General features: G+C 41.4%; 16 protein-coding genes, 1 long non-coding RNA gene and 1 other non-coding gene across 24 annotated transcripts; 7 read left to right on the top strand and 11 right to left on the bottom strand.

Moving 5' to 3' along the window:
• Nucleotides 1-37: 37 nt before the first annotated feature.
• LOC137888579 (histone H2B-like) lies at nt 38-2116 on the bottom strand. The gene is made up of 2 exons (XM_068731992.1): nt 1651-2116; nt 38-1248 (listed from the first exon to the last, which is right to left on the bottom strand). Exon 1 carries the CDS (start codon nt 2104-2106, stop codon nt 1732-1734), a length of 375 nt encoding a protein of 124 aa, XP_068588093.1. The 5' UTR covers nt 2107-2116; the 3' UTR covers nt 38-1248; nt 1651-1731.
• A 2704-nt stretch (nt 2117-4820) lies between these two features.
• Nucleotides 4821-5218, bottom strand: LOC137888557 (histone H4). The gene has a single exon (XM_068731965.1). The coding sequence runs from the start codon at nt 5203-5205 to the stop codon at nt 4894-4896; it is 312 nt and encodes a 103-aa protein (XP_068588066.1). The 5' UTR covers nt 5206-5218; the 3' UTR covers nt 4821-4893.
• Nucleotides 5219-6965: 1747 nt separating this feature from the next.
• Nucleotides 6966-7444, bottom strand: LOC137888546 (histone H2B-like). Its single transcript, XM_068731952.1, has one exon. It carries the CDS (start codon nt 7405-7407, stop codon nt 7033-7035), a length of 375 nt encoding a protein of 124 aa, XP_068588053.1. The 5' UTR covers nt 7408-7444; the 3' UTR covers nt 6966-7032.
• Nucleotides 7445-9925: 2481 nt separating this feature from the next.
• On the top strand, nt 9926-10336 carry LOC137888554 (histone H3). Its single transcript, XM_068731962.1, has one exon. It carries the CDS (start codon nt 9926-9928, stop codon nt 10334-10336), a length of 411 nt encoding a protein of 136 aa, XP_068588063.1.
• A 6102-nt stretch (nt 10337-16438) lies between these two features.
• On the top strand, nt 16439-26051 carry LOC137888550 (probable polypeptide N-acetylgalactosaminyltransferase 8). Its single transcript, XM_068731958.1, has 11 exons — nt 16439-16607; nt 17374-17698; nt 17890-18056; nt 18987-19173; nt 21064-21261; nt 23300-23414; nt 24671-24856; nt 25009-25146; nt 25319-25411; nt 25534-25704; nt 25932-26051. Exons 1-11 carry the CDS (start codon nt 16439-16441, stop codon nt 26049-26051), a joined length of 1869 nt encoding a protein of 622 aa, XP_068588059.1.
• A 9132-nt stretch (nt 26052-35183) lies between these two features.
• On the bottom strand, nt 35184-36839 carry LOC137888563 (uncharacterized). Of its 2 annotated transcripts, none has more exons than XR_011105149.1 (4): nt 36567-36839; nt 36006-36042; nt 35452-35545; nt 35184-35322 (listed from the first exon to the last, which is right to left on the bottom strand). It is a non-coding gene; the product is annotated as an uncharacterized lncRNA (long non-coding RNA). The 2 variants fall into 2 exon arrangements; XR_011105150.1 differs by having other exon boundaries at nt 36572-36839.
• Nucleotides 36840-40892: 4053 nt separating this feature from the next.
• Nucleotides 40893-41213, top strand: LOC137888561 (histone H4). Its single transcript, XM_068731970.1, has one exon. It carries the CDS (start codon nt 40902-40904, stop codon nt 41211-41213), a length of 312 nt encoding a protein of 103 aa, XP_068588071.1. The 5' UTR covers nt 40893-40901.
• A 1368-nt stretch (nt 41214-42581) lies between these two features.
• LOC137888547 (histone H2B-like) lies at nt 42582-43304 on the top strand. The gene has a single exon (XM_068731953.1). The coding sequence runs from the start codon at nt 42589-42591 to the stop codon at nt 42961-42963; it is 375 nt and encodes a 124-aa protein (XP_068588054.1). The 5' UTR covers nt 42582-42588; the 3' UTR covers nt 42964-43304.
• Nucleotides 43305-45929: 2625 nt separating this feature from the next.
• On the bottom strand, nt 45930-46639 carry LOC137888537 (histone H1-like). The gene has a single exon (XM_068731943.1). It carries the CDS (start codon nt 46604-46606, stop codon nt 45992-45994), a length of 615 nt encoding a protein of 204 aa, XP_068588044.1. The 5' UTR covers nt 46607-46639; the 3' UTR covers nt 45930-45991.
• Nucleotides 46640-51388: 4749 nt separating this feature from the next.
• Nucleotides 51389-51732, bottom strand: LOC137888560 (histone H4). Its single transcript, XM_068731969.1, has one exon. It carries the CDS (start codon nt 51717-51719, stop codon nt 51408-51410), a length of 312 nt encoding a protein of 103 aa, XP_068588070.1. The 5' UTR covers nt 51720-51732; the 3' UTR covers nt 51389-51407.
• Nucleotides 51733-59622: 7890 nt separating this feature from the next.
• Nucleotides 59623-66684, bottom strand: LOC137888580 (probable polypeptide N-acetylgalactosaminyltransferase 8). Its single transcript, XM_068731993.1, has 11 exons — nt 66428-66684; nt 64761-65100; nt 64403-64569; nt 63813-63999; nt 63039-63236; nt 62749-62863; nt 61484-61669; nt 61194-61331; nt 60929-61021; nt 60637-60807; nt 59623-60409 (listed from the first exon to the last, which is right to left on the bottom strand). Exons 1-11 carry the CDS (start codon nt 66594-66596, stop codon nt 60290-60292), a joined length of 1884 nt encoding a protein of 627 aa, XP_068588094.1. The 5' UTR covers nt 66597-66684; the 3' UTR covers nt 59623-60289.
• A 6207-nt stretch (nt 66685-72891) lies between these two features.
• On the bottom strand, nt 72892-73302 carry LOC137888552 (histone H3). The gene has a single exon (XM_068731960.1). It carries the CDS (start codon nt 73300-73302, stop codon nt 72892-72894), a length of 411 nt encoding a protein of 136 aa, XP_068588061.1.
• A 1369-nt stretch (nt 73303-74671) lies between these two features.
• LOC137888576 (histone H4) lies at nt 74672-74992 on the top strand. The gene has a single exon (XM_068731988.1). It carries the CDS (start codon nt 74681-74683, stop codon nt 74990-74992), a length of 312 nt encoding a protein of 103 aa, XP_068588089.1. The 5' UTR covers nt 74672-74680.
• Nucleotides 74993-77171: 2179 nt separating this feature from the next.
• Nucleotides 77172-77786, bottom strand: LOC137888539 (histone H1-like). Its single transcript, XM_068731946.1, has one exon. It carries the CDS (start codon nt 77784-77786, stop codon nt 77172-77174), a length of 615 nt encoding a protein of 204 aa, XP_068588047.1.
• Nucleotides 77787-79920: 2134 nt separating this feature from the next.
• On the bottom strand, nt 79921-79992 carry trnap-agg (transfer RNA proline (anticodon AGG)). Its single transcript has one exon. It is a non-coding gene; the product is annotated as a tRNA-Pro (tRNA).
• Nucleotides 79993-81663: 1671 nt separating this feature from the next.
• setd6 (SET domain containing 6, protein lysine methyltransferase) lies at nt 81664-84448 on the top strand. The gene is made up of 9 exons (XM_068731948.1): nt 81664-81751; nt 82143-82223; nt 82403-82547; nt 82637-82778; nt 82941-83135; nt 83223-83373; nt 83474-83654; nt 83776-83912; nt 84006-84448. Exons 1-9 carry the CDS (start codon nt 81725-81727, stop codon nt 84342-84344), a joined length of 1398 nt encoding a protein of 465 aa, XP_068588049.1. The 5' UTR covers nt 81664-81724; the 3' UTR covers nt 84345-84448.
• Nucleotides 84449-85796: 1348 nt separating this feature from the next.
• On the bottom strand, nt 85797-107641 carry cnot1 (CCR4-NOT transcription complex, subunit 1). Of its 6 annotated transcripts, none has more exons than XM_068731921.1 (49): nt 107543-107641; nt 105618-105913; nt 105371-105478; nt 103067-103165; nt 102699-102767; nt 102499-102553; nt 101876-102079; nt 101573-101741; nt 101229-101355; nt 100486-100596; nt 99234-99404; nt 98983-99110; nt 98603-98843; nt 98369-98488; nt 97997-98119; nt 97729-97880; nt 97314-97464; nt 96940-97153; nt 96636-96761; nt 95896-96020; nt 95502-95788; nt 95335-95413; nt 94963-95202; nt 94714-94854; nt 94435-94614; nt 94099-94215; nt 93880-93990; nt 93649-93726; nt 93222-93399; nt 92848-93002; nt 92396-92692; nt 92124-92264; nt 91697-91801; nt 91422-91541; nt 90983-91177; nt 90733-90875; nt 90501-90609; nt 90113-90282; nt 89768-89999; nt 89430-89678; nt 88840-89003; nt 88590-88707; nt 88347-88448; nt 88045-88218; nt 87783-87932; nt 87506-87686; nt 87171-87303; nt 86906-87040; nt 85797-86762 (listed from the first exon to the last, which is right to left on the bottom strand). In XM_068731921.1, the coding sequence occupies exons 2-49, from the start codon at nt 105717-105719 to the stop codon at nt 86684-86686; spliced, it is 7158 nt and encodes a 2385-aa protein (XP_068588022.1). In that variant the 5' UTR covers nt 105720-105913; nt 107543-107641; the 3' UTR covers nt 85797-86683. The 6 variants fall into 6 exon arrangements, with proteins under 6 accessions (XP_068588022.1, XP_068588020.1, XP_068588024.1 ...); XM_068731919.1 differs by having other exon boundaries at nt 94963-95212; nt 95336-95413; XM_068731923.1 differs by having other exon boundaries at nt 96952-97153.
• A 1067-nt stretch (nt 107642-108708) lies between these two features.
• si:ch211-216l23.2 (uncharacterized protein LOC565061 homolog) lies at nt 108709-116788 on the top strand. Its single transcript, XM_068731971.1, has 9 exons — nt 108709-108883; nt 109073-109159; nt 110050-110123; nt 110478-110601; nt 112730-112929; nt 114799-115077; nt 115225-115392; nt 115620-115865; nt 116093-116788. Exons 1-9 carry the CDS (start codon nt 108816-108818, stop codon nt 116128-116130), a joined length of 1284 nt encoding a protein of 427 aa, XP_068588072.1. The 5' UTR covers nt 108709-108815; the 3' UTR covers nt 116131-116788.
• Nucleotides 116789-140750: the final 23962 nt, after the last annotated feature.

Raw genomic sequence — 140750 nt, 5'->3', positions numbered from 1 at the left:
AAAAAAAAAAACAGCTCTCAATAGACAGTCAGTGGCCACACATCTTTATTTAAGAGCATTTCCCTGTTTTCTCCATATACATGTCATTAACAGCAATCACAATATTTATATTGGCCTTTCAATTAAGATCTAAGATCTTGTCTAGATATAAATATCACAATGTTTCAAATCCAGGTAACAATGAATGCTAGCAGCTGGATCTCAACACTGAATGACTCTGAAAAGCAAATCTTCACATCTGTTTAGTCACAAGTGTGACAGTAAAGCTGAGAGGCCAGTCAAAAGCTCCAACAGCACCATTTCTCCCCCTGGTACCTTATTATCATTCCAATAGCAGCAATCATAATGTAGACGACATTATTACAATAAACATTTGTGAGGCCCTTCCGTTTAGTGCTGATAATAGTCATAAAATAAATATGTACCAAAACCATCATATCTAGTACAGTAATTGTTATTTATTATTCATTACCTGGGCCAACTCGTATCACTGTTCATAGCATTAATACCAAAATAAAGTCTGAATTAGTTTATTTTATCACTCAAAAGCAGATCTCAATAAACAGTTATTGGATGGAGCCAGGATAAATCATTTAATTTTGAAAGGAATACAAATCTTGATGTAACTTAAACAAAAAAAAAAGCAATATAACATTTGAACTTATAATTATCTCAGTTTTCATCAGTTACCATAATCTTCTATAAAAAAGGTCATAGTTCATGTAAAATGTAGCTTAGTCATCTGTATCTCATATACATACACATATGATGACTATCAGGTTTTATTACATCTACAGATGTAAACTTCATGTTACTGACCAATTCCAAAGTAGAGCCATTCTGGCAGCTAAGCTCATAGAAACATGGTTACACACATACAGCTAGTTTAAACATGACAGAATCTAAATGAATGTTTGTGTCCACCAACAGTCAGATGTGTAAGGTCATCTCTCTCTGTGGTTCCTCCTCATGGACTCAAAGAAGAACTGAAGTAGTGAATGTTGTCCCAAAGATGGCGCTCACACCTAACAAGTGAAGTCACACTATTGGCCCTGAATCAGATGTTCGATCTCTTTTATTTACAAGATCTTAGTGTCAGAGAGCTGCTGTCCTTCCTCTGGATGTTGATTCAAAATTATTAAGTACATATAATATAATTGATTACAGACTGTTCTGTGGAAAATTACTCCCATTCTATTTTGCACTGTATACATTCTGATTTAAGGAGTTCATTTTCCATGAAATGAGCTGGGGGGAGAAAAAAAAAAAAATTAAAAAAAATCCAGTTGTCAAAAGACTGGAATGGTAATTTATTTTCAAGTTTTGCCAAATTTGTCTCAAGCCATGAAAAAGACCACAGAACAGATTCAACGTCATTTACAGTTACTGATGCAGTTAAGCATTCAACCAGAAACACAGAAAAACTGTAAAGGGCATACATATATAGAGTAATTTACATTCTAAACACTATGGAACACGCACGCACAGGATTAGTGCATTTCTACTGTAAATGAATAGAATAAACTGCATAAACTCTATATAATAACAAATTGGGCACGTGATTAATTTCACATGATAATTTGATTCTTGAGCAAAACAGCAACAGAATCTCTCAACAAATATACATTAATCACTTTCTCAGTCACACACCTTCAGTATTTAGAAGAACTTCTTTAGATGAAGTGCGTGGCTCTTAAAAGAGCCGTTGTGTTGATGGTCTCCATCAGATGTTTACTTGGAGCTGGTGTATTTGGTCACGGCCTTGGTTCCCTCAGACACCGCGTGCTTCGCCAGCTCACCGGGCAGCAGCAGGCGGACGGCGGTCTGGATCTCCCTGGAAGTGATGGTGGAGCGCTTGTTGTAGTGAGCCAGACGAGAGGCCTCACCGGCGATGCGTTCAAATATATCGCTCACGAAGGAGTTCATGATGCCCATGGCCTTGGAGGAGATGCCGGTATCAGGGTGGACCTGCTTCATCACCTTGTACACGTAGATGGCGTAGCTCTCCTTCCTGCTCTTTCGCCTCTTCTTGCCGGTCTTGGTTGCGGTCTTAGAGACTGCTTTCTTGGATCCCTTCTTGGGGGCTTTGACTGTAGCGTCAGGCATGATTCTAGAATTTTTCTGGGTCGGAAGATGTTTCCAGAAGCAGAGGACGGTGTATTTGTATCAACTTGATGCAAATTGTACTGTGCTGTTGCTTACACAGGATTGGTTATCTTCTGGTGTGGCTCTGAGCATGCGCTAAACAGGTTACCGTTCCTGTGAGCAGACTCATTTGCTGCAGGGACCGTTTTACTGACTGAAGAAGACAGGAAGTCTTCTCAGAACCTCACACGTTGATACGTTCGGAGTTTACTACAGTGTAGAAATATTCTGTTGCAAGTAAGAGTCCTCCATTAAAACTATGTCTTAAGTAAAGCTCAATGTTTGATGGTTTAGTTAAGGCCCACAAGATAGACCAGGTTTAGCAGAAATAATAGTTACTTATTCGAAACAGAAAAAATATACATTTAAGATCAACATCACATTGCTCATATAGTTACCACTATACTTAAGTATCAAAAAGTAATACATCTAAACATACATACAGGAGGAGAATAAAGTTTGCAAAAATCAATCCACTTCTAAGGAGAGAAAGACATATTGCAGTATGACTGATTGTAGGTGGAAACACAAGACGAAACATACATATCAGTGTTTTAAATCCAGTGTAAAGTAAACGTGATCAGCTGCATCAACTTATCTGTCCCGAGGTTCAAGATAGTGAGAGTCAAGATTGAGCCGCATGACATGATAAATGTGCTGCAAAGCTTCACATCCATATAGACAGAAACACACAGGTTGAGAAGTCTGCCAAGGATAGAATATAACCGCAATACGTTGCACTGTTAGACCAGATTTATTTTCATCCAACTAATGTAAAAACAATGGATAGTAACAATAAATACCTCAATTCATTAAAATAAAGGATGTAATATGTTGAAATAAATTAAATCATATGTAAAGGTGTGAATGTTATTCACAGGTTTCACACAGCAACATAACAATACGCAGAGAGAAAACTCAAAACCAGATCCTTCAGAGCATTTTCCTGTTTATTCTTAATGTTGTTATTCACAGCAGTCATACCAGTAACCTTTATATTAGAATATAGAGGAGCAAGACAAGTAAACAAGAGTTATTCATTAAAAGTCATCTAACTTACTACAATGAAATACAAAAAATGACTCTCATCAAATGAGAAAAACAAAGTATTTTAATAAATAAATGTAACTAGCTATATCCCAGAGAGACACAAGTATTGTTACATGTGATTGACTTTGTTGTAGCTGCATGATTGCTGTGAGGGACAGTATAAGATGTAATTCTTAAGTTGTCTTAACTTGAATTACTGATTTATTACATAGATATCACAATATCTCAAATGCAGGTCAAACTGAATGAGCAGCTGCATCAACTTCTGTCTCAAAGTTCAGCAGGAGACTGAGCAGCAGAGCCCGATGTGCTGCAGAAAGTCACAAGGCTGACACCAAAGTTAAGAATCCCAAAATAATACGAACAATAGCAATGTAGTACTACGCAGTATAACACCTTATTCTTCAGGCATCCTATGTCAAACTAATGAGAGCAATCACATAATGACAGGCCCATCGTTGTGAATATAGAAATAACCATGAAGACTAAAATGGACCTCTTTTTTCAGATAACAGTGATAATACATGGAATTCATAAATAACAGAAAAAAAAGTAAACTGCATTTAATTCAAAATAATCTGAACTGGCTGGCATTTTGTATGACTTCCTCATTAGTCATGGTAGGATGTTTTCTTCATTATATCCTAAAATCAACTATTTCTTTTCTTCCTGACATTTCTTTCAGTTATAAGCCAATAAGTTGGAGCATTTTCCTCTTTATTCATGAGTTATTAAGAGCAGCCATAATATTTACTTTGTATTTGAGACATAAGTGATACATTTAAGGACGTCCCATTGCACGTACAGTTACACACTATACAAATATTGAATAGTAACAATTCTAAACATACATACAGGAGGTGAATAAAGTAGCAAAAATGAATCCACTTGTAAGGAGAGAGAGACAGATATATTAGAGACACAATAACTCGTTTGTATTCATGTTTTATTTGATGCCTGATGCAGCCTATGGATGGGCTTAGTTGTAGCTGTATGACTGATTGTAGGTGGAAACAAGACGAAACCAATGTCAGTGTTTTAAATCCAGTTGAAAGTAAACGTGAGCAGCTGCATCAATTTATTTGTCTGGAAGAGTGAGACACATGACATGATGAACGTGCTGTAAAGGACTCTTAAGAGGTTCTGTTATATGTACGGTGAATATTTCCAACAAACCCTTTTCTTTGTTACCTAAGTTAATCGCTTCCTGCTAGCAACATTGTAAGTGCGCTTTCTATGTTTTGGGTTCTTTTATTTTGAAGTCCTTCTGGCGAAACCGGAAGCAGATCCAACTCGTCAGAGTATAGTAGTTTGACTTTGGATTTGGATAAAAAGATAATTGACGGTGCAGATGAAAAGTGTTATACATATTCCTCTGCAATATCAGTTTATTAATTAACGGTTAAGCACTTAGCTGGAACGGGAACAAGGTATTGTGCGTTTATGTTTCAACTAGATGCTAATGTTAGCTTATTAAGAGGGTTAGCTAAACGACTACGCTGTAATTTTAAGCTAATGCTATAGTTCGCTTTTTACATGTGCTTTTGAAAGCTAGCTATCGAAGAAAATGTCTAATTAATGCTCCCATGTATATTGAAATGTGTAAGTACATTTGATTTAGGATACCGGCTCTTTAATAGAGTTATTGTGTGGCCCTTAAAAGGACCTTTGATGGTTTGATAACGAGTAGTTCAGAGTTTAACCGCCGAAGCCGTACAGAGTGCGTCCCTGTCTCTTCAGAGCATACACCACATCCATGGCGGTCACCGTCTTCCTCTTGGCGTGCTCGGTGTAGGTGACGGCATCACGGATCACGTTCTCCAGGAAGACCTTCAACACACCGCGGGTCTCCTCGTAGATCAGACCGGAGATACGCTTCACTCCACCACGGCGAGCCAGACGGCGGATAGCGGGCTTGGTGATTCCCTGGATGTTATCACGGAGCACTTTACGGTGACGCTTGGCGCCTCCTTTGCCGAGTCCTTTTCCTCCTTTTCCTCTTCCGCTCATTTTCACTGGTCAAAGTATTTCAACTGAGTGAAGTTCACTGTTTGGTTCCTAGTTATTTAAATACTGTCTGAGGACGTGATAGAAGACAGAGGCGGGATTTTTAGTCTTCTTTGGATGTCTGTTACAGTTGAAAATTATCTCTTTGCTGCATCAGCGCCACCTACTGAGCAAAAGCATAAATCAGGGACACCATGTCTCCTACGAGCAAGAGTGAAACGTTTGGTACTCAATAATGTATTTTAAAAAAATTAACTACAGTACAATATCAAGGACCATCCTGATGTGACCCAATGTAGACATTGTTGGCAGACAGTACTTTAGAGCTGAGCTAGAGTTTTAAAGTGATCTCTGCCTCAGATACAAGGTATGTGCCACCATTTGTATTTTTATTTATTATTGTGTAAATCACTTAAATGACAGAGCCAGTTCAGTTCATGTTCGTATTTAGTTATAAAATCACCAAAATTATTAACAATATGGTATTTTATTTTTAACTCCAGTGTTTTCCATTTGCATCAGTCCAAGTGTAAACTCTGCTCAGTTGATAAAACTGAATATTTATAGAAGATTGAGATACATTACTTCCATACATTATATTCACACATATTTCCCCAGAATAAAATGAGTACATGAATAACTTAAGGTCTTGATAATTATGTTTTAAAGAGGTGGTGGAAACACACTTCATAAAAAATGTGTTTACTTGAGCTTAGTAACTGATGTCCTCCTATTCCTCAAACTGTTCTTTTATCTCACTTTGTTTCTTAATCCAGTTTAATTGTTTTTTTCCCCAAACATTTTTTTCTTATTCCACTCTAGGAAGTTGGAGACCTCTTCAATGCAGTTTATAAAACTCTGCTGGTGGTTTGTACAGCTCCTTGAGATTTACTGCAAATAAAAAGAAAGAAACAGAGATCCCTCTACTACAGCGGTGTCAAACTCATCTTCACCCCGGACCACATCAGCATCATGGTCGCCCTCAAAGGGCCGGTCGTAACTCTAAGACTGTGTAACTGTAACTACTCCATAACATATTGTTAAATAACTGTCTCTGCATTTGATTGTTGTACATGCAGTTATATAAATGTAAAATTATATTTAAGCACATTTCTGTTATTATAACATAAATCCTTTTAATTTAGGGTTAAGAAACCCACATTACTCTATCAAAGATCAAACTTTTAAAGAAAACAACAAAGACAAATATCAAACACAAGTTATTCCATTAACTTTGTTCAAAGCCATTTTTGTCCTCACTCTGCATCACTAATGTTCCTCCCCGCCGTCGTCTCCTGCATGGCAGCTACATCCAAGAGCTCCTCACTGACGGTCAAGTCTGGTCTTATAAACACCGATAGATGTGTCCGTGTTGTCTGTGCTTTCATCAACAGCTAATGCTCATCTCTTCAGCCAGCTGTGTTGTCAGATTGTCTGCTAGTTCCTGAACTCTGTCTGATGGCGTTTCTTCACAAAGTGACATTTGTAAAAGTCTGTATCTGGTCAGAGCTCACCTGCTCACAGACCTTTAAGCATGCACTGGGTTGTAGCTTTTGTAAATATATTCTGCTGTGATTGCAGTCTGCCTTTTATTTCTTGGACAATTTCATTTTTTTCTTGGAGGCTAAATTCCTTGAGTTTGACATGTCTGCTCCACTAGGATAGCCAGACTAATACTGGACAAATATGTAGTACATGGTAGTATCTGCTAGCAGTCCATAACATTTATATTCATCAACAGGTTCAAGTTTAAAGACAACAGGATTTATTCTTTAGAGGAAGTGTGTGGCTCTTAAAAGAGCCGTTGTGTTGATGGCCTCCATCAGGTGTTTACTTGGAGCTGGTGTACTTGGTCACGGCCTTGGTTCCCTCAGACACCGCGTGCTTCGCCAACTCACCGGGCAGCAGCAGGCGGACGGCGGTCTGGATCTCCCTGGAAGTGATGGTGGAGCGCTTGTTGTAGTGAGCCAGACGAGAGGCCTCACCGGCGATGCGCTCAAAGATGTCGCTCACGAAGGAGTTCATGATACCCATGGCCTTGGAGGAGATGCCGGTATCAGGGTGGACCTGCTTCATCACCTTGTACACGTAGATGGCGTAGCTCTCCTTCCTGCTCTTTCGCCTCTTCTTGCCGGTCTTGGCGGCGGTCTTAGAGACGGCTTTCTTGGATCCCTTCTTGGGAGCTTTGACGGTGGCGTCAGGCATGATTCTAAATTTCTTCTGAGTCAAAAGATGTTTCCTAAACCACAGGGCGGTCTATATCTATCAACTTGATGCAAATTGTACTGTGCTGTTGCTTGCACAGGATTGGTTGTCATCCGGGCCAGACTGAGCATGCGTCACACAAATCCTGCCTCTCAGCAGATGTCTCTACTGTCTGAGCGACTGTAAGTTGATACAAAGTTGTAAAACATACACGTTGAAAAGAATCCAGAAGGGGACAGATGTGTCGACTGACAAGAACAAAGAAATTAATTTCCAACGACTGCTTCACTGGAGTTTTTGTGCATATCACAAATGACAAACTTTATCTTGTTCTTATAGTGTTGAAGGGCCTTCAAAACGTGTGTAGCCCCCGGGCTTAAAGTAGTATGAAGGCAACGTTACATTATTGTAGCCTATTATTTAGCTGGTCTTTGAAATGTGGTAGTCAGAGTTAAAAGTTGGTGTTTTAATTAATCAATCGCTCCTTGATTAAACATAAAGTAGCAGTAGGGTGTATATTTATTAGATTAACTTTCTTACTTATTGAATGAATTCAGGTTGTTGGAGATGTTAGTGGTGGTCTGCCAGGTTTCTGATTTATACAGCAGTATGGTCTGGACGTCGAAGATGTAGATTATGAGTTTTGTCTTGAGTGAAATATTTTTGGATTTCCAGATCCTGTTTAAAATGTTAAAATGTTTTTGCTGTCTGAATTCTTGCCTTCACGTCTTCCTCTGTTCCTGTCCCTGTTAGTGAATCTATCAGCCTCTTCAAGTGTCTGATTCCAGATAAATCTGCAACTATCCTGATAATCCTTTGTCATTTGTTCCCAGCTTTTTAAACGTGAAACGCTTTTCTAGGGAAACTGAATATATTTGTGTTTTGGAGCGTTTAAACACAACAGGACATTTGAGGGAATCACCTTGAGATGTGAATGATATCAAGAGCATTTTTTGTTTTTTATCTTAAAAAAAAGTCTGATGAAACGATAATAAAAATCATTGTCAGTTGCTGCCTTAAAAAAAGCAGACGCTTACTGTGAAGAGCTGTAGGCTTGTTAGTTTTACATGCCTATGCAGCCACATTATATATATATATATATATATATATATATATATATATATAAAAGCAAAGGACAAATTTGCAAGGTCTTTACTGTAATATATCCACAAAATCAAATAACTAGCTTCACTAATGTTGTTAGACCAATGGAATGCAGAGTGAATAAAAACATGTTTCAGTTCTGAAACAGGTTGATCGCAATGAATTGTGTCAGATTATGATTGTTTGTTGAGATTGTGATTGTTTAAACATCATGCTCATCTTTGCAGTATAACTGTTCATACAGCTGCTCCCTTTGTGAGCAATTTCCCTCAGTAGTCAACAACTTATGATACTTCAAATGAATGCTTGACTTTCCTTAATTTCAACGAAGAACTGTGTCACATATCAAATGGTGTTTGTTGTTAATGCTGACAGGTGAAACAGACGATTACTCATTTAAGTCAAGAGAGGGAGAGTCGTCTTCAGGGTTTGACAAATATAAGCAAAATAATGATAATCATATTCAAAATTACATCAAATACACAGACAGGGGGTATCCTCAGTGAAGGTGTCAATGAATAAATAATAAAGTCTAATGGTGCTCAATTACAAATGTTCTTACATAATACTGTTTATATTGTTGGTCCTTACAGCTACTTGTTCTAAAGAGTTCTGCTGTGATCAAATATTATTATATTGGTTTATGTTCTGTGAGTAGCAGTACTACATCAGCCATACATCCTAACATGTATTATTCAAATTTCGGGAAAAACGTGAATATTATTAAATATTCACGTTTCAATCATTAAAATTATTTGCTGATCAGTCCATCGACAGAAAACAGTTGACATTGTCACTCTTCATGTAAGAAAATCACTTTCTGGATCCAGCTTCTTCAATGTGAGGACTGCTTCTTTTTTGCGTTTTGGACGACTGGTTTAACAAAACAAGACATTTCAGCACATTACAGTGCGATGTAATCTGATGATATTTCACTATTTTCTGACATTTAATTGACAAAAACCTAAAACAACAATCAGAGAATTTGTTTGAGGAATAGAGCTCTTTAAAATTTGAGTATTAGACTCTCAAAGGAGCTTTTTTGGTTCTGCTCCCCAGCAGAGAGGGGTCTTCAGGGTCCATGTACGTTTTGATAGTCTGTTTTTACCGTTCAGTCGAAAAAACAGAAAATGAGCGAAGATCACTCCGCCCAGGCTTCCAGCAGAACAACAGAGGGCGGACCGCTCTGAATTTTGGCGGACAATTTGAAAAACAAATCCGCCAATGAGCAGCGGAGACTCGGGCGGTGGGTCGCTGCTCTGGGCGGTGCTGAGCTCCAGGAGGAGCTCCTCACCAATCAGGAGCCGGAGGTCTGAAGCTGCGTCACCATTTCACAGCCGGTCCCACAGTTTAAGAGCAGCGTGTCTCCTCTTTGACTGCATGTTTCTCCCGATCAGTGAAAGAACAAGAAGTCATGGCAAGAACCAAGCAGACCGCTCGTAAGTCCACCGGAGGCAAAGCCCCCAGGAAGCAGCTGGCCACCAAGGCTGCCCGTAAGAGCGCCCCGGCCACCGGCGGCGTGAAGAAGCCTCACCGTTACAGGCCCGGTACCGTGGCTCTGAGAGAGATCCGTCGCTACCAGAAATCCACGGAGCTGCTGATCCGCAAGCTGCCCTTCCAGCGTCTGGTGAGAGAAATCGCTCAGGACTTCAAGACCGACCTGCGCTTCCAGAGCTCCGCTGTTATGGCTCTGCAGGAGTCCAGTGAGGCTTACCTGGTCGGCCTGTTCGAGGACACCAACCTGTGCGCCATCCACGCCAAGAGGGTCACCATCATGCCCAAAGACATCCAGCTGGCCCGTCGCATCCGCGGAGAGCGAGCTTAAGCCGTCTGATGATCCACCAACTACAACGGCTCTTTTAAGAGCCACCTCACTCTCACTGAAGAGCTCAATCCTCAACTGCAAACTCGTGTTTTACCCTCAATGACGACAAATCAATTAAGTCCTTCTGTACTGGTGTTCTTTTCTACAACCTAACTATTTAAAGGCTACATCACTGAACCCCTTAAATAGATTATTTAAAATTGATACTCAAGCAAATAGCACGAGGGAAATGTAAGTAATGACAATTTGAGTCTCAAATGGTCTGTGTTCGAAGTTTAATAATGCTGCCTAAACGCGCTAACACTTTATTGTCTCACGTCTCATTGAACACGTACAACGCAATTCAGCGCACCAAAACATCACCTTATGACATTTTAGTACTTGAATAATGAATTAAAGGAAGTCGAGTCAGAAACCGACAGCTCACCTTCAAAGTAAAAGTTGCGTGTGTTCAAACGCGTTTGGTCCAGCGGTCAATTTAAGGAGCGCAATATTAAATAAATAAACCAATAATATGAATAATGAACATAATACATGATTGTGTTAAAATCATATTTCTGCCACATTGACACAATTGAATGTGATTAAATTGCCAATGGGCGTAAACACTGAATTATTTGTACATAATGATTCGTATCAATTTATTTATGTAAATAAAAGCTTGAACTATTTGGGTGAATGTTTCAGGCTGTAGTGTTGAGACGTGTGATGAGTCTGACTGTAAAAAGAGTTGATTTACTCTGAACTTTGACTTTATTGCTGGCTGTCTTGTCATGACAGTAACGCCACGAAGCTATCCCATGTAAAATCCTTCAAGTTTATTTACTGTTTGCACTTTTAACTATTCTACATAAAATAAAAAGAATGAATAATAAAAACCCTTTTGCAGGATTATTCTCTGGGCTGTGTATAGAGTGCTTCAACATCATCACTTTCCACCGCATACAAGTCATGTTCAAGCATTCTTAAATGAACAGTGCCAACCCAAACTTTGAATAGCGTTTTCACATACAGCAGTCTCTAACAGGGTGCACATGTTTGTGCTCACAACAATGGTCTGTACTACAATACAATATAGCAGTGCATGGCGGGCCGTGTACCTGGGCCTTCAGTGCTGTCCTACTACAGTTGAACCACCTCCTAATAACCTGATTATGACGCCAGCATGATGGGATGCTTCGTCATTAACAGGCAATGCATATTGTCAAATTCAATGTAACACGATGACAACAACAAACTCAGAAGAACCAGTCACATATATTTATGACAACAAAGATAGAATAACATAAAACCCAAATAACACGATTCAATAGGCCTCTGCACGGATGCCAGTGATGACAGTCGAGCCTCCCCAGTTGTATTTCTTCAATACGTTTTAATGCGTTTGAGGGCTGAAAATGTCCGCTCGACAGAGGCAGTAGATATTGAGATGGTCACCGCCAAACATGCCAAAACGCAAAAAATGTAATTTCGCGTGAAAACTTCTTACATATCTTTAAACTTTAACTCTTACTCCCACAAAGTTCTGCTCGCTAGTTTCACAACAGTCACGCTAGCCCACTGACCAATCAAGCCGCATGTTAATGCTGACATACTTGTAGGCCAGTGAGAAGGCTCTGGCATGTTAAAGAATACGCCCAACATGTCAAACTGAAGATCTGATTGGTTGAAGACTGTGAAAATCAACAATATCGTCCCCATTTACTTAAACTGCAAAGGGATTCACTTGTAATTCTGAAGGCCTCCGAGCACATTTTTTTACTTAGAGACAGTATAGAACACACACAGAACACACAGAACACACATGGAACACAGAACACACACAGAACTCAGAACACAACAAGGAACAGAACACACACAGAACAAACAACAAAGAACATGGAACACACACACAGAACACACACACACAACACAGAACACAGAATAGGGAACACACAGAACACACATGGAACACAGAACAGAACAAGGAACACAGAACACGGAACACAGAACACGGAACACGCACAGAACAAACAACACAGAACATGGAACACACACACAACACACACACAAAACACAGAACACAAACAGAACACACACACAGAACACAGAATACGGAACACACAGAACACACATATAACACAGAACAAGGAACAGAACACGGAACATGCACAGAACAAACAACACAGAACACACACAGAACATGGAACACACACAGAACACAAACAGAACACAGAATACGAAACACATAGAACACTCACGGAACAGAGAACAGAACTTAAGGCACTGTTTGTCTATTTTGGACAGGAGTCCCTCTGTTGGACTCAAGGAATTCAAGCAATTCAACTGTCATTCTGCCATCAAGCCCACCGAATTCGAATTCGGTGGGCTTGATGGCAGAATGACAGTTTACGGAGGAGAAAATGTTCAACTCGGGATTCGTGTGAGTAGCCCAAACAGAGGTTGTGCCTTGCTCAAGGGTAGCGCACATTGAGGGGAAACATAAACCGTATGCACTTGATCTCAACCCTGCCATGAGGAGAGATGCACTGAGGGTCGCAGATCTCTTGTTTGATGAGTACAAGCGGAACGCGCTCATTGCCTGGAACCTTCCTTTTAAGGTCGGCACACTGATTATGTTTGTAGAGGCTGTTATCTGTAGGGTATAGTATTTTATACAGAATAGCTGAATCGGGAAGTAAAACATTGCATTCATAAAATGCGGATGAGAGTTGGCGTCTATAACGTTATACTGAATCACCATATATTCTTTAGATAACATAAGATAGAACTTTATTCATCCTGAGGGACATTGCTCTGCAGCAGCAGCTGTACACAGTAGGAAACAGTCAGTCTGTTAGCCTATAGTACGATATGATATACTGTACAATGACCCACTAGCTGCTGAGGAATGTTGTTCCGCTAGTGAGTCACACAACCTGCTTGAAACAGCTCTCCCCTCTTTTCACATGCTTGACTTTACTTGATGGCTTTCTTTTGCTCCCACTCAAAAACTTCTACAACTACACAAACCTCAAAGGGATTTTTAGAAGTCTTTGATACATCATACTCTCCTCGTATTCATCACAGTTTTGCAACAATCCAATGGTAACAAGTTGTCACAGTGGGTGGGGGGGAAAGTATAAAAACAAAAACAAGACCATACTGCACTCTTCCACCATCCAACTATATACTCATTATGTTTAAAACTCCTTATATTTGACTTATTTCACCAAGAGACGACTAAATACACAAAATGAAGACAGCTCACTGCTGCAGAGGTAAAGCGTTTTTTTTCACAGCAGACAATTCCATTTAGCCACTTCACTTTCAGGGTCCTGGTATTCTGCCTGCTGGCTCACTATCTTGGATTACTGGGACACTTGAATAGAACAGATTCATGAGATTGAATTGTTTTGAAGAATATAGATTTTCACCTACATTTAGCGTTCTTCATGCACCTTTTGATATTGCTTATGATACACAGAATCATGGAATCGATACGGACGATGTGTCCGAGAGGAGGAAGCTCAGAGAAAAGCTGAAATGTAAACCTTTCAAGTGGTACCTGGACCATGTCTATCCAAGTCTGGACACATGGGATAACCTCTTGGGGTATGGCGCGGTAAGAGACATTTTCAGTCATTAGTTTGCCGATGTATCATGTCATATTTTAGTGTGAGTACTATATCAGTAACCCTGAAATACTTGGACTGAATTTAAGATCAGAAATATGTATTTAATGAGTTCTTTTTTCAATGAATACTAATTAAACGTTCTGAGGCAAAGCCCTGGATATGTAGCCATGCTGAATGTTGTGATTGTGCTTTACATTTTACATTACATCAATGAAGGTTCACGCAGCGGTCAAAGCAAATAAATAACTCTCTTAACATGACACTGATCTGTACAGCTGCAGAACGTTCTTCTTAGGAGCCACTGTGTGGACCAGGGAGTCGTTCCAGCAGCCAAAGGTTATCTAAGAAGACAGACGAGAAAAACTGCTCCTGAGATGTTAACAACAAATCAGAATATTAAATCACTACCCTTTCTTTCCGCCAGCATTGCTTCTATAATGCAGATGGTGAAATCATCATTGGGGGGATTAAATCTCACAAATATAACAGTATTTCAACCGCTGCCTGGTTGATCCAGGCTCTGGCAGCACTCCCACCCTGCAGGACTGTCAGCTGGCTAAACTAAAGCAACTACATATGCACTGGGACTTCAAACAAGTTAGAACTCAGCTGATACCAGTGTGGTGGCATTTTGTTCTGACTTCTGTACGGTGACTTTTTGAACAATCCAGCACAGTCTTATCAGATACTACCAGTAGGAGGTGGCAACGCCTTAAATATCCAACCTACACAAATGTGCTTGAAAATATCATTGTGTTAGATGCATTTATGCTAACATCTCATACATTCTCTCTCTTGATCAAGCTTTTGCAGAGCCGATCGATCTGGAATAAAGAGATGTCTTGAGATCGCCCAGGGAGAAAGCTCTTATTATGAGGTCATCATTCAACAGTGCAGTGGACGGAGCTGGAAGATTGAGCATCTCATCACACGTTTTTAGTTTAGGGCTTGAACTGAATTTACTAGTATATTAAAAAAGGATAATGACAAACCGGATCTTATTTACATTTTTAAATGACTATTAGACATTTTAAAACAAATCTCCCCAATTTTTTTTTTAACATGCCTTAAAAAGGGTCACAGTTGCTAGCCTTTCAAACCTTTAAGAACCTTAATGCCACATCCACCATTTGGGGTGTCAATGAATTATTCAGCTGTGAGCAACTTAAGTCAGTTATGACCTATGCATTTCTGTTTGACAGACTATTAAACGATCTACTACCTCTGTGCTTTTTGGGCTAGCCAAGCCCCCGTACCGTAACACCTTGAATAGATAAGCACCGGCTGGCTTGACCGAAGTTTCGCAGATGACGGCTCACTTGACCGCAGTTTGTTTACCTTGTGTTTCTGTGTTTCTGTGTGTCAAACAGCACTAATTATCGCATCTCAATCACCTCTGAATGTCAGCACTAATACAAGTTATATTTGACTCCTCTGTTAGTGTTAGATTGACTGGGAAGGACTGTATAATTGTACTGGTTCATTACAAGTTGTGGCCACCAGGGGGCATCTATCAGCATGCACTCCAGACAAGATGTTTCTTATTGAGGTTTATTGGCAGTACTCGGCTGCTTCTCAGAAACCTGTCTATAGAGGTCGTCCTTCGTCAGTTAGACAGCTGCATTGCACGGAATCTAAGCTGACGCTCACCTCTCATACACCTGCTTCCCAGACAATAAACGTAACCCCTAACCCTGAGGGAGTTAAGACCCCCTTATGAACACGTGTGCAATTTGTATGTAGTACCAAACATGTGAGCAGGTTTGAAAACAGGTACTGAGTGCTGTCACCCAGAATTGTGTGGTCACATTTAATCTGAGTACCTATGGGATAGTGTATTTGAGTTCCTGTCACTTTGTCACAGTTGTGGCCAAATGTGTTGTTCTGTTTGATTCCATAGTTATATGTTTGCAACCAGCCCAATATTTTTCTCATCTAGAGCAGAAATTAAGTATGAAGAGTGATGTCACCCACTCTAAGAAGTGCAATATATACCCATTATATACACAGAAGAGATTTGAGAACAACATTACATGTAAACTGTAATAATAAAAAAACTGTTAAAGATATCAAAAAGCTGACTAATATTGTAATAGTTCAAAGTCTTGTAACTATTTTAAAGTTTAGTCTAGCTGAAAGTATTCAGAAGTATTTAAAAAAAAATTAAAAAGCTTAATATTTAAAAAAGTATAAATGGTAGAAACCACAGGAAAAAAGACATTGCACTAATGTCCTTAAAAAGCGGAGTAATTTGATCTCTGAATGGTTTCTGTAGCTGTAAGTATGCAGAAGTAGATTAAAAAAAGAACGTAAGGAAGAATAAAGATTTGCAGGTGACTTCACGACGTCAGCCCTAGGAACACCTGCGCCTACTGCAAACAAACAGCGAAGGGAGGATAGGTCTCACCCCGCGCATTTAAACCAAAGAAGGTGTCTCTGTCGTTTGTTATTCTCTTGCTGGGGGATCAGTCGGTGTGTTTTCAGCATGAGGGCAGCAGGGTTAAAGCGGGTAGTCCTCACTTTGGGGGGGATCGGGCTCGTCTTCTACGTGGGCATATTTCTAAAGGGGAGATATGAGCCGACTGACAACGAGCTGGACTCACCGCGTATTATCAGAATGTTTTCAGACGTGGAGGCAAACATCAGCTATCTCTGTGAGTTGAAGCAATGGTTTATCTTTCTTCCAGTATACATGTTACTCTGTTTTATTTCGTTTTTATCGGGTTGAATGTCACCTTATCACTTCAAATGAAGATGAGAAATGGAAAAGAAGTTTGGTTTAGTTTGATTTGATCATGAGACATTGTTAGAAAGGTAAAAGGAAGGATTCAAATGTAAGTTCACTGTATACAACAAAAGGTGTTTTATGCTCAGCCTTTTGAATATGCATGTTAGCAGACAGAAGTATGACACATGAAAATAATATTAATATGTAGTAGGACACAAATGTTTTCGTTTAGAGAAAGAAAAATGCTCCCCTGGGGTGTTGAATATTAAGTTAAATTGCCTATTTGGGACTTGTCTTTTCTTGCAGTTTGCTGTCTATTAATGAGGTCACATTTAAGTGCACAATGTATGAGTCAATAAATAGAGTGTTCCATTTATTAACATATAGAGAATGCATTCTCAACACTGTTTTATGTATTGTTTCCTGATTGTTTATTTAGTCTCTTTTGTGTGCTGATGTATGCTAATCCCAATACAAGCAGACATAATACACAGACAAAACTAATGGCTCCTACACTAATGCTTAACTTCCCTCTGGATGTCAATAAAATGTTATTTTTGTGTAGAATCAATCAAGAGAACACAAATCTCAAGAAAGATTTTGATTTTGAAAAACTGTAGTGTACTATTTTCTACAAAAGGTGGTCATGCCTATAGCTGATTTTGCTGTGTCCCTGTCATCTTTTTGCCAAGTCAATGTACTTCAAGCTTTTGAGGAAAGGCAGAAAAGCATGCAGACAATGCTTGAAGAGGACAGAGGCAGACAGAGAATAGCTGCAGAGGTCAAACAGCAGCCAGAGCAACCTGAAGCAAAGATTCAAGACCAACAGAAGGCCCCCAAAGAGAAACAGTTCAATAAACTGTTCGCAGACTCTGTCCTGTTCAAGGAGTGGGGGGGAAGTCTGTCTGAGGACGACCAAAGAGAGGCGCATGGTTTGTATGAGAAGTACGGATACAACGTTTTCCTCAGTGATCGCCTTCCTCTAGATCGAGCTCTCCCAGACACCAGGGATAAAAGGTAGGCTACAACTTATCGTTGTCATTTCCTATGATGCCAAACCTGCCATTCCACTTCATACACAAAAGTTCTAGATTAATCGATGTTCGTTGATCATCCTTCACCTTCCAGTTGACATGGTTTGTCTTTAGACACACCTCACTGATGGACAGATGGTGGTATTTGTGAGAAAACCTTCTGTTTGTGAATAGGTGTCTTAAAAAGAGTTACCCAAAGGACCTGCCAAGCCTTGGAGTGGTGTTGATCTACCTGAATGAGGCCCTGTCAGTCATCAAAAGAGCTCTGCGCAGCATCATCGACCGCACCCCTAAAAACCTGCTGAAGGAAATAATATTGGTGGATGACAACAGCTCCAATGGTTGGTTGGATGCAAATGATTCAGATTGTGCAGATTGTGCAAGCACTTTTGATAAACAAGAGCATATGTAATGTTTGTATAGGCTACAATAATTTGAGGAAGGTTGGGCTGATAAAACATGTGTCATTGTTTAGAGGCAGCTGCTGCTCATGTTGCCACATCAAGTAAATCCCACAGAATGCGGTTTGTCAAGTGAATTTTCAGCTTTAAAGCAGAATATTTTTTTTTTTCATTTTGAGACTTATTTGCTCTTGCCGAGATTTTGATGAGAATATTGATACCACTGTTGCATCTGTATGGTAAAATATGAAACTACAGACAGCAGCTGTTTAGCTTATCTTCAAAGCTTAAAAAAGATCTGACCTCTAGCACGTCTAAAGTTCACTAATTAAAGCTGGAGTGCAGAACTTTTGTGTCCCCTCTCCGGCTTTGACAGTAATTACCATATAGTAAAGATATACAATAGCTATCTGCATTGGATTCTGAAAATTAATGCTCTTTACTTTTTTTTATTTTACTATTTAATAAAATGAACATCGACACATAAACCCCAATACGATGTTATGCAATGCTCCTGCATTTAGTCAATTCAAGGCTGTGGATGTGTGGCACTGGATTGCAATATATTGAATGTTGTTTTTGTTTTTTTTGTGTCCATCCTAACTTGCTTACAGGCAATAAGTGAAATAAAACATCAGAAACACCTTTCAGTATAATGAAACCATTACAACATCAATGTTAAAAATGCAATTTAAATAGCTTACTGTAGTTTGTGAGCATGTGAGGCATGTCTATGATGTGGCTCTCTCTCAAAATCTTCTCAAATCTGCTTTGCAATCTAGGTAAAAAGTGTGCAAACTATTGTCTCTGCCATGTCTGAACTTACTAGGAACTACATAACATATAGCCCACATTTTCCTCTCAATTCAGACGACTTGAAGGGGGACCTTGACACGTACGTGAAGATGATCGAGCAGCAGAACCCGAGTCTCCGTTTTAAAAGAGTGAGGCACAGTGAGCAGCGAGGCCTTGCATCTGCCAGAGTTTCTGGATGGAAGGTTGCTACTGCTGACGTGGTGGCCATCCTGGACGCACACATTGAAGTCCATGAGTTGTGGTAAGAATGTGGCAAAAAAATAAATCCTATTATACTATGATGTATGTGTAGTATATCATGTTAAAGTACAAGACTTTAACATGATACATTAGTTGCATCTGCGCTAAACAGTCGTCATTTTTGCAATTTTTGCATTTTTGCAATTCACGCATACATGGAATTTGACTCCGGTTACACTTTGCTCTCATCGTACATACGTATGTAAGATAAATATAAAAACAAGGACATTAGAGACAACAAAGTAGAACAGAGAAACTAAGCATAAACATTTAACATTTAACTACTATGTACAATATAAATATATATCGAAGATTATATATGAGCATAAAGAACATAAAGAACAACAACAATGATTGACAATGATGTTGGCGTACAGTACTCTGTAGCGCCTATCAGAGGGGTGGAGTTGGAACAGGTTGTGTCCAGGGTGTGAAGGGTCTGCAGTGATCCTTCCTGCCTGTTTCCTGACTCTGGAGGTGTACAAGTCCAGGATGGGGGGCAGGCTGGAACCAATGATTCTCTCTGCTGACCTGGCAATTCGTTGTAGTCTGTTTCTGTCCTGTTTATTGGCCGATCCAAAACACACAGTGATGGAAGAACAGAGAACAGACTGGATGATAGCAGAGTAAAACAGGATCAGCAGCTCCTGAGACAGGTGGAACCTCCTGAGCTGGTGCAGGAAGTACAACCTCTGCTGGCTTGTACTGGGTTGTAAATCTCAATCCGGCCCTCTTCACCCTTTACACCCATGACTGCACACCCATCCACTCTAACACTATAGTGAAGTTTGCTGATGACACCACTATAGTAGGACTGATATCAAACAACGAGGAGGCACATTACAGAAAGGAGGTACAACATCTGGTTGAGTGGTGTACTGACAATAACCTGATTCTCAACACTACAAAAGCCAAAGAGATCATCGTGGATTTCAGGAGAACCAGGAAGACCACACCTCCCCCTTTCCACATAAACCGTGAGGAGGTGGAGAGTGTAAGTGAAATCAAATTCCTGACTCCACATCACAAAGGATCTGACATGGGCCCTTAACACATCCCACCTGGTGAAGAAAGCCCAACATAGGCTCTTCTTCTTGAGGAAACTCAATAAAGCCAAACTCCCCTCTCAGCTCCTGGTTAACTTCTACAGGAGCACCATAGAGACAATTCTCTGCCACTGTGCCACCGTGTGGTGCACCAGCTGCACTGCAGAGAACCGGAGAGACCTGGTAGTAGTCAAAACAGTGCAAAAGATCGTAGGAACCAAGCTCCAGACTCTGGACACGGTATATGCTAGCCGTCTACACAAGAAGGTTAGCAACATCAGCAAGGTCCCAACCCACCCAGGTCACAGTCTGTTTGTCCCCTTGCCATCAGGGAGAAGGTAGAGAACTATAAAAACATGTACAGACTGAGGAACAGCTTCTTCCCCAGAGCTGTAGCCTCCATCACAAATGTTTACTCTGCACTGTTCGCAAAGATTTTTACATTTAACATTACTTAAATGTATTACTTAGTAACGTTCTTATTCCTTTTGTATTTTGTATTTCCTTTTGTATTTAATCTTGTATATTGTTTGTCATCGGTGCTGTTTGCTGCTGAGGGCCACCAAACAAAATTCTGTTGTGTCACTAAAATGACAATACAAACCTCTCTATCCTTTATCCTTTATCCTTATGCATGTTTGGAAAGATAAATCTACACAAACCATGAAAAAACAAAGGAGTGTCTATGGCTCTTGACAACACACACCACCTCCCATTCAAAAGTTGCAGTCCTTTTGAGGAAAGAGACAAAGAAGTATTGAACCAGCAGTCTAACTGGTTGCTAAGTAAATGTCAGAAGGGGACAGTGATGTGAGAACCTCTTCTCTTCCATTGTCCTCATGCAGGGCTGAACCCCTGCTGACACAGATCAAAGGTGACCGAACGGTGGTGACGTCCCCAGTGTTCGACAAAGTCAACTTTGATGACCTTAAGGTTGCTGAATACCTTCCAGCAGCACACGCCTTCGACTGGGCTTTATGGTGCATGTACGAGGGGTTCTCGGACGACTATTACAAACTCAGAGACAGCTCATTGCCTGGAAAGTAAGTTAAAGTGAAATCAGTCAGTCTTGTTCCATTTTGTGTCAAACAAATATTTCAATCAGGAGAGACAAGTGAATGATTAGTAGTTAACATTTATTAAGACATGATGCATTAATGAGTTACACAAAAAGTCTTTGGCGCTTGAACTCGACGAGGAGATTTGTGATCGAGTTGTGATTGCCCTGAGCGGTAACAATATAAATCCCCCCGTGGAGTCCAGACACTGGTGGTGATGGTGGCTGATGAGGTTGATAGGATGATGAGTTGATGAGGCTGATGAATCTGCGAAGACTGGGCGGAGATGGGGAGGTGGAGGGTTGCGTAACAGCAGCATGAACTACTGAAGGTAGAGAGACGGTCATATTTAAAACCAGATACACCCGAGGGTCCCCCATTTGGACGCAGAGTACATCAAAACTTAGAGAGTTTTGTGTTAAAAGTAACTGGCAGAGAACCCACGAAGAACGAATATAGTGATGTTATAGTTCTGCAGAAACCTCAGCGTCCTGGGAACAACATGAACTAGGTCACTTCTACATGAGACAAACACATCTCCCATCAGCCAAGCAAACAAATAACAAAATATCATAAATCATACTCGATATGACTGGGACAGACCGGAGAAAAAGGCTGCTACACTCCGTTAGCAACGTGCTACCTACGAACATGCAGCATGAAAAAGCACGAGCGCCTGACGGAGATTACGGACATAGTTTCCATTTCTCTCCCCGGTAAACCATCGCAGAGATATTCAGCTTCGAACACAAAAAGTCACACAGCTTTCATCGAATATTGTACTTACTTTTGGTCGAATCTCAGCGAAAAAATGGAATATCACCGTACTTCCAACGCATGTTTGTCCAGCTGCTGGTGCTCCGTGTGAATCCGTTCGATTCGTGTCTCTCCGACACTCCTCGGATTCTTGGGAGGGTTGGAAGCTCAGCAAATCAGATTTCAGAGCTGGACCTTTTTGAGCTTTATTGGCTAATAGTGCTGTCAATCATCTAGCTTTCAATTCCAGGCAATTCTATTGGCTCCTACGGTTCGAAGGATGTCTCAATGGTGAAAATCGGAGAAGGGGGGGCTGAGATACAGCCCTGAAGAGAGAGTCGAAGCAGGATTTGACCTTAAACTAAATAACTAAAAAGGGCATAGAAAGAGCTTAAAACACTCAAAAAAGGTCCAATCTTCGGTCTATTGATTCAATGAACATCATGAGTGATACATAGAAGTGATATAGAGTGTTTTTGAATTTTAAAAATACTTTTTTATTCAAATATTGGAGTATTTGATCAGTTTTCTAATTTGAAATGCTCTATATTTCATAAATGTTTCACTGTATCTATGTATAGCTGTGTATATAGAGCCTATATCAGTTGTTCTAAGAGCTCAGCATATTAAAAGTCTTGGATACCCATACTTTCCAAAAAACAATACCCTAAAAGTGCTGTTTTTCAAGATTGAGCTTTTGAGTTTTCCAAGTTCTGCTGTGTTCCATCCTTATCTTATGTGAACCAGTAACATGTATTCTGATAGTTCCATGATTTTTCTCATCTCAAAAATATATAAAAAATGTATTTATTTTTTTTTATTTTTTTATTTTATTTTATTTTTTTATACAATTAATTAGGTATTTCTTATCTTTATTCGAGCTGAGGCCTGCAAATAGGCCTCGTTTTTATTAAAGACAGACAGCAGCAAGATGATAGGCTAATGATGTCCTTGTGTCATTGTGCTATTGGCTAGAGACCAGTTGATCTAGACAGCTGATAACATGATTGACAGCCCCAAACAATAACAACAAAGAAATAATGTGTGCATGCATGAGGAGTGCTGGCAGATGCATGGTAAATAAGCTATGGGCTTAGGCATGCATGAGTATAGTCTTCCTGTCTGAACTTACGCTAGAGCTTCATAACACCAGGGTCTCATTAATCGTATATTGGATGAGGCCTTCTTGATGATCTAAAAGCTTGACTTTTAATGGTAATACTGATGTAAATTATACAGTTGTGACTGTTGTCTTCTGTCACCTCAGAAGTCCATCTGTCATGGGGATCCTGGTAGCTGACAGGAAGTATCTAGGAGAAATTGGAGTCCTCGATGAAGGCATGAAAGTGTACGGTGGAGAAAATGTTGAGCTGGGAATTCGTGTGAGTAAGCATCACCTATCTAACATGCACATCTAACAAATCTTACACCTTATGATGCAGTCACAGGCCAACTTGCAGCAAGAAAGAGTGCAGATGGAGAGCAGGGCCGCCTTTCAATCAGAGGGTCGGCGGTTCAATCCCCGGCTCCAGCTAGTCTCATGTCAATGTGTCCTTGACTCCTTGACACTTAACCCCAAAATTGCTCCCGTAGCTGCGTTTATGGTAGATAGATACTGAATTGTAAGTTGCTTTGGATAAAAGCGTCTGCTAAATGACTGTAATGTAATGTAATGCAGATCCTGGCTTCAGTACAATCACCCCTCTCACTCTGTGAAATGACTTGGGGTGTCATTTACAACCGACTCGTTCGCACAAAACGTAAAAGTTATGATCTATAAAAACCAGCTATGAAAACTTGACAGGATAATGTGCACACCTGTAGAGGACACATGCATACACATGTTATGGAAACGGGGTGAATTGAAGCCAGATTGTAAAAATTAAAAGTGAGAGAAATCCTTTTGATTTGATTTCGCTTCATATCGCATGTGACTTATAGATCTGCATTATCATAAACATTCAAACTAGCAGTTTTATTTGTGTCTGTGCGAGTGAGCCTATTCCTTTAGCACCTTTCAGTTGTGAAAGATATAAACCAATTCAAATCTCAAATCAAATTCTGCTAAACATTTCAATAGCGCTCTCTGCACCCCAGAGCACAGAGGAAAAAGGCTGGACTACAGACTTTCATCAGCACCACCAATGTAATTCTCATCATCCTTTGTAGAAACTCAAGGAAACATCAAATAGCATGATTAAAGAATCACAGAACAGAGCGTCATTGATATCTTCTTATACTGCGCATACTGTATATTACCAAGTTAGTTTTCATATAGATTTTGCGTGTAAAATCACTGCAGGGAACAGAACTTAATTTATTAATTTGTGGTTTGTTCGATAAAGACAGATACAGTCTACTGAATACATAGACCAACTGAAAACAGCTATGCGATGCAGGTATCGTAGCACAGTGGAGACACCTCACATTTTGTCACGCACTTTCTTGCTGACAGCCGGGATGAGAAGATTGACACCATTTTCATGTCTGTCTGGTAAGAATGATGCTACAGCTAGCATCCACTTTGCTTTGCTTGCCCGCCCACATTTTGTAAACTTTTAAGTAGCTCTTATTCACTCGTGCATTGACACAATTGATGATTAGTTTTATTGTATGAGCTCTTTCTTTGCTCATGCAGGTGTGGACATGTGGAGGCAGTATTGAAGTAGTTCCATGCTCCAAGATCGCTCACATTGAGAGGGCCCACAAGCCCTACATGCCTGACCTGAGCCAAGCCATGAAGAGAAACGCCCTGAGGGTAGCAGAAATCTGGATGGATGAATACAAACACAACGTTAACTTGGCGTGGAACTTACCATTGGAGGTAGAACAAAAACGATGATGCATGCTGCATGCTTCTCCACACAGGGTGCAGGATGAACATCCAAGAGTCCAAATATAGTTATATTAGTTATGAGTGCATTTTAATTTCTTAAGTTACAATATCATAAACATGTCACTCCATATTCTCTGCAGAATCACGGATTTGACATCGGGGACATCTCAGAGAGGAAAAAACTCAGGGAAACGTTAAAATGCAAACCTTTCAAATGGTACCTGGAAAATGTGTATCCCAAATTGGATCCCTGGGACAACCTACTTGCTTATGGAGGAGTAAGTTAAGTTTTATCTCCTGCTTTGTTTGTGTAGTAGATGCAGTACAGTGGTGTGCAGTGGGTGTGTCACAGCCACGTTAATTTACTTTCTAATGATTCACTCCCACATGCAATAGTGGTCGATACATTTTTTCTGGGTTTGACAAAATGATGAACTTCCCCATTTATAGCTGAAGAATCTTGGTGCTGATTTGTGCGTAGACCAAGGCCCAGTACCAGGTCACACACCCATTGCCTACGTCTGCCACTACTATGCACCTCAAGTAAGTGAAGCAGCTTAAAAGGCTTGACTCTCAAAAAATACAAGTGGCAGTATTGTCTGTTTGTTGTCTTATTCAAACGCCCAATCTGCAGTGCTGCTTAACTTTTCAAAAATATTTTTCAGGTCACCTATTATCGCTCAAACGGTGAGCTTTATATCGGCGGCATCAAGTCCCATAGGTACAATGACAACCGGTGTTTAACTGACGTTGGGGAAAAAGATTCAGAGCCGGGCCTTTACAACTGCAAAGAGGCTGTGCAGAAAGGAATGAGGATTTACTGGGACTTCACTCAGGTACTACAAGTTCAACTATTGTCAAAACAAAGCAAAGTATATGAAAGTCAAGGAGGAGGAAGTTTTATCTCAGTAAAATAGTTGTTAAAAGTCAGTGTGTTTCAAATTAGAGAGTGGATGAGTTTAGGGTGACTTCTAGCTCAAAGTATTGACTGTGGCTGTCTGAATGTTTGAAGATGACATACTGTGCATCCACATTCTTAAATCTTGACACCTGTCTTTTCTAGGGCAAAGAAATGAGGAACCGAGAGACAAAAAGATGTCTGGAGATTAAAAACGGCAAACTTCTCATACAGGAATGCTCTGGCCAAAGATGGGAAATCCAACACATAATCAAGCCCTTTTAAAAGTGTCTGTGTGTGTGTGTGTGTGTGTGGCCAACAAGAAGTGCACTTCTCTGCTCATAGGTCAGTGGACAATATCACCTGTATGTGTTAAATGTAAAAGAAAGTCAGTGAAATTTGACAGTGAAAGTTTCTCTATTTGAGATATTTTGTAAATCTTATATGAAATTATATTCTCTAAAAACTGAACTTTGGTAATTTGCTCAACATCTTATGAATGGATGTTAAGTCTGCAAGTCATTTTTTTGTTGAGCATACTAAACTGAAGTGGTGTTCAAATTCTTATTGGATCAGTAAAATGCCATTGGTTTTCAAAGTACAAGAGGAAAATATATTTAGTTCTATTCCTTTCATGTTTTAATATCAAAATGTATGACTGGTTAAATTTGTCTGTCTGTTGTTCCTACTGTGCTGATCGGCAAAAGAGAAGAGTTTAAGCTTTGTTTGTTTTGCTGTTTAAATAAAGTTTTGTCTGCTTACTGAATTCCCTCCATGGCAGAAGTGGACATAAATCAATAAATGCTATTAGTTAGATGCATCTTTGCAATGATGAAATGTAACTTTAAGGTTTTAGTTGTATAAGAATTGGCCAGTTATTACAAATGCTACACCTGGAAGCATTTTTATGCAATATGTTTGGGGCTGTTGGGTGAATCTCAGGTTTGAAAATATAATGTAAATGTTTTTCTTAGTAACTTATTTATACTTACTGTGCATTATCATCTGTTACAAAAGTAGCCTCTATGCTGAGAAAGTCAAACACAACTAATGGTGAAGGAAATGTAGGAATAAAGGTCAATGAAGGTATAACAGTGGATTAAGAAAATAATGAAAGTGCTCATAGAGGAGCAAACAGCAGTACAGAGATGCAGAGTTCAAATCCTTAACCAAGCCTCCTTCCACAAAGATGGCTTTGTGGATGACTGAGTTCCCAATAGGTTTAAATCTACTGTACACTGTTTTTTATTATTATTAAAGGTTTGTCTTGTTACTTATGTAATCCTGAAAAGATATATTGATCATTATCCTTTTTTTTTTTAATTATTTGGAAATAAACATGATTTATAAAACTGGTTGTTTGAATTATTTTTCAAAAAAGGGAAGCTCTAGCATGTCATGTCTAAAAGCTGCATAGGTGGCAAGACGTGGAAGCCGGAGACTCAACGTTCCCGCAGGATATCCAGAGTTTCCATGAGGATGAAGAAGAAATGCTCATCAGACCAGAAGGACGAATGAAGACAGGACAAGATGGAGAGCGTGCAGTGTATCAGTCAACAAAGTGAGTGAGCCCTTCAGTAAGCTACATTTAACATTTCATACTGTATGTTGACGATAGTATATAAATGACCTGCCACTTGTTTTTTATGGCAGGAAGCTGCAGCACCACAATAGTCCACCTTTGAGCACCAAACCTTCTTCCAGACCTCATCAGAAGGGAGGGATCCCTAAACTGCCAGCCCCACCGACGCCTTACCTCCCCCAGCATTCAAGAGGACGAGGAGGACAAGCTCAACTGCTCAAGTGGACTAAATGTAACACGATCCAGTGTTCTGTGAGACCCTTCACCCTCAGTGATGTTGGGTTAATACAAAGCTCCTTAGATACTGAATCCACTGCAGGGGTCGCAGTATTTGTATTAGCTAAAATGTTTCATACCGGAAAATATATTCACATATTTGATGCAGGGCCTTTTTGTAGCAGATGATATGAACCTGCCGATTCACACACATAACCGCAGGTAACCACATGGTTACCCAATTCATAAACATACGAACAAACCAAAAAACTAAGCATACTAAACATAAATAATTAACAAGTACAAATAACTAACAAAAGAAATGGTTATCTAAATGTAATAAGCAAACATGCATATTAAACAATACACCTTATGAATAAAATAACTTAATACTAACATAAAATAAATAGCTCTTACAACCACAAAATGTTTCTTCTCCTCTCACCACAGTCTGAATACTTTTACTGGTATTGAAGGAAAAAAATAATTATTATTTCAGGATGTTTTTTGGAAACTACAGAAGAACAGGTACAACAATCACAAACAGTAAAAGAAGCTGCTAACTTTGATTGGAGGAATACATAAATAAAAATTAAATTAATAAGAATAAAGGGAGATTTGTCTTAAAAATATTCTGCGTGCAACCTCAGAGGTCAGGGTCAGAACAGCAAAAACAAACTGCACAGACAAAGGAGAGCACACAGACTAAATAATCCAGGGAGGAGGAGGAGGAGGAGGAGGAGGAGGAGGAGGAAGGTTATTGACAACAGATGAAGCTGATCAGGGCGGGACACATGATCACACTGGCTGGAAACACTCAAGGTCAGGAAGTGAAGTTATCTGAAACGAGAGGGAGAGGTGAGGGACTAAATAAAACAGGGAACCTTAAAAAGATATAAATGTGAAAACAATGAAAACATAATTGCGGGAACGTGACGAGGTGTTACAATGTAATTTCTGAATTTAAACTGACGCTTTATGATATATAAATAAACACCATAAAACAGATTTAAAATATCTGAAAATACAATATCGCAGCACATTCATGAAAATGTCTGTGTGTTGAATGGAAGAAGAGAGATCCTGATTGTGATGCTACAGCTAAAGGGTATCTATCCTTCCCCCCCCCTCACTCTCCACATAGAGGCCTGTAAAGCAGCACCAGAAACAGGACCATGTTTTGGGACTCTACTACAACTCCTCAATGAGCTGTGAACTCTTCAAGCACGGAGGGTGTTTGGGCAACCAGAACAACTTTGAAGATGAGAGAGAGTGTCTGCAGAGATGTCGCACGAATGAATGTCATGAAAGAGACACCTCACCAGACAATATGTGCACTGTTTCTTTATAATGAATCTTATTTTCAGACATGAAATCCTTTGATGCTTTACATGACGTCATAGTATTCAGAAGCAGATCCCCTTTCTCTCTGCTTTCTGAGGCAGTATGAAAGGCCAGGCTGTTAGAACATACTGTATATTTAATGGCTGCAGAGGGTTTTGCACTACCTGTTTGCAAAAGTCATCTTAATCAAATGCTGCCTTTGCAGATCAGAGAGCCAGGTACGCCAGCTCTGCTAAAATTGATTTCAAACTGTAGCAAATCACTGATTACAGCTGTGCTTCATGCACGTATGAGGGGCCTTTTCTTTTCAAAAACATGAGTAAATAATTAATTTGTTTGCAATATTGTTTATTTATCTCTTTGTATTTATGTATTCACATGCAAATTGTTTACTTCATTATTTGGGCTTACTTTTACAGTTTTTCTCGATTGCTAAGACATATTTCTTGAAACGGTCACCCATTTTCTCAAAACTGTAAACACAAAACCTCATCTTCAAGCACTATTTACAAAACCTCTGAATCCTCTTGCAAAATGAAACTTTTGCCTCAAAACAGTTTTACCTGTGCTCAAAATCAAACTTTCGCCTGAAAACAGTTTTACCTGTGCTCAAAATCAAACTTTCGCCTCAAAACAGTTTTACCTGAGCTCAAAATCAAACACTGCTCTCAAATCATAAACAAAGTGATCAAAATAATATACACTATCAAGCAGTCAGTAAACAATACACCAATAAATAGAAAACACATTGTTCAAAACATATAGTTCTCAGGGAGAAGTAGGTTTGTAATCTCAAAACAAATTTCATATTTATCTGTCATTGTCTTTTGATGAACGAAAACATGTTCTATTACAGTAGCTCAAAATTGATCAGAAATTACTACTCTGCTTTGCTCTTTACAATTTCGTTTGTTCTTCCTCCTTGTACCCCTATTGTTACAGTACGGTACCCTGCATCTCACAAACGTGTCCTTTGTCTCTGTGATACTGTAATTCTTGTTCTTTGTTGATATGAACCTGCAACCAGTCAAAATCTATTGAGCAGTCAGTACTGTAACAAATAGAAAGCACAATGTTCAAGGCTATACAATTTGTTTATTGTACATTATACAGCCTACAATGCACTGTAGGCCTACTACAGTATACAGTACTACAGTAAAAGGGACACAAATCAAAGGAGTCAACATGTCATCAATGTGCTTCTTCTTGTCTTTGGGCTGGGTCAGGCCAGAGCACTTCGTCAACATCACAAGCAATATTTTCTCTCCTGAGGCAACGGGGGAAGAAGCCTCTAGTGTGCTGTATCCAGCCCTGACATGATTCCTCACCTATATCACCACAGGCCAATTCCATGGCTTGCAGCAGATCTACTCTGGTGTAGGGTTGTCTATCATACACTTTCCATCTCCATGAGGAGAAAAACTCCTCAATCGCATTCAGGAAAGGCGAGTATGGAGGGAGGTACAAGGTCATAAACTGACCATTGATGTTAAACCATTCCCTTACCTGAGCAGCTCGGTGGAAACTGACATTGTCCAACACTATCACATAGGTGGGAATGGGATTCTCATTTAGCTCTTGACCCTGCTGCTCTTGAACCTGCTGCTCAAATAAAATATCTCTGAGATTGGCCAGAAATCTTAGAAGATGCTGGGTGTTATATGGCCCGAGTGTAACATGGTGATGTAGAACACCATGGTTGCTGATAGCAGCACAGATTGTGACATTGCCACCTCGTTGACCAGGGACTTCAACAATGGCCCGCTGTCCAATCACGTTTCGGCCTCTCCTTCTCCTCTTTGTTAGATTGAAGCCTGCCTCATCGACAAAGATGAACTCATGGGGTCTGTCCAAGGATTCCAAGTCAAATATTGTCTGTGTAGGAATACAATATAATGTATGTAGAATTTAGTAAGTTGTACAGAGACAGTGCTATATTGTAGAGTTCAATTAGGCCTACTGTATGCACTTCTGATTCACATACATTGTATGTACTGAAGAGTAATGTCATTCACATAGTATGTGGCAGTACTGTAGACAATCTGGATTACAGTAAATGTGTCTGATTGTACACTTACTTGCACATACTGAGCTCGCAGTTCTTTCACCCTTGGTGAGTTGCGCTCAAAAGGTACTCTGTATACTTGTTTCATTCGCATCCTGTTACGATGGAGGACACGGTCAATTGTGGAAATGCTCACACTGTCGATTCCCTGGAAGTGTGTGTTGTCTTGTATCACTCGTTCCTGTATTTCTCTGAGTCGTATTAAATTATCTTGAAGGACCATGCCCACTATAACGGTCTCTTGCTCCTGAGTGAATATAGCTCTCCTTCCACCTGCATGTGGCAGCCTTGCAGTTCTACAAAAAGTAGATTTGCAGTTACAAAAAATATTCATGCAGTACAATACATACACTGTAAAACCTGATGAGTAAAGTCAACTCAAATAGTTTGAGGAAACCGATTCCCTTGAACCATTTAAGTTAAATAACTTAAATCCTTTTAGTGGAAAAAAATGCTTAAATGGAGTACTCCTAACTCAAGTATTTATTGTTAGGTATACTTAAGTAAATAAATGACTAGTACTAACTCCGTTCTTTGTTTTGAACTTAAAACATATTCATTATTTAAACTTATTTGTAATGTTTGTATGAACTCATTCAAATTATGTAAGAGCAAATATATGATTTAAGTCCGACTAACTTAAATAGCTTGTGTTACAACAACTCAAAATGGTATAGCAGCTACTCAATTCATTTAAGGAAACTGATTGCCTTGAACCATTCAAGTTGCATTAACTCAATACAAATACTCAGTTAGATGCAATTAATTTATTTTAACCAATATGATTTGTTGACCACAACATTACACATTATGCCAAAATGAATCCACACAGCTGCCAACATAAAAAAAATAAATCACTGATCAAATACATTGTGCTCACAACAAACATATTTTCAAAAATTATAAACTGAAAGGAGTCATGAAAAGTTTTTGTATATTCTCTTAACGAAATGTTGGGCTTGCTTAACAACTGGCCAGCTGGGTTTGAAATTGACAATGGATAAGAACCAAACACAACTGCTATCGCCAATAGACCAACTATAAATAACCTATGGACTATTTTTAATAGACCTTTTGACAGAACACTAATATTCCCTTCTTCGGTACAGACATCTGAGCCGGTACTTCAGCCTCCAGAGCACTGCGGTCATCATTTACAGCTGGATTGACGGGATGCAAGAGTTGACAATGCCTATACAATAATAGGCTATAGGCTCCAATACTTCCTGAATCCCAGACACATATTTCCTCTGATACAGGATTGGACCTAATTAAACCAGGTGTGCTTGCTTGTTGTTGGCTGCTGAGATCAAGCACAGGTGGTTTAATTAGTTATGTCCCATCCTGTTCCAGAGGAAATGAAAGAGCTTCTGAGATTCAGGAAGTAGTTGAGCTGTGCATAAAGGGAATTTAGTCAATACAAGTCTTGATTTTTCTATGAACTGATAATTTCTATGAACTGATTTCTGCATATAAGACTTTGTTGGGCTGTAAACCATGACTGCTATAAGTCTTGCGCAGGATGTCGCCTCTTTACTCGAGCTCATTTTTCAAGGCCTGCAACTTAGGTTTGAGCTGCTTTCTTCCATCATCTAGATTTAAGAGGACAACCTGGATGAACTCAAAGAAACCACTCAGCTTCGTCGGATAGCTCATATTGAGAGCATAGATCAAGCTAAACAACACCACCAGTGCATCAGTCCAAGATCTGAGAGTCATTACAACCTGATCCTCCAGGATGACTGAGACATGGAGAGGTTGAAAGGGAATCCTTGCAGCCGTGTCCTCTTCAGCCACCACGGCCAACAGCGACCACTGCACCCTCCTGGAATGCTTCGAACTCCTCCTCCTGAAAGAGGGAGTACACATGAGGTCATGTACACATGAGTACACATGAGGTCCAGAACAGGCTGTTTTCTGTCCTGGCCCTACAGTGGTGGAATGAACTCCCCACTGACGTCAGGACAGCGGAGTCGCTGCCCATCTTTCAGCGCAGGCTGAAAACCCACCTCTTCAGGAAATGCTACCCTGAGCCTTCCACTCAGCACTTATTCTTTTCATACTAGCTTGTTGCACTTATTGTATTCGTATTACTTATAGCACTAACTGTTTTTCTTGTTTCTGCACTGTACGTTGGCTCTGAGTTATGCTCTGCTTCATGCTCTTAGATGCTTGTTTGGAAAAGGAAATGTACTTATGACTTCTGGTGACTAGTAGTTCTTTTGATTACCAATGTTGATGTACTTATTGTAAGTCGCTTTGGATAAAAGCGTCTGCTAAATGACTGTAATATAATGTGTGTTAGAAACACGTCAACTATGATAGGCTAATAAATAAGATACAAACCTTTGATGGTACTCCTGGGAAACATATGAAATTAGTGTGCGAACAAATATTCACAGGTGTAGAATAAAACAGTTTACAATGGTATGGTAGAGGGAAAACACTTGATTGCAGAGGTAGGACGAAGTCATCAAGTCTAAGTCTCAAGTCTTTCTATTCAAGTCAAGACAGGCAAGACTCAAGTCGAGTCCAAATTCTAAACTTGAGTATCAAGTACTTACAAGTCAAAAAACACTCTTCACCAAAATCTAATGTATTATTTGTGGTACACTTAAAAGAAAAAGAAAGATTCTTCCAACATTTTTATTCATCTTTCGGTTTGGAAGAAGGTTGCAAGTCTTTCCTAATTTTGTCGAGTCTAAAGTCATCAACTTTGTATAAATCAGTGGCTCATCAGTGCAAACAAGAGATGATGAGCAATGAAGGCTGAAGGAGAATGAGAAGTTAACGTTACCTTGCAACTCTTGAAGATCACTGATGAGTCTTCTTTTAGGTACAGTGGCAGCCCAGCCAGGGCTGCTGTTCTAGTTGCACTGATGTCATTCTTGTCCTTTTACACAGAGAGAGGTTTTCAACTGAAATATTGAATATATGATTTGACCATTTTATTTCATTGATTTTATTTGATGCAACATTTAATTGTATTAAATTGACCATTTAATTTGATAGCTGTTTCATCAGTTCAGTCATTATTATTGTAGTTACTTCCACCCTTCAGTAAACATATTAATAGCACCCTTACCTGCTCGTCATATGCCATCAGCAGATCTGCCATCTTTTCACCAAAAGCTCCAGTCTTCCTCTCTTTGTAGAGTTTGAGCAGCTGTGGAGTGTTTTTATCCAGCGCAGTGAAGAAGGAATATTGAAGGCTTTGATTGGTGATCCTATGGAATTCGCCATAGAGCTGAACCAAACACAAAAGCATAAAGAGACATCCCATAATGAGCCTAAATCATGACAAGTCCATATTTTGAATTTATAACATGGTCTGATTCATGTGATTTGTTTAAAAATGTTGGACAACAGTTACATTTTCTAAGCATATCTGTAAAGGGCAAGCAAGTTGCAAGTTTCCCATAGTAAGATTTGAAGTCATTTATTTTTCACATAAATCACGAGCTGTGTTTCCCTGATGAAATGATCCTGAGGACAATGTCACAATCCATTTTTAAATCAAATCAAGCAATAATCAATGTTAGTTGTGTGTGTGTGGGTGTAAGACATGTCACCTTTGTTTTTTGTGTAGTGCCCCAGTATGTTTTTACTCACTTGAGCTTCAGAGAAGAGGGCAGGCCATCTGTCTTTTAATTCTGCGATAGGAGGTGCTAACGTCACAATCTCTTCACGTCGGAGTGGAAAGGTGCACTGCATGTGCTGATGGACAAGAACCATGTCTCTGTCAGTTGGCGTCTTCTTGAACTCCTCCAGCATCTCCATCCTTCTGGTCTCCAGGGTGTCCTTGTTCTCACCATGGGGATAGTTAGGGAGGAACTGGACTTCCCCTCTTCTGGGTCGTTTAATGTTGGCCCGGGGTGATGCACCCTCCGGGTTGCTGCTGCTGCGCTTTCCTGCATTCACCTTCTCAAACGCACAGTTGCCCTCTCTTAATGCAAACTCCACCTCGTATGAGAATGTCGGAACAACAAAAACTTCAGGCCATCTACAGAGGCGCTCAGGTGACTCTGTATTATCTGATAATAACACTGTGTCATCTGTGCTGGCTGAACTCAGATCCAATTCAATTATTTTTACTACCGTGACAGTTGCGATAGATGGCAGGTCCTCTATATTGACCAAATTGCATAAGGCATTGTCAAATTCAGGGTCTTGGAATTGCAGGCGAAAGTCATAGTTCAGGTTGAGATTTTTTTCCAGCTCCAATATGAGGGCATTCACAGTCTCAGGGCGAGAGTGCAAGTTAAGGTTTTCGGCATTGACTTCATCAAGAATGACCCTTAGATTGAGGACATCAGGCGTTGCCATTTGTACAACTGTGAATGGGAAGCCTGTAACAAACAAACAAAAAATATACTGCAAAGGTTAGCGTATGTTTCAGCAGGTACTCTGCCTGAACAGCAACATTAACATCTGGTTCCCCCATGTTATTTAATCATTGGAAAATAGTACTCACTTACTGTAATTGTATTGCTTTGTCCAGGTACTCTGTGCATGCAGATATGACAGGCTGTTGCTGACTGCTGGATGTGGAGCTCTTCGTTTACTCTGAAACTGGAATGAAATGTTTAGGTGTGAGGATTGGTTTGGCACTACAACGGACACATCGTAATCAGAGGCATTCTGATGTTCTCTGCATTTATGAGAGTTATATGTCGAGTGGACATTTGATTTAAACCTGCAGTCCCTAAATGGACATGGACCAGTTTGCTTCATTTTGAAATGTCCCCTTAGATGAAGAAACATGTCCCTCTCAACAAATAGCTGCTTGAAATCACACAGAGGGCAATGAAATTGTCTTTCACACCATGTGTCACTGCCTGCTACCCTTCTCTCACTAACATTAGGCCTGTGCACTCTTGACATGTGTATCTTGAGTGAATTAAAACTGCTAAAAGTGCATATGCAGTTGTAATACAAACATGGTAAGGGAGAAACAGTAGAATACTGGCCATGTTGGAGTCTGTAATGTCTCAGTAAGCAGACTTTGATGGGACTAGAAAAAATAACTTACATTTCCACATGACTTGGGTCCATGAGCTCAGCCACAACTGAAATGAAAATAATCCCTTCAATGTATTAAAGTTAGGCTTAAAAAAAAGAAAAAAAACGTGGCTAACATAAGGCAGTGACGTTAGTTTGGTATAGTTGTGTATTAGCTGTATAAGCAACAAATATGTTGAATGCCTTAAATTAAATCAACCATTTGATATATATTAAAATCTCAATCCCATTGTCCTAACTGCACAAGTGGTGCATATTGCATGTGAATGAAACAGAGTGAATGATAGCACCACGTGGAGCCCAACACGACCATGCTAACGTTAACAATGTTAAGCCTATTCGGCAACGTTAACTTAAGCTAACCGCAGATACTCCTTGCACTCTGGCAATGTAATTTGGATGGAAAAGCATGTGCAGACGTCAACAACTCTAACAGGTGAAAATACAACTTGTTTTGCAGGCAAACTAAACGTTAACGCTTTGAGAGAGTGCACGCTTTCGTTACAGCAATGCTAACGTTAGCTTTTCAAATATTTTGCTAGCAAGCTAATAAAAGAGAGAACAGCCTTACCTTACTTGGTTTATGGACAGCAAATGCGTTTAAACCACCGAAAATCTCCGCTGTGAGTTTCTCCCTTCTCTCTTCACTTTCTTAACCTCAGTCCCAGACAGACAGGTGTGTGGAAAATCCTCTCCTCCCCGCTGAGCTGGGTCAACGTGCCGTGTAACGTTACGCCTGGCTAGTTCAACTTCACACAAACAGCAGCATGCGTGTGCGCTGCGTTGATGTGAGCTACATTGCTTGTGCTAAAGTAAAATGAACCCGGTAACATAATTGATCTACCTAAAAAATGAACATAACAGGAGGGTTAAGACAGGTGTCTGAAACTTACGGGTGAAGGTATCTAAAAAAAACGTTGATTTCGAATGTCTTTTAAGATAGCTGCAATATAATGTGTGATGTTGGTACACTGAAATAACGTTAGGCTATCTAACCTAGGCTAACGTGCTAATGTTAGAGAGTTGGCTGACTGACTCCTCGCAAATCACATCAACCATTATTGCTGGTTACACTAACGGTGTTATCGTATAGTACAGTGTCTATTTCTCGGTAACTTTTGAAAAATCTAAGCGAAAAAACGCCGGAAAATTTACATTTCCAGACTCCTGTCTTAACGACAGATCAAGGATCAAGACAGCTATCTAAGTTTTCGAACACAGCCACTGTCTATAAAATCAATTTAGATCAAATGAGTTAATACAACACATTAGAATTGATACACCTAACTTGAAAGTCTACCAGAAGTTGATCAAACTCCAACAGACTGAGTCATTATGGCTGCAGTTCACTTACGAGTTCATGTTAGTGTATCACTCAAGTAACTACAACTTTCTATGCCATTTAAGTTGGGTTAGCTTACTTCTTTTATTAAGATGAGCTGGTAGGTTTTACAGTGTACAGTGATGAACTTTACAAATGACTATTGAAACAGCTGCATATAGTGTAGTACAGTAAATTTGCAATTACAAAAATACAGTAGTTTACTGTACCTGTTCTCTTCTGTGAATGTCCTTACTATGGTGGACACAGAAAATCGGCTCAAATTGGGGTGCACTCTAAGTCCTGCTTCCCTCATTGTCAGTCCGTGGACTATAACATGGTCTATGACTGTTGCTCGAATTTCATCAGATATTTCCACTCTTTGTCTTCCTCTTCCTCTTCGTCCTCCTCTTCCTCTTTCTTGCCCTCCTCCTCTTCCTCCTCGTCGCCCACCTCGCATACGCACTTGTCCTCGTCCTCTCACATTATTTCTTCTATCCATTCTCAGACTGTTCTCCTTCCCACCTTCAACCACCTGTTTGCTCTCTGAACTGGCTTATATTGGTTGTGTCACATCATTTGATACAAGTGAAATCAATTTTGAGTGATTGTGTTTAATCAATGACATGTGTTCTCTATTTGTATTTGATTGTTGCCACTTGTGTTTACCAGTATGGATGACATGTGCATTAGAGTGCAGAATGTGTTTTGAGACTGAGAATGTGTTTAGAGTTTTGCTGAAAAGTCTAAGTGAGATCTGCAAATTGTGTTTTACCATGTGAAATAGTTTAAGGTATTGACAACAGACTGCACAAGTAACTAAATGAGTTCAGGCAACTGAGATCTTTGTTCAGCCAATGGGTTTTAGTGTTTTAGCAATTGAGAAAAAATGTAAGCATTTGTTTGCATATAAATCCTTCACAGTGAAGTTAACTTTACAGTACAGACATTGAACCAGAGGTTCCTATTAGTTGAACTGGGGAAAATCAAAAGCAAACAGTATAGGTGTGATGTGTGCATGTGTGACCGTGGGGATATACTGTATTAAAGAGAAATAGGAGGAAATTAGCTACATGCCATATTCTAACTCTTTTCCCTGCCGACATGAACTCTAGCAGGAGTGAATCTGAAAACCACTAATGAGAATCTGATGAACAATTATAACAACATGATAATATAACCTGAACACCAATATGGACAGAAATAAGCTCCCACCAACCTTCTTTTGGAACTGCTGTGATTTTTTCCGAGACATTCTTCAGCTTTTTATGCAGATGGTTTAAAACCTGCAACAATAAAAGTATCATTAAAGATAAACGTTTTATCTTCAAATTCATTCTTAAATATTTACTGTAACATTATTAATCAACGCAGCACCGGTCATCAGAGTTGAGGACAGATTACGTTTCATTTGCCAAACCACTGTTGCTGAAAGTCAATATTTTTGTAACAGAAAATTAATTTTATGAAGATTGAAGCCACAATGTTTGCATCATGTTTAACTTTGCATTCATGTGTGCTTGCTCCAAACTGAGAAAATATGTCTGTCATTTTACGCGCGCACGGACCCGTGCGCAGCCGCCTTTGCATAGCAGACCGACATCAAAGTGAGAGGCAGGACTTATCCGAAAACAAACGTGCACATCACATCGATCAGACATGTCAAACTCAAGGCCCGCTGGCCGGATCGTCATTTTATGCCCGCGGGCTACATACAAAAAATTCTAAAAAAAAAAAATACATAAATAGATGAATATATAAAAAAATATATTTTTTGGAAAAAATAAATAAAAGTTAGACTTGAAATAAAAAATATCCCCATGGTCGAAATTGAGATAGAAAGTGGAAATTATGAGATAGCATGTTGTCTGTGTCCCGACATTAAAACTATCACAACAGGTGGACAGGAGAGGCAACAGCCCGTAAAGGGTTTTATAACAAGTGATTGAGTTGAAAATGATCGACAAATGATCAAAAAATGTCCAAGAAGAGAAAAATGTATGCAGAGGGAACAACATGTAATGAAAGATGGGAAAGCGAAGACATGTTTGTGCTTCAAGGAGAGAAACCGGTCTGTCTTCTGTGCTATGAGGCAGTGTCGTGATGAAGGAATACAATTTACGTCCTCCCTCTCCACGATGCTCTAGTGCGCAACGGGCGCAGCCATGACCAGGGACAGGTTCCAGATGAGCACCATCCCGAGCATGGCGTGCCTCCCGACAGGAGAGGCACGCCATTCTATCAATTAGAAATATACAACACCGCCCCTCAGTTTAGCCTTACAATTAACCAGAAAAGAGAGAAAACTCTAACCCTAACCCAATAGATAGAAATTCAGTGGACAAGCATCCTATACACCCAACACTATATATTGTATTAGAAAAGGCAATCGCAGTTTAAACACCTTGCAGGCGCTGTCACATCTACAGAGACTCACAACAACAAGTCAGTTTGTTGCTCACCCGTCTGAAGTCATTCTGTGAGTCTCGCACACCGCAAAGTGAATCTGCTCCAAGCTCAGCTGCTCTTCTCAACCGCTCTCACTGCAAAATAGAAGTGGGCCTATTACACCCAGACACTGTCCCAGTAGAACCAGCACTCCAAGCCTCTCTGCCCCAGTAGGTTCTGACCAGTACACTCCTCCCTGTAGGACACAGTTCAACAACATTAACCTTGTGTTTCAAAGTCTTTAGTCGTTGTCAGGATGCAACATGTCGTAGAAGCAAGAATTTGAATTAAATCGTCAACTGAAACTTGTTAAAAAAAATGTTTGGGCCGCTGGAAGCTTTGTTTTTGTTCAAATGATGATCTCCTACAAACTACATGCACCTGGAGACGAAACAACCGCGGAATCCTTCACGTCCATATTGTGCTCACGTGTTTTTTATACGGTCACATCTCACCTCTGTAATCATTTGAAGTTCCATCCAATCAACCTACAAAAAGGCCTGAGATCAAATCCATATGTGACTATGAAGACACGTCCACATCTGTCCGCGTCCTCAGTCATATTGTCTGATAGAAGTCTGTCTCCAGTCTTATCAACAGCTGGGCTGCACGTCGTTTTTGCACCAGTTTGAGTCTTAACTACAACTTCATGTCGGTCGTTACTGTTCATATGTCGTTTTCTTTTCTCTTCGAGTTCATTAAATAAGCTGCTTCCAGTCTTTCCAGCGGCATCGACGTCTCCACCTTGAGAGAGGCGCGACTGCGCATTTTACGCACGTGGCACAGCAGCGGCATCTTTATGAATGAGGCCTATTTTGATCACCTGACACAACAACAGGATGAGTGAGGATAATACAACGTGTTCCTGTCTACACACAGTCACATCCTGATTGTCCTCGACAGAGTACACAACTTGTTTGCTTGCCTTTCAGCAACAAGCAGTAGGAGACATGAATATGAAGCCCCGATTCATGCTTTTGTTCAACAGGTGGCGCTAACGCACCAAAGAGTTCAATTATCAACCGTCACGAAAATCCAAAGCTCCCCCCTTGTCTTCTATCACGTCCTCAGACAAGGTTTAAATATCAGTGAACCACCAGCATTCGTCATCTTGTTGAAAGACTCTGACCAGTGAAAATGAGCGGAAGAGGAAAAGGAGGAAAAGGACTCGGCAAAGGAGGCGCTAAGCGTCACCGTAAAGTGCTCCGTGATAACATCCAGGGAATCACCAAGCCCGCTATCCGCCGTCTGGCTCGCCGTGGTGGAGTGAAGCGTATCTCCGGTCTGATCTACGAGGAGACTCGCGGTGTGTTGAAGGTCTTCCTGGAGAACGTGATCCGTGATGCCGTCACCTACACCGAGCACGCCAAGAGGAAGACGGTGACCGCCATGGATGTGGTGTATGCTCTGAAGAGACAGGGACGCACTCTGTACGGCTTCGGCGGTTAAATTCTGATCACGTGTTGATTATAAACTAAAGGTCCTTTTAAGGGCCACACATCTTCACATTAAGAGCAGACTGTTCCTACACTTTTAAACCAGGCTTGTTATTTTCTTAATAAATGAGAATTATTTATTTATTTATTTATTTATTTATTTATTGACTGAAGCAAAACAACCTTAAAACATCATACAAATTCTAAAGAACCCATTCCATTGTTTCTCATTTTGGGCTATGATTTGTCTAAAATCTGTTATAAAATGGTAAATTACAAGTCTACAAATATTGTTCTCTCAAAGCTTTCATCACTATTGAAATATTCAGACATGTGGATGGCGTAATATTTAACAGGGTTTTATTGGTAGCTAAGTACAATATTCAGAACTGTTTTATTTAGTGCATAATCACCCAAAATGTGTTGTCTGACAGGAGGGATCCGATAAAGGCTGGCTTTTTCTTTGTACTTTTTTAATGTTTTGTCATTTATTACATTTGTTTTGCTCTGTCGGGCTGAGCTCCAACTGTAACACACACGAACACAGAAGAGTGGGCAGACAGGCCGCTGTGGTGAAGTGAAGCACAAGGATGCTCCGGTTAAATGCAGCTAAGCTTGTTACTGTACGAAAAAATGTGCCAGTAAAAAAAACAATACTTTATCAATACGTATGTGAACATGTAAACCAAGAGTGAAGCCTAATTCAGTCACAAGTTGTGTGTTGTGTGTACGTGTGTTTCCAATGAGATATTAATGACTTCATATAGTGCTGTTGTAAACACAACTGATGCTGCTCTAGAAACAATATTTAGCTATATCTAAATTATTAATGAATTGATTTGTTTAAAAAAAGATGTTTAAGAAGGCAAGTATTTAGTCATGTAGAAGAAGAGCTGAGTATTGATGAGTGTACATAATACTCTTGCTATTATTGAAATGTATAGTAATGGCTCAAGATGAATTCCCTTTAAAACAAACTTGTATCCCTGAGTCAGAGATCCTTAACTGATGTTTTGGCTTTGGCAGCCTTCTTTTTATTGTAGGCTTTCATCTCTCATAATTACACTAGTTAGAATATGCTGCAACTTGTTATGCCTTACTTATTACTGTTCTTGTCAGGCAATGAATCATTCCCCCCATTTGTTCCCTCTAGATTGATGTAAACCTGTATGTTTTATAACTTTGTATCACCGACAGTAATTTAGTCACTCAAACAATAAAGACATCTGCTCACAGGAACGTTTAGGTCTTTGGCGCATGCTCAGTCGCGCTCAGAAGACAGCCAATCCTGTGTAAGTAACAGCACAGTACAATTTGCATCAAGTTGATACAAATACACCGTCCTCTGATTTTAGAAACATTTTCCGAACCAGAAGAAATCTAGAATCATGCCTGACGCCACCGTCAAAGCCCCCAAGAAGGGATCTAAGAAAGCAGTCTCTAAGACCGCCGCCAAGACCGGCAAGAAGAGGCGAAAGAGCAGGAAGGAGAGCTACGCTATCTACGTGTACAAGGTGATGAAGCAGGTCCATCCTGATACCGGCATCTCCTCCAAGGCCATGGGAATCATGAACTCCTTCGTGAGCGACATCTTTGAGCGCATCGCCGGTGAGGCCTCTCGTCTGGCTCACTACAACAAGCGCTCCACCATCACTTCCAGGGAGATCCAGACCGCCGTCCGCCTGCTGCTGCCCGGTGAGCTGGCGAAGCACGCGGTGTCTGAGGGAACCAAGGCCGTGACCAAGTACACCAGCTCCAAGTAAACACCTGATGAAGGCCATCAACACAACGGCTCTTTTAAGAGCCACGCATTTCATCTAAAGAGGAGTTCCTGTCGTCTCTGAGGTTTAAAGAGGTTTAATGAAATGAACCACGTTTGAGTTAGTGATGTGTCGGTATTGAACAAAAAGGCTCTGAGAGCCGGCTCTTTGACGTGAACGACGGGAGCCGGCTCCTGATTGGGAGCCACGCGCTCGTTCTCGCTCTCAAGCTGCATTTCATTTGTCAATGTGTGGTGTCATCTTCTCCAAAACAGGATCAGCCCCTCAAAGCTGAGGCACTTGGTCTTTCTCAATGTAAATCTTCACTGAAGGACAAAACTGGATGCTGATTTTTTTTTTCTTTTTTGTTTTACACATTTTAATTTATATTGTTGTGTGATTTTGTATGTTTCACTTTAAATTTGTTAAGTATTAAAAAGTTTAAAATAGTTAAAAGTTAGTTAAGTTCATTTGTAAATGGTTAAACCTTTGTTTTTGCACTTTCTAATTTTTTAATTTTTTTTATCACTCTGTAGAGTGTATAAATAAAAGTGTATTTATATAATAAACATTTGATATAGTGCATGTTTTTTAAATTAGTAATTCATATTGCGCATAATTTTACATTATTGTTGGTAATTAATTTAAGCACCAAAAAATCTGAAGAGCCATTTGGGAGCCGAAAGAGCCGGCTCATTTTAGTGAGCCGAGCCAGAATTCCCATCACTAACTTGAATAATAACTTGGCAGAAGCAACTGGATGAGTTGTAACTTTGGTAAGCATCATTTCAATGTCCGATTACACCCATTATGTTAAAGAACTCATTCAAAACAGTTTGGGTAATTTAGTGTAAATATATTGTACTATTGCTGAGGTGTATTGGTGTAAAATATGTGAGGTTTATATCCACTTGACCAAGCTCCCATCCATCACTATTTAAGTTGCATTGAACATGCATACAGTATATAGATATGTAAACATGCATTTGGGCATTGTATTTAACAATTCGGGTTAGGGTGTACACAGGCCTATATTCTGTGTTGGTGATCAGTGTCATTTATATTTTATTGACACCATTAAAGCATCTCTTATGATCCGACCATGGAGTACAACTGAATTTGAGTACTGGAAACTTGGTAATAGTAATCATAGATGCACATATTCATACTGGAGATATTGTAGAATATTTCTTTCTCAGTGTTAACATTGCCCATACTGTATATCTGCTGTATTGATAATCACTTCTTACGGTTTATTCAAAATATTCTATACTGTTAACTGTGTATATTACTCTGAACTTTGCTTTCTGTATTTCCGGTGCGATGTTAAACGGCACAGTCTCACTGAAAAAAATCGGTCTAATCTAATTAAACGATCTGCTTTGCCTCTTTTTTTTTTCCCTCCACGCAATACAATTAAATTACCAAGAGGCGTACGCAACTTCCCACGCAAACGTTGTGATCTGAAAACAAGCTCGACGGGAGAATGTGCGCACCTGTACAGAAACTCGTGTGTATGCACATTCTGGAGACCCGGGGAAGTTAGTGAGGCAGGTGGTGAGGTGGACAATTGAAGCCAGACTGTAAGAGATGAAATGTGAGACATCAGTACAGGTATAATGGTGGCCATAGATGAGCATATTTCAATTTTAGAAGATATAAACCAAACCTCAATTCAAACGTAGTTTAATATTTCATCAGTGCTGTCTGCTCTCTTCAACACAGAGGTGAGGGCGGAACTACCGACACTCGTGGTCAGCTGATTAAATTATCATCGGCTGTAAAATCAACCAGCTTTAAAGAACTCCAGAACAGAACAATAATCTTCTGATGTGCATATATCACCATTTTAATTACGATTTTAGTTTTCATTAGGTTTCTGAGTAAAATTGCAGTGAACACAACTTTATTTATTTAATTCATGGTGTATTCCACAGTGACGGATACAGCACGCTGTACACAAACTGAAAACTGCGATCCAATGCGAGTATCGGAGCTCAGTGGAGTCACGGCGGTGACCGTCACTCACCTTCTTCAGTCACCACACCTTCATCTTCATCACCTGTGTAAATCAACAATGTGTGGAAATAAAGCCAGTGACAGCTCTCGCACGATCCCTCCATACCATCAGTATGAGTCATAATCATGGTGCCGTGAGAAAACGTAAATAAATTGTGTTCGCTAAACTAATAGAGATCCAGGGTGGTGGATAAGATCGTCACGATTATTTTAGAATCAATCAGTCTGATTGCTGTAAACATAAATAGTGACACTCGTGACGTGTAATGCTGCACGATGGACACTCTGAACTGTTACGAGGGAACAAGTGTTCTTCCGCTCGGTAATCTCCGTGATTCACCGTAAAGACCCGCTGATCAGCAGCTCATTTCTACGCATCAACATTCATGCAATAAGTCTATGGTTGGATGTGGGCGTGTAGAGGGCGGGGCGTGAGGCTGAACCAGCTGCGCACATTTACAGGTTGATTTGGGATTTATCAAAAGAAATTGCGCACACAAGGTTTTATAAATCTGTTTTTTTTGTGTATGTGCATTTACTCCTTTGTACATAGCAAACATATAGTGTGGCTCCTACGCACTGTTTAATAAATGAGACCCCAGGTCATTTCAAATGGATACAATTATTATTTCTGCCCATAAACCTACAATGAACTATTAAAAACACGTTTTTAGATGAGCTAAAATTGTGATGCAGCTAGGCTTATTCACACTAAAAATAAAACAATATAAACTAGGTATTGTCTGTCTCTCTTTAGACATGGATTAATTTTTGCTACTTTATCCTCCTGTATGTATGTTTAGATGTGTTACCATTTGATACTTAAGTATAATGTGTAACTATATGAACAATGGGACTTCCTTAAATGTATGAATTTTCTATCTGAAATAAAAAGTAAGTTATTTCTGCTGTTAATAAGTTGTGAAGAAACAGGAAAATGCTCTTAAGGAAGATGTGGGTGGCTCTTAAAAGAGCCTTTTATAGGAGCGTTGCTTCTTCAACTGGTAACAGCTCACTTCTTCTTGGGTGCTGCTTTCTTGGCTTTGGGCTTGGCAGCCTTCTTTGCGGGGGCTTTCTTGGCTGCGGGGGCCTTTTTCACCACCTTCTTGGGACTCTTGGTGGCCTTTTTGGGGCTCTTGGCTGCCTTCTTCGGGCTCTTGGCGGGTTTCTTGGCCGCTGCGGGTTTCTTTGCCTTCTTGGGTGATTTCTTGGCGACTGCTGCTGGTTTCTTTACTGCCGCTGTCTTGGTCTTTTTGGCCGCTGCGGGTTTCTTCGCTGCGGGCTTCTTGGCTTTAGGAGCGGCTTTCTTTGCCGGTTTCTCGCCAGCCGTCTTGCTAATCTTGAAGGAGCCAGAGGCCCCGGTCCCCTTGATCTGGACCAGAGTCCCCCTAGTCACCAGGTTCTTGATGGCGGTCTTGACGCGGGACTTGTTCTTCTCCACATCGTATCCTCCGGCGGCCAGAGCCTTCTTGACAGCGGCAGTAGACACGCCGCTCCGCTCCTTGGATGCGGCCACAGTTTCAACGATGAGCTCAGAGACGCTGGGACCAGTCTTCTTCGGCCTGGACACCTTCTTCTTGGCTGCTTTGGCCGGCGCGGCGGCTGGAGCTGGAGCTACTTCTGCCATTTTCTATCGTCGATGTGTTTGTAGTCACGAGAACACGAGAGTCTGACTGTCTGTTGAAGAGCTCAGAGCGGGGGGCTGGATTTAAACACACCATGAGAACCGTGGAGACTCAACCCATCCCGGGTCTCCTCCGTGCAGTCTGAAAGCCGAGTCACTTGTGTTTTCTCTTCACTGATAAAGACTAAAAACTAAATGTGGAAGAAGGACTGAAGGCTGACGGTGAAGGGAGCCGATAGCGGACTAGTGTCTCTTCATATTGAAGTCACGTAGAGCTCTGGTGATCTCTGTGTTTTGTTTGAGGAGCCTCCAAACCTCACCCACTCACCGCCGTGGACAGCGCTGATCAGCGGCTTTTCCCACTCATTTCTCTCTAAAAATGATTTAAAATACATCAGAGCTCCATCAAAAGTCGTTTTCCAACTGGTCCACATGTTTGTTCAGAGTGTCGATGTAAAAACAACCATCTGATGTTGATCCGTTTTTAATAAACTGAAGTTATTCTGGGAGCAGCAAACACACTGATGATGGTCGAGGCTTATGGTGCAGCTCAGCCAGACTTCCTATCAGAGCTGCTCACTGTGAACGTGTCCTCTGCCGAAAATAACTTTTAATATAAATAGTCAATAGATCTACTATTTATGATCAAACTCACTGACAAATAAATGTTGCTTGTTTTGAGAAGCATGAGTGGCTTTAAATGTTACAGTAATGTTTCACTGATAGCTGATATTCTGCTGATGATTAAAGAGAGCGCTGATAGAGATTTAGATTTTGATGAATAAAACTAATTTCATCATTATTATTATAGACTATGATCAATTAATAACTTAAATACGAATCATTATTACGTATTATTATTGTTATTAATATTATTCGAAATATTATTATTATTATTGTTATAACATTCAACACATTCAAAATGATTCCGTTTCAACCTTTGTAGCTTGTATGAGTCTGCAAACTGAAATGCACATTATTTTACCCAGAAGTGGACTTTTGCTGGCAGTAGATAACTAACCTGTTTACTGTTGTGTTTTTTTTCCCCGTTGATGATCAGCTTCTTTGACTTAAAACTCAATAACGGCTGGCTCAGTAACTGTTATCTATCTGACTCGTGGTGAGACACCACAGGATCTCACTATTAGGAACTCGGTAAAGAACACAAGTAAACCGAGCTGTCCGGACTCAACTAACTTCACAATAGCACTCTACATTACTTCATACCTCCATTCTACCCTAAATCTCCCCCCTTTCGGAGATGTCCTCCTCCTCCTCCTCCTCTGAACTTTCACCTAGACAAGTTACACTGTGTACCTCGGACAAGTCATAACAGAGGGTTTTTTGATGAACCACAGTCTCCTTCCCCACTCGTCTTCTCCTGATTTCGCCTCTGGTCGCCCGTTACAACGACCGGCTCCCCTTCTTCTCCTGCGTTAGAAATCTTTGCCCTACTTGTTTATTTACGTCATCCCCCCTCTATCTTCACCCGGGCTGCAAGGCCGCTATACTAGACTCCCTGTTTCAGTGACGTGAATAACATATGACAATGATACAGGCCAATATCACAGTATGAATGTGAATATACATGGATACATTTCAAATTATGGATATGATTGATTTTACACAAAGATATTTCAAGACACAAATACATTTTTCTCCCACATTATAAAAGGCAGTACAAACCCAGAGGTCTGTACTGAGCAAGATCACACTGGAACCATTTAGAAGCAATTAATAAGAAAACTAGAATGGGAAACAGCAGAAAATGGTGCATTCAGGGGCTCCTCACATGATGACCATGAGCTTTAAGTTGTGATGTGGAAACAACATAACTATAAATAAGATGTATTGTATTGCTTATTTAACAACACGTTCGCTAGTTTTGAGTTAAAAGATCAACGGCACGTTTATTGTCACAACAATAACAATGCATCTAAATAAATGTTACAATTGTTATTCTTAGATCAACTGTGAACAGCACATAAAATATGAGCAGATGAATTAAAAACTCTTTCATGCTGCAAATAAAACAAGCTGTCCTGATGTGCTCTTTACAACAGAAAAACTCTGTTCTTGTTTACAGTTTGTATGTCCTTATAAAAAGCTTTATTAATGCACAACAAGTTTACAGAATGTATAAATACATATAGGCCTCACATATTACAGGCACAGTGATGACACATGACGTGCTGTGTGAGGACGCTGTTCTGGAGCTGAGACTCAGATTACCTATTAAACCCTAAGCCTATTTGTAGGCCTCTCCTCAATTTTTGCATACCCATAGTAAAGAGAGTGATTTTCATCTAAATATAAGGTGTATTTTAATAGTTTTTATATTTTAGAACTTAGACACTTGTGAGATTTGTTCAGATTTGTAAATATCAGTATATATGTTACTGGTTAAGAGTACATTAAGATGGAACACAGCACAAATTGAAATTCTTTATCTCCGATTTAAAATTAATCCAATTTTGATAAGATATTTTTTTTTTAATGTTGTAGTTGAAAGCTCAAACCTCTCCCAGATCATAGCCCAATAGGTTGAGAGTCTCTCTGCACAATGTTTTCTTTGATAAAGTGAAGCATTCAAGAGCTAGAGAGGTTTGAGTGCAGAAATTTCAGCCGAGGTCAACCAAAATGTCATTTGGTTCCAGCTGTTCCATTGTAATTTTATATAGTATATAATTATATATTTCACTTCTTTTATGACTAATAGTGTTCAATCTATCATATACAGCAGTTTGGCATCATTTAGAGAGCCTGGATCCTCTCTGAGCCTGTTTATGTCTGTCATCCATGGGATTTTCTCATCTGGCTTCCAGTCCAGGTCTCCTAGCTCAGCCTATGGTTGGTCGATTTCAGTCAATGGACCCTCCTTAGAAGCGTCTGAGTCCACAGAATATCACCCTCGTGATTTTGATAGACAGAAGCGTTAGCCAGTAGGGAGTAAAACCGTGGCGCGTCACCTGAAACGTGCGCAAAAGATCGCCAGAAATGGAACCCATCCCCCCACGGCGCCTTGCTAGACTGACCCTTGTTTCTACACGGGAACATTTCAGCGACGCACCGGAAATACGTAGAAATATTGTTGATGGAAATAAGCGGAGATTTACAGCAGAACAACGAAAATGTAAGGAGCTTTGGATGATTTTGAAGGATATTACGCATTATGTCTGGTGTTTGTTTGCTCACAGCCTTGTGAGGGTTTACCGGAGAGACGATCTGATGGTAGTTCTGGAATCTGTGTCGAATGCTCGTGCTTTTTGCTATCTCGATTGTCTCTGCTAACCGTTAGCTTTGTTATGCTAACTCGGAGAAGAGCGAGTTATGGCTAGAAATACGTGATTTTGTGATACATCTTTTATTTGCGTACAATAGTTGTGTAGAATGGTGTTTGGAGTTTGTAAAAATGTCTTAGATTGTTTGTTTTACCCAGATTTTAAATTTTTTTGGGGGGAAAAAATAATAATATTCATATTCATAAATACATGCATAAATGGTAAATGCTACAGCGGACACGAATTTGGGTCCTTCGGGCTTAACATTAAGTCCATTTCCCTCCAAGGATGTGATTTCTGTTCCCTTTCTGTCATGTTTAACCCATTAGAACCCAAACCCAATTTTCCTTAAAGGAAAGTTATAGGGGATATAAAACAGACTGAATGGACCACATGGAACACATTTCTGAAAATATGTTTTATTTTTTAAATACTAACCCCTAGTGCCAAAGATCTGAAATATATGTCACATTGGGCGTTTACATATAGATGTTTTCCTCATTTAAAAAACAATCAACTTGGCCTATTTTTTTCCTTTGTAACAAAGACTTGCCTTTTTATTTTCAATTCCACAAAACATATCAAAATTAGAACTTTTATAGTTAGATTTAACCAAAACAAATTCAATTACTTTGAAAAAGGACCGTTACATTTAGTTTGTTTGTGTTTTATGTACTGATATGTACATTTTTCTTTCATAATTAATTTATTTGACTTTTGTTTGAATGTCTTTTGAATTCAACAACAGAACAGCTAAATAAATTGAGCAGCTCATTACTCTTACTTATTGTGACAAATACTTGGTTTTTCTGAGACAATTATAAGTTTAAAAGCCTTATTGTGACATGTCACAATATTTTCATAACTTTTTAGACATGAATGAGTTTGATAAATATGGTTAGAACAGTTTAGATGTAATGTAGGACAAAGCATTGGAATTGTTAAGTGTTGAAATTTAACTTTAGCAACAAAAACAGCTTTTTGAAATTAGCTAGTTCCACCAAATGTGCTGATTGGCCAGGCAGCCATTTTAGAAGTGATGTCATTGGTACACAAACTAACTCGCGGTCACATGACCTCACCAGGATGTTCAGTATGCATTAGTTTAGGGACTTCAAGAGTTAAAATCAAGGATGCAACTGTATGAGAAACCCTCCAGGATATTTAAAGTGTTTGACAAGTGTGGTACCAAGACTCCTTATTTAAACAGTTTCTCCCAATTTTATGTTAACTAACAAGATTAGACCCACACTTTGCATGTTGTTTTTCCAGATGATTCAAATAAAAATAAATTAGTCAAAGCATCCAGCTACAAGTTTAGTTTTTTCGATAACCAATATTGACTTGAACCTGATCTATATCCTTAACATTGTACTAGAAGTACATAGCAGCGTTTACTTCTCTTGAATGTATGATGCTGTAAACTGATACACAACTTTAAATAACAGAAAGTCAGCTCTCTTATGTGGAAGTGTGTGGCCCTTAAAAGGACCTTTGGTTTATAATCAACACGTGATCAGAGTTTAACCGCCGAAGCCGTACAGAGTGCGTCCCTGTCTCTTCAGAGCATACACCACATCCATGGCGGTCACCGTCTTCCTCTTGGCGTGCTCGGTGTAGGTGACGGCATCACGGATCACGTTCTCCAGGAAGACCTTCAACACACCGCGAGTCTCCTCGTAGATCAGACCGGAGATACGCTTCACTCCACCACGGCGAGCCAGACGGCGGATAGCGGGCTTGGTGATTCCCTGGATGTTATCACGGAGCACTTTACGGTGACGCTTGGCGCCTCCTTTGCCGAGTCCTTTTCCTCCTTTTCCTCTTCCGCTCATTTTCACTGGTCAGAGTCTTTCAACAAGATGACGAATGCTGGTGGTTCACTGATATTTAAACCTTGTCTGAGGACGTGATAGAAGACAAGGGGGGAGCTTTGGATTTTCGTGACGGTTGATAATTGAACTCTTTGGTGCGTTAGCGCCACCTGTTGAACAAAAGCATGAATCGGGGCTTCATATTCATGTCTCCTACTGCTTGTTGCTGAAAGGCAAGCAAACAAGTTGTGTACTCTGTCGAGGACAATCAGGATGTGACTGTGTGTAGACAGGAACACGTTGTATTATCGTCACTCATCCTGTTGTTGTGTCAGGTGATCAAAATAGGCCTCATTCATAAAGATGCCGCTGCTGTGCCACGTGCGTAAAATGCGCAGTCGCGCCTCTCTCAAGGTGGAGACGTCGATGCCGCTGGAAAGACTGGAAGCAGCTTATTTGATGAACTCGAAGAGAAAAGAAAACGACATATAAACAGTAACGACCGACATGAAGTTGCAGTTAAGACTCTGTGTCAAACTGGTGCAAAAACGACGTGCAGCCCAGCTGTTGATAAGACTGGAGACAGACTTCTATCAGACAATATGACTGAGGACGCGGACAGATGTGGACGTGTCTTCATAGTCACATATGGATTTGATCTCAGGCCTTTTTGCAGGTTGATTGGATGGAACTTCAAATGATTACAGAGGTGAGATGTGACCGTATAAAAAACACGTGAGCACAATATGGACGTGAAGGATTCCGCGGTTGTTTCGTCTCCAGGTGCATGTAGTTTGTAGGAGATCATCATTTGAACAAAAACAAAGCTTCCAGCGGCCCAAACATTTTTTTTTAATAAGTTTAATTTATTTTAAATAAATTACATTTAATTCAAATTCTCGCTTCTACTACATGTTGCATCCTGACAACGACTAAAGACTTTGAAACACAAGGTTAATGTTGTTGAACTGTGTCCTACAGGGAGGAGTGTACTGGTCAGAGCCTACTGGGGCAGAGAGGCTTGGAGTGCTGGTTCTACTGGGACAGTGTCTGGGTGTAATAGGCCCACTTGTATTTTGCAGTGAGAGCGGTTGAGAAGAGCAGCTGAGCTTGGAGCAGATTCACTTTGCGGTGTGCGAGACTCACAGAATGACTTCAGACGGGTGAGCAACAAACTGACTTGTTGTTGTGAGTCTCTGTAGATGTGACAGCGCCTGCAAGGTGTTTAAACTGCGATTGCCTTTTCTAATACAATATATAGTGTTGGGTGTATAGGATGCTTGTCCACTGAATTTCTATCTATTGGGTTAGGGTTAGAGTTTTCTCTCTTTTCTGGTTAATTGTAAGGCTAAACTGAGGGGCGGTGTTGTATATTTCTAATTGATAACAGGCTTTTCTTACTATTGTTGGTGTGGATGCAGGGGCTTATTTATTGCAGTCTATAAGCACAATTTTAATAACCCATTATTTACTTTTACACATTTTTACACAAGTAGCTTACTGTACACATGTATTTTGGAACAGTCTCTATACTTGAGTTATTTCCCTCACTGCTGCTTCTGAGGCCTTTTAATCAAAGTGAGTAGATGCAGACATGTAATGCTTTGCTCATAGTTATAACCTGAGTTGAACAGCAGATGTCAGGCTTGGACAAGTTTTGACTTTCTTTCTTTCTTTCTTTCTTATCTTGGCACAATTTTTGGGGAATACTTCATGTATATCTTTACACCACGTTCCATACAAACCAATGTATGCATGTTTAAATGAACACTTTGGAATGGGGTTTCTGGGGCTCAAGTCCTCGTCGATCCGTGTCGGGAGGCACGCCATGCTCGGGGTGGTGCTCATCTGGAACCTGTCCCTGGTCATGGCTGCGCCCGTTGCGCACTAGAGCATCGTGGAGAGGGAGGACGTAAATTGTATTCCTTCATCACGACACTGCCTCATAGCACAGAAGATAGACCGGTTTCTCTCCTTGAAGCACAAACATGTCTTCGCTTTCCCATCTTTCATTACATGTTGTTCCCTCTGCATACATTTTTCTCTTCTTGGACATTTTTTGATTATTTGTCGATCATTTGTCATCAAAGGTGGCTGCGCACGGGTCCGTGTGCGCGTAAAATGACAGACATATTTTCACAGTTTGGAGCAAGCACACATGAATGCAAAGTTAAACATGATGCAAACATTGTGGATTCAATCTCCATGAAATTAATTTTCTGTTACAAAAATATTGACTTTCAGCAACAGTGGTTTGGCAAATGAAACGTGATCTGTCCTCAACTCTGACCGGTGCTGCCTTGATTAATAATGTTACAGTAAATATTTAAGAATGAATTTGAAGATAAAACTTTTATCTTTAATGATACTTTTATTGTTGCAGGTTTTAAACCATCTGCATAAAAAGCTGAAGAATGTCTCGGAAAAATCACAGCAGTCCAAAAAGAAGGTTGGTGGGAGCTTATTTCTGTCCATATGTGTGTTCATGTTATATTATCATGTTGTTATAATTGTTCATCAGATTCTCATTAGTGGTTTTCAGATTCGCTCCTGCTAGAGTTCATGTCGGCAGGGAAAATAATTAGAATATGGCATGTAGCTAATTTCCTCCTATTTCTCTTTAATACACACTCTAAACAAGTTCACCGTAAAATAACAGTAACTTACTGGCAGTAGGGATGTCAGTAATTTACTGGGGTTTTTTTATGGTGAAGCTACCGTAATTTACTTTTATGGTATCTCACCCTATACTGGATTATGGTATGTGATAGTAGGATAACTGGGTTTTACCATGATTTTATGGTATATGCCAGAATTTTATTTATATGCCAGAAATTTAGTTTATTTACAGAGGGTAATACAACCCAATACTTTTGCATTTAATCATCAACAAATAAAAGAATAACAATAGACATTCAATACATAATTGTTGCAGTTTAATACATGTTCTCAAGACAAATAAATAAACCCTGCTTAACCGAACTCATGAGGATAACCTCAGACCAGTAGCACCGAGTTCGAAAAGTGGCCGGTGGTATGCTACTGTTGTTCAGTGGTAGGGACCTATCCTTAGAGTGGTATGCTACTGTTGTTCAGTGGTAGGGACCTACAGTTGTGGTCAAAAGTTTACATACACGTGTAAAGAACATAATGTCATGGCTCTCTTGAGTTTCCAGTTATTTCTACAACTCTGATTTTTCCTCTGATAGAGTGATTGGAACAGATACTTCTTTGTCACAAAAAACATTCATGAAGTTTGGTTCTTTCATGACTTTATTATGGGTTAACAGAAAAAGTGATCAAATCTGCTGGGTCAAAAATATACATACAGCAGTGCTAATATTTGGTTACATGTCCCTTGGCCATTTTCACTTCAATTAGGCGCTTTTGGTAGCCATCCACAAGCTTCTGGCAAGCTTCTCATTGAATCTTTGACCACTCCTCTTGACAGAATTGGTGCAGTTCAGTTAAATTTGATGGCTTTCTGACATGGACTTGTTTCTTCAGCATTGTCCACATGTTCTCAATGGGATTTAAGTCAGGACTTTGGGAAGGCCATTCTAAAACCCTAATTCTAGCCTGATTTAGCCATTCCATTACCACTTTTGATGTGCGTTTGGGGTCATTGTCCTGTTGGAACACCCAACTGCGCCCAAGACCCAACCTTCGGGCTGATGATTTTAGGTTATCTTGAAGAATTTGAAGGTAATCCTCCTTCTTCATTATCCCATTTACTCTCTGTAAAGCACCAGTTCCATTGGCAGCAAAACAGCCCCACAGCATAATACTACCACCACCGTGCTTGACGGTAGGCATGGTGTTCTTGGGGTTAAAGGCCTCACCTTTTCTCCTCCAAACATATTGCTGGGCATTGTGGCCAAACAGCTCGATTTTTGTTTCGTCTGACCACAGAACTTTCCTCCAGAAAGTCTTATCTTTGTCCATGTGATCAGCAGCAAACTTCAGTCGAGCCTTAAGGTGCCGCTTTTGGAGCAAGGGCTTCCTTCTTGCACGGCAGCCTCTCGGTCCATGGAGATGCAAAACACGCTTGACTGTGGACACTGACACCTGTGTTCCAGCAGCTTCTAATTCTTGGCAGATCTGCTTTTTGGTGGTTCTCGGTTGACTCTTCACCCTCCTGACCAATTTTCTCTCAGCAGCAGGTGATAGCTTGCGTTTTCTTCCAGATCGTGGCAGTGACAAAACAGTGCCATGCACTTTATACTTACAAACAATTGTTTGCACTGTTGCTCTTGGGACCTGCAGCTGCTTTGAAATGGCTCCAAGTGACTTTCCTGACTTGTTCAAGTCAATGATTTGCTTTTTCAGATCCATGCTGAGCTCCTTTGACTTTCCCATTGTAGCGTTTGTGGGCGTTTGTATCCAATGAGCCCTATTTAAATGGCCTCAGAGAAGTCACCAGCTGTAGTCACTCATAATCACTCACAAGAAGTTAAGAGGCCATGCTATGAAGCTCATTTCATTGACACAACTTTCTAAGTCACCAAAATTGCTAATTCATGTTGCTGTATGTATATTTTTGACCCAGCAGATTTTGTCACTTTTTCTGTTAACCCATAATAAAGTCATGAAAGAACCAAACTTCATGAATGTTTTTTGTGACAAAGAAGTATCTGTTCCAATCACTCTATCAGAGAAAAATCAGAGTTGTAGAAATAACTGGAAACTCAAGAGAGCCATGACATTATGTTCTTTACAAGTGTATGTAAACTTTTGACCACAACTGTATCCTTAGAGTGGTATGCTACTGTTGTTCAGTGGTAGGGACCTATCCTTAGAGTGGTATGCTACTGTTGTTCAGTGGTAGGGACCTATCCTTAGAGTGGTATGCTACTGTTGTTCAGTGGTAGGGACCTATCCTTAGAGTGGTATGCTACTGTTGTTCAGTGGTAGGGACCTATCCTTAGAGTGGTATGTCAGTACTTTTCCAACAGCGCACTGTTTGCTGAAGTCAGGTTCCGCTTGAAAGTGGTAGTCCACTGTCAGACAGGCACACCAGTGCCGTCTCTTGATGCATATGCATCGGTCTCTCCTGTCTCACACACACGCGCACAATCATCTCGTTACAGAATCAAACGTGATAAAATCAAAATACATATTGTCGTGTTTTTAAAAAAACATATATGCACGTGAGAACAAACTGCTCTTGAAACTCTTTATTAGCATAACTCCACATGCAGGTACAGACTCCCTCCACGTTCCATGCTTCACCTACATTCTCCTGGGTCCTAAGTCCCTCTAGGTACAGCTTCTTATCACCCTCTATGTACCAACATACATTTATAACAAATACCACACATATTAGAGTTTTTAAAGTGTTTTTGTTTGGAATATGTATAATAAGCATATCATTTAGTTATCGCTACTGAGAATTTGACAAACATAAAAAGAAAGAAAAAAACATGACGTAGATAGGTTTGCAGTTTTCAAAGTGTATATTTCAAATTGCATCTATTATACACTTGAAGATAAAGTTGTGAACACTGGCTGAATATCTATTATCAGAATCATAACTGTATTTTAACTGCTACAGTGCAAAGGGAATACTGCTGTTAAAAAGAACCTGATTTGTTTAAAGTGTTTGCAAACCAAATGTTATTTTACTTTTGTTCATATAGCAGTACTTTTTAAATAAAAGTGCTCAATACACTACTTTTGAATTCATTATTGAATTTTGCGCATACTGCTGAACAACAGTGGCATACCGCTCTAGGGATGGGTACATACACTGAACAACAGTGGCATACCACTCTTGGGATAGGTACATACACTGAACAACAGTGGCATACCACTCTTGGGATAGGTACATACACTGAACAACAGTAGTATAACATCGGCCACTTTTCGATCTCGGCGTCACTCCCTCAGACACTGAATTAAAATAGCATTAAGAGTGAAATGCTGAATTAAAATAGTATCACGAACAGTGTAATAAAAAAAAAAAAATCTATGACATCCAGGATAAACACGCTTTGGGTGTGCAACTGGCTTTGCATGTGCCTCACATATGTTAACATATCAGTGCAAGTCTTTGCAAAAAGCTAATACAACAATACCACACAGTTTAAATTAACAGACTTGCCTATGTGATGAGCTGATTACGTTAGGTGAAGAAATGAAGCGAAGACAATGGACCACAACAGACAAGCGTTCAACAATAAAATTAGTTTGATCAGGTTTCAATGTTGCTCCTGGGATAACACACACAGGTAACGTTACTGTTAGCGTTACCTCAACTGTTCATCGTCTTGAACACACGTCGGCGATTTCTGGTCCGTAAGCGTAAGTTACCTCGGCTCCTCAGTTGATCTCCACTCTGCTCAGAAGGATGACTTTTAAGCAATGAACAGTTTGAATAATAAAAAATATTTTATCGTCATAACGGACAAAATAACCTATAATAGAGAGTACGATGTAGATGGATTGTGATTCACTGAACTTGTGTAGAGAAGCGTATCCACCACTTCACAGAAAATACTGTATTATGCTGATAAATTACAGTAGTCTGCTGTTATTATTAATTGATGGCATTGACTGTTAATTTACATGCGAGGGATGAACATTTAACTGTATGTTAGTTATTATGAAATACTGTAAGATACCGTTTTAAATCCACCTAAAATTTACAGCAATTCATTACAGTGTATTATCGTCAACATACAGTATGAAATGTTAAATGCAGCTTACTGAAGGGCTCACTCACTTTGTTGACTGATACACCGCACGCTCTCCATCTTGTCCTGTCTTCATTTGTCCTTCTGGTCTGATGAGCATTTCATTGCATCTTCATCCTCATGGAAACTCTGGATATCCTGAGTCTCCGACTTCCACGTCTTGCCACCTATGCAGCTTTTAGACATGACATGCTAAAAAAATACTTTTTTAAAAAATAATTCAAACAACCAGTTTTATAAATCATGTTTATATCCAAATAATAATAAAAAAGGACAATAATCAATATTTTAAAATATTTTAAATATACGCCTTCGTCTGAGCACAACAAAACAACACTTTGTTGGCCTTCACTGAGGTGTGCTGTAAATAAAAAGACAACCAAATCCCCTTGTAAATCCATGAACTAAGTCCCAAATATATATATATATATATATATATATATATATATATATATTTCCCTTTTCTAGACACTAGAGGTAACAAGGCTCCCCAGAAGAAATTAAGGCTGTGGGTAATTATAGTCTTAGAACACATCAAGATAATTGTTTACACTCAATGTTATTAACTAATACATAGTTTATACAGATAGTTAATTTACCTCTGAACAAGTTGACTCTTGCATAACTTTTCAGGATTACATAAGTAACAAGACAAATCTTTAATAATAATAAAAAACAGTGTACAGTAGATTTAAACCTATTGGGAACTCAGTCATCCACAAAGCCATCTTTGTGGAAGGAGGCTTGGTTAAGGATTTGAACTCTGCATCTCTGTACTGCTGTTTGCTCCTCTATGAGCACTTTCATTATTTTCTTAATCCACTGTTATACCTTCATTGATCTTTATTCCTTTTACTTTTCCTTCACCATTAGTTGCGTTTGAATTTCTCAGCATAGAGGCTACTTCTGTAACAGATGATAATGCACAGTAAATATAAATAAGTTACTAAGAAAAACATTTACATTATATTTTCAAACCTGAGATTCACCCAACAGCCCCAAACATATTGCATAAAAATGCTTCCAGGTGTAGCATTTGTAATAACTGGCCAATTCTTATAGAACTAAAACCTTAAAGTTACATTTCATCATTGCAAAGATGCATCTAACTAATAGCATTTATTGATTTATGTCCACTTCTGCCATGGAGGGAATTCAGTAAGCAGACAAAACTTTATTTAAACAGCAAAACAAACAAAGGTTAAACTCTTCTCTTTTGCATTGCCCTATGTTTTAATACGTACAAAACATTATCACTAACTTTTATGCTTGAATAGAATATATTTGGTGTCCTTGAGTGGAAAGGATTAACTTACATTTCTAAGTTGCGTAAAGGTGGGTATGTCCTTTATAAGCAGCCTGAGGTAAAATGCTATTAGTCAATGTGATCTCAGTAATGCTCTTTTCCACACAATACCTGTAATATAGACCGACTGGGAGACAGCTTGCAATTCATCCGATCAGCACAGTAGGAACAACAGACAGACAAATTTAACCAGTCATACATTTTGATCTTGAAACATGAAAGGAATAGAACTAAATATATTTTCTTCTTGTACTTTGAAAACCAATGGCATTTTACTGATCCAATAAGAATTTGAACACCACTTCAGTTTAGTATGCTCAACCAAAAAATTACTTGCAGACTTAACATCCATTCATAAGATGTTGAGCAAATTACCAAAGTTCAGTTTTTAGGGAATATAATTTCATATAAGATTTACAAAATATCTCAAATAGAGAAGCTTTCACTGTCAAATTTCACTGACTTTCTTTTACATTTAACACATGCAGGTGATATTATCCACTGACCTATGAGCAGAGAAGTGCACTTCTTGTTGGCCACACACACACACACACACACACACACACACACACACACACACACACACACTTTTAAAAGGGCTTGATTATGTGTTGGATTTCCCATCTTTGGCCAGAGCATTCCTGTATTAGAAGTTTGCCGTTTTTAATCTCCAGACATCTCTTTGTCTCTCGGTTCCTCATTTCTTTGCCCTAGAAAAGACAGGTGTCAAGATTTAAGAATGTGGATGCACAGTATGTCATCTTCAAACATTCAGACAGCCACAGTCAATACTTTGAGCCATAAATCACCCTAAACTCATCCACTCTCTAATTTGAAACACACTGACTTTTACCAACTATTTTACTGAGATAAAACTTCCTCCTCCTTGACTTTCATATACTTTGCTTTGTTTTGACAATAGTTGAACTTGTAGTACCTGAGTGAAGTCCCAGTAAATCCTCATTCCTTTCTGCACAGCCTCTTTGCAGTTGTAAAGGCCCGGCTCTGAATCTTTTTCCCCAACGTCAGTTAAACACCGGTTGTCATTGTACCTATGGGACTTGATGCCGCCGATATAAAGCTCACCGTTTGAGCGATAATAGGTGACCTGAAAAATATTTTTTAAAAGTTAAGCAGCAAGCAGATTGGGCGTTTGAATAAGACAACAAACAGACAATACTGCCACTTGTATTTTTTGAGAGACAACCCTTTCAAGCTGCTTCACTTACTTGAGATCCATTGTAGTAGCAGACCTGGGTGATGGGTGTGTGACCTTGTACTGGGTCTTGGTCTACGCACAAATCAGCATCAAGATTCTTCAGCTATAAATGGGGAAGTTCATCATTTTGTCAAACCCAGAAAAAATGTATCGACCACTATTGCACGTGGGAGTGAATCATTCGAAAATAGATTATTGTGGCTGTGACACACCCACTGCACATCGCTGTACTGCATCTACTACACAAACAAAGCAGGAGATAAAACTTAACTTACTCCTCCATAAGCAAGTAGGTTGTCCCAGGGATCCAATTTGGGATACACATTTTCCAGGTACCATTTGAAAGGTTTGCATTTTAACGTTTCCCTGAGTTTTTTCCTCTCTGAGATGTCCCCGATGTCAAATCCGTGATTCTGCAGAGAATATGGAGTGACATGTTTATGATATTGTAACATAAGAAATTAAAATGCACTCATAACTAATATAACTATATTTGGACTCTTGGATGTTCATCCTGCACCCTGTGTGGAGAAGCATGCAGCATGCATCATCGTTTTTGTTCTACCTCCAATGGTAAGTTCCACGCCAAGTTAACGTTGTGTTTGTATTCATCCATCCAGATTTCTGCTACCCTCAGGGCGTTTCTCTTCATGGCTTGGCTCAGGTCAGGCATGTAGGGCTTGTGGGCCCTCTCAATGTGAGCGATCTTGGAGCATGGAACTACTTCAATACTGCCTCCACATGTCCACACCTGCATGAGCAAAGAAAGAGCTCATACAATAAAACTAATCATCAATTGTGTCAATGCACGAGTGAATAAGAGCTACTTAAAAGTTTACAAAATGTGGGTGGGCAAGCAAAGCAAAGTGGATGCTAGCTGTAGCATCATTCTTACCACACAGACATGAAAATGGTGTCAATCTTCTCATCCCGGCTGTCAGCAAGAAAGTGCGTGACAAAATGTGAGGTGTCTCCACTGTGCTACGATACCTGCATCGCATAGCTGTTTTCAGTTGGTCTATGTATTCAGTAGACTGTATCTGTCTTTATCGAACAAACCACAAATTAATAAATTAAGTGCTGTTCCCTGCAGTGATTTTACACGCAAAATCTATATGAAAACTAACTTGGTAATATACAGTATGCGCAGTATAAGAAGATATCAATGACGCTCTGTTCTGCGGTTCTTTAATCATGCTATTTGATGTTTCCTTGAGTTTCTACAAAGGATGATGAGAATTACATTGGTGGTGCTGATGAAAGTCTGTAGTCCAGCCTTTTTCCTCTGCGCTCTGGGGGGCAGAGAGCGCTATTGAAATGTTTAGCAGAATTTGATTTGAGATTTGAATTGGTTTATATCTTTCACAACTGAAAGGTGCTAAAGGAATAGGCTCACTCGCACAGACACAAATAAAACTGCTGGTTTGAATGTTTACGATGATGCGGATCTATAAGTCACATGCGATATGAAGCGAAATCAAATCAAAAGGATTCCTCTCACTTAATTTTTACAATCTGGCTTCAATTCACCACCTCACCAACTGCGTCACCAATTGCCCCCGTTTCCATAACATGTGTATGCATGTGTCCCCTACAGGTGTGCACATTCTCCTGTCAAGTTTTCATAGCTGGTTTTTATAGATCATAACTTTTACATTTTGTGCGAACGAGTCGGTTGTAAATGACACCCCAAGTCATTTCACAGAGTGAGAGGGGTGATTGTACTGAAGCCAGGATCTGCACTCTTTCTTGCTGCAAGTTGGCCTGGGACTGCGTAATAAGGTGTAAGATTTGTTAGATGTGCATGTTAGATAGGTGATGCTTACTCACACGAATTCCCATCTCAACATTTTCTCCACCGTACACTTTCATGCCTTCATCGAGGACTCCAATTTCTCCTAGATACTTCCTGTCAGCTACCATGATCCCCATGACAGATGGACTTCTGAGGTGAAAGAAGACAACAGTCACAACTGTATAATTTACATCAGTATTACCATTAAAAGTCAAGCTTTTAGATCATCAAGAAGGCCTCATCCAAGATATGATTAATGAGACCCTGGTGTTTTATTTGTTTGACACAAATTGGAACAAGACTGACTGATTTCACTTTAACTTACTTTCCAGGCAATGAGCCGTCTCCGAGTTTGTAATAGTCGTCCGAAAACTTCTCGAGCATGCACCATAAAGCCCAGTCAAAGGCGTGTGCTGCTGGAGGGTATTCAGCAACCTTGAGGTCATCAAAGTTGACTTTGTCGAACATTGGGGACGTCACCACCGTTCGGTCACCTTTGATCTGTGTCAGCAGGGGTTCAGCCCTGCATGAGGGGAATGGAAGATAAGCGGTTCTCACATCACTGTATCCTTCTGACATTTACTTAGCAACCAGTTAGACTGCTGGTTCAATACTTCTCTGTCTCTTTCCTCAAAAGGACTGCAACTTTTGAATGGGAGGTGGTGTGTGTTGTCTGTTATTTCATGGTTTGTGTAGATTTATCTTTCCAAACATGCAGAACACTTCGACACGATCAGGAAAAAGGCCCAGCAGAGGTTTTACTTCCTGCGCCACCTCAGGCTCAGATATATTCTTTGATATATATTTATATTGTACATAGTAGTTAAATGTTTATGCTTAGTTTCTCTGTTCTACTTTGTTGTCTCTAATGTCCTTGTTTTTATATTTCTCTTGTTTATTTGTATATTCTATGTACGTATGTACGATGAGAGCAATGTGTAACGGCAGTCAAATTCCATGTATGCATGAATTGCAAAAATTGCAAAAATGACGGCTGTTTAGCGCAGATGCAGCTAATGTATCATGTTAAAGTCTTGTACTAGAAATACTCCACATAAATCATAGTATAATAGGATTTATTTTTTTGCCACATTCTTACCACAGCTCATGGACTTCAATGTGTGCGTCCAGGATGGCCACCACGTCAGCAGTAGCAACCTTCCATCCAGAAACTCTGGCAGATGCAAGGCCTCGCTGCTCACTGTGCCTCACTCTTTTAAAACGGAGACTCGGGTTCTGCTGCTCGATCATCTTCACGTACGCGTCAAGGTCCCCCTTCAAGTCGTCTGAATTGAGAGGAAAATGTGGGCTATATGTTATGTAGTTCCTAGTAAGTTCAGACGTGGCAGAGATAACAGTTTGCACACTGATTAACCAGAATCCAAAGCAGATTTGAGAAGATTTTGAGAGAGAGCCACAGTTCTGGTCATAGACATGCCTCACATGCTCACAAATTACAGTAAGCTATTTAAATTGCATTTTTAACATTGATGTAGTAATGGTTTCATTATACTGAAAGGTGTTTCTGATGTTTTATTTCATTTATTGCCTGTAAGCAAGTTAGGATGGACAAAAATGCCTCCGCACATTGACACATGTTTTATCAGCCCAACCTTCCTCAGATGTGCTCTTGTTTATCAAACGTGCTTGCACAATCTACAGAATCTGAATCATTTGCAGCCAACCAACCATAGGAGCTGTTGTCATCCACCAATATTATTTCCTTCAGCAGGTTTTTAGGGGTGCGGTCGATGATGCTGCGCAGAGCTCTTTTGATGACTGACAGGGCCTCATTCAGGTAGATCAACACCACTCCAAGGCTTGGCAGGTCCTTTGGGTAACTCTTTTTAAGACACCTATTCACAAACAGAAGGTTTTCTCACAAATACCACCATCTGTCCATCAGTGAGCTGTGTCTAAAGACAAACTATGTCCACTGGAAGGTGAAGGATGATCAACGAACATCAATTAATCTAGAACTTTTGTGTATGAAGTGGAATGGCAGGTTTGGCATCATAGGAAATGACAATGATAAGTTGTAGCCTACCTTTTATCCCTGGTGTCTGGGAGAGCTCGATCTAGAGGAAGGCGATCACTGAGGAAAACGTTGTATCCGTACTTCTCATACAAACTATGCGCCTCTCTTTGGTCGTCCTCAGACAGACTTCCCCCCCACTCCTTGAACAGGACAGAGTCTGGGAACAGTTTATTGGACTGTTTCTCTTTGGGGGCCTTCTGTTGGTCTTGAATCTTTGCTTCAGGTTGCTCTGGCTGCTGTTTGACTGATGGCTGTTTGACCTCTGCAGCTATTCTCTGTCTGCCTCTGTCCTCTTCAAGCATTGTCTCCATGCTTTTCTGCTTTTTCTCAAAAACTTCGAGTACATTGACTTGACAAAGGGATGACAGGGAGAGAGCAAAATCAGCTAGAGCAGGGGTCTTCAACGTTTTTCAGGCCAAGGACCCACAAACTGATAGAGAGATGGAGCAGGGACCCCTACTATATATATTGTATAAAATTGTGTTTTATATTAAACTGGGCCTAGTGCTATGTATAAACATACCTTGTTATTGTGCATTCAATACTAAGCTATTCAAATAATACACAGGTTCATATATTCATGTTTTTATTTTAAAAAGAAGATTAGGGTGGCCGTGCCACTGCCATTTATAAACATACCTTGTCAACTGGTACCAATGCCAATATCAACATTGTCTGTCAAGTGCATGATAATCATGCATACAAGCTATTCAAATTTACGTTTTTATTTTAAACATAAATGTGGAAACAAAAATAAGGGATGGCCTATTAGTATCACTGCCATGCATAGACATACCTGTTATATTGCATACAATACTGAACTATTAAAATAATGGACAGATTCATGTTTGTAAAAAAAAATATATAATAATAAAAAAATAAAAAAACTGCAGTACCTCCGCGGACCCCCTAGAGGTCTTCAACCTAGAGTTGAAGACCTCTGAGCTACAGGCATGACCACCTTTTGTAGAAAATAGTGCACTACAGTTTTTCAAAATCAAAATCTTTCTTGAGATTCGAGTTCTCTTGATTGATTCTACACAAAATTAAAATTTGTATTGACATTCAGAGGGAAGTTAAGCATTAGTGTAGGAGCCATTAGTTTTGTCTGTGTATTATGTCTGCTTATATTGGGATTAGCATACATCAGCACACAAAAGAGACTAAATAAACAATCAGGAAACAATACTTAAAACAATGTAGAGAATGCATTCTCTATATGTTAATACATGGAACACTCTATTTATTAACTCATAAATTGTGCACTTAAATTTGACCTTATTAATAGACAGCAACCTGCAATTACAGACAAGTCCCAAATAGGCAATTTAACCTAATATTCAACACCCCAGGGGAGCATTTTTCTTTCTCTAAATGAAAACATTTGTGTCCTACTACATATTAATATTATTTTCATGTGTCATACTTCTGTCTGCTAACATGCATATTCAAAAGGCTGAGCATAAAACACCTTTTGTTGTATACAGTGAACTTACATTTGAATCCTTCCTTTTACCTTTCTAACAATGTCTCATGATCAAATCAAACTAAACCAAACTTCTTTTCCATTTCCCATCTTCATTTGAAGTGAGAAGGTGACATTCAACCCGATAAAAACGAAATAAAACAGAGTAACATGTATACTGGAAGAAAGATAAACCATTGCTTCAACTCACAGAGATAGCTGATGTTTGCCTCCACGTCTGAAAACATTCTGATAATACGCGGTGAGTCCAGCTCGTTGTCAGTCGGCTCATATCTCCCCTTTAGAAATATGCCCACGTAGAAGACGAGCCCGATCCCCCCCAAAGTGAGGACTACCCGCTTTAACAATGCTGCCCTCATGCTGAAAACACACCGACTGATCCCCCAGCAAGAGAATAAAAAACGACAGAGACACCTTCTTTGGTTTAAATGCGCGGGGTGAGACCTATCCTCCCTCCGCTGTTTGTTTGCAGTAGGCGCAGGTGTTCCTAGGGCTGACGTCGTGAAGTCACCTGCTTCCTCAAATCGGAACCTCCATTATGTAATATGCGGTTATGTATAAAACTATTTTTGTGGTGGGGTGGTAAAACAAAAGGCGTCCTCTATGTCCATTTATAAATAGCTTGCTGGGAACCTTGTCTTCGTGTTTTGTGGACTACTCCCGAATTTAAAGTCACATCTGTAATATAAGTTTGTTGTACGAAATGTGGACTCCCTGAAATTGTGTTAATGCTGATCCAGCAGCACTCATTGTTCTCCAAATCTTTGTTCTTCCTTACGTTCTTTTTTAATCTACCATTCAGAGATCAAATTACTCCGCTTTTTAAGGACATTAGTGCAATGTCTTTTTTCCTGTGGTTTCTACCATTTATACTTTTTTAAATATTAAGCTTTTTTCATTTTTTTTAAATACTTCTGAATACTTTCAGCTAGACTAAACTTTAAACGAGTTACAAGACTTTGAACTATGACAATATTAGTCATCTTTTTGATATCTTTAACAGTTTTTTTTTTATTATTACAGTTTACATGTAATGTTGTTCTCAAATCTCTTCTGTGTATATAATGGGTATGTATTGCACTTCTTAGAGTGGGTGACATCACTCTTCATACTTAATTTCTGCTCTAGATGAGAAAAATATTGGGCTGGTTGCAAACATTTAACTATGGAATCAAACAAAACAACACATTTGGCCACAACTGTTGTAAAGTGACAGGAACTCAAAGGGGTTACGTTTATTGTTTGGGAAGCAGGTGTATGAGAGGTGAGCGTCAGCTTAGATTCCGTGCAATGCAGCTGTTTAACTGACGAAGGACGACCTCTATAGACAGGTTTCTGAGAAGCAGCCGAGTACTGCCAATAAACCTCAATAAGAAACATCTTGTCTGGAGTGCATGCTGATAGATGCCTCCTGGTGGCCACAACTTGTAATGAACCAGTACAATTATACAGTCCTTCCCAGTCAATCTAACACTAACAGAGGAGTCAAATATAACTTGTATTAGTGCTGACATTCAGAGGTGATTGAGATGAGATAATTAGTGCTGTTTGACACACAGAAACACAGAAACACAAGGTAAACAAACTGCGGTCAAGTGAGCCGTCATCTGCGAAACTTCGGTCAAGCCAGCCGGTGCTTATCTATTCAAGGTGTTACGGTACGGGGGCTTGGCTAGCCCAAAAAGCACAGAGGTAGTAGATCGTTTAATAGTCTGTCAAACAGAAATGCATAGGTCATAACTGACTTAAGTTGCTCACAGCTGAATAATTCATTGACACCCCAAATGGTGGATGTGGCATTAAGGTTCTTAAAGGTTTGAAATGCTAGCAACTGTGACCCTTTTTATGGCATGTTAAAAAAAATTGGGGAGATTTGTTTTAAAATTTCTAATAGTCATTTAAAAATGTAAATAAGATCCGGTTTGTCATTATCCTTTTTTAATACACTAGCAAATTCAGTTCAAGCCCTAAACTAAAAACGTGTGATGAGATGCTCAATCTTCCAGCTCTGTCCACTGCACTGTTGAATGATGACCTCATAATAAGAGCTTTCTCCCTGGGCGATCTCAAGACATCTCTTTATTCCAGATCGATCGGCTCTGCAAAAGCTTGATCAAGAGAGAGAATGTATGAGATGTTAGCATAAATGCATCTAACACAATGATATTTTCAAGCACATTTGTGTAGGTTGGACATTTAAGGCGTTGCCACCTCCTACTGGTAGTATCTGATAAGACTGTGCTGGATTGTTCAAAAAGTCACCGTACAGAAGTCAGAACAAAATGCCACCACACTGGTATCAGCTGAGTTCTAGCTTGTTTGAAGTCCCAGTGCATATGTAGTTGCTTTAGTTTAGCCAGCTGACAGTCCTGCAGGGTGGGAGTGCTGCCAGAGCCTGGATCAACCAGGCAGCGGTTGAAATACTGTTATATTTGTGAGATTTAATCCCCCCAATGATGATTTCACCATCTGCATTATAGAAGCAATGCTGGCGGAAAGAAAGGGTAGTGATTTAATATTCTGATTTGTTGTTAACATCTCAGGAGCAGTTTTTCTCGTCTGTCTTCTTAGATAACCTTTGGCTGCTGGAACGACTCCCTGGTCCACACAGTGGCTCCTAAGAAGAACGTTCTGCAGCTGTACAGATCAGTGTCATGTTAAGAGAGTTATTTATTTGTTTTGACCGCTGCGTGAACCTTCATTGATGTAATGTAAAATGTAAAGCCCAATTACAACATTCAGCATGGCTACATATCCAGGGCTTTGCCTCAGGACGTTTAATTAGTATTCATTGAAAAAAAAACTCATTAAATACATATTTCTGATCTTAAATTCAGTCCAAGTATTTCAGGGTTACTGATATAGTACTCACACTAAAATATGACATGATACATCGGCAAACTAATGACTGAAAATGTCTCTTACCGCGCCATACCCCAAGAGGTTATCCCATGTGTCCAGACTTGGATAGACATGGTTCAGGTACCACTTGAAAGGTTTACATTTCAGCTTTTCTCTGAGCTTCCTCCTCTCGGACACATCGTCCGTATCGATTCCATGATTCTGTGTATCATAAGCAATATCAAAAGGTGCATGAAGAATGCTAAATGTAGGTGAAAATCTATATTCTTCAAAACAATTCAATCTCATGAATCTGTTCTATTCAAGTGTCCCAGTAATCCAAGATAGTGAGCCAGCAGGCAGAATACCAGGACCCTGAAAGTGAAGTGGCTAAATGGAATTGTCTGCTGTGAAAAAAAACGCTTTACCTCTGCAGCAGTGAGCTGTCTTCATTTTGTGTATTTAGTCGTCTCTTGGTGAAATAAGTCAAATATAAGGAGTTTTAAACATAATGAGTATATAGTTGGATGGTGGAAGAGTGCAGTATGGTCTTGTTTTTGTTTTTATACTTTCCCCCCCACCCACTGTGACAACTTGTTACCATTGGATTGTTGCAAAACTGTGATGAATACGAGGAGAGTATGATGTATCAAAGACTTCTAAAAATCCCTTTGAGGTTTGTGTAGTTGTAGAAGTTTTTGAGTGGGAGCAAAAGAAAGCCATCAAGTAAAGTCAAGCATGTGAAAAGAGGGGAGAGCTGTTTCAAGCAGGTTGTGTGACTCACTAGCGGAACAACATTCCTCAGCAGCTAGTGGGTCATTGTACAGTATATCATATCGTACTATAGGCTAACAGACTGACTGTTTCCTACTGTGTACAGCTGCTGCTGCAGAGCAATGTCCCTCAGGATGAATAAAGTTCTATCTTATGTTATCTAAAGAATATATGGTGATTCAGTATAACGTTATAGACGCCAACTCTCATCCGCATTTTATGAATGCAATGTTTTACTTCCCGATTCAGCTATTCTGTATAAAATACTATACCCTACAGATAACAGCCTCTACAAACATAATCACTGTGCCGACTTTAAAAGGAAGGTTCCAGGCAATGAGCACGTTCCGCTTGTACTCATCAAACAAGAGATCTGCGACCCTCAGTGCATTTCTCCTCATGGCAGGGTTGAGATCAAGTGCATACGGTTTATGTTTCCCCTCAATGTGCGCTACCCTTGAGCAAGGCACAACCTCTGTTTGGGCTACTCACACGAATCCCGAGTTGAACATTTTCTCCTCCGTAAACTGTCATTCTGCCATCAAGCTCATCGAATTCTCCAAGGAAGAGTCTGTCTGCTGCAAAGAATCCCATAACAGAGGGACTCCCGTCCAAAATTGACAAACAGTGCCATACGTTCTGTTCTCTGTTCCATGTGTGTTCTGTGCTCTGTGTTCTGTTTGTGTTCTGTGTTCTGTTTGTGTTCTGTGTTTTGTGTGTGTTCCATGTTCTGTGTGTGTTCTGTGTTGTTTGTTCAGTGCGTGTTCCATGTTCTGTTCTGTGTTCCGTGTTCTGTTCTGTGTTCTGTTCCTTGTTCTGTTCTGTGTTCTGTGTGTGTTCTGTGTTCCGTTCCGTGTTCTGTGTTTTGTGTGTGTTCCTTGTTCTGTGTTCTGTTTGTGTTCTGTGTTTTGTGTGTGTGTGTTGTGTGTGTGTGTTGTGTGTGTGTTCCATGTTATGTGTGTGTTCTGTGTTGTTTGTTCTGTGCGTGTTCCATGTTCTGTTCCATGTTCTGTTCCCTGTTCTGTTCTGTGTTCCGTGTTGTGTTCTGTGTTCTGTTCTGTGTTCTGTGTTCTGTGTTCTGTTCTGTGTTCCGTGTTGTGTTCTGTTTATTGTTCTGTTCCTTGTTCTGTTCTGTGTTCCGTGTGTGTTCTGTGTGTTCCATATTCTGTGTTCTGTGTGTGTTCTGTGTTCTGTGTGTTCCGTGTTCTATGTTCTGTGTTCCATGTGTGTTCTGTGTGTTCCGTGTGTGTTCTATACTGTCTCTAAGTAAAAACATCTGCTCGGAGGCCTTCAGAATTACAAGTGAATCCCTTTGCGGTTTAAGTAAATGGGGACGATATTGTTGATTTTCACAGTCTTCAACCAATCAGATCTTCAGTTTGACATGTTGGGCGTATTCTTTAACATGCCAGAGCCTTCTCACTGGCCTACAAGTATGTCAGCATTAACATGCGGCTTGATTGGTCAGTGGGCTAGCGTGACTGTTGTGAAACTAGTGAGCAGAACTTTGTGGGAGTAAGAGTTAAAGTTTAAAGATATGTAAGAAGTTTTCACGCAAAATTAATTTTTTTGCGTTTTGGCATGTTTGGCGGTGACCATCTCAATATCTACTGCCTCTGTCGAGCGGACATTTTCAGCCCTCAAACGCATTAAAACGTATTGAAGAAATACAACTGGGGAGGCTCGACTGTCATCACTGGCATCCGTGCAGAGGCCTATTGAATCGTGTTATTTGGGTTTTATGTTATTCTATCTTTGTTGTCATAAATATATGTGACTGGTTCTTCTGAGTTTGTTGTTGTCATCGTGTTACATTGAATTTGACAATATGCATTGCCTGTTAATGACGAAGCATCCCGTCATGCTGGCATCATAATCAGGTTATTAGGAGGTGGTTCAACTGTAGTAGGACAGCACTGAAGGCCCAGGTATGAAATACACGGCCCGCCATGCACTGCTATATTGTATTGTAGTACAGACCATTGTTGTGAGCACAAACATGTGCACCCTGTTAGAGACTGCTGTATGTGAAAATGCTATTCAAAGTTTGGGTTGGCACTGTTCATTTGAGAATGCTTGAACGTGACTTGTATGCGGTGGAAAGTGATGATGTTGAAGCACTCTATACACAGCCCAGAGAATAATCCTGCAAAAGGGTTTTTATTATTCATTCTTTTTATTTATGTAGAATAGTTAAAAGTGCAAACAGTAAATAAACTTGAAGGATTTTACATGGGATAGCTTCGTGGCGTTACTGTCATGACAAGACAGCCAGCAATAAAGTCAAAGTTCAGAGTAAATCAACTCTTTTTACAGTCAGACTCATCACACGTCTCAACACTACAGCCTGAAACATTCACCCAAATAGTTTAAGCTTTTATTTACATAAATAAATTGATATGAATCATTATGTACAAATAATTCAGTGTTTACGCCCATTGGCAATTTAATCACATTCAATTGTGTCAATGTGGCAGAAATATGATTTTAACACAATCATGTATTATGTTCATTATTCATAATATTGGTTTATTTATTTAATGTTGCGCTCCTTAAATTGACCGCTGGACCAAACACGTTTGAACACACGCAACTTTTACTTTGAAGGTGAGCTGTCGGTTTCTGACTCGACTTCCTTTAATTCATTATTCAAGTACTAAAATGTCATAAGGTGATGTTTTGGTGCGCTGAATTGCGTTGTACGTGTTCAATGAGACGTGAGACAATAAAGTGTTAGCGCGTTTAGGCAGCATTATTAAACTTCGAACACAGACCATTTGAGACTCAAATTGTCATTACTTACATTTCCCTCGTGCTATTTGGTTGAGTGTCAATTTTGTATTAAATAATTTAATTAAGGGATTCAGTGATGTAGCCTTTAAATAGTTAGGTTGTAGAAAAGAACACCAGTACAGAAAGACTTAATTGATTTGTCGTCATTGAGGGTAAAACACGAGTTTGCAGTTGAGGATTGAGCTCTTCTGTGAGAGTGAGGTGGCTCTTAAAAGAGCCGTTGTAGTTGGTGGATCATCAGACGGCTTAAGCTCGCTCTCCGCGGATGCGACGGGCCAGCTGGATGTCTTTGGGCATGATGGTGACCCTCTTGGCGTGGATGGCGCACAGGTTGGTGTCCTCGAACAGGCCGACCAGGTAAGCCTCACTGGACTCCTGCAGAGCCATAACAGCGGAGCTCTGGAAGCGCAGGTCGGTCTTGAAGTCCTGAGCGATTTCTCTCACCAGACGCTGGAAGGGCAGCTTGCGGATCAGCAGCTCCGTGGATTTCTGGTAGCGACGGATCTCTCTCAGAGCCACGGTACCGGGCCTGTAACGGTGAGGCTTCTTCACACCGCCGGTGGCCGGGGCGCTCTTACGGGCAGCCTTGGTGGCCAGCTGCTTCCTGGGGGCTTTGCCTCCGGTGGACTTACGAGCGGTCTGCTTGGTTCTTGCCATGACTTCTTGTTCTTTCACTGATCGGGAGAAACATGCAGTCAAAGAGGAGACACGCTGCTCTTAAACTGTGGGACCGGCTGTGAAATGGTGACGCAGCTTCAGACCTCCGGCTCCTGATTGGTGAGGGGCTCCTCCTGGAGCTCAGCACCGCCCAGAGCAGCGACCCACCGCCCGAGTCTCCGCTGCTCATTGGCGGAATTTTTTTTTTTCAAATTGTCCGCCAAAAATGCAGAGTGGTCTGCCCTCTGTTGTTCTGCTGGAAGCCTCTTTTGCAGTTATAAACTGTAATAACGGACGTTGTGAAGGGCCGTCCCTCCCTTCACAACAGCAACATTAATTCAGCATCCCTCATCAATGGTGCAGGTCAAAGTCACTCAACATAATAAGACTTGGTCATTCCAATTCAAGGAAAACTCAAAGAATTACAAATTTAGCCATTCAATTCAAAAACTGCAGTAAATCTCAAGGACCTGTACACCTGTAAACTACATTGATGAGGCCTCCAACCTCATGAAGTGGAATAAGAAAACACAATTAAACTGGATCAAGAAACAAAGTGAGATAAAGGAACAGTTTGAGAAATGGGAGTACATCAGTTACAAAGCTCAAGTAACCAAAATATTTTATCGATTGTGTTTCGCCACCCCTAAAAAAAAAGATCATGACCTAAGTTATTCATGTACTCATCATATTCTGGAAAAGAATCATGAAGTCACAATAATGTACTAAAGTAATAAAAATGTATCTCAATCTTCTATAAATATTCAGTTTGATCAACTGAGCAGAGTTTACACTTGGACTGATGTAAATGGAAAACACTGGAGTTAAAAATAAAATACCATATTATTAATCATTTTGGTGATTTTATAACTAAATACAAACATCTGAACACAAAATGAAGTGGCTCTGCCACTAAAGAGATTTAATAAAAATACAAATATTTATATATATATATATATATATATATATATATATATATATATATATATATATATACATATATATGAATATATATATTACATTACATTATCGTTTAGCAGAGGCTTTTATCCAAAGCGACTTACAATAATTGTATTCAACATAGATATTTAAGAGAACTACTAGTCACCAGAAGTCATAAGTGCATCTCCTTTTTTAAACAAGCATCTAAGAGCATATATATATATATATATATATATATATATATATATATATATATATATATATATATATTAATATGAATGTCTATATATGAATATATAAATACATATATGAATATGAATATAGTCTATAGACTAAAAGTCCCGCCTCTGTCTTCTATCACGTCCTCAGACAGTATTTAAATAACTAGGAACCAAACAGTGAACTTCACTCAGTTGAAATACTTTGACCAGTAAAAATGAGTGGAAGAGGAAAAGGAGGAAAAGGACTCGGCAAAGGAGGCGCTAAGCGTCACCGTAAAGTGCTCCGTGATAACATCCAGGGAATCACCAAGCCCGCTATCCGCCGTCTGGCTCGCCGTGGTGGAGTGAAGCGTATCTCCGGTCTGATCTACGAGGAGACCCGCGGTGTGTTGAAGGTCTTCCTGGAGAACGTGATCCGTGATGCCGTCACCTACACCGAGCACGCCAAGAGGAAGACGGTGACCGCCATGGATGTGGTGTATGCTCTGAAGAGACAGGGACGCACTCTGTACGGCTTCGGCGGTTAAACTCTGAACTACTCGTTATCAAAACATCAAAGGTCCTTTTAAGGGCCACACAATAACTCAATTAAAGAGCCGGTATCCTAAATCAAATGGTCAATAAGCAGACTGGCCTGATGTGTTACAAATTATTTAGAATGTTTCCTCAATTTAAACTCCTTTCCTGAAACTTTTCTTTTTCATTAAACTTTAATGAAGTCACTTTAATTTACCCTGTATTAGAGTTTAAAAAACAATTAATTCACTGTTGCTTACTTTATCCTTCATTTTAATTAATTGAGGTATTTATTTATATTTTACATTATGTGCATGATGTGATTGCTCTTATTGTATAATATAATTATTAATAGTTATTTGTATATATACCTGGTTTTACAGTGCAAGTATTATTCTATCCGTGGCAGACTTCTCAGCCTGTCAGCCTTCTGTCTACTGTGAAGCTTTACAGCACGTTCATCATGTTATGTGTCTCACTCTTCAACTTCCAGACCGATAACTTGATGCAGCTGCTCACGTTTACTTTCAACTGGATTTAAAACACTGACATTGGTTTCCTCTTGTTATATTTGTTACTATTCAATACTTGTATAGTGTGTAACTGTATGTGCAATGGGACGTCCTTAAATGCATCACTTCTGTCTCAAATAAGAAGTAAATAGTATGGCTGCTCTTAATAACTCATGAATAAACAGGAAAATGCTCCATGGTAACTTATTGGCTTATAAACTGAAAGAAATGTCAGGAAGAAAAGAAATAGAGTTGATTTTAGGATATAATGAAGAAAACATCCTACCATGACTAATGAGGAAGTCGTACAAAATGCCAGTTCAGATTATTTTGAATTAAATGCAGTTTACTTCTTTTTTTTAAATCAAGATTTGTGTTGTTTTTATTTGAAATATCTCATAGCTCATCTGAATTTAGGTTCTCAGTAAACGTTGAAGTCCAGTTGATCCTGAAGGCATCCAGACACTAACTGTGTTTATTGAGATCTGGCTTTGAGGGATAATATCAACTAATTTAGACCAAAGTTATAGTTGCAATGAACAGTGATGACAGTTGGCCCACACAATGGTGCTTATTTACAGTGTAATGGGTGAAACCAGTGAAATACAAATAAGGCATTAGATATGATTGTTCTGTTATTTATGTATTATCACCGTTATCTGAAAAAAGAGGTCCATTTTAGTCTTCATGGTTATTTCTATATTCACAACGATGGGCCTGTCATTATGTGATTGCTCTCATTAGTTTGACATAGGATGCCTGAAGAATAAGGTGTTATACTGCGTAGTACCACATTGCTATTGTTCGTATTATTTTGGGATTCTTAACTTTGGTGTCAGCCTTGTGACTTTCTGCAGCACATCGGGCTCTGCTGCTCAGTCTCCTGCTGAACTTTGAGACAGAAGTTGATGCAGCTGCTCATTCAGTTTGACCTGCATTTGAGATATTGTGATATCTATGTAATAAATCAGTAATTCAAGTTAAACAACTTCAGAATTACATCTTATACTGTCCCTCACAGCAATCATGCAGCTACAACAAAGTCAATTCACATGTAACAATACTTGTGTCTCTCTGGGATATAGCTACTTATATTTATTTATTAAAATACTTTGGTTTTCTCATTCAATGAGAGTCATTTTTTGTATTTCATTGTAGTAAGTTAGATGACTTTTAATGAATAACCCTTGTTTACTTGTCTTGCTCCTCTATATTCTAATATAAAGGTTACTGGTATGACTTCCAGACAGATCGGTCGATGCAGCTGCTCACATTCACTTTCAACTGGATTTAACACACTGATATTCCACCTACAATCAGTCATACAGCTACAACTAAGCCCCTCCATAGGCTGCATCACACTAAAAATACAACATGAATACAAACTAGCTATTGTGTCTAATATATATCTGTCTCTCTTTAGAAGTGGATTAACTTTTGCTACTTTATCCTCCTGTATGTATGTTTAGATGTGTTACCATTTGATACTTAAGTATAATGTGTAACTATATGAACAATGGGACTTCCTTAAATGTATGAATTTTCTATCTGAAATAAAAAGTAAGTTATTTCTGCTGTTAATAAGTTGTGAAGAAACAGGAAAATGCTCTTAAGAAAGATGTGGGTGGCTCTTAAAAGAGCCTTTTATAGGAGCGTTGCTTCTTCAACTGGTAACAGCTCACTTCTTCTTGGGTGCTGCTTTCTTGGCTTTGGGCTTGGCAGCCTTCTTTGCGGGGGCTTTCTTGGCTGCGGGGGCCTTTTTCACCACCTTCTTGGGACTCTTGGTGGCCTTTTTGGGGCTCTTGGCTGCCTTCTTCGGGCTCTTGGCGGGTTTCTTGGCCGCTGCGGGTTTCTTTGCCTTCTTGGGTGATTTCTTGGCGACTGCTGCTGGTTTCTTTACTGCCGCTGTCTTGGTCTTTTTGGCCGCTGCGGGTTTCTTCGCTGCGGGCTTCTTGGCTTTAGGAGCGGCTTTCTTTGCCGGTTTCTCGCCAGCCGTCTTGCTAATCTTGAAGGAGCCAGAGGCCCCGGTCCCCTTGGTCTGGACCAGAGTCCCCCTAGCCACAAGGTTCTTGATGGTGGTCTTGACGCGGGACTTGTTCTTCTCCACATCGTATCCTCCGGCGGCCAGAGCCTTCTTGACAGCGGCAGTAGACACGCCGCTCCGCTCCTTGGATGCGGCCACAGCTTTAACGATGAGCTCAGAGACGCTGGGACCAGTCTTCTTCGGCCTGGACACCTTCTTCTTGGCTGCTTTGGCCGGCGCGGCGGCTGGAGCTGGAGCTACTTCTGTCATTTTCTATCGTCGATGTGTTTGTAGCCACGAGAACACGAGAGTCTGACTGACTGTTGAAGAGCTCAGAGCGGGGGGCTGGACTTAAACACACCATGAGAACCGTGGAGACTCAACCCATCCCGGGTCTCCTCCGTGCAGTCTGAAAATCGAGTCACTTGTGTTTTCTCTTCACTGATAAAGACTAAAAACTAAATGTGGAAGAAGGACTGAAGGCTGACGGTGAAGGGAGCCGATAGCGGACTAGTGTCTCTTCATATTGAAGTCACGTAGAGCTCTGGTGATCTCTGTGTTTTGTTTGAGGAGCCTCCAAACCTCACCCACTCACCGCCGTGGACAGCGCTGATCAGCGACTTTTCCCAGTCATTTCTCTCTAAAAATGATTTAAAATGCATCAGAGCTCCATCAAAAGTCGTTTTCCAACTGGTCCACATGTTTGTTCAGAGTCTCGATGTAAAAACAACCATCTGATGTTGATCCGTTTTTAATAAACTGAAGTTATTCTGGGAGCAGCAAACACACTGATGATGGTCGAGGCTTATGGTGCAGCTCAGCCAGACTTCCTATCAGAGCTGCTCACTGTGAACATGTCCTCTGCTGAAAATAACTTTTAATATAAATAGTCAATAGATCTACTATTTATGATCAAACACAATGACAAATCAATTAAGTAATTGGCTTTAAATGTTATAGTAACATTGTTTAAATGATTCAGTTATTCTGTGAATTCTGCTGAGATTTAAAGAGAGTACTGACATTTAGATATCGACCTCTTAAAAAAATTCGGAGCAAAACAGCAGTTCAGATTCAACAGAGCTAAGATAAACTATTTGGCATTTTTCTAACGGCTTGATAAAACCAGTTTGTTCCAAAAGGACCAACTAGTATTTTATATTATTATTATTATTATTTTTAATAACTGGGGGCAGAAGTCAACTCTCTTTGCCTCGCTCTGCATTGCTGTATTTAATTTATCTTGAATAGTATGATGGTTATTATATTATATTTTACTGCAATCATAATGTACAGCATATATTTATTACCACTATATCTTGAAGTACATGAATATATTGACCAAACACAACACACAAGACTAGATTCACTTCCACAGATTGCATTTCGCACTGCAAATCAGAACAGAGTTTATTCCAAATATAATATAGACACAGACAATTAATCTGTGGAGACAACAAAATGTTTTTTGTTTTTTTTCTTATGCATGTTTTTACAAACTCGCTGATGTTGGCTTCCATTGTTGTTCCAGTGTTTGAAATGGCTTTAGGTCAGATTCCTGTCTTATATAGAGAACTGTGTGCAGTATGTTGCAGAAAGTGCCATGTTGAATAACAAATTGGCTGCAAAGCAGATAATGTGTTTGGAGTTTTGTCAACTTGAGATAAGGTTTTGCTCTCCAAGTTTCATTTTCAATAATTGTGGTCTATTTTAGTGTGGTAGCAATTTAAAAAACAAACCTGTAATTGTAATGCGTGTTGGCTGTCGTGACATATTTGTTCTTTAGTGAACAGGACAAGTATCTGCTTAAGCAGTTGTTAGTAATGTATTTGGACACTTCCAAAGCTCCTGACAGACCTCCGACGTTGCTGACAATTACCTCCTCTTTTCCCCTGGATCCATTTTTTGCTCCATGTTTCATATTTTTTCAGTATTATATTTAATATTTTATTTCGCACATATTGTATCTTTGTGCAGATTGTATTCCTGTATAATATTGTATTTGTATATTTATATTTCGATCAGAGTATTGGTGGGGGAATAAGGTGTGGTAGTAGCTCAGTCTTTAGGGACACGACATGGTAATCAGAGGTTCAAGTCCTAGTAGTGACCAAGTACACTGCCACTGATCCTAGTATTTTGTATGCATTGAATACAATTCAATGAGTGTCAATACAAGTGGATCAACATTAACATAAGTTAAGTAACATTAGTTGCTTGATGGCTCTAACTCGAGCATCAAATGTGTATAGCAACAGTTTCCACACACATTGAATTTGCACTGTTATCAGAGGAGTTACCTTCACTGTAACACAAAGTATTCGTTTTTGACTGTAAACTGAGAGCTTCATCTTTTTATTGTTTCATGTGTTCTATCACAGTGAAGCCCAATTGTTCAAAACTTGGGCTCGTCCGGGATTTGAACCCGGGACCTCTCGCACCCTAAGCGAGAATCATACCCCTAGACCAACGAGCCATACTTTTCATGGTGAAAAGAGGATACAAATTCTCTTTTCCTACTCTTTCCAGACCTGTATTTGAGTTCTGCTCTGGTGATGTGGCATTTTACAGACCCATATCTTATCTGGTCAAAGAGCTCCCTCTGCTGCTCAACATTTCATATCCCATTCAGCACTCTGAGCTCTTCACAGCCTTCTCATGTGGAACGGTGCCTCGTTATTGAGGTTGGTGCCTCGTTATTGAGGTTATTTTGGGAAAATGACATCAACATATGCAGCATATCTCATGGTGTGTGGGCCTGCCTCACCCAAACAGACTTCAAGTTGAAAACTCAGCCATTTCGGGAGTCCCCAAACTCTGCTCAGGATTTGGACCTTTTTGTTCATCGGCTTGCTGTTTCCATTGTTTTCCCTCAGCACGTGAGCTCAGACAATAGAAAAAAAAAAAAAAAAAAAAAAAATGTTGTTATGACATAGGATGTCTTTAAACATTTCACAAACATGTTGCCATTTTTAGCTTTGCGTGTCCTTTTCTTTGGTTTCATCCCAGATGTTGTTCTCACAGACTGTTTAAGAAGATGACTTCTGATATTAATTTCTTGGTTCGTTTTTTTCCTCAGATTATCGTCACTTGTAGGCTTGCTAATTCTTCATCTTCATTGACACATTGAGGTTTTACCAAATGATCAGTCAGAGTGAAGTTGCTTTGTTACTGTTAAATTGCCCATTTTTGTCATTTGTGCAGTGGATAAGTCTAAGTACTGTGTACCTTACACAGAAATGACAGCCTTTTTGTATTCAAATTGAATGTCATATATTTTTGTATCATGTTTTAGATAATATAAAAATGAAAGAGAGACTTTAGTTTAGTGTGTGTGCAATTAAGTGTGATAGTAGATGTTATAAACCATGATCTTGTTCGCTGTCAGTGTGGGACATGTGTAAGCTTACTGTACTTTGTGACTTTGAATAACATCTACTGTGAACTAAAAGCTTCAAGTCTGTTGTGAATCCTTTGATTTAGAAGTCTCCAGGTGGAATCAGGTGTTGTAAACTGAAGATGGAAGCGGTGATTTGGCAGGCTGTACAACACAGACTAGTGGCCGTCAGTGTTAAAACAACACTGTCACAGTAGACATCATACTATGAGAACAATTATTAAATTGCACATAAAACCAAATATTTATAATGTACAAAACGTTTTTGAACACATATGTCAGAAAGAGACATATATTATTGGAATACATTTGTTTGTATATACCATCACAAACCCTTAATGTCAAATGTATGAGTGTAAACGTAACGTGCCGGGCTAATTACCCATGTGGCATCTTCTTTGTTCGCCTCTTTTTAAGCTTCCGGGTTTCCCCTCGTAACCTCGTGTTTAACGTCATATCGCTATGAATTTTGGGTATTTTCCCCAGGCAAAGACTTACGGAATGATTCATGAAGGGCTCGAAATGTCTGCGAGGGCGACCTCAAGAACTCGGCTATTCGACAGATGGACAGCCTTAAACCCTTTACGGACTTTGTGGGAACGTGTCTTAAAGTCCACGAGCGTGGACGTTGGGAGTTGTTCCCCGAAAAAGTCAAAATGCCAGATTATACGTATCCGTTACTTGCCTGCAAGTCTACACTTGGGTCACAATAAACCCTTTTCCCGTCACAGTCCGCATGCACGAGCTGATTCTTCACACACTCGTGTAGTGACCCAGGACCCACCGAGTCCTGAGGAACTACATTGACAAGATGGCAACCAAAGCGAAACGACCCAAGGTTACAATTCCATTCGAATGAACAGAAAAGCAAACCGTTTGTACAGTGTTTCTGTGCAACGTTATGCACCAAATTCACTACACTGTACACAGTTAGTTAGCTTCACGTGTGAGTGAGTAGTTAGTTGCTCCTGGTACATACTGATGGTACATCCTCTGTAACGTTATGTGGTCTAAAGTTGGGTACAATCTAACGTTTTTATGTATTCCAGCTGTTGGCGCTATTTATTTCCTAATTACTCGTTCACTCACAGCGAAGCTAACGTACAGCAGCGATGACTGTCCGCGTAAATGTAGTTTCGCGGTGAAACCAAGTGCTCCACAGCACTAGATCCCACGTGCCATTTCATGTTCTTGATGTTGTTGTTTTTTCTATATCCATGCGCCGACAGGTCGATGATGGTTCAGAGATTAATCCGCTGCAGGACTTTCTACAGTGGTGCCACAGAGTCGGCTTGGTTCTCAGCAATAAGGTGCGTCAGCCTAAATATGGATCAGTCTGTCAACCAGGCAGTCTATTTAGTTTGTTGTTCCTGCCATTTTTTTTGTAATTGTTCAGTATTTGTGAAGAGTTTCTGAAGAAGGTGCGCTTATTCCACTTAGCTGATCCCAGTCTTCATAACCCCATTGGCCGGGATGTGTCTCTCTGTAGGTGTGTGTGAGCAAAGAGGGAACCGTGGCCGAGTACGGGATGCTGGCTGAGGACAACATAGAGGAGGGAGAGGTTTTATTCACCATCCCCAGATCGGCTCTTCTCCACCAGCAAACCACCGAGGTCTCCGTCGTGCTGAACAAAGGTGATCGCGTTGTAGTTACAAAGACGCTTTGGCGAGACCGAAGCCGCCCGTCTTGTTTGTAACCCAGCTTCTCCTTTTACCCGTCACAGAGAGCTCGTCTCTGGAGAGCTCGTCCGGCTGGGTTCCCCTGCTGCTGGCTCTGCTGTATGAATACACATCTCCACGGTCCCATTGGAAACCCTACCTCTCGCTGTGGACCGACTTCAAGACCCTGGACCACCCCATGTTCTGGTAAGAAAAGGATTTAAGTCCGTGTCCAAACCCTCTCCTAAATCAGTAAAAAAAAAAGCTGTCCCATGGCCAACCACAGGAGCAGCTTTTCTCTTGACCTGTCTGTTGATGAAGAGTGAGTTTCTAGCTTTCTCTTCAGTGACCTGCAGTTCATTCGTTCAGGTCTAAAGAGGAGAGAGACGGACTGTTGAGGGGAACAGGTGTTCCAGAGGCTGTGGACACAGACCTGGCTAACATTCAGAGGGAATACACAGACGTGGTTCTCCCCTTCATCGTCAACCATCCCGACCTGTGGAACCCTGACACACACACACTGGAGCTGTACACACAGCTGGTGGCCTTCGTCATGGCCTACAGGTTAGTGAGCATGAGACAAAATACACACTCAAAAGTATCTGGATCCTCGTTGTCCCGCTAAATTCGTCCCCATCCTCCTCTCTGTAGTTTCCAAGAGCCACAGGAAGAGGAGGATAGTGAAGACGACGAGGAGGAGGAGGACGAAGAGGAGAAGGCCCCGAACCCTCCGATGATGGTTCCCATGGCCGACATGCTTAACCATGTGTCCAATCACAATGCAAATCTGGTGTTTACACCGGTGAGGGGACACCTCCGCTCTTAATAATAATGGACCGTTTCTTGTTTCAAAACATCTGGATTTACCTGAAGTGTGAACTAACTGCGCACTCATTTCTCAGGGCAGTTTGAAGATGGTTTGCGTGCGCCCCATCCGCAAAGGAGAGGAAGTGTTCAACACCTACGGCCAGATGGCCAACTGGCAGCTGCTGCACATGTACGGCTTCACGGAGCCTTACCGGAGCAACGGCAACGACACCGCCGACATCCCCGTCAGCAACCTGTACGCGGTCGCCACGCAAGGTGACGAGGTCGACGGATTTGTTTCGAAAGAGTTGACGAATTGGCCGGACCACACGAGAGAAAAGACAACCCCGTTACGCCGTGCTTCCTCTCAACCCTCCTCGTCCTCTTCTCCTTGCAGGTGTTCAGTCCGATGCGGAGCGGCAGCTGGCGGAGGAGCAGCGGGAGGTGCTGTGTCGGATGATGCAAGAGAAAGGAGTCTTCGTCTTTGGCAAGCAGGGCTGCCTGACGGACGCAGAGCTCCATACTGTGCTCAAGGTGAGAGGGGAACCTGCAACAAAAACAACACAGCAGACCACTTTGTTGGGGATGAATATTTGAAACGCAACTCTCGCTTGTGTGCATTTTCAGGTGCTGAGCATGTCGAAGGAGGAGTTCTCAGAGTTCAAAGATAATGAAGGCTGGGAGGAAGATGAGGACGACGAGATTTCCCTCGTTTTCTCTAACGAGGGCCTCCCCGGATTAAAGGCTTCGTGGAAAAGGCTAATTCATGAAGCAGCCCGCCTGACTGCGAGGTCCTACGGAGACCTGGAGGAGGAGGAGGGTGGTGTGAAGAGCGACCAGGCGCTGATGGAGGACAAGGCGGCGTTTGAGGGACTGAGCAGCAGGAAGCAGAAGGCGCTGCAGGTCCGCTGTGGACAGAAGAGCATCCTGCACAGACTGATGCAGCTCACCGAGTCACAGCAGTGAGGCACGCCGCTGGACGACTTTCTAGTTTTTTGCTTATTTTTTTTATCTCAATGGTGAAACTGAAATATCTAAAATCGCTGTCAATAAAGTTTTTTTTCCTGACAGATTTGATTTTCAACAGTCCTTGTTTTGCACTCCCGTTAATATACACCATCAGTGTCGATGAGCTAGATGTTGTCGTCTGTACATGAAATAGGGATCATTATGACTTCATCATAAGAAACACAAAAGAAATAAGTTTCTATATTCTTCAAAATATGCAAATGTAATGTTGCTGTGGACGTCAGAAACTTGAGACTTAAGATTTTTAGCATATAGTAGAAATTGAGTCTTTGTGCAAATAATGCCAAAAGTGAACCAGTGCAGGGATCAGTAGCTACACTTTAAAAGCTGTTTAGACTTTATAAGCAGTGGTGTAACGGACCACTGTCGGTCCGTGATCCGTACGGATCCCCCCTCACGATTCGGAAGCGTGTGAACCGCGGATTCATTTCAGTTTAACGTTACCCACCACCGTGTGAAGTAAAGCTTTACTGACTATGTATCCGCCAACATTCAGTAAAATATGACATCAGCATTTATGCTTTTCTAATCGCCGATCTTTGTTGCATTGTAAACAACCAGTCCGTGTTTAAATTGACACGAGACCGACGGCTCCGTTCAGTTACACAATGATGCGTTCAGGCTCTGTTCAGTGAAAATGACTATTGAGCGAAATTAAAATAACGTTGTGTTCACATGTGATCTCGTAAAATGTAGTTTTGGTGAGGAACTTGAATAAATCCAGTTGCTTGAAGATGATGCATCCACTACAACATAAATAGATATTATAGAGGGAATTATGAGCCGTTTAACTTCCCAATACTAGAGATCATACTCATCTCAATCAATTACTTTAACAAACTAGAAGGATCCCTTTTAGAACTGGTAATGGTTTACACTGACTTCTGAGTGGTTCAAATGATTATTGGGACGGTGGCAGAAAAAAAAATTTAAAAAAAGTCTGGAGCCTTGTAGACCAGCTGCTATAATCAAACAAAGGGATCTGTATCTGCCAATGTGGATCTTCAATGATTGGCAGCAAAATAAATGATCAGGGATCTATAAAGTTTTTATTTGTTCCCTTTTATCTTCTGTGATCCGATCCGTGAGTTTTATGACCCGGTGCACCATTATTTATAAGCCATTCATAGTTAAATGCGCAGCATTTTGTAGACACAGACCACTCAGTCCTCTGGACGTATACAGAGCATTTCACTTTTTCTAATAAAAAAAAATTTAAAACGAACAAAAACTGCGTTTCAAAAGTAGGTAAACACTTTGATTGTGATTCTGAAAAACATTTCAACCTTGCTTAGAACTTAAAGAAATGAATATATATCCACTTTTGAAAAAAGCTGGTAGATCAACACCATCACATAACTCCTGTAGTCCTGAATGAACACAGATGCCTTGCAGTTTGAATGCTTTATTTCCTGTATGTACGCATACTGCAGTTAAGTAGCAAGAACTAAAGGCAAACTAGAAAGGACTACAAAATACAACACATGGACCAATACATTTACAAAACATTCAAAATGTTACAAAATGGGCTGTATTGGTCCTTCTATTGTTGTTCTTCAATTTGGATCTTTGTACAAATCGTCAAGATACAATGTCGCCATCACTTTGCACAATTTACAAGTGCCAGGGAGAGACTTCCAGAGCCAGCTTACCATGGGCGAACCATCGGCAAACCGTCTCCACCGACACGCCCGGAGTAAACCCCCCCACCTGGGAGACAAAAATTCATCTTCCTGTCCCGCTCAGGGATAAAAAGGAATCAAATGAAAGTAGCAGGCAGCTTTTTTTTTTTCTTCAATCTACCATTCAGCCTCTGAAAGCAACAAAAAAAAAAGTCAGAAAAAAAGGTTTGTGTGGGAGGGAAGCAAACCAAGGACTTTGGTAGTGAGTGAAAATATGTTTTCATGTCTTTTACATGTCAGGATACATTTTATTCGACATGTGCATTGCTCTCCACACATCTACTCGCCCGTTCTCCCTTTTTTCCAATATTTACATCAAAGCATCAAAAAAAAAAAAAAAAAAAAAAGTATATTAAACAGCATGTCCCAATCCATTCTCTCCATCTCAATTCAGCCCCAGAGGGATAAACAAAAATCTAACTCCTTAGATCCGTGAGCAGTAGTCATTTCATCCACATTTCAAATGACTGTGGTTGCCAGTTTATCCAGTGCCGACAGTTAAGAGAGAGGTGTGTGTGGTGGTGGTGGTGGTGGGGGAGTGAGTCAAGGCCGCGGCGTCTTCTCCCGAGGGCTACGAGCTGGCTGGTGCACCGGCTAGCTGGCACCGGTGCCCTCCATCACCTGCTGGGCCTGCTTCTGTCCCATGCAGCACTGGGCCACTGACTGGAACAGCCTGAGGGGAGAGGACACCAACGTCTGTTAGAGCGCAGCAGAGCTGGGCGAAGATCAGGCAGCGGTACCGCGTCATCAAAAATCACCCGAAAACAACAACAACAACGAACGCATTCTGCTATTGTCACGCGAATATAAACCTACTTCTCGATCTCGGGAGCACAGTGCACAAAGTCGTGGCTCCAGAACTTGAAGGCAGGATTCTTGATCAGCTCGATGAAGGTGATGAGGAGACCCCATGGGTGGGGCCTGTTCACTATCAGCCTCTCCAACAGAACCCTGGAAGAGATGGAGAAAGCTTGAACCGACGGCACTCGTAGTCAAAACCTCCGCTCTGTGACGGTTCCGTGTTTTTTCCCCTGCAGGAACAATGAGGTCACTCAGACCTGGACTCAGACTCGGGTCTCACCTGGTGATCTGCTCCTGGATGGCCTCGGTGTTGGCCTCGGCGAACAGGTAGAGCATGGTGCAGCTGAAGTAGTGAGTGTGGCTGTTGGGGTAGCGCAGCTGGTTGGCGATCGCGTTCAAGAACAGGTAACGTCCTGGAAACACACGACGCCGCTTTTGTTAAGCACACATGTTGAATATCTAAAATCTGACAGCACTGGAAAAACAAACAACTTAAACTTTCCCAAAAGCCGCTTTTAAAATGAGCTCTTCAGATAGCACTTTCAGTAGAATCCGCGACCTGACGCTTTTTGTAGCAGTGACCGACAGAAAGCTGATGTGGTTCGTGGTTCTTACCCTCGGTGTCCAGGTCCACGGCCAGGTTCTGGAAGATGTCCATGTGTGCAGAGTGGGTGATCGTGCTCATGGAGGGGGTGCTGCCCTTGTTGTGGATGTGAGCGATTGCCTGTGTGCCTACATACAACACTAGAGCATTGATCAGCTGGATGTTGTAGCGGTTTCCTGGCTCATTAGACACCTGGGAGACAGATTACAAATGTATTTAAAAAAAAAAAAAAAAAAGCCCTTTGTTGAAGTCTAATCATTTTAAATAAAGGTTTGAGAGCGCTCCTACCTGCAGGTTGCTGCGCAGCTCAGACAAGAAGGTGACTGGTGAACGAGTCTTCAGATATGAGTCCAGGTCCTTCTTGAACTGGGAAGGCATCACGCCTGTGAAGTTGGTGAGGATACGGGGCGCGATGTTGATCTCACTCAGCATGTCCACCTGTAGCCGGGGCGTTAATGAAACACGGGCTCATGAGGTCAGTCTAAACAAAGCTGAAAAGCTTATAGGTTCTGCTGATCTGAAACATCTGTGAATGTATAATCAGCTGTACCTTGAGATTGGGTGTGAAAGGGTCAGGGAGCCTCATATTGCGTGGAAAGGCACTGAGGATGAGGTTGCGGAGCTGAATGCAGTTGGGTGGGATCACATCACAGAAGCCGTAATGGTAGTCACACAGGAACTCTGGGAAGTCATGCAGCAGGACCAGGAGCACCCGCAGTGTGCCCTGAAACGGAAAAGAATCAACAGATGTCAAACAGCACAGAGGTTCTGTAATCCAAACCTTAAAACAGGAAACATTTGCAGAACAGTCAATACTCGTTTCAAAATTAAATTCTAAAAACGAGAGAGCACCTTGTAGAGGATTTGCATAGGTTTGTTGAGCTCTACATTCCTCAGGAACGGGGCCAGGTACTTGAAGAGATCAATCAGCAGCTGTGCGTACATGGGCCAACCCTGGGAGAAAACATCAGTCTATTAGACCAAAAATTCAAAAAACACATACGGGGAAAGCGGCAACATTTACGCATCAACAAGACTTAACGCGAGGTAGTTAAAGAGTGTTGTCTGTCAGACAGTCGTCTTATTCTTGCACACCTTCTGCTGTGGAGTGTGCGCTAGCATCCTGGCGATGAAGATGCGATGGGAGATGAGTTCCAGCCAGGCGTACACAAAGCCGGGGGCTTTGGTGGGTCTCAGGATGTGGAAGGTATTGCTGCAAACAAAAAGGAAAAAAAAAAGAAGAAAAGTGAGTCAAAGTGCAGCAATCACATATGAACAGAAACATTTAAAACATTCAGTATCGGCACCAGGCGAGCCTTCTTCTGGCTGGAGGTGGCTGTCCTACCAGAAGGCGGTGAGCGTCTGAAAGTTGATGGTCTCCAGAACATGTTCGGGAGCGTTGAGCTCCAACAGCAGCATGATGAAGATGCGGTGGTAGGGAAGCTGCTGGAATTCTGTCTGACGGACATCATGGTCCTGAATCAGCACCCCCACTACGATACCCAGCACCTGTAACAACAATGTAGGATGCAATCAGAGTGGAAGCCGGCAGTGTCTACAGAGGAGGTGAGCATTCATATCGTCTGAGGATGTTGATGATGTAATTTCCCTTTTGATTATTAAATCAGGCTTTCCAGAGGGATTCTGAGATACTCAGAGTTCTATCCATTCAAAGAGTGGTTCTTCAAACTGTTGTTTTAACCAAGTAGTTTAATTCAATTATTTAACCTTTCAAATCTTTGTAACCCTCCAATCTAGAATAAACCTGGTCACACATGGCCTCTTGAGATTATCACTTCGTTAAAAAGCCCTGCAACATTTCATAACAGTTCCACTTCTACATTCAGGCTGACACAGACTCAAGCGTTTCGTTACCAAATGAACGTTACCAACAGCTTCTACGTTGAACTGTTGTGTCACAGACGTATGCAGTACCTTGTTGAGGAGGTTGATTTTTGTCACCGTGTTGGTGGCCTCTCCAGAGTGTTTGACCAGCAGGGCTATGAGCCTAACGAAGGCGTCCAGGTTGTGGTAACACTTGGCTCTGATGATGGCTGCGCTGGCTGCTGGGTTGTGCTGCTGCTCGGCCTGAGCCCGGTAGCTTATCTCCACGCACATTTCTGTGCACAGCCGGAAGAACCTCGTGATCAGGTCATCCGTCTTCAGGATGCCCTGCTGGTGCATCTGGAAGGAAAAAGGAGACGTAAGAAGATCTAAATGATGCACAAGGGTCCTTCTGCGGTCGCCTTTAAAACGGATTAAAGAGTGTTTACCTGGCCGACAAAGGCAGAGAACGCTTTGGTGCTATCCCTGCCGGCAGCAGCCGAGTGGTACAGGTTGACCCATTCCCTCAGGAGATACTCGGCCTTCTCCCTCAGGCCTGGAGGGTCGTCATATTCTGACGCCTGTGAAATCCCAGAGTGCATCATGAAGTTGGGTCCTCCGTGGGCCCGGTCAATCATGGCCTCATAGTTGGAGCGAACAACATCCATCAGCTGGGGAAGGCTGGGGAGGACGACAGAGAGTCAGTTTTACCTCCTCTCACATTAGAGTCATTTGATCTGACTTAGCAAAAACTTAAAACGGCCTTTTCAATTTTTAACATTGTAGTCGTTTACCCCTCCGGTGCGTTGGCCCTTGAGTGTGCACAGGTTCTCATCAGAGTCTCGATTGTGTGGAAGAGGTCGGCCTCTGTGACGTGGCTGACGCTGCGCTCATCCACCAGCAGGAGCTTCACCAACTGCATGGCAAAAGCGACTGCCATGTAGTGCAGTCCATTCTCCATTGACTAGAAGAAGAAAACAAAAATCAACGTTCGCTCATCATGGCACTTGAAATGTCTCTTAGCCAGACAACTGACTCACAGACCTATTGATCAAGGTGCACAACAACATACAGGGCATCTGAGAGGTCTTACATAGATCTTCAGGACTGCATAATTATTTACATCTAACCAAAACATAAGATAAAGATAAAATAGTAAAAGACTCCATGAGTGATGTGTACCTGTGCCAGGTGCAGGTCATACTGCTGCATGTTGACCAGATGGTTCCTGATCAGAAGCTCCACTGCCTCTACGTTGTATTTGTACTCATCACGACATTCAATCAGACACCTGCAAACAATCACAGCAAAACACACCGAGCAGAACTATTAAATATGTACTTCTTTTAACATAACGTGAGTTTGTATGATTCAAATCAGTGAGGGGAAGGGGGTGGGGGGGGTCCAGACTCACCTGGTTATCTGCTTATTGCACCACTGTGGTCCATAGGCACGTCCATCCTGAAGGGCTTTGAGCACCAGCAGGTGGCACTCCCTGTAGCGGAGCAGCAAGTCGGCATCAGCACCACTAGTAGCATCCAGAAGACCTTCCACAGCCTGGGAAACAGCCAAGCAAACTTAGTAAAACACAGGTCGGCATAGATGACGCCTCCCTCGCACCATTCCTGAAGACTGGACTGCAGCCCTAACAGTAACCGCCCTACCTTCTGCAGAAGGCCAAGTGCGGCGATGCCGTCCCTGGAGTTCCTCGCCAAGGCCACGGCTTCCAGCAGGCTGCGCAGAGCCTGGGTCAAGGGGTTCATGGCCAGGGCTGGAGGGATGGCGTGAAGGTGTTGCTCCAAGTCCGCCATGCACTTATCGTAGATCTGAGCCACGTCATCTGTGGCCCATGCCTGCTGCTGTTGTTGACACGAGATACAGAGAAATGGAGTCAGTTTAACATCCTCATATTAACACAAGAGGCTTATTATCAGACTTATTTAAGGTAATTGTTTTGCTCTTGGTCAAAATGGGCACAAATCAGAAAATAAATGAACATTTATAATGATTTTAAATAAGAACTGTAGCACCTTTCAACCTTCCCTTTTCAGTTCAAGTTTTGTTTTGAAGAACCCCCCAAAAAAAGAAAAAAAAACAACTCACCTTCATGGGCTGAGCCAAAAAGCCAGTGGGTTGGGAGAGATCATTGCTGGGTAAGAAACCAGGAACGTTCCTGGCAAACTCCTCATACACAGCAAGTTGCTTCGGGTCCACTCCTCCCACCTACAACACAAAAAGTAAGTTAGTTACTCTGTGCGGTCCATCTGCAGATCAACAGAATCATGATCCGGTCGGACATGTTGGACAGATCCAGTATCTGATGTATCGGTATATTGCGTTTGGATTTATTGCATTACTGGATGCTACAGTGGACTTACCTTGAGTCTGATCTGCTCAGGCATACGTTCAGCCTGGTAAGTCAGGACAACCGGATCACAATAGCGACGTCCCTCTTGGCGGGCGTGCTTCCTCAGCTCAAACTCCTGAAAAAGTTAAGTTTTGAAAAACCCAATCAAGAAATTGGACACTTGCTTTACGGAAAACACAAAAGATGTGAATGAAACTCTTACAAGCCCCACTCATCCTAGCAGAGCACCATGCCTCTAAAATAAAGGTACACCCGTCTCATCTTTAGGCCAATAAAAGTACCCAGTCTAACACAATAAATTGGGATTACTTGCAGTCCATCTCTGCAATATAGATAATTAAAATAGCTTCTTCATTTTAACCATGTCATGCTGAGGTGACACTGGCCACAGCTCATGTATTGGAAATGCATTCATATTCAGGGCTGTGGAGTCTCACCGTGGCTAGTCTCTTGTCCATCTCAGGGCCAGCCTTCTCCACGGCTGTTTTCTGAATGAAGCAACAAGCCAGTTCACAGTTGTCTTGAGCAATCCTGGCTGCCGCCTCTTCCATCATCTCCCTCTGTTGGGGTGTTGGTGCCTGAGGGAATCAACGCCTCAAGTTAAAGCAGCAGGAACAGTACAAGGGGACAGGTAAGACAGCTCTTAGTCTCTTCACATCTTATGGAACACTAGCGATAAAAAGGAGCCCTCATGTTTCACTCAGCTTACCCTCAGTGCAGCAGCAAAGCTGTTCTTAAGGTTGGTGGCGATGCTCATGAGCAGGGGCTCGCGGCAGGTAATCATGGCCATGCCAGCGGTCAGGTTTCTCATCATGTGGTGGGCAGCCACGCGCATGCGGGACTCCTCCGAATCCAGGGCAAAGTCCTTCCTGATGATCTGCTCACAGGTTGTCATGGCGATTTTGATCGAGCGGTCCACCACAGGGTGCACCAGCTCCTGAACAGCTCGCTCCACCGACTGCCGAACGCACTGCTTCAACTGGGGATGGGCCTGTAGCAGCGGGATCTAGAGACAAGACGGGGAGGCATGACAGAAGAGTCAAAAAAGAAGAACAATCAAAAAGGATAAAAGCAACGAGAAAACGTGCGTTTGTGCATCGCATGTGCCTCAAGTGTAACGATGACTTCTCCATCAGTGGGCTGCGGGTACTTAACACTTACGTTGACATTTATATTGATGTGTGGAGCCAGGCCTGCCAAGGCATACACATTGATGTCGTGGTAACTGAACTGTGGGGTCGGGGGCCCGGTGGTTGTGCAAGCGGTGGTGGTGACAGCAGGGGTTGAGGGAGGGGCTGCAAATGGAACAAAGTCTCCTGTTGGTGACAAAACAAAATTTGATTAAAACCAGATAAGACAGCTGATTATTCAGACAACATAAACAGCACGCACATTGGCAACAAAAACAAGTAGTACTGAGCTTTAAAAAATAAAGAAATAAATAACGACAAGTAGTAAAGACAGACCTGACATGACAACCAAAGAAGAAATCAAAGAAAGCAGGACAAAGTTCAAAGTAAATATGGAGCATCCACCTGTGCTGACAACTGGCAGCATCTCCTCTGGAGGCTTTGCCTCCTTCTTTGGTGCAGACAGCTGCTCCTCCAGGCTCTTCAGCTTCTCTTTGTCCTTCAGCAAGGTCCCTGGCTTCAGGTCATTGATGTCCAAAGACAAGTTCTTACACAGAACTTCAATCTCAAACTTTAGGTTGAGCTGCAGAAAACAAATGTGAGACACAATCAGTTTATTTGTATGATGGCTGGAAGTGGCATCATACTGGCCATGTGAAACCGACTGTGCTGGATCTAGCTGGGTAATGGTTAGCAAGGAGGCATTCTGTTTTGGAGCATGATCATTTCATATCTGGTACCAAGACAAATCTTTTTGACTAGGATTTAGATGGACTACATTTCAAAGAGCTGCCTGGAGTTGAGCGGCTATACAGGAAGAATAATGTTTTACCTTGAGGTCATGTTCTTGATGCAGCTCAGCGAGAACATTCATGATGGCCATGGTCCAGGGGTTCTGGGGCCTGAAGACCTACAACATCAGAAACACGCACATTAGTGAAGCCACAGAACCTCAAACAGTGGAATCAGGTAAGCATAACCCAATTATATTGACTGTGTGTAAAAGTTACAGGTAATGTCAACGGCATGGAGACACCTCTCAGTCTGAACCTATTTTACGAACCATGCTTCGTAGACTGGACTCCAAAACTTTGGCCACAAAGGGGACTACATACAGTAGCTCCTGCTGGCCTTTCACGTAGGCTTCCAGTAGCAGAGACTTGACTTCCAGATCCTGGGAAAAGGAGAAAAAAAAAATATATATATATACGTCAGCCAACTCGAAAGCAGACAGATCCACCACGTAAAGAAACACTCAAAAAGTAATATTACAAACAGTTACCGTGTAGAGGATAGGCTTGTTTTTGGCCAGTGTAATCATGCCCAACCAGTGGCCCAAGTTCTTCAGCAGGGAGCGATCAGAGAAGTTGGCAGCTGCCTTGTCAGAGGTCAACAGAACCTGAAGACATTTAAAGAAATTCAGGGATGGGAGTGTCAGTATTTAGCAAATTGTTCAGTCCTCAAAAAACCTATTTATCTGGCATGGTACTGTGATGTGTCAACATGCATTAGTTCAATATGGGAGTCTCAGTAGTCAATATCATAGTTATAGTAGGCAGTAAATAAGAAACAGAACAATAAATGTCTGTGCTTCTGAAGATCTTCTCATCACTGTTACCTTGATATTCCTGTAAGTCTCATTGAGGACCATCTTCACAAACTCAGGGTTCTTCAGCGTGTCCAGGAAGTTGGAGTAAAGACCGTGAAAGTTGGGCTCAATGCTGACACGCTTCATCACCAGGTACTGAGACACCCAGGGCATAAACTCATCCTTCACAGTCTCTTTCAACTCCTCAACCTAAAAGAAAAGCGTATATGGATTAAACTTTTTTTTATTATTTTAAAGCTTCTTTGACTGATAAGGTTGTTGAGATAGTAATGTCTGTTTTCACTCTACCTTCTGTGTCATGTTGGACTGGGAAAGGTTGTTGAAGATGAAAGCGATCTTCTCCTGGACATTTTCTGGAGGCTCTACGATCCTTTCTGTTTGGTCAGTGGCCACCAGCAGGGTGTCAATGTTGGTTGTGTTTATGGAGGGCTGCAGGAAGGTACAAAAAGTGTTATTCTGTATATTGTATCCAAGTTTTAGTACATGCAGAAAAAAACAAACAAACACATTGACAAGGCACATAACAGCCAAACTCACGGGTACATCCTTCTTGAAGGTGCTGGGTGTTGGTCTTGTGATGGTAGGCGTCTTGGCCACTGTGGTCGTAGTCGTCGTCGTGGTGACTAGAGTGCTGGGCTGACCTGGCTGTGGGGCCTTGGGGACACCAGGTTGCTGCGACTGGGCCTGGACTTGTGCCAGTGCCAGACTGCCAGGGGTGGTGATGGAGCCTTGCATCTTCACCGGAGGGTCCCGTGACTGTTGGCCATACTCGATATACTGCACACACAGGATATTGAAAGAAGCAGAGCGCGATTTTATTTGTCTGTATGTATGACTCCTCTTCGCGGGTCATGGTTAAGACAAACTAAGACTTAAAAATGCTCATTTAAATTAAGGAAACCTGATTACCTCTTGTAAATGGTGGGGGAATTGCAAGAAGTGGGCAATTGAAGCCAGGTGTTGACAATATTGAGGATAGTCCTTTAGTCTAGAATCATGAAACAAGTTGTTATACAGAGACAAACAGGACTGTTGGTACATTAATAGTGATTTTACAGAAGAAAACATTCCAGTACCTGTTTTTAAACCTATCTAGAGCGGCAATTCCAAAGTAATACATTTTGGATCCATAGGGTTTTCTTAAGGCTTCAAGAACATATCGGAGGGCCAAGCCCAGGGCCATGTAGGTGACGAGACCCTTCTCGATAATGCCACCAAAAAGGCAGGCCGTGATGTGCAGCTCCTTGTCTGGGTATTGGGGGAAGAATCGGTATTCCTCAAACAAGTTCCGCAGCATGCAATTGAACACCTCGCGCTCCCGCTTGATGGTCGAATCCTTGAACCTCTGCAGCATCTCCAGCACCTAGGAGGAGAACAATGACGTAGTGGGAGTTAACAGCAGTACTCACTGGTGGGTTTGATTTAAGCTAGTGTGTTTGGCAGAGACGAATGAATAATATCACTACGTACTTCATCCACAGACATAGTGGGGTGAGGTGGGTGGTTGTAGATGCGCTGGAAGTAACTGTTTGCCTCATCGTCTATCTCCTTACTAAAGTGCTGGTTTGCCTCGGGCCACACCTGAGAAAGGTCAGCTGAAAAATGAAATTAAAATTAAAAACAAACACTTAACCAAGACTGTCATTTGATTCAATGTGGTAATCCAAGTCATTGACTCATTAGTCAACATTGTGCAGTCAAGTGATGCAGAGAGAGAGAGAGAGAGAGAGAGAGAGAGAGAGAGAGAGAGAGAGAGAGAGAGAGAGAGAGAGAGAGAGAGAGAGAGAGCTAACAGATGAAGGTGAGACTTCTTGAAAGCAGAAAAATGACATTAAAGTGGGACTGTCAGCAGAAGCAGACAGGCGACTGATCTGCATTTCCTCTGAGATTAACCAAATCAGTCTTTTACAATCTCTTGGTAAATACTTCTGAAACTTGTCTTGTAAACTGTATTTGAGAGTAGAGATGCACGGATTGCAATATTTTTGGCCGCCGTGTAAATGTGACCGCCAAAAAACGGAACTATGAACCCGATCGGCATGTCGCCGATCGGGTTTTGATCGGCAGCCGATCAATTGACGCATCTCTATTTGTGAGGCACACTTGGGTGCATTAGAACTAAATTAAGAATCATAATCACTGCAGAGGAAATATAGTAGTGAGCAGCGGAGAGCACCACTACCACCACCAGTTACAGGCCTTCATCTTACTCTGTTGAAAGGTGGTTGGGTTCAGGCCTGGTGTGCTCATCTTCCTGGTGCCAAAGGGGTCCGTGTTGACAGTTGGCATCCCCAGACTAGAGCCAATACCAGAGCCGATGCCTGTGCCCAAGGGACCTGAGAGTAAAGTAAAAACACTTAGCGACAGTGTAACTGCAACAATTTGTTCCCGTCTCATTTCTCAATGAATAACAAAAGACGAGACAAAATTATGATTTAATACGACGTGTTGATTTAGTGTGAACATATGCCTTGGTTGTTTGTGTTAAAGTGAAAAAATAAAATAGCATAGTACCAGAGTCCATACCAGGGAGCTGCGAGGACAGGCTACCAATGCCCCCAAAAGGTGTGCTGGGGTTTGGGTTGGTGAGTGGTGGGAAGGCCTTTGCTGGGGACTGAGGGTTACTGAAAGCTGAACTCAGAGAGGTTGGGAAACCCTGCATGCTTTGAGTGTGGGAGGGGGCTGTGACCCCCAGGTTCAAGGAACCCATGCCGGACAGGGAGTCCATCTAGAGAAGAGCAAAGGAGGGAGAGACAGTCAAGAAAGAGAACACAATAATTCATTTTGAGTGTCTTTTTTTTTTAGCAATTTAGGAATACGGGGCGGTTTTGAAAACACATTACAAAGTTTGTCTGCAGAGGCATGATGTGCCTATCATGTGAAGATACCTGTACAGGAGAGATGGCATCCAGGCTGCTGGTGCTGGGGGCACGTCCCTTTGGCATTACCCCTGGTGGTGGTTGTCTGGCTTTATTCATTACATTGCTGCAGTTGGCAACCATGGTCAGGATCGTCTCTGACAGCTCCTGGGAGACGTTCCTGAGGAAACAAAAGTGAAGGAGCTCTGATGTTAGATAACACCGTATGGAAGGGTAACAGTGATGTCTATAAATAACTATAATGCCATAAACTACTCGTGCACATCTTAAGTCTTACGTGATCAAAACACCATGAAATGAGACTAAACCTGGGCCTCACTTTGACCTTTTTTATTGTCTAATGTTGTCAGTCTTGCTCAAAACAGGTTTTTAAAAAGGCAAACCAATAGTACAGTGATGGGGACAAAGCCAAAGAGCATCTCACCCAGCACAGGACTGCAGGCAGGCCAGCATGGTGGCTAAGGTCTCCGGGGGCAGCTGGGCGCTTTTGGGCTGGTCCTTGTCTGGGGCCAGACCCCCCATGATGGACGGGCAGCGTCTCTTCAGGAATGTCACACACGCCTGGATGAAAGGCTCCTGACAAAACACAGAATGATTGTAAAATACAATGTTCTCAAATTACAATGACAAACAAAAACACCAACAATCAATTTTTATTATGTTAGTGTATGTACATGAATTGGAAGACTTACCCCATGCTCTCTGATTTTGTCAGTCAGCCATTTATCAAGTTTGAGGTATTCACGGCGAGAGGCAAGTGCAGCAAGGTCAATAACAAAGGCAAATGGAGTTCCATTCAGCAACATCGATAGAGACTGCAGGGGGGGGAAAAAAAAAAACACACTGGCTCATTGACCACGACAATCATACCTACATATAGGATAAAGCAGAGACCACCACAGCATACGTGACCCTTTATCCTCTAATTTGTTGACTAAAAAACACAAAAGAACATTATTTAATGCAACAGTCAACTGTGCAACAACGCTATTTCCTAATTATTCTGCTTTAGTTTGAAGGTTCAGATAAGTCAAAGTGTGATCATTCCGTCTATTCCGACAAACCTTCAAGTCCTGGGCCACATCAAGGATGCGAGACAGCTTGGCCTGGTCATACTGCTCCCCTCTCATGTACCACTCGGCCATTGAATGCATAATCAGCTGACGGATGGAGGGAGACTGTCCCTGGAAAAATAACCGCCAGGTATTATAAGTACACACACACACACACACACACACACACAGAAAAAAAAAATGGGACAACAAATTGACTTAAAATCAACAAGCATTAACACCAACCTGTCCATGCCAGGCGTAGTGCAGGATGATGGCGGAGTTCGGGTGGTTACCCAGAAAGATGGGCATTAGGGTAGAGATGAGCTCATGGCGCAGTGTGTGCCAGGAGGTGGAGATCTGCAGCAATGCCAGCACCAACATGTCTGGACAGTGCTTGATTGGGAAGCTGAACAGCTGCTTCACCTGCTCATACTGTCCCACCTCAGATAGCCTGAGCAGGCTCTCCACCAGGTCCAGACTTTTCCTGTTAACAGATGAGGGCAATCAGTCAAACACACTGTAGCTTCATAACAGGAAGAGCAAAACACAAACAAACTATGATCCGTTTTAAAGCCGGAATACCATAAACCCGATAAGTAGAAATAAAGCAACAAGCTCCATACCAGGTGGCAATTTCCCTGTTGTCATCCTCAGGTGGAGCCTTAAGGATGTCAATGGCCACAGTGTGGCAAGGGTAGTCTGCAAAGGAGAACACTTCTGGGCCCATCAGGGAGTGCTGAATGAATGACAGCTGAAGAAAAAAAACAAAAACAAAAAAACAACGCAATGAAGACAAATAAAGAGGCTCAGTCATAACTACAATTAAAACACATGGAATCAAATCATCGTGATGCAGAAGTTGTTGGCCAGTCACCTGTCCCTCGGCGTGTTTCCATGGCCGATAGATGAGATCGACGGGAAAGACCTCCATGCCCAACCCCCTCTGAATGCCATACACGACGATGTGCAGGCCTTTGCTGTCCCGGATTATAAAGCCTGCGTGGTCCAGCTCGTATGTCACCTCTTTGAAGTTCAGGTTGGGATTCTAGGGCACAGACAAAAATCCACAATTGAAAGCTTCGCAAGCTTTTCAAAGCAATCTGGTACAAAAAAAAATAAAAAAAATAAAACTGTTTCTGTAACCTTCCGTGTCAGATTTACATTGCTAAATGACTGTAATGTAGACGCTTTTATCCAAAGCGACTTATAATAAGTGCATTCAACATTGGTAATCAAGAGAACTACTAGTCACCAGAAGTCATAAGTACATTTCCTTTTCCAAACAAGCATCTAAGAGCATGAAGCAGAGCATAACTCAGAGCCAAAGTACAGTGCAGAAACAAAAAAAAAAACAGTTAGTGCTATAAGTAATACGAATACAATAAGTGAAACAAGCTAGTATGAATACGATAAGTGCTAAGTGGAAGGCTCAGGGTAGCACTTCCTGAAGAGGTGGGTTTGACGTCAGGACTCTGCTGTCCTGACGTCAGTGGGAAGTTCATTCCACCACTGAGGGGCCAGGACAGAAAACAGCCGTGACCGGGTCGATCGGCTGCAGGGACCTCTGAGCGACGGGGCGACCAATCGCCCCGAGGCAGCAGAGCGAAGTGGTCGGGCGGGGGTGTAGGGCTTGACCATGGCCTGGAGTACAGCTATCTACTGATTGCTCATTGTCTGCCAAGTGTCCATGCCGAGTGGAAGCTCCGCCTTTGCAATCAGCAATCAAGGCTTGCTCAAACAAGCAGAAACTCAGAAAGCACTTCACAACTGAGGCAACTGAGACAGGCCTAAGCTATCAAGACAAGATTTACAACAGGCTAGTGCATGTATTAACGTGTGTACTGATGCAGAATTTGACTAAATGTAGTTCCAGAGTGACACTATAAAATGCTGGTCACTATCAAGAATTAATTGTGAAAAGATTATCAGACTCACGGCTGTCTAAATGTAATATGATGGTGAAATTGATGGAAAAGTGGAGTTGACGTCGCAATCATTCTCGCCACTCAAAACGGTTTATATTGTAGGAAAGTGTCATCAGTGGCAGTTTGTGGAAAATAAAAAATATATGTAATTGGCTGTACATTTTCCTGATAGAACAATTGAGAAGCCGATGGCTCACTTACCACTTCCTTCACGACATCGATGAGAACCTCGACATTCCACGTGTGAGCCTGCGAGCTGTCGTTCTTGTCCTTACCGTCGCTCCAGATCCCACTTCCTGGAGCAGAGATGGACTGCGGGAGAATAAAAACAGAAAATTTAAGCTCTGGCGTGCTGAAAGGCTAAGAATCCCAAAACAAGTACACTAAATTACCACTCATCTTTATTGGACATATTAAAGTCATTGAATCAAATTAAAATACGAGCGACTCATATTACACACAGGCATTATTAACCAATTCTCCAGCCCTACAGTTTTACTATTCAAGTCAATGTGACGTTTGCTGGATGTTTCACATAAAGCTATTCCCAACCCAAGCGCTCTGATTAACCCACTGTACGCTACCTGCCCAGCACCCAGTAGCTCCAGGTAGCATAAAATCAATGAAAGACAATTCAAATTGACCCTCCTCCTTTTGTAATGCCTCGATATTTTCTGTGAAAGTAAGTAAAACCCAGACTAGGCAAACCTAGTCTCAACACTTCACACCTATTGGTTTGCGTGTGTGTGTGTGTGTGTGTGTGTGTGTGTGTGTGTGTGTGTGTGTGTGTGTGTGTGTGTGTGTGTGTGTGTGAACAGAAATGGACTGCAACCGAATTGCAATAGTGTGTTGTCTTCTCCTTTGGTCCATCGAGTAAACTACAGTGAAGTAGTCAAGTGACCGTAGACTTGGGGCCGCCCCTCGCGTCACATAAAGCACCTCACCTGTAGTGGGATGCCATCGGTTAGACCAGAGTGGGTACGAGCCATCATGCCCAGGACCCTGGCTACCTGGCTGGCGGTCACCTCTCTCACCCCATACTGGAGGATTATGTTTCTGCACTCATCCAGACTGGAGGGACAAAAGGACGGGTCAGTGCGGACCATCATCTTGAACATTCACATGTCATTTCAAATCACACCGATATTGTAAAACAAAAATTAACAACTGGGCATATACTTAGATTTTTTTTACACTTCTACTGATTCATAACAGTTGATGCTGTACATAACAGCAGATTGAATGCGTTAGCTGTGGGCATAGCTTAGAAGAATTTAAAGTAATTCACCTAGCACAGAAGCCATAGCCGACTTCTTGCATGAATTCTGCAAGAGAACTCTCCATCATGGTCTTAGCTAACTCTCCCGAGTCCGGCAGGATCCTGTCCATGAGAATGTCCCGTTTTTCAGGGTACAGCAGTGGTGCGAGCACCACAGGGCAGCGCTCCTGGGGGAAATCTGAAATACAAATTTGAAAGAAATTGTGGCAGAGCAACATTGAAATACAATTTAAGTCTGACAAATGCATCTTCAACTGTGGCTATCGATACGCTCGAGTATCTGAAGAACAAGTTTGTGTCGATCCCCCATACCTCGGCAAAGTGTCTTGAGGAAGGCGTCGATCTGCTCTTGTCCTACCCCACTGGCTCCCTTCTGGCCAAAGAGTAGATGAGAGAGCAGTAATTGCAAGACCTCTATGGCAATGTCTTGGAAGCCACCTTCCTGGTTTCCTCCGAGATCCGCGTCAACGTATGACCGCAGGAGGTCCGGAAGTTTCTGCTTGATGAACTGCGCGGCTGAGAGACAGTCAAAAACAAGTTAATGAAGCACAGGCTTGCCTTTCTACCATTTCCTCTGCACTGATGAGCCAAAGTTATACTTCACTTTGGCCACTAACACGCCATTGGCCTTTATAAACTCTGCATGTTTGTCGGAGTACTGCATTCCAAATCCTGCTTCAATCTACGACTCGTCAGTAATTTACAGATTTTATCCAACGCCACACAATTAAAAAGGGCTTGGCAAATTGTGCCAAACTAGTGTTTTAACTTTTTAAAAAGTCAGACTTATCAGCAGTAACTTTACTATTTAGAAGTGTTTTGATGACATTTAATACTTCTAATTAACTTTCAGAGTAAGACTATATAAAAAAGGGTTTCAAACCATCTTTGCTCCAGGTTCACATACTATGTCAGGCTCTACTAGATTTACTTACCAAAACCACGAAGGTCTGCGTTGCTGGAGTTGAGCAAAGCAAGTCCAAATATCACCTGGGAAATCATTAAAGAATTAAAAAAATCATTCAATTATGTTTTCCCATTTCAGATAGACTTCTATCTAACCAAACGTACACCATGTACTGTATGTGCATTGCCCTAAACATTGAGCCATTTAAGATTGGCAGAGATGGCTTACCTCTTGGACTTTGCTGAGCTTAAGAACTTTACTCAGTTGAGTGAATAAATGGGCCGATGGCTTCAAACTCTGAAAGACAGTTTAAGTATATTATATTACATATTTTTATGAAAAGCTGCAAAATGTCTGTACACTCATGGGAGTCTGAGTTGATGCCTAAGTTGGTTACAGACCAGTATGTCAACTGAAAGCCAGTGCATTTTTGTAGAGTTGTAGATTTTTCATTCAGCCACTTGTAACCCAGGACTACATTTTCTTGCTTGCTTTCAGTTGCTAGTCTTTAAGTCAGAATGTATCTGTCAATAAGGGCTATGATACGTTCTGGCTACAACAGTAATAATGCAGACATTCTAGCATCCGCTTCTTACCTTCTGGTAGTGCAGGGGATTGTCAACAGCGTAACACAGAGTAGCAATAAAGTTTGGCTTGGATATCAGCGACACACACTCCTGGATCAGAAACTGTGTCTTGGGCAAGTTGAAAAGCAAAACGTACCGGGAAGAAGGAGAGAGGAAAGAGAACAGAGGCAGGTGAACAATAAGACAGCGAGGCTCTCGTGAGCATCAATATGAAACAATAAGCGGTATTCATAATCACAATGTGGGATACACAAACCGTTAAGACTGTATATTAAAGAATCTGATAACTTATTTAACTCGGTGTAAAGTTTAGGTGATAGAAGTGTCTGGTGGCGATCACATGACTTGTTCCAACAGTTTTGGGGTTGATTACAGGCGGGGCTGATCTTGTCGTCTATTAGCTGCTGTTGTGCAGTTACATTCTGCATTTCATAATTCTACTACTGCCGACATGCGGAGGAAGCAAGCGGTTATTGGAGTGATTTGCGAGCGGTGCGTCCAGCGGCGTTATCAGCCATGCGGTTTGAGGCTTTAAGAAGGAAAATGCAGAACTATTGTGAAGTTCACAAAGAAACCGTTAAATGAACAAAAGCATAAATGCTCTCCAGTCGGATGGGGACTTCCAGCCACCTGGCAGAGCTACGAGTGCGAGAACAGACAACAACAAAACGTGAGATGTGTGTTTGCCATATTTATTGTCCAATAATCTAGGTTTAGATAGATTTGGAAGTGTTAATTTTGAAATTTGATTTGAGTGTGAGAGAGAGACGGAGAGCAAGACCTGCAGTCCTGTAACTAAGTTTCAAAAATAAAAAAAGTTGGGTTTTGTTTTCACAAAATGTTGGTTTGAGTGAAATGTAGAGGAAGATCTTAAGTATCAAGCATAACCTTTTATTAACAGAGAGTACAATAATAATATGTTGTATTTTCTGTAACTAAGCAACACATTTACATCCCGTCTACACTGGCACCTGGTGCACATAACATAACATGGTTATGTGATATTTTTTTTCAGTCTTGTTAGCATGGGTGGAAATATTTTTTTTAAACAGTCTCATTAAGTCTCACTACAATGAAATGGCTCCCATGGGGATTAACATTGTCACACATGAATACAACTGAGCTCATTGGATCCACAAGACTCTCAGCTTTCCAGACAAACCCAATTTATGCAATACCAAGATTGTTTTGGAACCCTACCATGCAGAAACAATTTAGAATAGGCTAAAATAACATGTCTACTGCATGCACAAAGTTGCATGATTTTTGGCCCAAACTGCATTGAATTAGCATTTAGTGGGCATGTCTGTAATGGGGAGACATGTGGGTACCTATAGAACCCTTTTCATTCACATATATTAAGGTGCAAGGTCAAGGGAGGCCTGTGAATATGGCCATGCCAGTTCACCCCTTGCCAAAAGTTAGCCTAACTTAGGAGTTTTTAATTTTTCAAGCTCTAGAGTCTGCTACAGCCTCTGAAAGACAGCGAAGTCGGCCGAGGAGCAGGGTGCTGTCAAGGAGTATAAGAGAATGCGGCAAGAGAACTCATTTATGAAATACAGGTTTCCCACCAGGGCAGAACACACACACACACACACACACACACACACACACACACACACACACACACACACACACACACACACACACACACACACAGTATCATAGAGAGCTACTATGAGAGGGTGTCAGGTAGACTGCGCCAAATTTAAAGGCGCAAAATGGTCAATATCCCAGGAGCTAAATGCTTTCAGTGCAGAGAACATAGCTGTATGCATCCAGTGATTTACAATCACAGTCTATTTACTACACAAACTGGGCTTCTCTGTCAAATTGTCTGATTGGGCCAGCTGTAAACATTTGTTTGACAGATTATGCTTTCAAATGAGCATCCCAAAGAAGAAATCAGCTGGCCTTTTGCCAAGGTGGGAAGAATAAATAACCAACGAACCAACCGAAATAACACGCGTCCAACTTATCACATCTTGTACTTTAATAACACTGAATGCTAACTCTTTTTTTCGTGCATGACACGGCTGGGTTAATGAGAAGTGTAGAAGTTTGTCAGGCTCTATGATCAGTGCTCTGCTCATCTATAAGTGAATGTGACAGACGTAAGACGTGCCAAATGTTTGTTCCAGGACACCAATTGGGTCAATATCATATTAGTACAAATTTGACTGTAAACTATTCATCTAGTTTAAAACATACCGTAGGGGGGGAACCTGTAAAAAAGCTCAACTTTCAAGAGGGGAGGGCCAACAACATTAGTAACAAAACAATAAATATAATGCATCTCTAATCAAAAATTACCTGGTGAAAGTCCTTGCCACTGCTTTTACCATCGCCACTGAAATCCACATGAGAGAAGAGACAGCGTAGTAAATGCCTGTCTGCCTCAGGGCCGTGACGATTTACAATCTGGGAGAGCACAGGCAAAACATCCAGAAGATGTGAACACAGGCGGACATTTTAGTACACTTCATAGATAAACCTCCAGATATCTGTTGACCAATGTACAAAAAAAAAGCAAGAACTTGATGTCTTTGTTACCACTTACATGCTGTATTTCTTGCTGGCTGGCTCGGTAGTTTTTCTTTGTTAAATTGTCCACCAGATAGCTGATTTGAGACAAAGCCAGCGAAAGCGAGTCAAGATTCATTGCTAGTTGGGGCGGAAGCAGGCGGCCGAGCACGGCGCAAAATCACCATTATTCCCCTTTAGTCACTTCAGTGATAGGTTAATTCTGCCCCCCCCCCCAAAAGTGTAAAAAAAATGTTGGCTTCCAAATAAGTTTTCCGATCAGTGGGTCCCGGTGCTAGGTAGAGTCCTTCAGTTTAAAATCAAGTTCAGCATCTGTAATGAAAGGACAAGCAAGTTAAACGTCATATTATTATTTTACACACAGAATACGTTTTACAATAGAAATGAAAGAAAAAGCAATAGAAACAAAAAGGAGGAATTCCTGTGCGAACAGCCCTAAACATTGAGTTCTGTAGTTTTACTTCCATGCAGGACAATATTTACACTAAATTGGAACCACAAAATCCTGTGACAGGATTCGAGGCCTACGTGCATAACAAACACAGAGTGCAGTGAAGTCTATTTTAGATGCACATTTATCTGCTAATACATCCCCAAACTACGGTCAATACCAGTTAAAGCTAGGTAGTTTAGAACGATCCCTCCTCGGATATATTGTAGTTATGTAAACATGCCGTGCCAATAGCTCGTACTAGGCCTCGACTGCACCCAAATATCTGGCACAGAGATTGAATGCTAACGTGAGTTAAGTTGCTCACCGAACTGACCAACTTTCCGTTTACAATAGCACGATAACTGCGCGGGTTTATCATCAAATTCAGAAGTACAGCGCATTAAAAGCAGATAACCCGCTATTTCTGACGACTAACGTTAATGGACAGAGAGTTAAAATCACCCACCGAAACAAAGAGCAAGCTAATCCGAGTTAGCAAATGTTACTAGCAGGGAATCCGAGTAAATGTACAGCTCACCTAACGGTTAGCATAGTAAAATCACCAGACATCCTAAATGAGTCCATGCTAAGTCACTGAATTGATTTAAAACAATACTCATGTGCGAAGTGGGTAAACCTAGCGTTAGCCACGTACTTTAGGCTAACATTACCATGACGCTGATAAACACTTGCTGGGGGAAAAGTTTGAGTGAACGTTAGCCAACATGTTTACAGGATAAATACGCTAGCTTTAGCATTAGCCGTGAAATCCGTTACACTGTAACTAGCTTCAACACACTTAATGTTATAGTCGTATGTATGTATATATACACTCATTATAATTACTTATGTGTCCATATCCAACGTTAACCTCTGTGAAATAGCACCAACTCCTGTTGGCTACGAGCTAATGCTACCAAGTTAGCATTTACGTGAAGCTAACATTAGCAACATGAGCCGTTTCAAGCTGGTTTGAATGAATCGGCAAAACCAACTAACGTTGTGTTTCCTGTTTATTTATTACTATGTTTAAGGGCCATTTTGTCTAGCTAACCGTGTATTAAGGTTTCGAGATCCGTACACATGCCTCTGCCATAAGCGTGAAGGCCTCGTATTGCGGATGGATGTTTGCGCGATCGTGCTACTGTTAGCAGTAACCTTGTTAACGTTAGCTTCTTTCTACGGGCACTGACTAATGTCTGGAACCGCTAAGATTATATGCTAGTTGGAAACGCCAACTATCCTGTAACGAAGCGTAAACGTTACATAGAGCCAACGTCTCCATCGAAAATGCGACTAATATAGTTATAGAGAACTACATTGCACGAAAAACGTTGCTAAATTACAGAAATTAAGTTTTTTGATGTGACCAATATGACAGCTGCTTTTCAGCAAATAGACCACCCCCGCACTGCTGGCTAACATTTATCCTCCGTATCAACATCGTTGCTTATGTGTTGTATATAATTCGGTCGACGGTTGTTCACCAACTATATTTTAAATCTCACCGTGCTCCCAAGAAAGTGATTCAGGTTTTCATCCCTTCTTGTTTCGCACAACAAACTTGACGAAATGGAAGGGTCGCTGTGCCTCCAGTTCAGTTTGATTTTCAAAATAAAATGGCGACTGTCACCGCCGCGGCGCGGTCACGGCTCGAGATGAGTGCGTGAGCTTAGCCGCGCGACTCAAACGCAAGGTGCTCGCCAGTAGACACCTGAAAACAACGGTTTTGTTGTTTCTCTATATAAATGCAAAATGAATGGGTCTTTTTTTCCCCTTAATTTTGAGGGAAATTGGATTAACGAAAAAAAAAAAAACGAAACCAGAAGGCAATCTGTGAACCATGTTTGTTTTATTCACAAGTAAATCAAAATTTTACATTATTTGCACTTCAATGACAGATGAAGATGACACCCCCCCCCCCCCCCCCCCCCCCCCCCGGTTTTCAACAAGTCTTAAAACGGGACAGTATAACTGTTAAAGGGGCATTCCACTGACGCGTTAGTGACGTTAGCAGACTACTTAGCCTAAAACACAGTTATGCCTGTAAGTGTCCTGGCAACCTCATTGCTGTCCATAGCCTCATAGGTGAAACACGATGTGGTGTAAGAGAAATTAAGGTTGTTCTTGTCGCACAATTTTTTTAACCATTGAGTGTAAAGACCCCTTTACAAAAATCCCCTGATTGCCTCACACGGGAATTGCATGTGTTTCCTGTGCTGGATTAGTGTTTCATTGTCAGTGCTATAAACATCCAAGATGATGGTACCCATAGGTACACAGGTGTTGCAAAAAAATTATAAAGATAAAAGTCTGTAGCTGGAATCGAGCTTGGGCCCAACAGTAAGATGTCTAATGATAAAGACCAAAACCTTACACAAAATCACAGAGGACAGGAGCAACAACGAGAATGACATCAGAGTTTAAAAATAAAAAGTCAGGTCTGATATAACCCTGCAATGACCTGTGATGATTTTTACGATAATGTGCTGAACAGCTCCAACATAAACAATATTTTCTTTCACTCCAACTGTTTATGGGCAACGGGAAAGGATCAAAACATGATATATCCAAAAAAAGACGTGCTGGTCCAGTAGGTGGCGGTAATACTGTAAACTGTAAACTAGCGAGTCAACCCCCCCCCCTCCTCCTCCTCCTCCTCCCCCCACTACAGGGAGGGTTGTAGAAGAACACTGGTGGAGTAACACCAAGCAGCGTTCTATCCCCACTCTGTCAGTAAAGGCGCAGGTTTATTTGGGCAACATTGCAGTGCAGATAAAAATGTCGTCGTGGGCGAAGTCGTCTGCAGCTGCCCGGCGGCCACCAGCTAACGCGAACCCAAACGGAAGGTAAGCCCAATGGTAGCACGTTTAGCATTAGCAGCGGACATGCTAGGTGGTAGCAGCAGTGGAAAACAAAACACTGTGGGTTTCTACAAACTTGACACCTGCCTCCTTCCGCCGCCAGTCTACGGTAGTACACGTGAGTTACATTTGATACGGTGCACTTAAAAAAACCTCTTCCTGTGTGTTGTGCAGTGCTCAACAGCTGCGTCTGTTTCGGAGAGGAGCGCCTTACCCCACCAGAGAGGAGAGGAGCGAAGAGCTCAAGGATGTCCTGGACAGGTGACGTTTACCAGCCTTCTACGGTTCACCGACATTGATCTGGACAGCTGTAGTGGGAGATCCATCTGGGCCCCTCTTATTCTCAAAGATTTCAATTTGTAATACTGGACAAGGAATGTGTTGTGGCACACAGAAAAAACAAAAACATGCACCGCAACTGGTGTGGAAAGACGAGTAACCTGTTTGATAATAAGAGGGTGTCTTTGTGTAACTGCTGCCACCGCAGTGTGGAAGTGAATGGGTCTTGTTTATTGTTGCATCAGTGAGGCTGGGACAGCTGACACCTGATTTTCAGTCAACATGCTTTAACCTAAATATTTCAGCAACTTACAGCAGAATATTTTAGCACCACAGAGTGTGTGTGAAGAAAAGAATAGTGAATGTTTGCCACAGTAAGTTATTGTGCGTTGACCCAATAATCAGCTAGAATGTAGGAATGCACCATGAAAATGATCAGGAATTCCAGTTCAAGCGTTGACCTTTTTTAAATGGAGCAACACATTGGTCAAAACGTGCACAGGAATTAAAATGCCAGTGGATGAAGTGTACAAACATTGAACTGGATTGAGAAGATTTGCCCCATCGTCACCAATATCCAATCCAGCATTTGAAGTCCTTATCTGCCCGATAACCGATCCAGTGTCCTTGCATCCCTACAGTAGTGCAGTAGTACGTTAGACCCAGGTTCTTTGAGGCGTACTTCACTGTGGAGGATGGAACTTGTTTGGATATGTATTCATGATTTTAGAAACTCTATTTTGGGTCTTTTATAACGTCTTCAATCGTATCGTGTCGTCACATATAGTGACCTAGTAAACAGCAGGCGTGGAAAGGCCTTCCTCATTAAAATGTAACTGTAAGATGCTCCTGTTTCACCGCATTTCCTTCAGCTACGAAGAACTGGAGCAAATTCAAAACTACAGCGGAAGTGTGAAGTACGAGGCGTACAAGCATCAGCCCAACGGTGAGACGCTTTCTCTCTGTTGATCACTAAAAGCACAGTAACAACTTTGCACCAGTTTCCATATGAAAGTCAATGCTAAGTATTTGTGTTGCTGCATCGTAAAATGAAGTAAAACTGCATTTCATCAGTTTTTAATTGGTTTCCATTTTTAAATATCACATCTTATGTTATGGTCATATGTATAGTCCATTGTAATGACCTTGCTTACTGTTTTTAAATGAACCAAACATCTGCTCTCATTTCTCTACCTTCAAATTCCCATTTCTCTTTTATCCTCTAATCTCTCCATCCATTCTCTCTGTCTCCCTTTACCTCCCCTTCATTCCCCCCCCCACCACCACCCACCACCACCAGCCAAGCCAGACGGCTGCACTCCAGCAGACCGACGTAAAGCGCTCTATCAGAAGTTCTACAGACAGGTGCAGGAGGAGAGGAAGCCCGCCGACTGCGTGGTCCTCTCTGTCACCAACCGGTGCTTGTGAGTACTCGTTATTAAAATCCAAACAACAAGCAGTCCAAGTAGAAGTTTGCTTGTACATGCAGGGTTTGTACTTGACTGCTGTTTTTATTACTTTAATATAAAAGTATTGTTCCTGTTTTACTTGCTGCACACACTCCAAATTCACTTTCGTACTTGAGCCACTGAGGCTTGTACGTCGGATGTCGGAGGTGTCGAATACATACACCCTTGAATACACGCGTATTGTAATTGTATTGATATTTATTTCTCCAACAGTGTCAAGCACACGCACCGTTCCACCAACGTTTTCTATCCACTGCACAGTAGATGTATGTGTAACATGACTTGGATCACACATTCTCTCAAAACAACGTTATTTAATTAAAGGTTACTACTGTTGCGTACTAGCGACATGCTACACACACACACACACACACACACACACACACGCACACATACAGGTCAACGTGTTTGCTAATGGTTCAGCAGTGGATGTTGCTCTGAGCTCAATAATGAACCCCGTTAATTTGATCCACCTTCATCCCCATTCGATGCAAAGCGAGCGCTGTTCTGTGGGGTTACTGTTGCACCCTACTGTCTGTACAAATGAATGGTAGACGTGCATAAAACATTCACGCTCACTACACAATGCAACATCAAAAATGAAGTCACGCAAGACACTCGCACACACACAAATGGCGACTTTGAAGCTATACCACATTTGGCAGCCGTGTCTGCGTCTATGTAGCGACCCGGTAGCAAACCAACCAGCCGACTCACCTGGAAGCACTAACAGCGCTAACTCTGCTATGCTACTAATCGTGAGACCTAGTTCGGTTATCAGCAGGCTGTCCAGCACGTATTACCGTCACATTGTAATTGCTTTTTTTTTTTTTTTTCTTGGTCTTTTTAAAAAAACGTGTAGAGTTTTGATTCTAGATTCTAATGTCACAGTAGGACAGATGTGGTTATTGTCGTTCACTTTGTGTTCTGGTTGCAGCACAGATTTTGGATAGTGCATTCATTCAAATGCCTATTTACAACATTAGCTAATGACTTTATAGCCAGTTTTACATGCCAGTAGGAAGTATGAAAATATATTGCTGCTGTAAAAGGAATACTCCTTTTGAAAACCTGTTTTGAATAGTAAACGCCAAACCTCTGTAGGTTCAGAAGGTGGCTCTGCCAGCTGCAGTCGGCTTGGATGCTTTGCATTGACATTGAATTCTAATGGGGCCCCCGTTTCCCTGTGGGGGGGGGGATAACAAGTATCACAATGGCCATGAAAACATCTGAAACCTCCTGCAACATCAAACTCTCTTCCTCTGTCGCGTTGGTGGTCGGTACACCGTGGACGGACAAACTGCTAATGTGATAGCGGCAAGCAGATGCTGTTTATGTTTTGTTCACCCAGTTCTTCCAAAAGCTGCTTTGCCTACTTCTCTGTCGGTGGATGTCCTCCTACATCTGCCAGAATTGGTATCGCTGTCTCTTCTAACAGATTTCACATTGCACGGTCGTTGGATTTTGGAGCGTCCATTTGGGAAGAAGCCCGCTCTCCATATTTCACGGGGACTAAGATGAAAGCGTAACATTTACCATTGGCGCTTTACAAAAGGCGTACATGCCTCCAAACTCAGCCACATGCAGACATTCATCCACAGCTGTTTCAAACGCCAGCATTCAACAGAGTGGTCTCAAAAGTGCAAACTGCCAGTAGCTGCTACAGCAGTTGTGTCTTTTTGTGTTGCTTTTTCCTTGGACAGAAGGACCGCCATTCTTTGCAAATTTCAAACAAATTCACACAAGTCTTCCATATGAGTAAGACCCTCTTGTTTTACCCGATATCTTACCTAAACACATACTGCTACACTAAATACATCCACGAGAGACACAAAAACCTGTGTTTTGGTGCCACACAAAGCTCCACATAACGCTACACTTGTCTAATTAAAGATCCATATAAACAGATTTCACCACACAAAAGGAATGATGACTTGCGGTTACATTTCGCTTTCTTCACGTTATACATCAAGAAATAACCCTCTGTTCCTCTCAGATATACCGTTTAGGTTTCTCTACATGCCAGCGGAGTCACTTAACACAGACGTGTCAAGTTAACAAAGTGTTTCTCTTCCTCTCAAAGGGATTACCCCAAATCGCTAAGCCAGTGCTTGCAGGAGCGCGGCCTGTCAGTGGAAATGCTCTACCTTCAGGCGGAATCGGGCCTGACCCGAGCTCTGCAGGACGTCCGAGCAGACGGCTCCCCGTTATGTATTCTGGTGGAGCAGACAAACGTAGTTCTGTCCTCCTGCACTGTTATCATATTCTCAGAATCCCTCAAAAGTAAGTCCCTGCCCCTCATTCCTTCAAGCTTAGCCAAACCACCTCAGTGACAGACTCCACCCCCTTTTCAACCAATGGTCTATTGCAGCTTACGTTTTACTTTGATTCCACCAACAAAAATCTAAATCTTAAAAATAGATTTCACATAACACCAGATACAAACAAGAAATGCTCCATTAAAACACCAAAAAGTAGATTTCTAAAGCTACAATTCTGCACTCCATCAACTATTCACAATATTCATTCAGTATATACATCAATGGCTCGTCCTCCACCGGCTGCCACTGTAATACACTTTGACAGTACATGACAGTACACACTTAACAAACTGAAAGAAGCCCAAAAGTAGCAAAGGAGCTATGTAAAAGGGGTAGATCCACATTGTGATACTACTCTCATATCTGTCTGGATATGAAGCTACCAGCGCCTCCAAAGCCCACTAATTAAAGCATTGGATCCTGTTTGTCTTTATCTTCACATAAACCTCAACACGGCCAGAACAAAGTGTAAAAACAACGCATGGGGATTTTACAGGGCAGCGTTCATACGCGTTCTGGAAAACCCAGAGTAGCTGTTTCCAATTTTCTGCTAAGTTAAGCTAGCCGGCAGCTTGCCGTAGCTTCACATTGACTGTACAGGCATGAGAGTGGTATTGAAAGTGAATAAAATGTCAAACTAGTCCTTTTTTTTTCATTTGTTTTTAAAGGAAACTTATGGACTTTGGACATAATTTCAGAGCTCGGGCCATCGGCTTTATTGAGATTGTCAATATTTATACCATGAGCTGCATACAACTGATCCACAAATAGCTGGCTACAACAATTATCTCTATATTTATATTGAAAATGATTTATGCATGCGGAAATACATGTCACTGATTCATTAATGTGATTTAGATGCCCCACAAATACAAATTTAAACAGCACACCATGCACAAACAAATATGCGTAATACAAATTACAAATATGCATTATAAACAAGAACATCAAAACTGTACAAAGGAAAGTTATTATTCCATGATAATGCTTTTTTTTCTCCTGTGTAGCCAAAAATACATTCTACACAACAAAAACAAAATCACTTCAATTTAACGCATGTCCTTAAATATATAAAAATATAATAAAGGAATTATTTATTGCACCGGATAATTTAAATACACAAATCATCTCAAGTTTTGGTGTCACATGTCTAAATACATGAGGGAAAAAAAAATAATAAGTGTACAAATCAAGTATTTTATGCCCAGGAACATAATGCAGCCAGAACTAAAGTTACTGATCATCTTCACACAAATGGCATTCCGCTCATAGCCCCTCCTCTCCCAACAAACCACAACTTGCATACTTACACATTCAAAAGTGCTTACTACCAAAAGTACCAATTTAGCAGTTGTATTTGCTGACATAACGTCACAAAACGACTATGTATATATGTATGTATGTGTGTGTGTGTATGTATATATATGTATATATATATACACACACACACACACACACACACACACACACACACACACACACACACACACACACACACACACACACAAAACAAACAGTGCTACTCATTTGAGGATAACTCATAATAATGAGGAATTACTATTCCTTTTTTCATATGCTATTTGGGATTTTTGGTGTAATGCATAGGCTTTATAAGAAAAAAAAACAAAAAACTGATGCCTCAAATACTGATTTGGACATCGATTACCGTGGCAACGGTCAAAGCTTCGAAGTGTTTGGGTCAGCCTTAGTTTGAGACCAGTTGATTTCTACCGTTTTGTTTTTCTTACGTCTCCTCTGTCTTCCCCTTCAGTCCCCTGACACTTCACCACTAACATTCCAATTACCCCCCCTCCCTCCCTCCCCCCCCCAGTCCATCGCAACATGCCCAAAGACCAGGCCATGGACTTTGTTGCAGCCGAGTACAGTCGCAGGCGCGTCAAAGAGCGGTCGCCGAAGGACCCCGCCGACAGTGCAGCCCAGGCGTCGCAGCTGCTGGATGACTTTCTGGAACGGGAAAAGATGGAGCGCCACGCGGTTCCCTCCGAGACCCGCCAGCTCCTCTTGCTGTTAGCCGACGGGGTGCATCTCTACCCCGAGGAGCTGGAAACCATCTCGGAGTATGTCCGTTGCCGGCAGGAGCACACACAAGGTGGGACGCTAGTTAAACTGTAGTACCTCGAAGAGCTGGGACTGGTGCCGTGTCAGTCTCACTGATTGCACCTTTTAACTTCTTGTGTCTGTTCTTTCTCTTTGGGTCAAACTTTTTCTATTGTGGTTCTTTCATTTTTGTCTCCAGTTTCCAACACCGAGGGACAGAGGGGGAACATGTTACCTCCTGGACTGGGGAAACCGCCTCCTCTGCTGCCCACGCCACCCGGGCCCCCTCAACCCCAGTCTGCAGGCGGAGCAGGTGGGCCCCTGATGGACCACCCCCTGGCACCGGCTCCTCTCTTGCCTTCACCAGGTTAGACTACATAGTCTTTCAGTATCATTTTTGCTGTTTATCTGGTAAAAGGCATTAGTAGGATCACATTTCTGCCACAGCACATATGCATTTTCACTATTTATTTTTTAAGTTTTGAGAAATCCATGTCTCTGATCTAGAACAATTTGAAAAGGACTTGATGAGCAAATGGAAGTCTTGAGTTGTGATGTGGTACATCCCATCACGATGTCTTTCTGTTTTTTAAGGCTCTTATCCCAAAACCAAACCACCTCCTCTACTGTCCTTGCATCGGCCTCCTGGTCCATCGTTAGGGGCCTCATCTTCTCGAGGCCCCCAGTCCTCACACAGCCTCTACGGTGCCCCCCCCGTGTCTCGTGGGCCGTTACTCCATCACCTTCCTCTATACCACCCAGGCCCCAGGGGCCCTCTCCTAGGTAGAGGAGCCCCGCCTTCTCTAAAGAGTTCCCGCCCTCCACTTCTCGCTTCTCCAGGTGGGTCACTTCACCTTTTTTTCGTTCACCTTTGTCTTGATATTGATTTCTCTTTTGTCCTTTTTAATACGATGTATGTAGGTTCCGTATGGTCTCAGGATTGGAATCCAGCATGTATATAGAAAAATGAACTAAAACCAAATACTGGGTTTAAAAACACAATGAACATCAATTTAACCTTATTGTGTAACCCTGTTTTTTCTTTTCTCCTGTCTCCCTTTGATCAGTTGCCCTTCTTCCACGACCGAGTGGCCCCCGACACTAAAAAATACCAGAGACATCCACTCAAACATATACACACACACACACACACACACACACACACACACACACACACACACACTGTTACACATGCAGGCTACAAGTGCCAGAAGTGTTTTGAACATTTCAACTAACTCAAGAACAGAAGACTCCTGGAGCCTGCATCAGTCACTTTTTTTATTTTATTTTTTTTTTTTTATATAAAAGTAACTGTTTGATGAAAAAGATGGTAGTTAATGTGAAATAATAATATTGTGGACGGATTGATTAAGGATGACATGGAGTATTCTCATGACTGATCATTTTAAGTATCTTTTCCAAGATCCCTCTTTCATTATTGTTCTTCCCTTTTTCTTTATCATCCCATTAAAAAAAAAAATGTAATAAAAAAAACATGTTCCATACTTCCAGTTTTCCGTTTAAGATTTGTTAATGCTGGTAGTGACAAGCTGCACAGGATAAACATCGTACATCAGAGCTGAATGCACAAAAGATTCTGGCCACCAATGGACTGCTGGGTAATAGGACTTTTTATTTTTCTGTACGTAATGAATATAGCAAGTAGCCTACCTGCGTTTCAAGAAGTTTACAAGGAGTTCTCCAAGATTATCTTGAGTTGAGAATTTAAACAACCAATTAAAAGTCTGCTTTTACAAGCTGTATTCTTCGCTCACACTTTATTTTGTTTATGTCTCAATTTAGTTTTTGTCATAAGTAGAATAAATCAGTCTGAAGGAGTTGAGGTTATGCTTGTCGTTCTAAATTTGCATGTGCAAATTACGGCACAACAAAATCGATGAATCTTTCATAATCGATCGGTCAGTTTCCCTCCACTTCGTGTGCGTTCCCTTAGAACGCCTTTCACGCTTCGTTCAGGTTAGAGTAGTCATGCTGAGAACAACTAACGTGCGCCCGGGCAGACAAAGAACATCTGGACTGTTCGCAAGCTTTGCTGTGACATCCAGAATAGCAAATGACCGTCTTGTGTCATAAGAGGTCGCTTGTAACGTTTGCTAGAGTATCCTAAAGTTATATGAATCTTTTTATATTATTTTGCCACGGATTAATGAAAATCCAACAAATATTGGATTTTCTTCACAGATAGGTGTCTAATTTAAAAAACAACATCTTAACACAGAAAATAACTAAAGGATAGCTATTCAGGGAAAAAAAATCAGAAATCTTGTGCTGTTGATTGTTTTTTATAACTTTTGACCCATCGCCAGAAACCGCAGATTAATCTGATTTGGTTGTTCATATTCATTTGCAACTCTGCCGTATTTTTCTAGTTCAGATAAGGCAGCAATCCTTTTATGAAGTCATCTCCCCGTCACTGTAAGTCAGCAACATTTCACAGCTGGTGCTCCGTGTACTTGTGTGTGAAATCTTTTAAAATATGTGAATGTGTTGAAAAGTAATAAAGGTGTTTTATTGTGTGGAAACTATTGACGGGTTACAGATCACAGATTACATACCAGCAAGAAGTCGTGTTTCTTTTCATCTGCTCAACATTGTCTTCTGTGTTGTAAATAATGTATAAATCCTGTTGTCTTTTACAAAAAAAAAAAATGTATACACAGTATAAATTGTAATGTTCAACAAGTTTGTGCTTTGGACTAGTTTTCTTTGATGTGCTTCATTATGTTATATATTCAACAGGTATGGAGGGGGAATCTTGATTATATTTTAAAGAAAAACATCTACAAATGTTTGGTTATTTTGTTTCAAGAAGTAAATAAAAGTGACCTTTATTAAGTATACACTCAATTCCCTTACCAGTACTGACTAATGTACCATTTTATTAAATCACAAAGAATGTTATGTTATTATTTTATTATTGTTCAGCACTAAGCAAAAGGTCTTGAATCTCGATGTGAAAAGTCTGTACAATTTAGTCAAAGCTAGGAATAAATTGCATATTCCACCTTCGCATCAATATTTTAGAAGAGACCCTTCGGGCAACAGATGGCCTTCAGTCTGAGTCAGATTTGCACATCTGGTTTTTCCACATTCTTCACAATATTGCTTAAGCTCTGTAAAAGGACTACTTTTTTTAACTTTAGTGCTTTATTTTCTTGCCAAAGGACGCTTGGACATGTAGACATGAGGAGCTGAGGTTCGATCTGCAATCCAAGCGGTGAATGTACATTATGCAGAACAGCATAATGTTCACTCTGCTGGGCAGCTCGCCTTAATTCCAGACACTCCTCCTCCTCCTGGTAGAGTTTCTCAGCTGTGTCTATTATCTGACTCCAGGCAGATATACAGCAATGCCAGATTCTTTCCATTTTCTGAGTATTTATGGGATATTAAGTGGCATGGACATATTTATCTATCCTTCCCCTTCATTGGCGCTGTTCAGTAACCTAGCTTCAGATTTGTTTGACATTTTCCTTTGACTTTATGTTCAAATTGGCAAACCAGCAGTTGGGCCTGATTATATACAGAGGATCTTTATCGCATTCAGCTGTTGTGCAATGTTGGCTTTGTCATAATGGAGGGTGAATAGAGGAGGCAGACAGTAAATACTTTTGCTTTAATGGTTGTGTACAAGGCAACACGGGAGAGGATTCAGACACACATGCAGGCAGGACCAAGGAGAGGTTCACGGTTTTAAAGTCGGTCCTAAGGCGGTCACATTGTTACAAACTGGCTTGAACTCAGTGACAAAAACAGGGAAATCACACAGGAAATAAACTTTTAACAAGTATGTATATTTTAAACCTATGGTAAAAACAACAATCAGTTATAATCAGTTCCCCGATGTCCTCCCCTACTCTGCCTTCTGAACAGGAAGCCGTAGCGTCCTTAAGCAACAGGCAGATGGGGGGACAAACGTCACAATATGAACCCAACTATTGTTGCTTGCTGTAATCAAACCCTCCCTTTTCAGAGATCCCTTCCTCATTCACTTAAGTGATGGAGGACAACATTCACAAGCCGTGTTTTCTGAAGCTACTACCGTATTTTTCGGACTATAAGGCGCACTTAAAATCCTTAAATTTTCTCAAAAATTGACAGTGCGCCTTATAATCCAGCGCGCCTTATGTATGGTTACTTGTTGTGCTTATTGATCGATTTTATGTGGTACAATGCGCTCAAAAATCTGTCGAAATATGTAAGTACGACTTTGGTAAGCAACGAAGCCGCTCCGCTCAATGGATATTCGGAGCATTACGGTACGCTGTGTCACTACCTGATCGGCCCCGTAACAGGAATGTAATGTCTAAACTAAAAGTCAAAATCGATCAATAAGCACAACAAGTAACCATCGGTCGCAACTGTCGTCCGAGCTTTCACGAAAGCTGGAATCATCACTGAACAGCCAAGTACCGATAACAGCAACAAGACTGACTCGGAAAATGACGAGAGGGATTCGGGCATTCTTGATGCCGAAATCGCACAGCTGTTTCACTCAGACACTGAAGATGAAGAATTCGATGGATTTGTGGAAGAGGAATGAATCGATAAGTGAGTGTATTTTTCTGTACCGGTATTTGTTGTTACAACTGAGTTGAATAAAGTTTGATTTACCGGACTGTGTTGTTTTGCTTAATGCGCCTTATAATCCGGTGCGGTTTATGTGTGAACATAGACACGTTAATTCACAGTGCGCCTTATAATCCGGTGCGCCTTATAGTCCGAAAAATACGGTAATATGGGTCTTCTGCAGTCTGAGCTCTCAAATAAAATGAGTTGCCTCCAAAGTTAGGTCTTTTGAGTAAGACATTCCCTCCTTGTGTCACTATGTCTGTACTGCAAAGAAGCACTGTCTGAGAACACAAAGAGAGTTGAATGGCAGTTCTGGAAAGTTCTCAAGAAATACAGGGGCTTGTGGGGAACGGAGAAGGAGCTTTACTAGAAAATATGTGAGGTCATTCAATTTCAAGTAAGAATGGTAAAGCTGTATGTTGTCCCACTCTAATTGGTTAAACACAGCATTCAAATTTCAAGCATTTTTATAATCAAATTCGCTGAATTAGCGCATGTCCTGTTCAAACAGAGGAGACACGTGAGGTGAGGCAGCGACGAGCTGTGCCTCACCTCATTGTGAATCCCTCACTAACTGGGTTGAGCGCGTGCCTTTTGCTTTCTCATTGTTTGAGATTGTTGTTTCATTCAGCGTCGGACAGGTAAAGTAACCTTTTACGTGTTTGTTGTTCTCTTTATACATCCGTGGTTGTTACGCAGATTATCGCTGAATCTCACGATTTTCACGGGAGGTGCCCGCAAGCGCTCCGCTTCTGAAACGCTCCCGGTGGAATCAAATATGTACCTTACCTATGTGTGTGTAAAGAATGCTGATATGAAAAACAACCAGTAGTCAATGTGCAAGCTGCCAATTGAATGGTGATTTAAGCTTCTCTATTGGGTTCATATGTTTGTAAATCTGATTTATGTAGTGTCAGATCCTCACCAGACACGAGCCTCACCGCACGTCGCTGATCCCAATGGACCCAATGCTATGCCCCGCCCCTTTCTGCTACTCAGAGCTGTCAGATTTTTACCATGGAGCATAACCACTAACCGCATACCCTGATCTAATTTTTGGGATAACGAAAAATCAATTTCAAAGAGAAACACACAGAAGCATCTACAATGTGTGTTTGAAGGATATTTCCACGATGTCAAACTGGTTCAGCAGTGAAAACAGTGTAAAAAATAAAGATAGAAGCTAAAGCCTTTACAGATCGCAGTTTAAAAGTGAACCACCACATCACCTGCAGATCAAGACAGAAGACAATTAAATAAAGGAACAGTACTGTTCCTGTAAAGCCGGGTAGGTCTTTATTCACTGTTACAATAATTAAAATGCAAAAGCAACATGTGTATACATTCACTATACCTAGCTAGCGTAGCGTAGAAATGCTAATGCTAGTTAACAATGTGCTAACGTACTCTGCTAATGTTAACTCATTGTTAACACGTCGTTTAACCATGACTAGCTCAAAATCCACAACACTGGCCAGATCTGGCCGATACTACGCTATGGTTGGCCAGTTTGAGTTCAAGGGCTGGACTTATAGCAACGGGTTAATACTGCATGCAACTAGCATGGACTCTAAAAGGCCAGCTGCAGTATACGTCTTAAAGTAAAAACTATACGATTTGGAACGCAGCATTTCAGTTTCATATTCGCACACGTGCAGCTGTTATTAGTTGTTGTGGCTCATTAAACCTTTGCTCAGCTATTCTGAAACCACACGAGACGAGTGGTCAGACGAGAATCAGAGACATTTAAATCAAGTACACACCCTCACACTCTTTGACAAGGTTTAAATAAAGCAAAATAAGTGAAAACACTTGTATGGGTGTAGCACAGTGCTCATCTGAGGTTTCGGGTATCTAAGCATACTTCATCTCTTTTAACTTAGATTATAGTTTTATTAATAAGAGTTAATTTTGTAACAGTGACGACAGGTACCCTCTGCTCTCATGGGATGGATAAATAGACTGTGCAGTGACAATCAGCTTAAGCCGAGAGTGAATCGCAAAAACAGGCATGACTAAGCTTCAATGGTGACGTTATGAATTTTATACGCTAGATGGCGACATACACCTGCTCTTTTACTGACATACGCCACAAGGACAGAATTTCAACAGTGAATGTGTAGAAGTGGTTTGTACAAAAAAAATAACGTGTTTTCTACCAATCATGTTTGTTATTAGTCTTACTGTAATTCTTGCTCCCAATATTGACAAGGACTGAATTCCTGAGACTTGACTGGAGTGAGCAGGGTTACCTATTATATAAAAATACACTCTCCTTCACTAGGCTTACTTATATTATAATGTTTTATACATGGAACTGCAAATGTGTTTATGGTTATGATATATTTAAGTCAGCAACAATGTTTTACTTGCTGTATGTGCTTAACACACGCATAAGAAGGTTACTCATTGTATTTCTATTAGGCTATTTAGCATATCACTTTCAGATAATCTATTTAATCTAATAATTACATTATGTTTTTAGACAATTTCTTCATTTTTTTGTAATATATGAAAAATAGGTCATTTTTTTTTAAAAGTGGTAAATCTGTCTCAAAATATTGTTTTTGTCTTCTGGCTTATTTGGTTTCAGCAGCAGTTGTATTTTGTGTGTGATACAACTGGATTTTACAGGACAAAAACATTAACAAATGATCATTCTGCGTTGTGTACATTACGATTGTTGGGTCACCTGGGTCGTCTGATTAGTGGAGTTAACAAACTGCACACTAGCTTGGTTGGGAACACTGTGAAGGGCCATATACGATTAAGGTTCATTAATAGTATGCATGAATAATTTATAACTATTTATAATTTTAATCTGCCTACTTTGTTTTATTCCCAAAGAACGGTTAGCCATGTCTGTATAAAACTCTGGAACTATGTTTCATAGCTACTTTAAAAATGTACTGTGGTGAATTATTGTTTATAGAGTTTGCATATGTACTATTTTCCGGTGTTTTCTGCATGAAGGCGATTAACAACTTCTGTAAAAACTGCTTTAAAAAATAAAGTTTTATTAATATTACGGCGATGTAAAAGTGGGTGTCAAAGACACAAACACACAGAGGGTGAATATATATGTCTGATATTTTCTTCTTGTTGGTTCCTCCTCCTCTCATCCAGCTGTGGGCGCACTGCTGTGAGGAGCCCATCAACTCAGGAAGTAATGGACAACTGTCTCCACCTCATTACACCAGCCTACACACACACACACACACACACACACACACACACACACACACACACACACGCAGACACCATCTTCCTAACTCTGATTGGACACTGTGTGTGTGAGAGAGAATTGTGGGTAGAACAACAGCAGCATACCGTTGCTGTTAAAGTATCTCAAATTCATATCTTAAGTGTCTCACTGAAGTATTTTCTCTTGCTTTTTAAAGAATGTTTTCAAAAAATGAATCTTTGAATTTATTTAATTCACCAAGCAGTGGTATGTGTGTGTGTGTGTGTGTGTGTGTGTGTGTGTGTGTGTGTGTGTGTGTGTGTGTGTGTGTGTGTGTGTGTGTGTCTGTGTGGTTTAAGGGAACAACCAATATATGCTTATATGCTTTACATCACTGTCATTGTTCTTGGTATGTTGTATTATAACTTGTACTTGTCCCTCCAGGCTGCTTTCCTTTCAATTATTTGTGGCACAAACTTCAACTATCAGAGAATGAATAGTCTCTTGAGATACATATACATCACAACAGATATCATGGCTGGTGAAAATTTTGTTGACAGGATCACAATCCTTCATAACAACATTATTTGTTTGGAGCACTTTACTTTGGAACTAAATTAAAAAAATCACTTAGTATTACTTAAAAGCTAAATAATGCGGCCTTCTGTCATGCAGTATAAATGATGGTGTAGCACCAGGACAAATTACTTTGCTACCTCTTCTCATCAGCAACATTTACTAACTTGTTGATCCTCCTCCAATTTCAGATTTTAAAAAAAATCCCATTTCTTTAAAGATAAAAGTGCAGTATCTTAAAAAATAAAATAAAATAATAGACATGATGCTGCTGATGTCCATCAAGACACATTCTGATCATTTATATGCCTCTCTAGTCAAGTCATTTATTTGCCATTTGCGTTGCCTTTGTCGCAAGGCTTGAGTCACTAAAGCAGAAAGTGCAAACACATGATAAAAAACACACAATTACGCAAATGCTCTCTGTTCCTTTCATCAGTTTCTGCACTGTCCGGCTACACCTCCTGACTTCCTCATCTCCCCTGTCTTCTATCTCCTTTTACCTACTAATACCCCCCCCCTCCCAAAAAAAAAAAAACCCCACCCCTTTTTCTGTATCCCACTGGGAAACCTCTATCAATCAGAATCTATTCCCGTTGTGTCAGAATTCACAGGAACTTCATCAAATTGGGAAACTGTTTCATTGTTACACAGAACGCTCGCTGCATGCGTGTGAGTCTATGTGTGTGTGTGTGTGTGTGTGTGTGTGTGTGTGTGTGTGTGTGTGTGTGTGTGTGTGTGAAGCTGCGTGGTAACATTTATGGAATGCACACACACACTTCCTCTGCACCCAGCATCGTGTGAAGGCTTGCACACACACTCACACGACAACCAGCACATTCCCTCCTACCACCACCATCACACACACACACACACACACACACACACACACACACACACACACACACACACACACACACACACACACACACACATTAGGGTGTTAATTGTTGTGCTAACACCTTCCAATAACAAGGCTCTAATTATCAACATGTTTGGCTGTTGGAGTGTGTATCTGGCACTCGTGTACGGATCATGGGGTGAGCGTGTTTGTGTGTGTGCCAGCGTGAGGTGTGGCACCAGGGGAAGAAGGTTTGATGATTTTGAAATATGCTGCTGTGCGTGTGTGTGTGTGTGTGCGCATGTGTGCGGCGTTCATATACGGTGTGATGATGTCTGTGTCTCAATCTACATTTGCATATGACAAGGGGGTCTTTTGTCCTTTGGTTAATTGCAAATTATCTATTTGAGAAATGACGCCTTTGCGATGCACCTATTGCATTACATGAGAAACGATCATGTAATTAAATGTGTTTAACAAACAGCACAACAAATTCACTTTAGTCCTTGTGGCCTCCATTCTGCCCTGGAGCGCTGGTTTTAAAGAAATGTGCTAACATTCAAGGCTAGAAGAGACCCAGACAGATACATGAAGAGCACTCCGAAGTATATGAAATATGTTTTATTAAAGGAGGAATATTTGACATTCGGACTTAATATTCAATGCATTGACAGTTAAGCATAATTTCAGTTGTTTTTTTAAATCTTAATGCAACGCTCACATTCCCATATGGGAGGAGTTATTGACCGTGAATCAATACCTTTGCAGAGTGACTACAGTGGAAGGGCCTTAAATTAATTAAATCAAAAGTAAATAGAAGAGGAGTCACACAAATTAACCAAATATAAATGAACACCACCACGATAGTGCAACAAAATAGGAGAATTTCATGCGTACTAAAATATCAGATCTCTGTCATCTAAAGCCAAACTAATAAATGAGTTGATATCAGGTAGTCGTATTGATTTATTTTGTCTGTCTGAAACCTGCTGAGTCACGAAGAATGTGTCAGCCTGGATGAATCCACTCCCCCCAGTTATATTAATCTTCCCATCCCTCGAGGCACTGCCCACAGAGGTGGAGAAGAAGCCATCTTTGACTATTAAGCAGCCCTAAACCTAAACTAAATCCTAACTCATTTGAAAGCCTTATTCTTTGTCATTCACACCGAACCTGGAAAACATTACAGCCAATTCTATTTGCAGTATCGCACCTTAGGTCCGTGTAAGGTATTTCTAGTTTTTTTATTATGTTTAAACCTTAAAACAAATGAAGTAATTATTGTAGGTGATTTAAATATTTGTGTGGATGGCAATAGCGATGGCCTTAGTGCTGTTAATCTCATCATTATTTTTGTCAGAGTGTACAGACACCCACTCACTGTTTTAACCACACCCTCTACCTTGTTCTGGCATATGGCATTGAAATTGAACATTGAATAGTATTTTCACATAATCCTCTTTTATTGGAAATTTAATGAATTCACTTTTGAATTCTTTCTACAGGGCTATACAGGTTTACAGTAGATGCCTATCTGATACTGCTGCAGCTAAATTTTAAGGAGCGACTGCATTAAAATCAATGCCATGTCTATAACAGCTAAAAAAGAGGATTCCTGTGCTAGCTTTGGTCCCTTCCAAGTTGATGAACTTGTCGATAGTGCTACAGGCTGCGAATAACTCTATTGCTTAAAAAATAAAAGTTGATAAAACAAAGAAAGGCAGCTCCGTGGTATAACCTTCAAACTCGCTAATTAAAGCAAACATCTCAAAAACTCGAAAGGATATGGTTTTCCTGCAGTCAGTCGAGATAGTCTTGAAACATATGAAGGCCCCTCCGTAATGCCAAAGCAGCCTATTACTCACCATTAACAGAGAAAAATAAGAACAACCCCAGGTTTATAGTTAGTTAGCGCCTCTTTACTAGAAATGATCAATCTGTCTTCACTACCAGGCCATGTACCACAGTCCTTCAAAGTAGCTATAATTAAACCTCTTCTTGATCCAGAAGTGTTGGCTAACTGTAGACCTGTCTTTAACCTTCCCTTTTGCCTACTGCTGTTTTCTCTTCAGATTACAGTAGCTACGGTTGGTAAAGTCATATAGCTCCGTCGTGTATCCAGCAAACGTCACCACAATGAGAAAAAAAGTTCAGTACGTTCATTCAAAAATGTGAGGCGCTCAGCGTGTTCTCTCCTATTCCGTTCGCTCTGACCGACTTTAGCGCCACTCTGTCTAAAAAACGCCAGGTTCAACTTGTTTACCCAACAACCCTGCGTTTGTTATCTGGCAAGGTACTGCAGCGGAGAGTCAAATATACACTCTAGCTTACATTACTGGTTTATTACTTTGCAACGTGAATGCTGTGTTTCTACTGTTTACCTTCCAATCATCCTACGAAGGAATTGTTACACAACCAGTGTGGAAAGGAGGATTAATCACAGCGACTTAACAGAAAACATCTGAACTTCTTTGTTGATGATTTAAGTGTACTCCATATGGGCACTGGAGATTAACATTGCTTTGATATAACCTTTTATAAGTGACAAGAAAACTAGAGATACAGACCAAAAAATGTAAAGAAATTAAATAAAGAATAATAAAAAATCTAAAACTATGTATTGAAAAGGCATGGACACATCATATATATGGATCTGGTTAATAAAGTTGGGATCACCTTCACGATGCCAACATGAAAACTAAGACCGGTTCTTTAACAGAGGTGAAAATCCCTTCAGGATAAAGAGGCTGGCCGTCTGATAGGCTGGCTACCTGACAGAACGCCTGGCTAACTGTTTGGCAGCCTGGTTTGCTGGCTGGTTATCTCTCCGACTGCCAGGCTGGTGGGTGTACCCAGTAGGCAGCTGGTTGGCTTCCTGACTGTTTGACTGGCTGCTGGTTGACTGAGTGGGCGGCTGGCTACTTGCCTGCCTGCCTGGCTGGTTCTCTGGCTGACTGGCTGGCTGTGTGGCTGACTGGCTGGCTGTGTGCCTGGTTGGCAAGCTGGCAGCCCCAGCTGTGTCCCGAGCCAAGCCCCTGCGCCCCACCAGATCTTAATTGGGTTAAGTTTGTCCGCCACAGATAACACTTCCTCTTTCTTCCGAGAGTAAGAAACAAAAAAAATGGCCTGGCACTAATGACGCTCTTTAGCGGGGCTCTTTTCTGTTTAGGTGGAGGGAAATTAAGAAGAAGGGGGTGGGTTCCCCGCAGTGAGAGATCGTCGAGGGAAACCTGCCATTGTTCGGAGCCGAGCGCTCAATGAGAACTGAGAATACCAAGAAAGAAAGAGAACGAAAGAATGTAGATTTGGTTTGCGCTGTAGTGCTTGTCACATTGCCACTGTTTCTTTTTAGCAGCCCCTCATGGCTGAGGCAGGCCCGACCCCGAGAGATGGAGACACACGCACAGGAATGCAGACGTGTCATTGTATGTGTGCGTATACCAGTTGTACACACACAATTTCTCACTGTTTTGTTAAAAACAAATGCAAAGAAAATGTTCTGTAATTACTTTGGCTTCACCAAGATGAGTGTTTTTCGTAGGCACAGTTGTCTTAAAGTGAAGAAAAGTGTGTGCGGCGATGGCCAATGAAGTCCTTTGTTCTTCAAGCTAGCAAATAAAACTTCCCATGTTGTAATCTTAAAAAAAAAAAAAGAATATGTTATTATGTTATGTAAATTACTATAACATTAGTGAACTAACTCCATTTAAAATTACATTTAGTTTCATTGATAGAAACCTGATACTTAAAGATAGATAATATTGGGTTTGGCTCTCTACTAAAAAAGAACATTGTTCCTGCCTCAGGTAGAGCCTCATTTATCACATTTCAGTGTTTAAAGCTAGCGTCTTTTTTCAGAAATATTATGATCATCACAAGCCCCAACAAGCTCCAACAGAGTGTTAGGGCAGCCAGTAGTCTGAGAGGTGAAACCCAGGGCAAAATAAGTCTAAGGAAGGAAGACGCAATTTAGAGACCTTCTGGTTGGTGAAGACACAATGCTATTTCAAAAATGGCATCTTTGAGAGTTAGGGGTTCATGCCCCCCCGAATCAGGCTCCTTGTTGATGGCCTCCACTTAAAGCAGCAGTTTGACATTTTGGGTAATCTGCTTCTTTGTTTTCTTGCTAAAAGTTAGATGAGAAGATTGAAACTGCTCTCGTATCAGTTTGGTTAACATAAAGCCTTATATAACCAGCAGCTGGTTAGCTTAGGTTAGCATAAATAATGTCAATGTAAAGGGACTAGCCTGGTTCTCTCCAAAAGGAAACTAAATTTGCCGTGCAGCTCATCTAAAGCTCACTAAATAACGCAAAAACAAAGCATACGGCATATGTGGTTTATGATCTGGACTATTTTTTGTTTGGGAGTAGTGTCTTCCCGAAGCTCCCGCTTGTTTCCTGGAAACCTCACGTATAACAAACATCAACATATAATTATTGAGCTTTAAGGGTGTCGGTGGGCAGATTTGATCAACTTTGTTTCCTCACATTTCCAGTCGCTACGACGCTAAGCTAAGCTAACCAGCCGCTGGTTGTAGCTTTAGAGCTAATGCACAAACATTGGAGTGGTACCGATAGGCTTCAACTTTCTGAGTGCCTCAAACACAATAATGTTTATGATTAATTTCCTGTAAAACAGCATCATCCTTCGTTGAACATGTATGAGAGAACAATCACAGTGAGCCAGATCACGTACAAGGTGTATAAGTAGCACGACTTTGCCGACATTTCCGCTTGTCATTATTACACATTTTAGGTTTTTCCACGTGTCATTTAACATTAACAGCATGTTTTTACCGTAAAATGGTTGGGGTTAGGTTTAGGCAACAAAACCACTAAGTAAGGTTTAGGAAGACCATCATGATTGGGCTTCATTTAAGTCCTTATACTAAGAAAAAGTGGTATAGGAAAACGCCACTATCGTAACTTCATAAAAACAAAACAGAAAAAACAACACTATGTGACACCGGTCTCAAATACTCATCTCCTGGTTTCAAGGGTTGTTTGTTTCCTCCCACCCAACATAAGCAGTCTTACAAATTACACGCAAAAAGCAAGAAAAGTGTTTTTATTGCACGCAAAATGACTTGTTGTGTCTTTTATTCGCCAATTAGTGAGAGCGGGCTGTGTAGGCACAAAGTCTAATTGTGAAGCAAAGTGAGGGGAAGCTAACTTTGTGAACAATATTTTAATTAATTGCGCCAACATTAATTTACTTGAAATCATGAGCCAGCATTTTCCCACATTTCCAAAGGGGCCAGCCACCATTTCAGCATAAACAACCCACACTCTTTCCTAAATGGCATCCTTCACATCCTTCATTTACATGACATTCATCATTCATCATCATCATCATCCCAAACAGTGCCATCATTATGATGATATCTACACAAACCACAAAGTGTATTATCATAGTGATCATCCTCAAAGTCAAATCAACAAAATCGTAAGTATACATCATCATCATTGCTACCATGTTTTGTTTTCTTTAGAGATTTCAGACAGCTGGCATCCTGTGGCAGTCACCCTCCATTCTGTCTCACACACACACACACACACACACACACACACACACACACACACACACACACACACACACACACACACACACACACTAATACCTCTGCAAAGACCTCGTGGTTGGCAAGTGAGACTGTGTGTAGAATAACAGGCTTAACAAATGCTCAAAACAAATATTAAAAGTAATGTTGATCTTTTTCCTCTGTCTCCATACTGAATATTTATTCATAAGTAACCGCAGGGTAAATGATCTCCCTTGTTCTCACCTTCGGCTCAGATAATGAATGCAGCCCACACACACACACACACACACACACACACACACACACACACACACACACACACACACACACACACACACACACACACATTTGTTCACATACGTTTAGAATAATGCAGAAGATCAACATACCTTTAACCCATACCACTACTGAACTCCACCTGCATAACAAATAGCAATTAATTTAGAGCACACTCACAACTATGTAAATGAATCACGCAATCACACACATGCACTTTACACCTTTGGCATTGTGCACCCAGCCCACATTAAGTAGAGACAAAAGAATCTGGTTTTGCAGTATTTAAATCAGTTATGTGTCTAATTATTCCATATAAAAATAGCCGATATCTAGGGCAAAAGCAACGAGATGGAACATTGTTGTCTGCAGAGGGGAGACCTAGTGGAGCTGGCGAGAGTTCAACACAGCAGAAGACAGGGAGGGAGGGAGAGAGAGAGAGAGAAAGAGAGAGAGAGAGAGAGAGAGATGGGGAGGCAGGGAGGGAAAGTGCGATAAAGGAAGCTAGGGAGAGAGAGTGTGCTTTAGGCTACATAAATATAACATGAACTCTATTCGCTAGTGGCGGGCAAGCAAGCAGCACAATGGGCCGATGTTCAGGAGCAGCTTTGTGAGGGTGTGGAGAATAGACTGTGCTACCTCCTCACCTCAGGAATATCAGGCTTTGATACCTGAGAGACCAATAGAGTGGTACGTGGGAGAACATGTGTGTGTGTGTGTGTGTGTGTGTGTGTGTGTGTGTAAACGAAAGACAAAAGGAGAGAATTTACTACACATGCAGTTATTCTGCAGGTTCACGCTGATATGGAGACCCTGCAGTCAGCGCTCAGCAGTGTGTGACCCTGACTCTGCATTCAGCAGACTCGGCTTGTGATGAGTCTGCTAAGGATGCACATTGATCGTCATTGATCACATTTCACTGACAATGCACGCATTTTTAAAACCCTGATGCCATTTCTTTTACAGATTCCCGCCTCTGTGTGTCCATGCAAACAGTTCTAATTTTTCTTCAGAGGCAAAAAATCTTTATGTTTGCATACGGTACCTGCATATTGGGAAGTAATTCTTCAGAGAGCAACCCATTTTAAAAACCCTTCTTGTCATTAAACGAACATGTAAATAATTTAGCCTTTGTAAAACCCTCTGTCCTGAAGTGCTATTCCCTGTTTCCTCACAGTTTAAAAAGCCCAATTCCACAGCATTCCTTGTCGCTGCTAACTCGCCTGCTGGCCTGTGGAGGGCTGCAGACAGTGTGTGCTTCCTCTGTGACGGATGTTGTTGCCAGCTTCTTCTGTTCCCCTGTCAGCAATGAGGGTTTAACATGTAGGAGGTTAAAGGTTGAGGTATGCTTGAAATATGCGATTTATTTTGAAAGATTTTTTTTAGGGGGGCTTTTTTTTTTTACCATTACTTGACAGATGACGGTGTAGAAATAGGAGAGCGAAAGATGTAAGACGTGCTAAAAAGGTCATAAAGCCAAAATAGAAACCGGCTGGTTCCGGTAATATGGTATGCACTGTAACCACTTGGCAAGGCACTCCGTACAAGTTTTCTTTGACGTGTCATCTGACCACGTAAAAAGTGATGCCGTTTGGCCCCACACTCAAAGGCCTGCTGTCACGTACAGATGGAAAGTAATGGAAGTAGTGTGACGAATAAGACAAAGAGAGCAAATGTCAGTCGCAGACCCCTCAGTTGTGATGTCATAAAGGTGTGTGGGTATGGGGGTTTCAGATGCTGGTCAATGATCCAACACTTTGTTGACGCATACTGATCCCCTCACTGAGCCAGGACCCTGAAGAGTCACCAAGTGGCACTAGTGGCAGTTTTTTTTGCTTAAACTTATCTTTGTGAAGTAAATGTTTATTGCAGCGGCCGAAATGGGTTTCCTCAGGAGGGTGGCTGGCATCTCCTTTAGAGATAGGGTGAGAAGTTCGGTCATCCGTGAGGGACTCGGAGTAGAGCCGCTGCTCCTTTGCGTGGAAAGGAGCCAGTTGAGGTGGTTCGGGCGTCTGGTGAGGATGCCACCTGGGCGCGACCGGATGGGAGGAGACCCCGAGGGAGGCCCAGGACCAGGTGGAGGGACTATATCTCCAAACTGGCCTGGGAGCGCCTCGGGATCCCCCAGTCAGATCTGGCTGATGTGGGCTGGGAAAGGGAAGTTTGGGGTCCCCTGCTGGAGCTGTTGCCCCCGCGACCCGATCCCAGATAAGCGGGTGAAGATGAGATGAGATGAGATGTTTATTGCACAATGCAATGGCCATAAAATAATGAAACCATCTGCATTTGGTTTGGTTTGGTTCCATATAAGACACTGTGCAGTTCTGTCTGCCACGGGCAACAATCACAAGGGAAAATGAAGGCTTGATTTATAGCCGAAAGGAAGAGCATCAACCACTGCACAACCAAAACAGGAAGAGGATAGCGTCCTTTTTTCCCCTGGTAGCTATCGAAGTTACTCTGGCCAGAAAAATAGGTAAGTATGTCATTTTTATTCTCCCTCATATAGTGGCTTTAATAGTTTATGCAAATGTTCAATAACTGGACACAAAGTGCTGGCCAATAAAATCTAAAACTGTCTAGAAATGAGTACTAAGTCAAAGGAAGCTAAGCTTTCTGTTTTTGTTATTTTGGGGACTACTCATTTTACTTCTCTAAAGTGACTTGTGTTCATGACAGGAGGTAAATCAGGCTTACTGATGTAAAAAAAAAAAAAAAAAAAAAGCAATTGAGAGCAGTATCTCTGAATAGTTTATACTTGGGGGAGATACGTTTACGATGAGCACAAGGTTACAGCGTTTTTGAATAATTAGCTGTCACTGGCCATACCCAGTTACAGATGCTGAGGTAATGACACCTCAATGTTTCCACCCATCAGAAGAGCTGCTACTTAGTTCAGTTATGTATCAGGTCTAATGTAGCTTTACACATCAAAGGATATGAAACAGCTCTTTGAGGTGCACCTGAATATTCATCGTCCTAATAAATACATTTTTATTTATTATCTTTTGGGGTATCAAACTCACCCCTTATAGAAAGTAAGCTGTAAAACATTAGCAGTTTTGCCAATGCTGCATGTCTGCTGCAAACATTCCTAGTTTTACCAAAATGTGTTTTTGTATGTAATATGAATTATGTAATATTATTTTTTACTTTATATTAGAAATATAATTGCCATAAAGCACTCTATGGTGTATATTAGGCTTGTAGTTCCCATGAGCATTTGATAAAAGGGGGTAACTTACTCAAACATGACGGTGTATGTATATATACACACACACACACACACACACACACACACACACACACACACACGAGTCAATCAAAGGAGGTTTTTTTGTAATGACACCGTCTCGCCATAAATCCATTTGGAGAATGTATTCAGGAAAAATACACAAAGTGCTGGCACCTTATTTTCTGTGTCATAATCTCGGCGCTCTTGCATTCCACATCACTGTAAACCAGACTGCTGTCAAGGTATGAAATCCTTAAGCCTAATCCCCATTTTTGGGGGGCTGTAATTCTGCAATTTACTCCATTGATGTCCTGTCTGTATCAATTCCCACTGCATGCCAGTTGGCCAACTTATTCAGTGGCTGTTACTTGAAGTTCTCTTGTTGTGTGTATAAAAAAGCCAAATCCGCGCGGAGATGACAGAGGGTGTAATCGCAAGCTATGTGATTCAACAATGCCACTCTTAGAAGCTATTCAGACTGGGGCCTGTCCTTGACCCTTAAGGAGCTTGTAATGTGGGCTTTTTTTCCCCACTCTTTGTATTTACCGGCAGAAACGAGGAGGGGGGACCAACCACTGAGTGAGGGCTTTTGCCCCTCCATGCCAGCGGCAGTCACACTGGGGGAGCTATGCACATGCACACACACATGCGTGCACACACACACACACACACACACACACACACACACACACACACACACACAGAAATGCACACGCAGGTCTCCTGGCGTGCACTCATTTCATAGGGAGGGAGAGGTGAAGGTTGGAGGGTGAGGCAGAGGGAGACAGAAGGGGAGGGGGGGGGGGGGGGGGGACAACAACGGGAGGGCACGGAGACAAGAGCCCCCCACCTTCCTTAACCCGGCGGGGGGGGGGGGGGGGCAGCAATCTTAAAGGCTAGTCTGTCTCTCCATGGGAGGACGGGGTGGGGTGGGGTGGGGTGGGGGGCAGGGAGGCTCAATCTGCGGAGGGCAGTGGTCCTGCTGGTCAGCACAGGGAGCTCCACGTTACCCAGTTATCCATGACAACCAGCGAGAGAGACAGAGAGAGGGAGAGACAGGGGGAGAGAGAGAGAGAGAACGGGAGGGCGGGGGGTGGGGGGAGTGTGGGGGGGGGGGCAACATGGAAAAGCTCAGCTGCGGTCAGAGAGTGCTCAGTTGGAGCAGAGAGTGAAGAACAAAGCACCCAGTGATTTTCATTTTTCCCCTCTTTGTCTGCCTTATATTGTCCACAGACGTGTCCCTCTTTTCTTTACTGGAAATAAAGGAGCTTTGACGAAGACGCACGCACACACACAGACACACAGACACACAGACACACACACACACACACACACACACACACGTGCATGTACACACTGGCGTGGCTAATTGAATTATGTTTATACAGTAAGTCAAACGGTTTATTTTCACTGTGACAGAGAGTGCCCACCGATGTGAGAAAAGAAAAGGTTTCTTCTTGGAGGGGAATATATCCAAATCACCATAGAAAGGGGCAATTTAAAAAAAGAAGAAGATTTGAAACATTTGGAGGGGACATCTCTGCAACACAAAGGTCTATGTTGTTGTATGCCTATGGCCGGACAGGAGCAGACATTTCATGTGGTCTCGATCTAAAGTGCGGAAAATGTTCATTTTGCACGGATAGGTTCTGCTCAGCCTAAATGAAAAGGCTTAAACTAATCCTGTCAGAAACCGTCCCACGGAAATTAATCCGCCACAAATGAGTGAAATGATAAACGCTCAAGGAACAGTGAACCAAGATGAATAATGTCTGACGTTCAATCCTTTTAATTATTTTTTTTTCATGTGGGAAATTGGCCACGACAGAGTGAATCCATGCATTGGGATTGCAATGCACACAATGCCTCCCTCTCTCTCTCTCTCTCTCTCTCTCTGTCTCTCTCTCTCTCTCTCTCTCTCTCTCTCTCTCTCTCTCTCTCTCTCTAACATTGTGCTACCAAAAACAAATCCAAAACATCCAAACTTGTTTTCAGGTGCTGTGCAGATGACAGAGACCAACAATAAAAAGTAAAGAACGTCTGTAGCTTTGCATATTCACTAGTTTTGAACCGACAAGATGGCTGCTGACAGGTGAAACACTAATTTGCAAAAAGATGAGTTCAAATCAAATGGTACCAGTGTTAATTCCTGCTTCCCAAAAACATTGCATTACACTCATGAAGTTGTTTCTTTCAGTAAGTGAGAATAACAGACATAGCTTGTCACAGAGGGCCATGCAAGCCAACAGAAATGTTTAACGCAGATACAAAACACTGGCATTGCTACTGGGGCTTGAGAGTTGACATATTGTGACACTGGTTGCTGACATAGCATATCACATCCTGCACAGCAGAGCAGTGTTAAAGATTGTAAGTAGATATATAGCCTGCCTCAGCACCTCGTGACGTAATCAGTCGATCACTTGTGCTGTTAAAACAACCCTCATTTTGTTTGTGGTCTTAACCTCAGGGCCTCTTCCACATCCCACTTTAATCCAAGTCCATATTTTCCCTCTGCCTCCCCTTTTCTATTCTCAGAGTCCCTGTTGTAGTTGCGCCACTCGGCCACAGCTGGGCGCTGTTGCCTAACTCTCCCCCCGCTTCCCCTCCCTCTCTCTCTCTCTCTCTCTCTCTCTCTCTCTCTCTCTCTCTCTCTCCGTCAGCCCAGCCTGCCTCTCTCATGCCTCTCTGCCTCAGCCAACCCGGGCTGTGCCGAGCTGCTCCCTGCGGGATCAGAGCGCTCCCCCGCCGGGACCCTTCTCTCACATCCCCCTGCTGGGACGCGGCTACATTTCCAGCCAAGCACTGCCTGCCTTGGCTTTATTATGTGTGTCTGCGCCGCAGCCCCGCCAGCAGAGGCAGGCAGAGGAGGAGGAGGGAGACTGGTAGCCAGAGTCAGGACAAAGAAAAAGCAGGGAGACAGAGGCTAGCGAAGGGTTAGACTGGTAGAAATATTAAGCTGCTATTAAAACCGCCGGTAGGGCATTGCGAAATATTAACAAAAAAAAAGGAAAAGCGTGGGTTGTAAAAGCAGTAGGCTATTCCCCTCGGGGTGGAGATGCTGGGGAAGAGCGCAATGTCCATGCCACCAGACCGCCACTACTGCCTAGTGTAGAATAGCGGGACGGAACACGGGAGGCTGGTCGGTTCGGGTCGGTGTCGCTTTCCTGGAGGACAAAAACAAAACAAAACAGACTGAAATAGTTTCGATAAACTAAAAAAAAAAAAAAGCCCAGACACGAAGCTGCGAAGAGCGCGGGGGAAGAAGCCACGTTTCATTTCGGAGCAATTTCCACAGAACATTCTCCGTCGCCTCTCTCCACCTGGACCGTCACGACCCGTTGTGGCACCGCCGCCTCACACTCGGACGGTGCCGCCGCTGTCACTTTTCCCTCAATACCGCGCGGGGGGACCTGCTCAGGTGTTTTTTTTTCCGCGCGCGCGTGGCTGGCAGCTCGCGTCCCGGTCCGTACTGCTGGAAGAAGAAGTCGGAGCGGCACGAGCGCCCCGGGCTGCACCGGAGAAAGCAACGCGTATGCAAGGGGGGGTGAAAATTGAAGAAACAACAACAACAAAAAAGCGAGACTGTCAGAGTCCGGGCACGTTGTCACGAAGACGAAGGCAATTCCAACGGGAAGTTGTTCCCGTTTACGCTACAGGTTGCGCGAGCCCCACAACGCACCGGAGGAGCCGAGTGTTGTGTCCGAGGCTAGCCGCTCCACTCTCGGTGTGTCCGTGTGTGTGCGTGTGAGTGCGTGCGTGTGGTTTGTTGTCGTTGGACTAACGACCGTTTCCCAATCAGAGACTGAGGCTGCCGCATTGCAACAGGCGAAGAAGAAGCAGCGGCGGCGAAGTGGAGGAGCAAAGATACCCCGACCGTATCCGCCTGCATGGTTAGCTGAAAACACGGAACGGAACAGAAACAATTAGAGAATAATAATTAAAAAGAAGAAAGAAAGCTGCTCGAGACCAGAGATGTCGAGACGAAAACAGGCCAAACCGCGCTCCGTTAAAGGTAAGTCACTGTTTGATATTGAAGGCTACCTCATGTGAACGGACAGGAGTAGGAAAAGAAGCCGACGCGACCAAAACCAGGACCAACATTTCATGCCCAACTCTGGTGTTTGTTAGCTAATTTAATGTACCCCCCCCCCCCCCCTTACTAGGGTTGCAAGCAGTCTGTGTAGTTTTAGAGTAGAGGTAAATCCTCCTCTCTTACTTTTACAATTATCTCACTGTTACCGTTGGACTCAATAATTGTCTGCAATTGGTCACGAAATTGTTTAAATGATTGAAATGTTAGGCAAAGGACAGCACTACAGTTCAATGTCACTGTCTGTAATTCTTTTAAACGGTCACATCTTTGTCAAACATGATTTTTTCAAAGAGCTCCAGTTTAATTTCTCTGTCTTGCTGGGTCATTTGGCTTTTTTTAATTTTTATTTGAATTAGCTGCCCCCACTGTCACAACTTGAAAGATGATTCTGTGGTGTAAACTTTCTGACAGCGTGGGTCGTGTTTTTTGGATCGACTCGTCGTAATTCACTTGGTTAACGGCTCCATGTAATCTGGATTATTCCCTTGTTGACATGTAGGCCCGCTGCACTTGCTCTAAACAGATCACTGCTGCTTTGTTGTAGTGAATTTGGTTGGTTGACCCCAAACCATGTCACTTAGCCCCCACATGATATGCCTTCTTAGTTTCTCTTCACACCAAAATAATGACACAAATTGGATTTAAAACTCAAATTTTCTCTCCTAATTCTAAAGTCCCCCGCTCTTTAAATTCATTGCTGGACATTAATGTATTTAATCTGAGATTTTATAAAATTGCTGTGAATACTTTCCATTTCCTCTGGTTTTCAGGCCTCCTTTCCTACTTTGGAAATGTGTCCTGCAAGGTTGACCACATATGAAGACTAACTGTGGACTTTATAGATTTATTTTCCTGAAGTCCAAGAAAAGTCTGAAATTATAGGATTAAAAAACTTATGTTAAAAAGCTGTAGGCCCTATTTTTTTTTTCTTCTTCACTAAGGCAGCCTCATTTCCTCCCATTACCATAAAATAGTATTCATAGCAGTGCATGGGTGAGTGGGCATCTTGCATGAGGGCATGTGGTGGCCTTGGCCTCCATGTTTCCTTTATGGAACCCAGATGGGCAACGGGACGGGTTGACCATGTGGTTGCCACCCCCTCCCCCGTTTCCTCCACCTCCTCCAGGCTTTTCCCCTTTTTTTTTTTTTTTTTTTCAACTATCTGGGAAGTGAGCAGAATTCTGACAGTGGTTCAAAGTGCGTGTTTAGTTTGATTAGCAGCGTAGAGGCTACTTACACGATGCCACATGCGACGTACTGGAAGCTTGCGTTGTTGCGCTTGCTTTGGGATACGTGTGAGGTTGTAATATCTATTACTGTATATGTGCAGGGTAACTGACACATTGTATAACCAGTTGTTTCTCAATTCGGTCCACAGAACAGGGTTGTGAGTAAGAGGGATGCGGTGGTTTACAGATTCCACAGCCTCCTCAGGAATCTACTGGAAAGCTGCTTTCTGTTACAGCTCAACTTTACCTCTATAATAAAAATGAAATAATGCTGTTTGTAGTTAATGACAATAGTTGATGCTTTAAGTTGACAGTGTGTCCTATAAAGGGGAAATTTGGGGGAACACTAAAAGAGAGTCCAAAATTATAAACATTGGCATGCTTATTTTTTCATTTGCAAAGTATTTTAGAGGAAGGACGAGGATTCCTAAGCTGCTGTATATCTTCTAGTGGTCTTGCGTTAGAATGTGACTCGTGATCGCTGTAACATAATCTGTGAAACAGAAAGGCTACGCTGCAGTGATTGGAGGCCGTGGCTTTTTGACGCTAAATAAGGAAATATAATTGATTTGATTGATTGATTAAAAAAAAAAAAAAAAAAAAAAAAGATAAAATGGTTATCAAAGAGTAAACTTGAACAAACAAAAACAAAGAAGAACAATCAATTTATAATTATACGAAATGGTGAAAAACAAGCAAATCCTCACAATTATTGAAACTGTGACCAATGAGTGTTTTTTTAATTGCTAAACAGTTCTGATCGATTTCAAATTTTTCTTGAAATCAATTGTTAATGGAGGCGCTGTTTCAGCATCTGTTTTGAGCGGCATGAATATCTAGTTGAGTTCCACTTCCTCAGTATGTGTAAGATGTTGGCTGGACGTGCCCCCCCCCCCCCCCCCCCGCTGTAGCGTCAATGATGCTCGGTGCAGTTTGTCAGGGAACAAATCAGCTGCTGTGGACCAGTGAATCTGTCTACTGTGTATGTGTGTGTGTGTGTGTGTGTGTGTGTGTGTGTCCGTGTCCGTGCTTATGCTCGCAACATCCACATTCTTGTATTTGTGTTTGCATGCATCTCGGACGTGCACGCCTTATGTGTCTCTGTGTGTGTATGTGTGTGTGTGTCGCTAAGGCAGCCCGGTCTCAGCAGCCTGGATAACGAGAGCTTAGCTTTAGTCAGGCAGCCAAGCGAAGCAGAGCTGAGGCGGACGTCCACCACTCTCTGTGTGCGCGTGCAGCGAAGGTAACGCAGCCCTTGTCGAGCTCGCATAAGCACCATGTGTTTTTGTGTACGTGTACTCATGCATCTGTATGTATGTGTGTGTGTGTGTGTGTGTGTGTGCACATGCGTGTTGCTATCTCCCCTCCACACCTTGCCCCACTGACAGCTTGGCAAGACCTGGCATTGGGGGAAGATGGAGAGAGAGAGAGAGATGGAGGGTAAAGGGGAGAGAGAGGAGAGGGGTTTTGGGGCAGCACAGTGGCACACAGCGGGTGAGTGGGCAGGGGGGGGGGGAGCGATGGAGGCCAGGAAGAGGTGAGCATCACCGGGGGGATTATCTGTGTTTTCGTGTTCTTCTGTCTTTCACCTGCTCACCCAGCTCTGACTGGCCGGCTGGCTTACGGACTTCCTGGGCGGCCGGGCATGCCAAAACAATAACAAAGAAGCACAAAGTCCCACCGTCGCCATATCCTGCTTTTGATTTGCACCGATTGAGTCTGGAAAGGACTGTTTCTTTTTCTGAAATCCACAGCTGATGGCTTTTTTTATTGTTACTTTATTTAGTCACAGTTTTCCTGAATAGGAAGATCATGGAAAGGGTGATACACTTGCCTATGATGATGACATTTACTGCCTTCACTTAACTTAAACCACAGATTACTTCAAATGTATCGCTACTGTGCCAAGAACAACCAGGTGTTAAATCACTGGAAGTTCTGCTATGTTTCCTCCTATTTGCTGAGGTTGAGGGTCATGGACAGTACCAAAGCACTGTGAACAACTGACAAAAGTGATATTCATTTTTTTTGGTCTTTCAAGGTTTGTACTGCGCATGTGCAACTCTCAACGGAGACGAGGAAGAAGCACTCTAGTCTAGACTTTTTCTCGTGAAGACTGACTGTCATACTAGTTAATAACAGAACGTTGTA

This window comes from Cebidichthys violaceus, unplaced genomic scaffold (assembly GCF_023349555.1).
Source record: "Cebidichthys violaceus isolate CVI_PGR_0920_01 unplaced genomic scaffold, fCebVio1.0.p SCAF_55, whole genome shotgun sequence".
Classification (NCBI taxonomy): Eukaryota; Metazoa; Chordata; class Actinopteri; order Perciformes; family Stichaeidae; genus Cebidichthys; species Cebidichthys violaceus.
This window is presented reverse-complemented; position numbering and strand designations above follow the sequence as displayed.

Bases quoted from the DNA above. Each gene is read 5' to 3' on its own strand.
- LOC137888579 (XM_068731992.1), bottom strand. From the start codon at position 2,106: ATGCCTGACGCTACAGTCAAAGCCCCCAAGAAGGGATCCAAGAAAGCA.
- LOC137888557 (XM_068731965.1), bottom strand. From the start codon at position 5,205: ATGAGCGGAAGAGGAAAAGGAGGAAAAGGACTCGGCAAAGGAGGCGCC.
- LOC137888546 (XM_068731952.1), bottom strand. From the start codon at position 7,407: ATGCCTGACGCCACCGTCAAAGCTCCCAAGAAGGGATCCAAGAAAGCC.
- LOC137888554 (XM_068731962.1), top strand. From the start codon at position 9,926: ATGGCAAGAACCAAGCAGACCGCTCGTAAGTCCACCGGAGGCAAAGCC.
- LOC137888550 (XM_068731958.1), top strand. From the start codon at position 16,439: ATGAGGGCAGCAGGGTTAAAGCGGGTAGTCCTCACTTTGGGGGGGATC. The intron at 18,057-18,986 runs GTTGGTTGGATG...CTCTCAATTCAG, and splicing joins GGATGACAACAGCTCCAATG to ACGACTTGAAGGGGGACCTT. The intron at 25,147-25,318 runs GTAAGTTAAGTT...CCCCATTTATAG, and splicing joins ACCTACTTGCTTATGGAGGA to CTGAAGAATCTTGGTGCTGA.
- LOC137888561 (XM_068731970.1), top strand. From the start codon at position 40,902: ATGAGCGGAAGAGGAAAAGGAGGAAAAGGACTCGGCAAAGGAGGCGCT.
- LOC137888547 (XM_068731953.1), top strand. From the start codon at position 42,589: ATGCCTGACGCCACCGTCAAAGCCCCCAAGAAGGGATCTAAGAAAGCA.
- LOC137888537 (XM_068731943.1), bottom strand. From the start codon at position 46,606: ATGGCAGAAGTAGCTCCAGCTCCAGCCGCCGCGCCGGCCAAAGCAGCC.
- LOC137888560 (XM_068731969.1), bottom strand. From the start codon at position 51,719: ATGAGCGGAAGAGGAAAAGGAGGAAAAGGACTCGGCAAAGGAGGCGCC.
- LOC137888580 (XM_068731993.1), bottom strand. From the start codon at position 66,596: ATGAGGGCAGCATTGTTAAAGCGGGTAGTCCTCACTTTGGGGGGGATC. The intron at 61,332-61,483 runs GTAGAACAAAAA...TATTCTCTGCAG, and splicing joins CGTGGAACTTACCATTGGAG to AATCACGGATTTGACATCGG. The intron at 60,808-60,928 runs GTAAGTGAAGCA...AATATTTTTCAG, and splicing joins GCTACTACAATGGATCTCAA to GTCACCTATTATCGCTCAAA.
- LOC137888552 (XM_068731960.1), bottom strand. From the start codon at position 73,302: ATGGCAAGAACCAAGCAGACCGCTCGTAAGTCCACCGGAGGCAAAGCC.
- LOC137888576 (XM_068731988.1), top strand. From the start codon at position 74,681: ATGAGTGGAAGAGGAAAAGGAGGAAAAGGACTCGGCAAAGGAGGCGCT.
- LOC137888539 (XM_068731946.1), bottom strand. From the start codon at position 77,786: ATGACAGAAGTAGCTCCAGCTCCAGCCGCCGCGCCGGCCAAAGCAGCC.
- setd6 (XM_068731948.1), top strand. From the start codon at position 81,725: ATGGCAACCAAAGCGAAACGACCCAAG. The intron at 82,224-82,402 runs GTGCGTCAGCCT...GTCTCTCTGTAG, and splicing joins GCTTGGTTCTCAGCAATAAG to GTGTGTGTGAGCAAAGAGGG. The intron at 83,913-84,005 runs GTGAGAGGGGAA...GTGCATTTTCAG, and splicing joins AGCTCCATACTGTGCTCAAG to GTGCTGAGCATGTCGAAGGA.
- cnot1 (XM_068731919.1), bottom strand. From the start codon at position 105,719: ATGAATCTTGACTCGCTTTCGCTGGCTTTGTCTCAAATCAGCTATCTG. The intron at 99,405-100,485 runs GTAAGTGAGCCA...TCTGTGCCCTAG, and splicing joins TCGATGTCGTGAAGGAAGTG to AATCCCAACCTGAACTTCAA. The intron at 93,003-93,221 runs GTGGATGCTCCA...TGTCACCAACAG, and splicing joins GCTGCCAGTTGTCAGCACAG to GAGACTTTGTTCCATTTGCA.
- si:ch211-216l23.2 (XM_068731971.1), top strand. From the start codon at position 108,816: ATGTCGTCGTGGGCGAAGTCGTCTGCAGCTGCCCGGCGGCCACCAGCT. The intron at 110,602-112,729 runs GTGAGTACTCGT...TTCCTCTCAAAG, and splicing joins TCTGTCACCAACCGGTGCTT to GGATTACCCCAAATCGCTAA. The intron at 115,393-115,619 runs GTTAGACTACAT...CTGTTTTTTAAG, and splicing joins TCCTCTCTTGCCTTCACCAG to GCTCTTATCCCAAAACCAAA.